The sequence below is a fragment of the Tachysurus vachellii genome, chromosome 13 (assembly GCF_030014155.1).
Source record: "Tachysurus vachellii isolate PV-2020 chromosome 13, HZAU_Pvac_v1, whole genome shotgun sequence".
NCBI classification, from domain to species: Eukaryota; Metazoa; Chordata; class Actinopteri; order Siluriformes; family Bagridae; genus Tachysurus; species Tachysurus vachellii.
Window position 1 is genome coordinate 14,541,893 of NC_083472.1, and position 144,179 is coordinate 14,686,071.

Consider the following 144,179-nt stretch of genomic DNA (forward strand, 5'->3'; position numbering starts at 1 on the left):
TACAGGAAGTTTAGTATACAATTAAACCAAAACCGGTCTATATATTTGTACTCACAAAATCTGGTACATATTTTTCTGTATTTCACAATATTTATTAAGCTTTTGCATGCTCCTGGGGTGAAAGCTGTCGTATTCACTAGTTAGTTTAAGGACTGATTTTTATACGTATTCATAAGCTGTTCAAAGTTAAAGGCAGCATCTTACACAACCTTCTCTTTGAAAGTAATGCAATAAGTATGCTGTAAGTGATTTATGTAGATACTGAAACGAGTTTTAAAGTGTGGTGTACTTACTACTGCTTAATGAAACAGACAAAAGTTGCTATAGGTTACAATTACCTATAATATTTGCAAACTATAGTTAATGTCAAATACAATGCAATGATACTGGACAAAATTATTAATTGCATCATAAATTCCTTCGGCAAATCCACAATGACTATGCAAGTGATGTTCCAATATCTGATAAATATTTACAGTATCTTGTCTTTAAAACTTGTGACTTCTCCTGAATAGTTATTTTCTGATGTGACATGTGTTAGCAAACAAGATTTACAAATTAAAACAAGCCTGACAGGATGAAAGACATTCTTATTAACAAGACTATTGACGGATATTAAAGTTGTCTTTGTGCCTATTGGATATGAATGTGATATGTCCATTTTACATGCGCACATTCCAGGTCTGGATTTGTTTGTAGACTTTTTTATTTATTTGTTTTAAATATCGGAGCTGTCCAGGGTTCTGAAGCTATGCATTTTTTTTTTATCAACATGTGCATATTTAATAAATAAAATATTTGTTTGAATAGTTGCAGTACTATAAAAACTGTATATGTTTTCAGATCACTAAATTGTAAAAGTCCATAAAGTGCATCTGTACAGAGAAATTAGGATGGTAGGATTGCTGGATAATCTGTCACAGTTTTCTTAAATAAAACATGTTAGGATAATATAGTAATTTCTGGGATATAAATCCCAGTTGGGTTTTTTCTGTAATCACAGAATGAATTATACACCATTCTTTATGTTTCTTCTGAAGTCAAAACATAATGAAGTCCTGGACTGGTGCATTGATCTGACATCAACTGTAGCAAGAGCTTGCTATACATCCTGTGATGATATTTTTAGGGTTTTTGGAGACTTTAAGCATCTTACAATCTGCTCTGGGGTGAATTTGCTTGAATGGCCAGACCTGACCATTGGCAGTTGTTTTTAAATGTTCAGTGATTACAAATTCTTTTAAGATCTTTTTATATCCCTTACCACTTATCTTTCTTCCTGAAGACTTCAGAGCTCTTTGGATCTCACCGTAATGATACATCTCACTTCATAAATTAAGAGAAATATAAACTAAATATCTGAGGTTTAAATAAGACAAGCCTTCTTCAAAATGTTCTGTAACAATGTTCTAATAATTTGCACCTGATGCGATCCACCTGTAGGTCATTTTTAACCATTAGTACAAATAAATGTGGGGGTGTGCTTTCTTTTTCCTCACAAGAAATAAGTTCTTTTTTATTTTATTTTACAGCTTAGACCCTGGTTTGGCTTTATTTGTTTATTTATATTACTTGAATCTTCCAATGGTATTAAAATGAAGATGAAATGGCCATATGTTTAACAGGCTTTCATGGGGTGTCCTAATTATTTCACATGACTGTATTTCATAACAGTGAATCTCTGACAGACATCTCACAAAGATGCAGCTGGGTGTGTGTGTGTGTGTGTGTGTGTGTGTGTGTGTGTGTGTGTGTGTGTGAGAAACTTGCATGAGCCCAACTAAAAGGGAAGTGTGATAATCACACTGCAACACTGTTAGCTTTAATGTCCACTACAGGAAACGCAGCATTGTACAGATATGGCTTATCGCTGAATCATGACACGGTGACAGGAATGTGGAAAAGTATCATTGAGTCATTGAGACAAAGAGTCGGAATCGACACATTACACTGTTAGGCGATAGGTGGCAAGCACGTTCACATTTTGCAGCGAGACTTTTAAATTGAAGGGAAGAGCAGCTTGGCAGACATTTTAAAATTCGTCTAATGTTTTACCCCGTGCTTCACCAACGCTGTTTTTAAATAAATTAACCTCTTAAGGGGCAACAATGGCGAACGTAGCTACAGCCGTGGCAGCAGTTGCAGGAAGAGACCCTGCTGTAGACCGCTCCCTAAGATCTGTCTTTGGTAAAGAAAGGTTTTAACTACCGATAAGCTAAATGTAGCATCGTCTGTCTGATTTGTATATTTCTTTTGAAGCAAGACACCTACAGTATAGTTAATTCTGTCTGGCTAATAATGTTGTAGCAGCAACTAGCTGCAAAACTTTCAATTAAACGTCAAACTAGCGTTTGGTCAAAAACAAATAAAAGACGTTTGTTACAGAATCTAAAGGTTTATAACTTCACACCAGGTTACATCTGATACTTCAGATACATGTGTATAATAAACTATATGGTAAAGCCATGTGTTTAACCACAAACCTTGTCCACCTGGTTTGTGCTAGTGGGAAACATCCCATATGAAGCAACAGAAGAGCAGCTGAAAGACATCTTCTCAGAAGTTGGTCTTGTCGTCAGTTTCAGGTATGACCCAAGAATTGTGTGCTTATGTGAAGTATTCACTGGACTAAAAAATATACCCATTGTAGGTTGGTATACGACAGAGAAACTGGAAAACCGAAAGGTTATGGCTTCTGTGAGTACCAGGACCAGGAGACGGCACTCAGCGCCATGCGCAACCTCAACGGCCGAGAGTTCAGTGGCAGAGCGCTGCGTGTGGACAACGCCGCCAGTGAGAAGAACAAAGAAGAGCTTAAGAGTGAGTATGTTTACTGGAAGAATGTGGCTTCCAAAACCTGGGTTGCCTTGCCAACAAGGGTTTTGTGAAGGGGTCAAATCAGAGTCAGAATCAGAATCAGGTTTATTGGCCAAGTGTGTTGACGCACACAAGGGATTTGCTTCCAGCTGTTTGTGACTCTCAGAAGTACAGAAATAAATAAGACAATGCAGATGTGATACAATAGACATTATGAGTATTAAATATGAATACAGAATATCTGACTGATCAGTTAGGTACATAAAGTGTGGCAAGTGCAAATAACAATATTGTGCAATATTATGCCTTTTGTACAATATGCACCAGTAGTGTGTGTAACATACATGGATGATGTGATGACGGCCAGTTCTGATATTGCAGTACTTATAGATACGAAACAGGGAATATTATTATGGCGAGTTGTTAATCAGGGTGATTGCCTGGGGAAAGAAACTGTTCCTGTGTCTGGCAGTTTGGATAAACAAAGTTCTGTAGTGCCTGCCAGAAGGGAGGAGCTGAAAGAGGTTGTGTCCAGGGTGTGAAGGATCAGTAGTGATTTTTCCTGCCCGGTTTCTGGTTCTTGTGTCGTGCAAGTCCTGGGGAGTGGGTAGGGGGCACCAATTATTTTTTCTGCTGTTTTAACCGTGCGTTGCAGTCTGTTCCTGTCCCGTTTTGTTGCTGTACCAAACCAGATAGTGAGGGATTTGCACAGGACCGATTCAATGACAGCAGTGTAGAACTGCATCAACAGCTCCTGTGGCAGACCATACTTCCTTAATTGGCATAGAAAGTCCATCCTCTGCTGGGCCTTTTTGATGATGAGTTTATGTTGCACTACGATTCACATCCTCTTCACAAATCGTGAGTGCAACTTGAGTGCTGGGAGGAGTTGTTAATGGGGTTCCCAGAGGTGTGATGGGGCAGTCAGTGGGCTGGGTTGGATGGGAGGTGTGAAGATGTTGCTCTCGAACCTGCAGTAGAAGGTGTTAAGGTCGTCAGCCAGGTCTTTGTTTGCTTCAGTGACTCTTGTAGTTTGTGATGTCTTGCAGGCCTTTCCACACTGATACAGGGTTGGATCTGAAAACCTGCTTTTCAGAGTAGCTTCTTTTGGCTTGTAGTTTGTAGCTTCCTTCGTCAATAGTTTCCTGGCCTGCTTATACAGAGTTTTGTCCTCCCCTCTGTAGGCATCTTCCTTGGCATGTCGAGATTTTTTCAGTTTGGCTGTGAACCATGACTTGTTGTTACTGTATTTGCAGAAGGTTTTGGTTGGCACACAAACGTCTTCACAAAAACTGATGTACGATGTCACAGTGTCAGTCAGTTCATCCAGGCTGTCAGTTCCAGCCTCAAAGACACTCCAATCAGTGCAGTCAAGTTGTAGTTCTTGCTTTGCCTCACTGGTCCATCTCTTCACTGTTTTTACTACAGGCTTAGTAGATTTTAGTTTCTGCCTGTATGTTGGAATAAAATGAACCAAGCACTGATCAGAGTTCCCCAACGCTGCCCTGGGTACAGAGTGATATGCGTCCTTAAAAATTGTGTAGCAATGATCCAGTGTATTTTTCTCCCTTTTGGGACAATTTATATGCTGTATGTATGTCTGTATTTTGGAAGTTCAAGTGTAAGTTTTGCTCTGTTAAAGTCTCCAAGGATAATAAAAAGAGAATCCGGATTATTTTGCTCCAAGCCAGATATCTGGTTTGCCAGGTTTTGCAGTGCATCACTCACGTTGGCCTGCGGTGGGATGTAAACTCCGGTCAGAATGGATGAGGAGAATTCCCACGGTGAAATGCTTCTCTCATTAAAATGCAAACCAAATTATAACTTTTTTGAAATGTGTTTTTCTGGATTTTTGTTGTTGTTCTGTCTCTCACTGTTAATCTACCATTAAAATTCTAGACTGATCATTTCTTTCAGTTTGCAAATGTACAAAATCAGCAGGGGATCAAATAATTTTTTTCCCCCCTCACTGTGTGTGTGTGTGTGCGTGTGTGTAAAACTGTTTGTCTGTTCCCCGAGGTTTGGGTACTGGAGCTCCCATCATTGAGTCCCCATATGGAGACAACTGCCCAGCTGAGGAGGCACCGGAGTCCATTAGCAGAGCTGTGGCTAGCCTGCCACCAGAACAGATGTTTGAGCTTATGAAACAAATGAAAGTGAGTAAAAGACTGGCCATTAAATATATATCTTGTTGTGTCTGTGCTCTCTTTATGTCTGTGCAAGTACTCTCGGTCTCGCTCTCTGTCTGCGTGAGGGCATGTCTCGCTCTCTCTGCACGGGGGCGTGTCTCGCTCTCTGTCTGTGTGTGTCTGCTTGTGTGTGTGTTTTGGCATTTTCTTGTTAACACTACATTGTTGCCACCACACTACAGTAATATTGGCATTAACATTCTAATTGTATGCATATTACATAAAATGTTGGTACTTATGCATGAGAAAAGGTGCTGTTTTTTCTCCCTCACTTTTGGTTTATGCAATTCTTTTGCACTATCCAATAAATCTATGTACACCGCCTCAGCATCACCTATGTGTGGGAAACATAATTAGCACTGTCTCTTTGTATTTCTTTGTTGTACAGCTGTGTGTTCAGAACAGCCCACAGGAGGCCAGGAACATGCTCCTGCAGAATCCACAGCTAGCCTATGCACTGCTTCAGGCACAGGTTGTCATGAGGATTGTAGACCCTGAGATTGCCTTGGTGAGCATTATTCTAAAATAAATAACTTGTTACTTAACAAAAAATGTTTTATTTAAGATGTAAAATTCTGCTGTGTTGAAATGTAAAAGTCAAACCTATTAGTAATTTCTAAAACTTTTAGGAAAACTATTATGAATATTGTGTAGTATGAAAATATTATGTATTTGCCATAATATGCATGAATATTGATAAATGCATTTCCATATTAGTCAAGGCTAACAGGTTGTTCTTGTTTTTTTCCTTCCAGAAAATGCTCCACCGGCAAGCTTCTGTGCAACCCATAAACCCAAACAGCCAGTCAGGGCCTTTGCCAGTGTCTAACCAGCCTCATGCCCAGCCAAGTGCTCCAGTTTCTCAGCCCCAGGCCATGGTGAACGCTTCTCTCTTTCTCGCATGTTTACATTATCCTGTCAATTATACATCTGAAACAATGATGACCATTTTTAAGAGCCTCTAAATGTTTTGTTTAGGTATTTAGATTTACAGTCAGGTCCATAAATATTGGGACATCGACACAATTCTAACATTTTTGGCTCTATACACCACCACAATGGATTTGAAATGAAACGAACAAGTTGTGCTTTAACTGCAGACTGTCAGCTATAATTTGAGGGCATTTACATCCAAATCAGGTGAACAGTGTAGGAATTACAACAGTTTGCATATGTTAAGGGACCAAAAGTAATGGGACAGAATAATAATCATAAATCAAACTTTCACTTTATTAATACTTGGTTGCAAATCCTTTACAGTCAATTACAGCCTGAAGTCTGGAACGCATAGACATCACCAGACACTGGGTTTCATCCCTTGTGATGCTCTGCCAGGCCTCTACTGCAACTGTCTTCAGTTCCTGCTTGTTCTTGGGGCATTTTCCCTTCAGTTTTGTCTTCAGCAAGTGACATGCATGCTCAATCAGATTCAGGTCAGGTGATTGACTTGGCCATTGTATAACATTCCACTTTTTTCCCTTAAAAAACTCTTTGGTTGCTTTTGCAGTATGCTTTGGGTCATTGTCCATCTGCACTGTGAAGCGCCGTCCAATGAGTTCTGAAGCATTTGGCTGAATATGAGCAGATAATATTGCCCGAATCACTTCAGAATTCATTCTGCTGCTTTTGTCAGCAGTCACATCATCAATAAATACAAGAGAACCAGTTCCATTGGCAGCCATACATGCCCACGCCATGACACTACCACCACCATGCTTCACTGATGAGGTGGTATGCTTAGGACCATAAGCAGTTCCTTTCCTTCTCCATACTCTTCTCTTCCCATCACTCTGGTACAAGTTGATCTTGTCTCATCTGTCCATAGGATGTTGGAGGCTTTTTTAGATGTTGTTTGGCAAACTCTAATCTGGCTTTCCTGTTTTTGAGGCTCACCAATGGTTTACATCTTGTGGTGAACCCTCTGTATTCATGCTGGTGAAGTCTTCTCTTGATTGTTGACTTTGACACACATACACCTACCTCCTGGAGAGTGTTCTTGATCTGGCCAACTGTTGTGAAGGGTGTTTTCTTCACCAGGGAAAGAATTCTTCGGTCATCCACCACAGTTGTTTTCCGTGGTCTTCCGGGTCTTTTGCTGTTGCTGAGCTCAACGGTGCGTTCCCTCTTTTTAAGAATGTTCCAAACAGTTGTTTTGGCCACACATAATGTTTTTGCTATCTCTCTGATGGGTTTGTTTTGTTTTTTCAGCCTAATGATGGCTTGCTTCACTGTTAGTGACAGCTCTTTGGATCTCATCTTGGCGAGTTGACAGCAACAGATTCCAAATGCAAATAGCACACTTGAAATGAACTCTGGACCTTTTCTCTGCTCATTAGGGGTCAAGCCCCGAAGGGGCGTAGACACCTATTGTTATCGTTAGTTTTCTTATTATTAGGGTTCAAGCGCGAAGCGTTGGAAACCTATTGTTTTTGTTAGGATTTTTATTATTAGGGGTCAAGCCCCGAAGGGGCGTAGACACCTATAGTTATCCTTCTTCTTCTTCTGCTTCTTCTTCTTCTTCTTCTGCTTCTGCTTCTGCTTCTTCTTCTGCTTCTTCTTCTGCTTCTTCTTCTTCTTCTGATTCTTCTTCTTCTTCTGCTTCTTCTTCTTCTTCTTCCTTCAATGGCAGCCCATAGAACCGTACATAGGAAAGTTATGAAATTTGGCACACATGTAGAGGCCAGTCTTAGAAGTTACTGTAGCAACTTTGGTGTGTCTAGCTCAAACCCTCTAGCGCCACCAACAGTCCAAAAACACAATTTTGTGCTGAATCGTAAGGCCTAGAGGCAAAATTCTTGCAACATTAGAATCAGAATCACAAAGGTCTTTATTGCCAAGTATGTTTAGGCAAAATTCTTGCAGAATCAGAACCAGAATCAGAAAGGTCTTTATGAGGGACACACACTCGCACACGCACATACTCACACACACAGACACTCACACAGACACTCACACAGATGAGGAACACACACTTACACACACATTTACACACATACTCACACACACTCACATACACATGCATTTACACACACGCACACACTCTCACACACACAGACACTCACACACACACACGGGGTCAAGCCGATCAGATGCGCTCAGAACATGTCGCTGATGAAACATACCAAGTTTCCACACTCGCACACTCACATACTCACACACGTACTCACACACACACACTCTCACACACAGTCACACACACACTTTATTGCCAAGTATGTTTTCACATACGAGGAACACACACACACTCATTCACACTCGCACACTTACTCACACTCGCACACTCACATACTCACTCGCACACACACACACAGACACTCACACACACACTCACACTCACACACACACTCACACTCACACAGACGAGGAACACACACACTTGCACACACATTTACACACACACTCGCACACACACACACACACACACACTCACACACACACTCACACAGACACACTCACACACACACTTTATTGTCAAGTATGTTTTCACATACGAGGAACACACTCACACACACGGGGTCAAGCCGATCAGATGCGCTCAGAACATGTCGCTGATGAAACATACCAAGTTTCCACACTCGCACACTCACATACTCACACACATACTCACATACACACACATTTACACACACACTCTCACACACAGACACACACACATGCACACTCACACACACACTTTATTGCCAAGTATGTTTTCACATACGAGGAACACACACACACACACTCATTCACACTCGCACACTTACACTCGCACATTCACATACTCACTCGCACACTCACACTCATACACACACTCACAGTTACACACTCACTCACACTCGCACACACACTTACACTGACTCACACTCGCACACTTACTCACACTCACACTTACACACACACTCACACCTACACACACTTACACACACATTTTGAATTTTCACGTTAAGTTCAGTATTTTACCAATACAATGCCATATCGCTACGAAACTTGGTATGGTTCATCAGCGACATGTTCTGAGCGCATCTGATCGGCTTGACCCCGGTATCGCTGCTTGCAGCTATATTTATTATTATTATTATTATTATTATTCCACCCTAGAAACGGTCGTGCAGCCCAAACCGTAAGGCCTAGAGAGCTCAAACTTGGTAGTACTGGTCACAGTTACTCAGGGCCACAAACGCGTTTGTGCCCATAGGTCCAAAAACCCAATTTTGTGCTGACTCGTAAGGCAAAGTCTCAGAATCAGAATCAGAATGGTCTTTATTGCCAAGTATGTTTTCATACTTCGTTTTGCTTCGCACAAGGATTGTAGACTCACCGATATGACTTTGTTTATTTGTCACTTTGTGTATGTGAAAATCCTTTAAGGCCTTAAACTCCCTAAAGGCCTTAAACGCTTGAACCCGGGAAATGCTGCTTGCAGCTTTAATTATTATTATTATTATTATTATTATTATTATTATTATTCCGCCCTAGAAACGGTCGTGCAGCCCAAACCGTAAGGCCTAGAGAGCTCAAACTTGGTCAGATGGTAGTACTGGTCACCCCTAAAACCCCTATGTCCAAATCTCAAGTGCTTTATATCATTGGAATCCTTGGCCCATGACTTAAAAAACGTATATCTCCAGTTTCATCTCCGCCGTTAAATTTTTTCGCTATAGTGCATTTTGTCCGAAACCTACTTTTGCTAACTAGTCCTAGGTTTTTCGCCTGATCGAGACCAATCCAGTGCAGTAATATTCTCTGGAGTCTCATTGTCAATAATGTTTGAAAAAAAGTCGAAATTTTGATTCAGGGTCCTTAAGGGGCCCCAAAATGTTTGGACTGTGAGGAGCCAGTTATACTAAAATGTCAATAACTCAAGAAGTAAATGAGCTATCAACACCAAACCTGGGACACATGTGAAACAGATCAAACTGAGGTCACAGTTCAAAAACCGCGGCGATTGGCCACTTGGTGGTGCTATAACGGAAAAATCACTAAAAACAGCCATTTTTTAAAAAAACAGTCCAAAAACCCAATTTTGTACTGACTCGTAAGGCAAAGATTCTGATTCTGATTCTCGGAGTGGGTGGGGCCTAACCAGGAAGTAGGCGGGGCTTGTCTTGAAATGGGCGGGGTTTTAACCGGTAATAATTAATTTGTAATATTAATAACACTAGCTTACTACCTTTGTTTTTATGAAATACAGCAAAAACGTGTCAGACACAGAGTGTCTGGTTACTGGTTAGAGACAGCTGAAGGTTTAAAAAAGAAAATAAATCTCCGACAGGCAGAGACGCAATGCGAGTCGCATTCTACCAAGCAAGCACCACGTCTGAACGAACCCACGTTTACCAGAACTCTACTGGTTAGTAAGTACGTATTATTAATGTTACAACCAGAAGTAAAAAGCTGAAGAAACGCTAAACGTTAACGGAAAAGACCCGCGAACCCGAGTGACTGAGGGAGAGACAGAGAGCTGTTCTGTGTGTGACTGTGAGTGTGCAGAGCGTGACACAGCAACACAATACATCTGTATGTGTTTAGGGGAGGGGCACTGTGACTAGCCTATCACTGTAGGGGAGGGGCGCTGTGACTAGCCTATCACTGTAGGGGAGGGGCGCTGTGACTAGCCTATCACAGAACGCTGACACAATCAGCTACCCAATGATGATTTTCATACAATCCGAGCACAGATATTGACTCGTATTACTCGTATAATACTCGTACTCGGCAGAAGTGCTTTATCCGTACCGGATACTCGTTTCAGCCAAGTTTTCAGGGAAAACTGGACGGGTGAGTACTTCACATGACATATGTTGTGGCACCCTCTGTAGCATGACATATGTAGCATGACATGACATATATTGTCATGTCAATCCAAAGGCCTTAAACGCTTGAACCCGGGAAATGCTGCTTGCAGCTTTAATTATTATTATTATTATGGGTCAAGCCCCGAAGGGGCGTAGACACCTATTGTTATCGTTAGTTTTCTTCTTCTTATTATTATTATTCTTCCGTCCGTCATTGAAGTCAATGGCAGCCCATAGAACCGTACGTGGGAAAGTTATGAAATTTGGCACACATGTAGAGGCCAGTCTTAGAAGTTACTGTAGCAACTTTGGTGTGTCTAGCCCAAACCGTCTAGTGCCACCAACAGTCCAAAAACCCAATTTTGTGCTGAATCGTAAGGCCTAGAGGCAAAATTCTTGCAACATCAGAATCAGAATCACAAAGGTCTTTATTGCCAAGTATGTTTAGGCAAAATTCTTGCAAAATCAGAATCAGAATCAGAACCAGAATCAGAAAGGTCTTTATGAGGGACACACACATTTACACACACACTTACTCACACTCGCACACTCACATACTCACAGACACTCAGACAGACACACACACTCTCACAGACGAGGAACACACACACTTACACACACATTTACACACACACTCGCACACTCACACACTCACATACACACACATTCACACACACACACACACACTCACACACACTCACACACACACATTTACACACACACACACACTTACTCACAATCGAAAACATACTCACACTCACATACTCGCACACACACACTCTCACACACACACAGACACTCACACACGTACTCACAGACACACACACACGCACTCACACAGACACACACACACGCACCCTCTCACACACACACACACACACACGCACCCTCTCTCACACACACACACACACACTCACACACACACACACTCACACACACACACAGACACTCACACAGACGAGGAACACACACACTTACACACACATTTACACACACACTCGCACACTCACATACTCACACACACACTCACATACACACACTCTCTCTCACACACACACTCTCACACACACTCTCTCACACACACACACACACTGACACACACATTGACACACATACACACAGAGACACACATACACACACTCACACACACACACACACACGGGGTCAAGCCGATCAGATGCGCTCAGAACATGTCGCTGATGAAACATACCAAGATTCCACACTCGCACACTCACATACTTGCACACTCACATACTCACACACATACTCACACACATTTACACACACACACACACACATGCACACTCACACAGACACACTCACACACACACTTTATTGCCAAGTATGTTTTCACATACGAGGAACACACACACACACACACACTCATTCACACTCGCACACTCGCACACTCACATACTCACTCGCACACTCACACACACACACTCAGTTACACACTCACTCACACTTGCACACACTCACACTTACACACTCACACTCGCACACTTACTCACACTCACACTTACACACACACTCACACTCGCACACTCACACTTACACACACACACACGCACTCACCTACACAACCTTACACACACACATTTTGAATTTTCACGTTAAGTTCAGTATTTTACCAATAAAATGCCATATCGCTACGAAACTTGGTATGGTTCATCAGCGACATGTTCTGAGCGCATCTGATCGGCTTGACCCCGGTATCGCTGCTTGCAGCTATATTTATTATTATTATTCTTCCGTCTGCTGCCATTGAAGTCAATGGCAGCCCATAGAACCGTACGTAGGAAAGTTATGAAATTTGGCACACATGTAGAGGCCAGTCTTAGAAGTTACTGTAGCAACTTTGGTGTGTCTAGCTCAAACCGTCTAGCGCCACCAACAGTCCAAAAACCCAATTTTGTGCTGAATCGTAAGGCCTAGAGGCAAAATTCTTGCAACATCAGAATCTCAGAGGTCTTTATGAGGAACACACACACACTTGCACACACATTTACACACACACACTTACTCACACTCGCACACTTACTCACACTCGCACACTCACATACTCACTCACTCACTCACTCACACACACACACTCTCACACAGACACACACACACACACTCACTCACACAGACACTCACACAGATGAGGAACACACACAGACACTCACACTCACACAGACGAGGAACACACACACTCACACACACACATTTTTACACACACTCACACACACACTCACACACACACACTTTATTGTCAAGTATGTTTTCACATACGAGGAACACACACATTTACACACACACACTTGCTCACACTCGCACACTCACATACTCACACTCACACACTCTCAGACACACACACAGACTCACACACTCACACAGACACACACACGCACACACACAGACACGCACACTCACACAGACGAGGAACACACACTTACACAGACGAGGAACACACACAGACACACACACACCCTCTCTCACAGACACACACACACACACTCGCACTCTCTCACACTCTCACACACACACATTCACACTCACACACACACTCACATACACACACATTTACACACACATTTACACACACACACTCTCACTCTCTCACACACTCTCACTCACACACACACACACACTATTGTCAAGTATGTCTTCACATACGAGGAACACACACAGACACACACAGACACACACAGACACACACATTTACACACATTTACACACATTTACACACATTTACACACATTTACACACATTTACACACAGACACACAGACATGCACACACACACACACAGACGCACAGAGACACACACGCACACACACACACACGGGGTCAAGCCGATCAGATGCGCTCAGAACATGTCGCTGATGAACCATACCAAGTTTCCACACTCGCGTACTCACACACACACACACACACACACACACACACACACACAGACTCACACAGACATGCACACGCACTCACACACACACACACACAGGCGCACAGAGACACTCACACACACACACATTTTACGAATGCAATGCCATATCGCTACAAAACTTGGTATGGTTCATCAGCGACATGTTCTGAGCGCATCTGATCGGCTTGACCCCGGTATCGCTGCTTGCAGCTATATTTGTAATTGGTATAATGAGGGAATAACACACACCTGGCCATGGAACAGCTGAGAAGCCAATTGGCCCTTTACTTTTGGTCCCTTAACAAGTGGGAGGCACATATGCAAACTGTTGCAATTCCTACACCGTTCAACTGATTTGGATGTAAATGCCCTCAAATTAAAGCTGACAGTCTGCAGTTAAAGCACAACTTGTTCGTTTCATTTCAAATCCATTGTGGTGGTGTATAGAGCCAAAAATGTTAGACTTGTGTCGATGTCCCAATATTTATGGACCTGATGGTATATCATTTGTTAAAGTGCATGGTTAATATAACGCTTTATACAGTTTAATTAGTTAGACCACGAACGTTATAGACTATATACATAATATACATATATACATAACACAAATAACTTTTTGTAGCCAGGAATGCACGTGAATGGTGCTCCTCAGATGATGCCACCTTCTCAGATGGGAGGTGGAGTGCCAGGGCCAATGGCAGGACAGGGGCCAATGCCGGGACAAGGCCCAATGCCAGGACCAGGGCCTCTCGTTCCAGGAGGTATACTTGGTCACCCCTTTGCTATGAATTCGTGCAGAATTGTGCATGTTATGTGTCAAAACTGTTACTTGTCCTCTTTACTGTAGGTGGAATTCAGCCTCAGATGGGGATGCCCCAAGGGGGCCCTGTTCCTATGGACAGAGGTGCAGGTGGGTGATCTTAAGCTTTTGTATTTATTTGTCCAATTAAATTACACCTACCAGCATAATTTTCATTAGCATTATATCTTATTATGATTTGAAAGGGTAACGTTTTTGAATGTTTCATACTGACATTGAAGTTACACGAAGCTACCAGAACAGTGGAATGTGCTGAACAGCTTTCAAATGACAAATTCAGTCTTTGAATGTCGAGCATGTGATTTATATTAGAAGAAATGTCACTAGCAAGCATTTTATTAGGTATACGTTACTATTGTTTTAAAGTACATCTTTCTTTTAAGTGCAGTGCTAATTTTAGTAGTTTTAACAGTGAATACTAGCTTTATGCATTAAGCAATCCTGTCATGTGTTCTTCTATAATATTGAACACTTATTTGTTCATATATCCTTCCTCTTATGTTCGCTTTCTGTTACTATCTCTTATGACCCGTGTATTAAATCAGTCATAAAATACCCTCAAAACAATTGTTTATCATCTGATTTGTTTCTTACGTCCTAGATACCATGTTATGCTTCCTTATCAATGAAAAGATTAGTTTTAATATTTTTGGTGTGGCCCCTGGGCCTTTCTTTTGACAGAATACTTTTCATTTTCAGTCCCAAAAATGGTCAAATTAACCTCGAGAATTACATAAATAAATGAAAGGTTATGTTACCTGACTATTACCGAAGGGTATTAGAACATCTCTTAAATAAATTGTGTGTGTGTATATAATATAATATATATATATATATATATATATACAGTTTTGACCCATGTATTTTTAGTTCATGAAAAGTCTTTTTTTTTTTTTTTTTTTTTTTGTTTTAAAAATAGAAGATTAATACAAATACAACATGAAAAGCATAACAAGTAATATTACAAAATGTAGATTTGCAAGGTCCAACACACAACAACCAATCAAGCAAATCAAACCAATAGAAATCTATTACTTCTAATTCCAAAAAAAAGTCTTTGTGTGCAAAAATGTGTGTGTGTGTGTTCAGATGCATGTGTGGCAAAAAGTGACACTTTTAGTCTGTTCTTTGCTGAGATATATTTTGCAGTAGAAGCACAATATATTTGTCTTTCTGTCCTTATTGCTAGGGCAGACCTGAACTGCTTTCTTTTAGAATCAGGTGGCCTCAGTGGGGTTGTGGCTGTGCTGGTTGATGTTAAGACAGGGCTGGCTGAGGAGGATGCACAGGCTCTGATGCTCTTTGTGTTGCTGATGGCACGGATGAGGTGACCAAGGCTGTGGTGGCTGGGTCTCGGGGCACCCGTTCCCTTCGCTCAATTCGCACCTTGACAAAGGAACTTCCTAGCTCCTCAAGGATCATTTCCCCGCTTGTTTTTTTTTTTTTGGTTAAGTTACACCCTAGGTGGATGTGGGTCCACAACACATGCATTGTATGTAGACACATCATGTTATAAAACACAACCATTGGCCATCTCCTGGTCATTCGCTGGCAAGTGTAGGTGGCAGTCAGCTTGTCCAAGTTGTCCACTCATACCTTTGTCTTTATTGTAGTCACTTCCTGGTGACAACAGCTGCGTCTTTGTAAAAAGTGAACATAAGTACCACTCTCCCTTTTTTTTATTTTTTTTTTGACAATATGAAAGTGGTGCTGTCTGTAAAAGTGAATTTTGAAGAAAGTATTATCACCTGCAAAATTTCAGCGGGAAGCTCAGGTTTATTTATTTTTTAAGTTTCCTTCTGAGAAGTACAAGTTCCTTTTTGTCCAAGGTCATAGCTGGTAAAAAATATTGTCACACGTGATAATGTGACCCCACAGTCCAGTAGTCATATCGAGGACTACAAGTTTTCCTTGTTTTTTTCTCAAGGTTTCACTTGCAGGTTTGCCTGTATAAATCTGTAGATTCCATGCATAGCTGTTTTTTTGCATCACTGGATGTTGTCAAATCTGAGGACTCTTGATATCATTCGGAAGTTCTGAAGTGACATTGTTGCCCAGAAAATATTTCTACCTGTTGACACGTCCAAGAGACTATCAGTGGCCTCATTGCTGGATCTGTACACTCCAGCAACAAGAACACCAACATAAGCATTCAGGCGTTCCTCATCAATGTCATTCCACATGTCGCCGTGGATTTTCTTCCTTTAAAGTTTGTCATAGAAATGATGACTTTTTTTTAGTGACATAAACAGATCAAAACATGTCTTGATGTCACTTACTCTCATCTCAGCAAACCTTATGATCCCAGGGATCATTTTGATGACATTTTCAGCAGCTCCCCTCCTATGTAAGTCAGGTACTGAGCTCCAATAGATGTCCCACTTTTGGATTTGAATGTTCCAGCAGGAGCAGCTTCAGCACTGGCAACCACCTCATCAGACTCCTCAGATGTGTCTGTGTCTTCCGTTGACACTCTACATCATCTTAATCCTCATCCAGTATCCTGCTCATCCATATCACTATGCTGTTCTGTCATCTGCCTCATTTTCAGCAAAGATATGATCCAGAGCTTGGCTTGTTGTAAATCATCTTTTCACTTTCCCATGTTGCAAGATGGAGATGTGCAAGTTACTAACTCTAAACTGAATTGGTCTTATGCATGCCTTACGTGTCTGGACATGTCTGTCTTTGCTTGTTTATTTAGGGATGGTGACAAACAGGCAGAGAGAGAAGCCCTAACTAAAACTCAGGTTTGGGAGAGGAGCTGGCTGTCAGTGGGCTGTTGGCTGACTGTTAGTGAGCTGACACTGTGTTTATGATTTCAGATTTGGCACTAATTATTGTATTATAATCTTGTATTATAACTGGATTGAAACTGACCCTAACAACACAAAGGTCAAATTTCCACCAGAGCATTTTATAATTTAGTAAAATTTATTTTTTTGTTTTATTTTGTTTAGATAGAGGATCCTGACAAAGTCAAAAAGCTTTGATGCAATTAACAAATTTATGTGGTACTTTTATGCATTTAAAACCTAAAAACAGGTCCATGCCGACCCTAACACAAGAGGAAGGAGAGGGGTGTGTGTGTGTGTGTGTGTGTGTATATGTATATACATGTCAGGTTATGGTCACAGAAGAGCAGTAATTTAAGAGCAACATCAGTTCAGTGTAACTGATGTGTACTGTTTCCTTTACCTAATGCTGACCCAGGAAGCCTTCAGGATTCTCCTGTAGGATCATCTGGGCCGGCTTCTATCGAGAGGCCGCAAGGTATCACCAGCTTTACCTCAGTGTTTTCAGAGATGAGAGAACTGGGTTATATGCTGCTCATAGCTTCATTTATAAACTGTGAAAAGTTCACTTTCAACATTTTATTATTCAGTGCTGTTACATTGCTATGTTTTTTTTTTCTTCATGTAAATTTGAGTTTCTTTTCTTTTTTTTGGTTGTCCATATGAGTTAGCTTGATACAATATTAGCCTTTTTATTTAAACTGTTTTTCATGTTTTGGTAAAGCATTAAGTCATCTACAGTAAAAATTGTCTGTGATGCTTTCGTCTAAGTGCCATCACAAAATAATTTGCTTGACAAATGCATCCTTTTTTTTGTAGTCTTTCTTTACATATTCAAACTAAAAGGCAACACTCATTTATACCTCCTCATTCTAATTTATTACATGCTAGTGATCTAGTTTGAACTGTGTGGATTTTTTTCCATAGTGCCCATGGTAGACCCACGAGCTCCTATGCGAGGAGCACCTCCAGGACCTCAAGGGATTCCACCAAGAGGCCTGCTGGGTGATGGTCCTAATGATCCACGAGGAGGATCATTAGTAAACGTGGGAGGAGAAGTAGTGGAGCCGTGAGTATAGCACCTCTTCTGGATTGCAGTAGTCAATGCACACAGTTGGACATTAAACTTAATTTAGCTGTAGGAAATTAAGGTGACTAGTCTGGTAACTGAGCTTTCATGAAACCTATCATTCCCTCCAATACTATTGAAATGGCAAGCCCAATTTATTTGTGCTAAACACCAAATATACATATGAGATGCAAGTTTAGGTTTTCAGCTTCCATTTCCATGTTTTTATATCTAGATGCATTTATACAATATAAAACATGGAACCTATAGTAAATAACACTTAATATTTGGTTGCATAATCCTAGCATGCAATGACAAAAATAAGCCAGAGACACATTGTCATCATCAAACTTGTTTGTTTTGGATCATGACCAGATCCTTTCTTTCCCATTATTTTGGCAGAGGTAAATTTTTTTTCCAGAACCTTTGTGTCTCATTTATGTACTGCATTATGATTCTTATTGCCAGGGAGTGGTTTACCTCTTATGACTTCTCATGTTTTCTTTTTTGACTTCTGATACCTTCATCCTGGCCATGTGGAGGTTGTTGATGTCACTGGGGTTTTTTTTCTCTTCCCTTCAGTGGAAATGTTTATCAACTGCTGTTAAAGGCTGACTTGTTCAATTACCTTATTCCAAATTGTTATTAGCTATGCCCAGATTTTGAACAATGCCTCTGATTTGATTTCCCCTTTTTTCCCCAATTTCTGCCTTAAACTGATTTCCATGTTTACGTATTCATTTTAACAAATGCAGGCTTTTTGCTCACCTTAAAAATGGATGATACAAAATCATGTAACCCATTTACATACAAATACCATGAAATAACAGCTGAAATTCTAAACAATTTTTTAAAATAATTAAATAATAATAATAAACTAGAACGTACATTTCCTGAAGAAAATGTGAATGGTGCTTGCACGTGGCAAGTTACCCTTGTCGTGCTGAGTGTTTTGATATGTCACATGTCCACGTTGTGCTAAATTTTGATTTTCACGTGACTTCATCAAATTACACATGAGGAAGTTCCCCTCATTGTTCTGAGTGTTTTGACATGTCACATGTCCATGTTGTAAATGTTTTTTTTGATTTTGCATATATTGGGGGCGGGGCTGCGGCATAACCGGAAGGCCAGTCGGTACACCAATTTAAAAGTTTGTTCAGAGTATCACCTTAAAGGAGCTGGTCGAGTTTGGTGTAGCTAGTTCAAAAGCTTGCCGAGTTATAAACCTCCAAAGTTTATAATGGGAGTCTATGGGGTGAAAAAAGGCCACTTTGAGACCCGGTACCAGAAATACCGGTACTCGGATCCCTTATAAAAGTCATAGCATACCTCTCCTCAATGAGCTGGTCAAATTGACACCTCATTCATGGGTCTAGGAAAAAAGCTACGGGACAAGATTTGTCTGGAAGGGTATGCACAATAGTAAGAGTGTTGCTTTGCAAGCACCATTAATAATAATTCTATATAATTTTTTTTTTTAATCTCAGTTTGGTTATTTTCAATTCCCCAAACGTGCTGTCTCTTATCAAGAATGAAGTAAAACAAGGTAATGTAAGGGCAAACATGTTTCATTTCAGGCACATGAAGCCAGTCACTGCAACTTTTCAAACTGCTGCTCATGTTACATCACAGGGCAGTTGAAAACACTTGTATTGCAGTGTTGAACAGCTCTCACGCACAATTGGAGAGTTTTACTGAGACTGCCCAGGGGAGAGAGTAATTCCTAGCAATTCTTAAGACTGCAAAACAAGTGAACAATGTGAAATCCTAAATTTGCACTAAAGTATCTGTTGTACAGACAGACTTGTTTTTACTCACATTAACTTTAATAGCTTTTCCAGTGACTAACAATAAATTTGGATGCTGTTTTTCACTCATCACTTTTAGTACATTATATGTTGGTTTTGAGACTAGGTTTGTGTCCTTTGTATCAGCTGGATTTGTATCAAGAAAATTATGTTGCATCATTTTGTGCATGTATGTGTAGTCGTGGTTACATGGGAGGCCCTCCACCGCACCAGGGCCCACCCATGCATATGGCCCCTCCAGACATGCGTGGACCCCATGACATGAGAGGAGCACCCATGTTAGGAGAGCCCAGAGGCCCAATGATGGATCAGCGTGGTCCACCCATGGACTCTAGAGGTACATAATAATATGATATTGTGTTTTCAAGTTTTGTGTGACCAAACAAGCAATTTTTTACATAAATGTAACACTTTTTTGTAATTTTATTTTAAAGCTGCAATTCCTTCAGGTCGTGATCCTCGAGCTGTAGAAACTAGGGGTCCTGTGGCAGGCCAGCGGGTGCCTGTAGCGGGTGGAATGCAGAGTGCTCCTTCTCATGGAATGCCATCAAATGCTTCCCAGTCTGCCCGACCTGTATGCCTTACATTTTATACTTCATTTATTGGTGGATTAAGTATTTTCTTTTTGTAAAAACACTCTTGTTGACAACAACCTTTACTTTAACAGGGTCCTGCACCTGAGGTTTCCTCTCAAGATCATGAAAAAGTAAGTGTGGCACAAGCATGCACTCATTAAACAAATGTTTGAGTACAGATTATTAACATTGGTTACCTAGCATTTGACAAAGTGTGTTAATGTAAAGGTCAGAGGCCCAAATATGTTCCAGCATCACAATTTTCCTGTGCACAAATCGACTTTCATAAGGACATAATTTGCCATGGGTGGAGCCAACATCTGGGCTCAACCTCACTAATTCTTTTGTTGCTGAATGAGCAATTCCCCATTGCCACACTTCAATATCTAGAAAGGACTCTCACATGCATAAAAGATGTTTTGATTGTGAAGGCGGGAACAGCTGCTAGCCCATAGTTTTGCAATAGGCATATTGCGTATCTGAAATCTTTAATGTAATCGGGATTAATTCAGTACAACACGAACTTGTCTCAAATGATGCAATATGAACTATGCACTTGCATTGTGTTATGTTCTGTCCTCTAGTGTATAAAATTTAAAAGGGTAGTATCTTTTCAAATGGAACTTATTTAACTAAACGGTGGTTTAAGCCACCAAGTCAATGGCAAATGATGCCAAATCTGTGGAACGTGACGTCACTAGCTTCAGCAGAATACTGTGAATTTTTAAAATGTTAAAAAATGAATTGCAAAATTTTGGCTCATTTTTAAGACTTTCGTTAGATGTCAGTGTCCATTGTGAACATTTTTTGCTCATCTACCGTTGGTGCCTGGCAGCCCCTCCCCTTTTCCTCTATATAAAAGCAAAGCAGTGAGTGCATGAAGTGTCCAACATTTCACACTTCATTTTCTTGTTTAAATAAGTGCATCGTGTGAACTGTGCCACACAACCACAAAATTGTTAGAATAGTGCATATTTATTATTTGGGACACACCTGTAGAAATGCACATACACTTGACAACCTACCTATTTTGTTGCATAGCCCTCAAAGCAGCCAATATTGCTGCATTAATTGCAGTGTGAATGTATTGTTAATTTTTTCTCTATGTTAATAGAACTGATGGTTTTGATATTTTTCTCTAGGCTGCTCTAATTATGCAGGTCCTCCAGCTGACTCCAGAACAGATCGCCATGCTTCCCCCTGAGCAGAGGCAGAGTATCCTCATCTTGAAAGAGCAGATTCAGAAAACTGCGGGGGCCCCGTGAGAATTTTCAAAAAAATTCCTTTTTTTCTTTTGTTTCTGTCTGTCTTCCTTCTCTAGACAAGACAGAATAATTTTGGTTTTTGAGTGTGATAATGACTTAACATTTTTTGTTGTAAGCTGCACCTTAACATGCCATTGTAGCGTGGTTTTTTTCCAGGAAGTTTCCATTTCTAGGAATTACTAGGAACCTCAAAACAAATTTCTTCCTGGTGTTTTTAGGCCTGATGTAAGCATACAATATATATATAGGCTTATCTTTTCTGTTAGTCATTACAGGTTAAAGATGTATTATTTGTTCATTACCTGGTGTCTGGGGTTTTTTTTTTTTTTGAAAGAGCACCTCCTGCTTTGAAATGCAGGGGGGGAATAACCCTGACACTAATCATACTAAAGAACCCATTAAAGTACATAGCTGGAATTTGTTCATTTCAATATTGCCAAAGCAACTGTTTGTCTGTATGTTTTGTTGATAATTTTTTCTTCAATAAAAAATGACAACTTGTGGCTAGTGCAAATAGAATCAACATTTCCTGACAATCCAGTTGAAACCAATGTGATTAGATAAGTCATATGGATAAATCACTTCCTTAATATTCCAGTAATGAAATGACTCATCCAAAGAAACTTATGTTGTGCAAAAGCTCAAAATGCTAAATACACACTCAAACTGCAAAGTAGAGTAATGTATATGTTTAATGAATGAATTCCTTATTTTTGATACTGTGTTGAGCCCAAAACACCACAATTGTAATATTCATACCAGATGACTTGTCTAACAAGGCAAGAAACCACACACAAATTTAAAAAAAACTCATATCAATGGTTTGAACGAATTTTTAGTTGCTTACCTGCCTTCACTAAAATATTTAATGCAGATGTCTGTCAAAGTAGGACAATGCAGAATAAACACAGGCTATATGTGATAGTCGAGAAAATACAGACGATGAAATCTTCACTATATTGATCAGCAGTTTAAAGTCATCACTACACCATCTAGCTCAGGCACTGCAGAGACTATGGTTTTGATGTAAAGAACTTTGAAGAGATTTTGTGTCTTCAGTTTCTAAATTATTTCAGCGCTTCACATGAAGGTAGGCTCCACATGTCAGCTCAGGCTGGAAAGGGAAAGGAACACTGGAGAGCTTGTCCTTCTGGTTCAACTGGTTGCTTGCAACAACAGCTCAAAAGTTCTCTTTGTTAAAGTAAAATCTGGTCTTGCGCAGATCGACGTCAGAATATTTCACACATTTCTTTTCCAGAACTTTAGCTAAGGTGGTTGGGCCACAAAGGAAAGTACCAACCACTGACCTGTAAGCACAGATAAGGAAAGAGATTAAGTATATATTTTCAGCCACAGATAATGTGGTCATGTTTTCGGGTTTTTAGACTTACGAGGGGTTCTCTTGTCGAACTTGCTCAAATTCCTTATCCCAGTTTGGTCGTCCATAGTGAGTCTTCTGCTTCAGACCAGTGATAACATCAGTGTCTTTATCAAAATGCACCATCACATGGGCTGCCTAGAATCACAAAATGAGTGGCAACCGCAACACAACCTTCACATTTTGTACTGTACCTCTATGGTTTATTTCATGGCACATACAACAGACATACATGTGTATGGTCCCATCCAGTGAGGTAGAGTTTGTAGGTAAGAAAGTCCTTCATGCCTCTCTCCTCCATCTCCTTCTCAAGCACCTGAAGCAGATCTGCAAACCACTCAAAGGCATGTGTCTCCCTGCACAACCAATAGAAGTAAATCTGTAGGGAACAGAAACACAAGTGAGAGCTGTGCAGAGCTGACAGCAGTCTGCTCAAACATGCCTAGGACAGTGAAATAGTTTTCTGGTAAGTAATGAGAAATAAAAGAATTTTGGTCTAGTTCTATTGATATGTTATATACTACTAATCAACCATTTCTTAAAGCCATCATGGGCTAGTGTAGTGTTAGAAAGGTAATGTACATTCATACCTTTCTGGTACGTAGCTTGGGGTTGGAATCTTTAAATTTATACCAAATGGACTTCAAGATGGAAGCAAATGGAGTCACGCCAATGCCAGCACCCACTAGCATGCTGACCTCGTAGTCAAACACATCTTCACTGGCTGTTCCAAATGGACCATCCACAGCTAATCTAAAACCAGATAATTAGCCTTGAACTACTCTATAGGATTATAGTGACTGTTATATGTAATTGACTACTATGTTGTAGCCAGTCATTTGGCTTATGGGAGCATTGTCAAAATGTGCTTTAAAAGCATCAGCACAACAGGAGAACGGTACAGTGTGTTGGCTTACCTAGGTCCTTGACTCCCATCTGGTAATTTCTCAACCATCTTGATGAGATTTTCTGTCCAGTCCCCAACTGAGCGGATATGTAAGCTGAAGAAGTCCTCCTCAGGGGCCGACGTCATTGTAAATGGGTGCCATTCGAGTTGGGAGATGGCTGGACAGTTAAGAAAGACATACTGTCCAACATCCATTTTAAATCCAGCTTTCACTAACTGCAGCTCCAGGACTTTGGATGGATGCATTACAATCTAAGAGTGCATATAATACAGTTCCACTGTTATAAACTGCTTATGCCTTCTTCTACCTGTGTTTCAACATTACTGGGAGCTTACCTTTTTGTACTTTACAGTCTGAATATAGCGGATAAACCGCAAAAGCCTCTCGCATAAGTAAATGATCATAGGACCAATCACCCACATCCAAGTCTAGGAAAGGACATTAAATAGAAATGGAAGTTACACATAAGAAATGATGTGTTTCTACAAGGAAGTACATTTCATAAATGTAAACAAATCAAACAATTTCCTCTACCTGGGGAAACCCTCCTGCAAACTGAGGAATAGGACATTCAGCAATGTGACCCCATTTCTCTGGATAATCTTTGCAGAAGGTAGTGTTGTGATATGGCTCTGACAACTGACTTCGCACAATACGCCTGCATCAGAAGCAAATATAACTTTAGCAATTCATTTTCTAGCAGGCAAATACAATTACTTCAAGCAATGGCATAAGTTCTTGAATGCCTCACCCTGCCCCATGAAAAACCAGGCCTGCAAAGAAAATGATGAAGAGGTGGTGAGTGTACCAAAACACCTCAAAGTAACTTCGCCGTATCACCTCCATTGATGATGTAATCATAATGATAAGAGCGAGTGTGATCACAACTCCTGTAAGGCCAGCGATGGTAGTGAATGCGAATAGGAGTGGGGTCTAGGATGTAAAGATAGAACTGCTGTTAATGACATGTACTTACAGACATACATAGATATTAGAAGCATAAAAATAAATTTAGAGACTTTTAACGTTTGAAAGAAGACAGGTAGTATTCTAATTAAAATATTTCATTTCAAATGATCAGATTCACCGTTGAGTCAGATTGGATAGGATTGAGGTAAGTTGATTCCTCATCATCATCATCATCATCATCATCATCATCATTATTATTCCCAAGCAATGAGAGGTTACCAGCCAGGGGACCAAAAAGTCCCTGACGGCTACTGATGAAACGTTCCACATTGAACAAATGGGCGATGGTGTGAACCGCTGGACAGTGAAAAACACAAGTTTTGTCATTAATGATTCTGTTCACTCCAAATTCAAATGCAGATGCCTTCAACAACATGCTAAAATCTATGCACAAAGCATTTATTCAAACTGTTAGTATACACTGTACCGATGTGCATTGCTAAGAAAAATCAGGGTATAGCTGGTACTTTGCGAGGTATTTTGCCCTGACTGTACAATGTCTTTTCCCATGACATTTTCCATGTCATGTGAAATGACATGACTACATACAACAAGTATAAGCCTGGGACAAATAAAAAGAAAGAACAATACCAGTCACCTGTGCTTGTTTACATCATATAAAATTTGTTATTTTTGTAAACTAAGAATCTGTAATAACTCACTATTTGTCTATTTGTCGAGTATATATATATACCAAAGTATATTTACCCTTAGTAAATATTTAATAAACAACACTTTTTCCGCATTGCACCTTAGGTGTAGATGTGTTTTACAGTCCTTTGCACGTACACTGAAAACTGAGCTGTATAAATCGTATCAGATATAACTTCTTAAAGGAAATGTCTGAATTACACAATAATTGTTCTGGTAACTGGATCTCTTCTAGGATTAGATAAATCAGTAACATTTCCTGTTAATTATCTGTTTAGGACACAGCAGAGTTTACCAGTCATCAATGCAATCATGTAGGCGACCAGTTTGTGGAATGTGAGATTTTTGTCCAGCTGTTTCCGCAAGGTTCGTCCACAGCACTACAATGAAGAGAACAGCAACACTATGTGTAAAAGATCACAGTTTACTTGATATCTATAAATACCACACTCAACAAAATAAAAATGTCTCTCCAGACATTGCAGGTTCAACGTAATTTTGAAAACATGTATGATTATATGTCAAATATTTAGTTCTTTGGACTGAATCTACCAGGCTACAGCTGTAAAATGCAGTGGTCAAAAAACCCTACATTTTTCATGCTTTATATTAACTGTTCCTTGAATTTACCAATATGAATAGATAGACTGATGTTATATATTTGCATGATTATTATGAGTTAATGTTGAAATTGTTATCCATATCATCAAAGCTCAATTTTACCCAATCGGTTTTGAGAATACTAAAATACTTTGGCTAATACTATTTGATATGGCAGACTGAAACTTTTTAACTTCATAATTTAATAATAGTATCAGTGTTGTTTTTATATCAGTCAGGTCCAAATGTTTGCCCAAATAACTCACCATGAAGGAGCCACGAATCAGAGACAGCAGGTTGCGACACACAGGCAGGAGGATGAGCATGCAGTTGAAGTTGAGAACAGCAGCAGGAGCTCTTGCCCAGGACAGTGCAGACTGGAAGCCAATATACATACTTTCATTCATTCATTTTCTACCGCTTATCCGAACTACCTCGGGTCACGGGGAGCCTGTGCCTATCTCAGATGTCATCGGGCATCAAGGCAGGATAAACCCTGGATGAAGTGCCAGCCCATCGCAGGGCACACACGCACTCTCATTCACTCACGCACTCACACACTACAGACAATTTTCCAAAGATGCCAATCAACCTAAAATGCATGTCTTTGGACCGGGGTGGAAACCGGAGTACCTGGAGGAAACCCCCGAGGCACGGGGAGAACATGCAAACTCCACACACACAAGGCGGAGGCGGGACTCAAACCCCCAACCCTGGAGGTGTGAGGCGAACGTGCTAACCACTAAGCCACCGTGCCCCCCCCAATATACATACTTCTTACAATTTAATCTATCTTATAAATGCCACACATAAAGAATGATCCCCTTAGGTTTAATTTTGATAACCTCTGTAGTGTATGGTGTACATCACTTCTGAACAGGATCTCAGATACGAGGTAAATATGTACATTAATCAAGAAATACCGTTTCCCTAAAACATAATTTTACTACTTTTTTTTTGTTTGTTTTACAATTTGTACCTAAGGTAAACATGCATACCTTAAAACATTTGTTGTTCTACAAGAAATTGAAGTAACAATATGGATGAACCTTGAAAAAACAATATTATCCAGGTATGTTTTACTGTCATTCCCCTATATAGCTTCTATACATACACATGTTTCTCCAGGACCATAAAACAACACATTACAGTACATAAGACTAAACTGCAGATACAAAACAGTAAAATGCATTCAGGACAATAAATATACATGACATAAAATGAACACTGAACGTGGAGTACAAACTGTATGGTAGTGTAGTAATGTGGTATCAAAACATTAAACAATAAATAAATTTGATATCCTATATTAAGGTGTAAATTGTTAAAGTATTGTGTTCACAAGAAGTGTAAAGTGTGGCTGTTCTCTCACCCCAATCAGCACACGGGTGTAGTAGTACTGAGACCCCAAATCATACAACAGATAAAATCGAACAAACAAGAAGATGTTGATGCCCATCCAGACCACCTACAAACATAATCACAACGTTTTATAACACAATCTGCTGTTGTCTCTGATTGATCACGTTGCAGTAAGAATTCTGTTAAATGATCTTGCTGAAGAATTCTTCAGTATCCTGCTTAAATCTTGCTTTGACCAAACAGACTGAACTGGTCAAACTGGTAAATATATATGTCCTTTCTTACAGCTGCATTCTCAGTTATTAACCTAACTTAAACGAAAAACACAGTTATAATGGAATTTAAAAGTAACTTAACCAGCATTATCGCGACACTTCAGAAAATATTTTTCCACCACCTGGGAAAGACTGTCTACCAGTTTGGCCGTTTGTTTTCAGCTGGTTTGTTAAACATTGTACACATTATCGGTTACAGTAATGTCAGGTGCTCTGATGTTTCCCTTCTTTCACATCGCGTCTCTAACTAAAGATATCATATGTAAGTTAATATGTATGTATATGTATGTTAAAAACAATAATCAATATTAGGGGTCTTACCAAAATAAAGGTCTCCAATCCGTGGTTTACAAGCCAGTTAGCCATGTTTACTTAATGTGGTTAGAGAGAGGTATCTTCAGCTCGACTCACAGCAGGTGTGTGTGTTATAAAGCGACGCTGTGTGTAGACTCCGCCTCGGGCTCAACACGGAAACTCTGGGCGAAAATATAAAATCAGAAACTGACAGGTTGTAATTTGTCAAAGGTTGACAAAGTGTAATTTTGGTTTACACCTCAATACGGAAGGTGAAAGCAGCATGCTGGTATAAAGAAAACAAAAACAACTGGCATGAAGTTTCGTCTAAAATAAGATTATAAAGACACACACGTTTGTTAAATTTAACTTTCAAGGTTATTTTCTGGTTAAGAAAATGCTGCGCTAGCATCATGTGCATGATCTGCATTTGGCCAGAAAGATTAATTTATTATTTTGTAATTCAAAACAAAGCATTTCTCTGTAAAACTGCGACATTAAATCATATGATAATATAATTACTTTTATCCTATGCTATGAACTACTACTCGTGTAATCATATAATGAGTCCACCATGGGTTTTTCCCTTTACTACACTTGCCTCTGGCTTGCTCCTTAGGGATAAATATAAATTTTAAACTTTGTCATTTTCTATTGTGAATTTTTATGCTTCAGTAAAGATTCTTTGAGATAATGTCCATTATTAAAAGCACTGTACAAATAAATTTGTTTTTAATTGAATGTAGGGATTCATGCTCCCTCAAGTATAACCTTTAAAAACCTCTAATCACCAGAAATACACAGTTTACAGCTATTTCTATTAAAGAACAAAAGAAAAAACAACATTCCTTAAATAAAATACACTCAAGTTAGACATTCAAAAATACTTTATTAATATTATATTCAAGTTACAATCAATAGTCACAAAACAAGCAAAAACCTTTTTTTATAAAGTTAATATGATATTATTTCAGCACTTAAAATCAATGTCATTCATATAAACAGAAATCTTTCTAGTTTTACTTATGCAGGAAATCAACAGCTTCGTAAATCTGAGGTAAATGCACACACCTAAAGTATTTGCCTTCCTCCATAACTTATGGGAAAATGATTTTCACAGGAAGCCTCCCAGCTTATCTCTGTGATATGCAAGGTTCAAAGTGCACTTAAGGGGAATGAATGGCTGGCTTTACGTAAAGGAGGGGATGCCCCCAGCTGATCACGTAAACTCCCTTCTTGAATTAGACACTTGGCCTGTTTTCAACATACCTGGGCTAAGTACTGACTTTTCAGCCCTTTGTGAAGGCTGTTTGTGAATCATCTCATTCTTTACAACATTCTTTGGTATGCAGCAGCCAAAAAAAAACCCAGCTCACTACAAACTTATTCCCTTCTAATGCATACCAAAATAGTGAAGACAAAAATTAGAGTAGTGAGGCTTTTTTGTTCAAGGCCATTTCAAGTCAATTCAAAATAGTCATGCTTAGGATACTCTTAGTATTACACATTATTTGTTCTTAAAATGAAATGGAGCAGTTTCTTAATAGCTCACACTGCTCTTATCAAGGCTCACATGATGTTCCTGATCAAGGATACGTGCAAATATGCTAGGCTTAAGAGAAGGCCAAATATGACCAAATAAATTACAGGGACAGGTCAGGCTGCCTCCAAGTCCTCCAAGATATCCGTTTCTTGCAGCCCCGGCAGAACTGTGAGGTCTGGTGTTGGTGGGACCTGTGGAACCAGTGTGTGCTCTTTTCTCCAGCAGCAAGCACAACGCAGGCAGTCTTCCACATTATGCTTAAAGAGTTTGCGTGCTGGGTGGCAGAACTGGTAAAAGAGCAGCATAAAGAGCACAGCAAGGCCATAGCACACAATCAGCTGCACAGCAAGCAGTGGCGCACACACATACTCATAGAAATCTGACTTAAAAAAGTACCAGGCAACAATGAGTGCCAGATTTTCAACGAATCGCAGTGTATAGTATACGGCCAGGCGGCTCCAGCGAGGCTGTTTCTCAATTAGTTCCTGCTCGGCCAAGTTCAACTGCACAGCTGACCAACAGAAGACGTTGATGCAAGCGTAGAGCAGTGTAACCAGGCACAGCACCACACATGTGCCAAGCTTGCTCAGGTTCTTCTCTACATTCTCGGGCAGTGAGGCTCTCCGTGCCCAGAACTCCACCCATGGCTGGAAGAAGAAGAATAGCAGGTTGGCAAGACCTACCGGAATCACCCAGAATGTTAGGGCTGTGCTGAAGAGTACCAAGGAGGTGACACGAGTGGCGATCTCCAAACCACGCCACAGCACCATGCATAAATATGCACCAGGCTTCATGCTCACTTTGTATTCGTCATAACGGATCTGGATTGCCAACACGCTGCACACCAACGCTCCGTATGTGATTGAGATCAGGGAAATGATCATCAAGGCAACTGGAAAAATAGGAGCAATTTAGTGCACAAAACATTAATACACATTTTACTTGCAGTAAACTCTTAGGAAGGAAACATATTAATAATTAAAATAATATGAATCATTATTTACAATTTTTTTAAATACAATTAATTGAAATATACTGTGTGTAGACGTAGTTCAATACAAATGAATTATTTCTAAATGTAAATATTTATTTCACTAGTTCATACTGATGCCTTGGTGCATGCCATAAAATAATTAAATCTCTCAGTCATCAAAAAAACATCAGTCATCAAAACCAAAAAGAACATCTTATTGGACAATGATCAGAAGTTACTGAGTAAGACAAGTCATATTAGCTCAAACAATTTTGGAAAAAAAAAATCATTGGACATTTTAATAGACTATCTTAATTTAATTATTTAATTCTGAAAACAACTTACTGATCTATTTAAAAATTTAATTCGATCCATCTTTCATTTAGCTCTGAATCGTTTAATTAACAACAACAATGACAACAAAAAAACCTCACGTCTTGCTGGAAGGATGTATTTCTCTTGAATGGCAGCATACAGCTGGAGAGTGAGTTGAGGTGTGGAACCAAGGAATGCCTGGATGACAGCTGTGCGTTTAAAGGCATCACGGTGGACAGCCAACTTGCGCTCTGAATGTCCAATCTCCCATTCCATGGGGGATCCATAGGCTTTGCCGTTTTTTAGCTTCATCTTCCTTGTGATGGTAACATATGGTTCCTCCTTTCTGCCTGCTTTGAAGTAAACTACCAAAGCTTCTACACACCTGTAAAGAGGAAAATGAGAAATCAGACTGGGTGTGCAATTTCAATTCAATTACAGACCACTTGTGATAGTTATACCATCACCTAGACAGTGGACGCAAGTCCTTTATGTGTTTTCAACTAAAGAAATAATAATATATATACACTTAAAGTTATACAGTTAAATAGGTCTTGCAGAATCAACAAAAAAAGATTAATAAAAAATTATGTTTTTGTTTTTTTATTTAGTACATGATTTGCTTTTCCTGCATTGTAAAACAATATTCACGTTTCCCAAAAGACAAAATAATAATTTATAATCTTAGCTGTATTTTGAAGTAGTTATTGTAATAATGTTTGTATGGTGGTGCAATAATCACCAGTTATACTAGTGTACATATAATGGGTTAAATTTACACATTCTTGGAACAGAAAAAAATGTCTGAATTCTGTTCCACATTCTAATAGTGTTCAATTTTAATAAAACATACTGTTAAGTAATAAGAAAAATTACATTCCTAGTTTGAACACTAGATGTCAGGACATTGTTAAACCAATTTGACACATTCACCGACACTCCCTTCACCAAACACTATTCGTGTTATAGCCTATGTTAGTTGCCTAGATTTTGAGATGGAGACGGCAAAAAAGATATTTGGCAAAATGAATATGTTATTCACTGCGTTCAGAGGGTGTGGTTCCATCTGTTGGGATCAGCTGTTTATGAACTGCCTTTTCTTCAGCCATGTGTGAGGAGAGCACTGATACACACACACAGACTCTGCTCTTTTTGTCCAGCTCTCTATTTCCCTCTCATGACAGTGAACAACAGCAGACATAACCTTTGCAATGTGCTTCGAATCTCCACAAGACGTATTTGACAGCAGTTCTTTTTTAACAGGACTCTTCCAGATACAGTTATTAAATAGTGAATGAAGTCTTCAAAATCTTCATTTACAGGACACCATCTTCATTTACAAACCATACAACTGAGGAACAAACATTCCAATTGGTTTCACTGTGCATCTATGCTCCAAGAGACACAACATGCACTAAGACATTTAGCAGACATTTAGCTTAACATTTGAATCGCACCACTTTACCCTCCATGTACCCTCAGTAACTAAATCTAGCAATATCTAACTATTGTTTGCAATTGAAAATAAAATTAATGATACAGAAATCTACTCACACTTTCATTTGCCCAAACACTAATTAAACCAACAATGATGTAAAAACAATCCAGGCCATACACTGACAAAATTAGTTTTTATTTAAAGCACACAAAAAACTGTTAAATGTATTTATGCATCAACCCCAGTGCCACAATCTGTAACAGCAAACTAACTTTATACATTTTTAAAATATACATGACAAAAATGACCTGATTAATTAAAGTTGCTTTTAAAAACAAACCCATGAATTTCATTGCAAAAAGAAGGGAAGGGAAAAAAAGGCTAGTGCACAAACAGGCTTTGGATTATTTATGGATACACCAACAAACATGGATCTGGAACGTTTGTTGGCATGTTTTTCACAGGTGACAAAATTCCATTAATACTGGCATTTTATTTTAGTATCCGACAGACTACGGTAGTATCTGTCAGACTACTACTATGGCCTACTTGTTGTGCTATACATGGCAAGAAAGCAACCCTGAATGAGAAAGAAATCACACAAGACCTCATAAGAGTTTAACAGCAAACATGAAAGCAAACATTTTTTTATTTATTCACAACATACTGAATCTTTACTAAATAAAAAAAGGTATCGTTTATGTGTAGGGGTGGATTCTGCCTGTAGACTACGGAATTAGTAAGTAATTCAAAAAAATAATGTTGAAAATAAAGTTTGCCTTTTAGAAAGCTTCAGTATAGTAATAATTACATATTTTCTTTGCTTAAATAACACATTTTATATCCACTATTGCGAGAGGTGCTCTTATAAAATCATTAATTTTATAAATTTATCAAAATCTTCTGAACAATCAGAATCAATATTTAAACAGCACTTTGGTATAATACTAATGTTATAAGATGTTCTAGAGAGCTGGATATGCTAGCTGCCTAAGGTGTTTTATACTGCAGGACTTAGGTTATAATTATTTAATTAGAAATAGTGCAGGTCTTATAATGCATGGTATAATTATAGTTCAGGTGATTATAAATTGGAGCATTTGATTATCCTATGTGAATGCAATTAAAACTTTGCAATAATAAATTATTTTTATGGAATCAATGTTAATGGATTTACCTACAGCCAATCTGTAGGTCACTGCTTTTCATGTAGGTTGCTTTGAATGTCACTTGATGGTGGAGTTGGTGTTTGCGTAATTTGTTTATTTGTTTGACTCGCATTTGCTTCCTAAAGTAAAATATATAACCTTATAGAATAAAAATACAGAGGATGAACTGAAACATGTGCAGCTGTGACTGATAGCTGAGAAGCCTGACATTACCAAACCTATTGACATAAGTGAATAACTACACATCTGCAAAAGGTGCAGTCATCTGCTTTTCATCCAGAATTTATAAGCTCTATAACATGCACTATAATTATGGATGAAATTTTAATTTGTACTTGCAGCCATCCAGTGGTCGAAGTGATTTGATTTTCACAGTTAAAAGGGGGAGGAGAGAATCTTTAACTACTCTGATGACCCAAGATGAAAAATTTAATGTGACAATGGCCGTAAATCAGGGTTTAGTAGCCAGAGACTAAACAAATAGGAAATTGAATGTTTTGACTGCTGTAAAAGACCTATGGTACACAACAAAATGCAATAGTTCTAATTAAATGATGCTTTACAGAATGCAGCTGGGATAGCTGCAGTGCAATTTGTATTGTTGCTCAGTTATATATATATAAATCTGAAACAAGTTTGATTGTGTGAAGACAACTAACTGTGTGCTGGTACAGTAAGCATACCTTAGCTAGTGAAACATTTTTTACAGAACAGAGGCATGTGTTTTTATATTCATTGCCACTCAATCTGATTGTCAACCTTATGGGTCATCCTCAAGCACAGGCATCAGGTTTAATCTCCTTTAAGGAAATTGTAGGGAAATTAAAGTAAATGTACAGGGTGTAGACAAAACTGATGGAACAGCACATCAAACAGCATGGTCCTGAATCATGGTATTAGCTTCCACCGTTATGCTGATGACACGCAGCTATGTGCTTTAGCTGTCAGATGTGGGTCTGCCTTCTGGGGAATCCTTCTGCTTAATTGACAAGACAGAAGTGCTTTCACTCAGCCAGAAGTAGGCTTTCTGATTACAGAGTAACACTGGATGGTCTTTCTATTTGATCATTTGCAGCAGTAAAAGATCTTGGTGATTATTGACACTGGTCTCTCATTTGAAGCTCACATAAATAATATCATAAGGGTAGCCTTCTTTCATCTTAGAAATATTGCTAAGATAAGAAACATGATGCCATTACATGATGCAGAAAAACTAGTTCATGCATGTTTTTACCTCTAGGTTGGATTATTGTAATGCTTTACTGGATGTTCCAGTAGGAGCATAAAATCAAGCTCTAGTTAGTACTGAAAGCAGCAGAGTCCTAACTAGAACCAGAAGATATGAACATATCACCCCTATGTTATCCTCATTGCATTGGCTCCCAGTCAAATTTCACATTAATTATAAAACACAATTGCTGACCTACAAAGCACTTAATGGTCACGCGCCATTACAAGGGGGCAAAGCTTTTTCTTACAAAGCCCCACAGTTATGGAACAGCCTTCCAATTAGTGTTTGGGACTCAGATACCGTCTCAGTCTCTGAAAACACATTTGTTTAGTCCAGTTTTTTCTAAATAGGACTGTTCATGGAGAGTTCAAAGAGAGTTCAGTGAACTGGGTTGTCTGGTTGCTGTCACCTTACCACCCTCGCAAGTCGCTCAGCTTTGCAGTCTGTGGAGTGGTGGGACGCTTTAGGTTCCAGGAACCCCTCATGTCTGTGTCACCCTCTGGCTCGCCGTTTTAGTTATGTAATCTCCCTGATTACATACCTAAACCTTTTCTCCTCTCCTTCTCTCTAACTACTTAATACTGCTAAAAACTAAAGTTTGTTTGCTAGCTACTGACATTTAATTTTAGATATAAATTTTATATTTATACATTGCTCAAAAAATTAAGGGAACGCTGAATCATCATAGTGTAACACCAAGTCAGTTAAACCTCAAGGATATCCTCCTTGGGAATCTGCCCAGTTACGAAGCATAATAAAAGTGACAGCAGGTGCAAAACAGAGGCAACAACAATACAACTGGTGCAGATGGTGGCCACAAACAACTGCTTTCTCCTTATCCTTCCTAACTCACCTGTCTCTAGTTTTGTGTTTTGTTAGGGTCCTTGTCACTTGTAGCAGTACATGCAACCAAATCAGGCTGCAGAGGTAGTCCATCTCCTCCAGGATGGCCCATGCATACATGCAGTCACATGGAGGTTGGATGCATCACCCAACACAGTTTCAAGAGCAAGGAGAAGATACTGGGAGATAGGCTGTTAAACACCGAGATCTGAACAAGGCTGTACAAGGTCAACTGCTCCTTTGTGTTAGGAACTTTCTGAAATCAGGAATTTATGCAATTTGAATCAGCCTGTAATCATTCACTGACCATTGTCACATCATTTTGTTCTCAACAAATTGCACAATGTATGTAAGTAAAGAATTTCAACTTGTGTTGTAAAGTGTTCCCTTCAAACAATCACTCAAACCAAATCACCCTGCCCCTTCAAATCCACCGTCTTCTGTTTGTGCATTAAATAAACTTTTAGTTTATATGTCTCTACTATAGAGACTATTGTGGATAGATATTTAGATAGAGTTATTATAATATAATAACATTGTTATTGCTACCTACAGCATTATTTTAGGAAAACTACTGTATTATGTATATACAGTTTCAATGTTTCTGAACAAAACAGAAACAACATATACTTAAATTATGTTTTTCAAGTTTTGTTCAGTGCAATTTTAAACAAAAATGTTGATACAAGCAAATTGAAATAAGGTAGCTTAATCTTGTACAAGCTTTACAATTCAAAAAAGAAAATAAACTCCTAAGAAGGATCCTATTGCCACAGTAAACTTCATGTTTCTACATGCCTTATTACACTAAGCAGAAGCGAAAAACTGAAAACTTTAAACAACTTCTCCAGGGTTGTGTAACATTTTCAATAGACAATCAACGATCCACTGATCGTGGTTTTGAGTCTTTATCATTTCTAATTAACCTGTCTGGACTTATCAAGTGTAGTAAATCTGGCAAGAATCTGGCAGTGTTAAAAGAACATGGCCTCGGTCCTCAACATAGGCTTAGTTCAGACCTGTGAAAAAACAAACACAAGGCCTTGCATGCAGCATTTTCCATGTACAGGTAATGCCACAAAACAAACTTGTGTTAAAGGCACAGACACTAGCGTTTTCCATCTACTAATCACATCAAGATTTGATTACACATTAAGAATAATATGTTAGAATTGTCAGAAATATTCCAAAGTTAATGGGTAGGTTATGGGAAGTTGTTGCTTTTATTTTTTACATTAACTATCTAGTGAATTATGTCCTGTGAATTTGTGAGGCTCATTCTTAATAAATGAAGAAGTCAGTCAATTTTTGCCATTAAAAATCTGCATCTGGATCAGGGAAATTGAAATGGGTCAATAATCATGTGCGTTTTGTTTTTAATGAAAAATACATTTGCATTTCTAGATCAACAGACAGGTTGTATAACATGATATGGGTGCTGTGCAACCATTTAACATGTTGATTTACACAAGGTTTTTACCTTATTAAATTAATTGTGCTCATAACATGTCCCAGTGAGGCTTACTAATAGGTAGAAATAAACTAATAAACTGTAAATATCAGAGGTGGGAGTAAGTCACACATGTGCAAGTCACAAGTAAGTCTCAAGTCTTAACCTTCAAGTCTCAAGCAAGTCCAAGTCATTTTTTGTGAGGGTCAAGTCAAGTCAAGTCACTGGTTTATGTCAAGCAAGTCAAGTCAAGTCGTAGCTTGAGTCAAGCAAGTCACTGGCAAGTCATACAGATGTTTGATGATTTAACTAAATGTATATATTAAACAAAGTTAAATCTACAGTATTTATGGACTATGAGTTTTATTTGCAACAAAAATGATTATATGCATTTATTTTTAAAAGGATAAGATGTAAATGTAACTGAAATAAGACCAACATAAAAGCATGAAAAGTTTCAATATGCCGCAAACATGGCAGAAGACCATGGAAAAGTATATATACTGTTTAAAAAAGTACAATGGTTTTTATGCAACCAAATGGCATTTTTTGAACAGGAATTCCCTTTTAATGGGACATGAACACATCCTTAAATTAGATCCTTCCTTTTTAACAACAGAATAACAACAACAATCAATCACGTCAATCAAAAAATGTAAATTATTGAATCCCACAAACCTTGAAGTGAATTAACTATTGGGGGAGAGAGAGAGAGAGAGAGAGAGAGAGAGAGAGAGAGAGAGAGAGATGATTGGAGTGAGTGTAATTTATCAATTAAAGGGATAGTTCACCTAAAAATGAAAATTCTGTTATATTTTTCTCACAGTCGTGATGTTACAAACCTGTATACATTTCTTTGTTTTGATGAACACACATGTAGATATTTTGAGGACTGTTTGTGACCAAACCATTTATGAGCCCCATTCACTTCCATAGTGGGGAAAAAAGAATACTATGGAAGTGAATGGGGCTCATGAATGGTTTGGATAAAAGATTTTTTTTATTTTTGGGTGAACTATCCCTTTAAATTGAATGTGTGTGCATGCGAGACAAAAATATGACTGTGCTTGCAACTCTGAAGTTTTTTATTTTTATATTTATGTTTATATATATATATATATATATGTATGTATCCCATAAACGATCCATACGCTTTTCACTCAAAGCCTAACACTGAAGACCAATTATAAGTGCTATTGCAAAAAAGCTGCCATTTCCACATAAACAGTGACCAACCATTTACACTACATTGCGCTTGCAAAAAATTTAATTTGATAGAACTTTGTCATTCAATTGTGAGCGATGTGGTCGCATTCTGCTGTTCTTCTCTTCTCATCTTGCACAAAATCTCGGTACCCGAACTTAGTTTGTGCGCGCTCCCTCTGATTGCCTGCTGCATCACGTGGTTAGATTACGCTCTTGCGTGCGTTTAAAAACAGATTTAAAAACAAAATAGACAAGAAAAATAAAACAAAAACGAAAAACAAGTTATTTCGAGTCATTTAACTCAAGTCCGAGTCAAGTCTCAAGTCATGAATGTCAAGTCAAAGTCGAGTCTTTTTTTAATATTTGTCAAGCAAGTCTCAAATTTGCGACTTAAGTCCGACTCGAGTCAAGTCATATGACTCGAGTCCCCCATCTCTGGTAAATATCTACCATTACAAATGTTTAAAGTAATCTTATAATTATTCAGCCATAAAGCATTTTTTGCAGATAGCAGTGATTGACTCAGATTAGGCTTTTTTTTTTTTTTTTTTTAAATTCCCTCCAGAATGTGTCACATATACACACAAGTATTCCAGACCAGATTATTTGTACAAGTAAGGAATAAAACCAATTAATAAATATTTTAGAATCGATCCTGTCAGGATGGTGCATTTGGTACACTGGCATATGTGGAGGTTTTGTTTGTGGAGATTCTGTTTTTGCTCTCCTATGATTTCCTTGTTAGTGGTGTTTATTTTTATTTTAGGTTAAATTAAGGAAAAGAATAATCTAATAACAAAATAAAAAGATTTCTAAACCCAGACTTCTGTGTGTTCTGTGTGCAAATTATCCTATACAATGTGTAAACAAAATAAAGTAAAACTATTAAACTAAAATAAAAGCTAGTACTCTAAACTCAATAGTTTAGCGTCATACAGAACAAAATAATACAAAATATGCTTTTTAGTTGTCGAAACGGACTGATAACTGACCTCGATTCCACTAAACGCGACACATTGGGAGGTGTACAAGGAAACTCCTTATATTACAGCGCGTTCCAAACGTGACAGCGCATGCGCGAAAACAAGCCAAACGCCAAGTTAACCAAAAGTGCAAAGCGCTTGGCTTTATTTAAAGTGAACTCCAGCAAATAAACACTAAACCACATTTTCACTGCGTATTTTTCGTTGTCCGAATCATTCCTCATCTCATGAACCTGAAATGAACCTCTTTTCCTTGTCCTCTCAAGGGCCTCTTGCAGCAAATCTCACGCTGCCGCTTGTGGTATAAACTTAGACTTGACACGTTTCTGAAAGCAACGACGCTTGAAGACTACTTTGCGTAGGGTGTGTTTCAGAAATGGGTCTGAGGAAACTAGTCGTTTAGCAGGTATGTGTTCAGTGCCCTGGGAGAAACCTGATAGACCGCGCACACGGACGGACTGCAGACTGGGCGTGAGCGCAAGCTGGGACTTTCACCGTGTCAACAATCAGAACGTCCACAGTGTGCTTAGATTTGAAGGAAATATTAGGGACGTTAATGAATTAATACAGTAATACAACAATCCAAAGGCTCGTATAAGCCCTAAATGCTAACGGTCAGAATCATTTACACACTAGTTGGTAGAGAAATGTAGGTTTTTTAGATAAAGCTTATCTACAGTTACCCTGGAGCGCAGTGAGTTTCCCCTCTATGTAGAGGTAATGCCATGTCACTCACACTATTATTTAGCGAATTTGCCTTGTAGGTTAAATGTTCAGTGCCTTGCACAAGTATTCATACCCACTGAACTTTTTCGCATTTTGCGTTACAACCACAAACAAAAATGTATTTTATTAGGATTTTTTGTGATAGACCAACACAAAGTGGCACATAATTGTGACGTGGAAGGAAAATGAGATCCAAATTTTTATACAAATAAATATCTTTAAAGTGTGGCGTGCATTTGTATTCAGCCCCACTGAGTCAGTACTTTGTAGAACCACCTTTCACTGCAATTACAGCTGCAAGTCTTTTGGGGTATGTCTCTACCAGCTTTGCACATCTAGAGACTGAAATTTTTGCCCATTCTTCTTTGCAAAATAGCTCAAGCTCAGTCAGATTGGATGGCAAGCGTCTGTGAACAGCTATTTTCAAGTCTTGCCACAGATTCTCAATTTTATTTAGGTCTGGATTTTGACTGGGCCGTTCTAATACATGAATATGCTTTGATCTAAACCACTCCATTGTAGCTCTGGGTGTATGTTTACGGTCATCGTCTTGCTGGAAGGTGAACCTCTGCCACAGTCTTAAGTTGTTTGCAGACTAACAGGTTTTCACCTAAGATTGGCTCAATCCATCTTCCCATCAACTCTGACCAGCTTCCCTGTCTCTACTGAAGAAAAGCATCCCCACAACATGATGCTGCCACCACCACATTTCATGGTGGGGATGGTGTGTTCAGGGTGACGTGCAGTGTTAGGTTTCCACCACACATAACATTTTGAATTATGGCCAAAAAGGTACATTTTGGTCTCATCTGACCAGAGCACCTTCTTCCACATGCTTGCTGTGTCCCCCGCATGGCTTGTCGCAAACTGCAAACAGGATTTCGTATGGCTTTCTTCTCGCCACTCTTCCATAAAGACCAGATTTGTGGAGTGCACGACTAATAGTTGTCCTGTGGACAGATTCTCCCACTTTTCATTCACAATTATGTGCCACTTTCTTTCGGTCTATTTCATAAAATCCCAATAAAATACATTTTTCTTTGTGGTTGTAACGTGTCAAAATGTGAAAAAGCTCAGTGGGTATGAATAATTTTGCAAGGCACTGAACATGTATGAATAAATACAGTGTTTGCTTTGTAACGTGATCACGTGACTACACACACACACACACACACACACACACACACACACACACACACACACACACACACACACCCCTACCTGATAATCGGTCCCATCTGGAGCAGGTGCATAAAGAGCACAAGAGGACGATCTCTCCCCAAATCCCGGTGCACAAAAGTTAAGGTCAGCTGAGTGAGCACAGAAGGAACCAGTATAAAGGTTATTGTCAAACCCATCCAGATTACGTCGTCGCTTGTGTGGTACATGCTGGACAGCACCGAGGCACATATAAACTCCGCACAGTAGAGGACAGTCGCCCATAGCACGCTGAAAGGGGCATGAATTTTGCTGTGGTTGATCACCATCACAACGCCGTTTTCATTTGGTACCACGACGTGCTGTGGGATCTCCGAGATGTCGTCCTCCACCGTCTCGTCCATATTGTTCATATATCCCAACGACTTCACAGACTCAGGATTGTGTCCGTGGTTACTTATCATTTCAATAAACAATAACAACACTGCTGCCTTTAAACATAAACGTGCACTGTTGCGTTGATGAAATACTAATTGTAGTGTTTGTCGAATGTGTTTATGGTGTTCACGTGCCTTTGATCGTAACTCCTCATTCCAGCGATTTGTTATTATACAGTGCAGTTCGAAACTGAACTGGCCTTTATTTTGCCAGCCATTATCATCCTGTTTAGCCGCTGCGAATAAAGAAAACCATCACCAACTTTTCAATCTAAGTAGTTGTTGTTCGAGCCAAACACGTACTCAGTAACCAGTGCATATTCCCGTTGGTGCCAAAGCGTCTCGTCTCCTCCGTCAAAAGGCGTTTAGGATCTTGTTGTTCGAGCACAAGGTCCCCATTAAGTCATTTCAAATCAAATCGCGGACAGAAGTAATATATGGCAGCGTAGCTTAAACATTCCTCTACAGACTTCACAGGAATCTGTTTTGTTAGTCTGCTGTTTATGATCAGCACAACCAGGTGTGTCTCAACATGCGCTTCCTGACAGTGCTCTATTACTACTACGGGTCCCTGCGTCCGCCGGTTAAAACCCCATATCCAAATTGTGAAGTTGGGAATCTCAAACGGCTGCCAAAATACAGAGCACTGGGGATGAAGTCATCATATGTACATATTACGTAGTGCAACATTTTGCTGAAGTTAAATCAATTAGTGACTGGTAGCTATGTGATAAAGAATAAATTCAATCATGAACAAAATTAAGTAAGATCATCGTCTTCAAGCTGGCCATTGGACAAAACCAGCCACATAATAAGTAAAAATAAATATGTGTTATTTACCATCACACACACACACACATTATATATATATATATATATATATATATATATATATATATATATATATATATATATATATATAGATTCCTGGTCTGATTTCCACAGTACCCACTGTGCTATGTTCCATGCTTTATTACACCTAAATTCATACACTACTCAGTGTGATGAAGTCAGGGTGTTAAAGAAGGGACAACAGTAAAATGCAGGACAGAGGGTACTCCAGGACCAAAGGCTGGGCAACTATGCTTTAGTAAATTATATTGCATCATAGCCAACAAAGAGCCTCTGTAGTACGCTAAGCACTCTGCTTTAACATTTTAACAAGTTGAGAATACAATGAATTTCACTGTACTGTAATGTATATGTGACAAATAATTTTAGAGGATAATTTTAGAGGATAATTTTGGGGGGAAGTCGTGGCCTAATGGTTAGAGGGTCTGACTCCTAACCCTGAGGTTGTGGGTTTGAGTCTCGGGCCGGCCACGACTGAGCAAGGCACCAAACCCCCCCAACTGCTCCCCGGGCGCCACAGCATAAATGGCTGCCCACTGCTCCGGGTGTGTGTTCACGGTGTGTGTGTGTGTGTTCACTGCTGTGTGTGTGCACTTTGGATGGGTTAAATGCAGAGAACAAATTCTGAGTATGGATCACTATACTTAGCCATATGTCACTTCACTTTGTCACTAGAGTGTGACAGAGCAAAGTTGCCTAAAAAATAAATACTTATATCACTGCCAGAGCCTACAATAGCAGCGCTTATCCTGTAGTAACTATTTTGGATAAGATGTATCAGTATGCGTGATCAGAGGTGGAGCAATTGCTACTGAGTTGATACTATTTTTGTCATGGCCAGCTGCTACAGTATGATCCTAACCCACAGTAGAAGTGGCTGGTTTAAAAGGTCTTCCAGAGCTAATGAATTGTATTTATTTTTTTGTTTGTTTGCTACATTACATTTAGAAGTGCATGCAAGAAAATGGATCTTCTGCCCTTCTGCAATTTCATAAGGTTTGAACCTAAACCACAAGCAGCCATGTATTATTATCTTAGAAGCCAGAGCTGAGCATTTAGATGAATTTGAATGTTTGCCTAATTGCTTTTGCGGTGTTATAGTAAATTATTTAAATCTTATGGCCCAGTATCCTAAGATAATGGATGGCACAAAACACAATAACACCAGAATTGATTTCAAGGACCATTGGAGTCCAGGAATAGATCAGACTGTATATGCAAGCAACTCCAGAACCAGTGAGCAGAAATGTATGTAACAGTGGTTCTGTGAGAAATGGCAAGACAGTTTCCTTTGAAACTATCGGTTTATTTCCTTGTCAAGCAGTAATAGCAAAGTTGTCAACTCTTGACTGTGACAACCTCTTGTGTGTGGCCTATAAAAGGTTCTCACTATGTCACAATTCTACTTTGGCCATTCTCGCCTACCCGAGTGACCTTTCATATGTATTCATATGTAATTTAGTAACTTAGTGAAATTCTGCTAATGTATTTTATTGAGAAAAGAAATCATTCAAGGTTGTCATACTGCTTTCTACTAAGGGTGAAAATCACTTAAGCTCACCCCAGAGCATATTTATTTCAACAAAGCAACCTTAGTTGAAATACAAAAGCAAAACCCATTTTACTTCCATATCCTCCAATGGTTCATATGACATGTTGCACATATTGTTTAGTAGTAAGACCAGATCTCACTGAAAGGCCAGAGAATTGTGTGGAGGATTTTTCTTATCTTTATTCAATTAAATTCATCTGCTCAATGCTTTATGACATATTTTAGAGCTAAAATTGACAATATTCATCATGAACTGACCTCTCTGAACACCTCTTGTTCTTTGTTTTCCATTTCCTTTTACACTCACTGCTTCTTCATTATCTAGTTTTAAACTGCCACCTATTACTAAAGTATCACAGAATATTCTTGAATCCAAACCTTAAAATAGTTAGTTGGATCCTCTCCCAACATACTTAGTAAAAGCATCACATGACTGGTTTAAATCATATCTTTCCTACCGTTCAGAGATTGTCCAGCTTAAAAAATTTTAAGCTTCTGTCATCTCCTGTTAATAGAGGTGCACCCCAAGGTTCCGGGTTAGGCCCACTATTATTTATTATCTATCTCCTTGCTCTTGGCACTGTCTTTTGTAAACACAATAATAATGGAAATTAATATATATATATATATATATATATATATATATATATATATATATATATATATATATTATATATTATATATAATATATATATATAATATATATATATAAAAATGTATGTATGTATATTGCCAATGAAACATTGAAACATTGCCAGTGCATTCTGGGCTCTTTGTCTCTGCCCTGTCTGTGAACCACATTGGACATTGGACAGACAGATGTAACCACTATCTGTATCTGTTTTGGGTTAATGAACATGGTCTTTGTTTTGTATTAGAGGCCGTTTAGGTTCAGGTCTGCTCTCAGTTATTCTCTGCAGAAAGAGTACTTTTGCATGGGGTGGAGCAGCCATACTTTCTGCCAGTTTCTGTTCCTGTAATGACACAGCAGCATAGGAACTGACTCTTGGTCTTCTGAGAGGGTTGAAAAATTGTGTCTGCTTTACTCATACTCATGTTAGTTCAAGGTTCTGCAAATGCTAGTTTCACTTCCAGTTGGTCACTGTGCAACCACCTCCCTGATATATAAATGTTCAAAACATTTCAACAATTAACAGCAGATTTTAGTTTTTACCACTAACAAATAAAGGAGACCATGATATTAGTACTTGTACTGATTGTACGAGTGTAATATTATCATATTTCTTTCTGAATATGATAATTCAAGAGCCAAGAACAGGCTGGCATAATAGCTAGATGTGTTTTGGTGGATGTAAGCTCTAGAGAAAATATTTTTTCCTCCTCTGTTCACCTCAGTGACATAAGCAAATATTTATCTGAATAATTCCCTTCTGTCCTTTCTGCAGTGCCTTCCAGCTCTTTAATTTATTTTTCTTTTTTATCCTTTCAGTCATTCAGAATTGTCACATTAATAACAAATGTATATAGAACATTTTAAAGTTTGTTATAGTTTAATTTAATATAAATTTATTTATTTTGGATTCTATGAATGTCCTCAATATTCTATGTATGTCATCCTTAATTTATTTCAATTATCAATTTCTTTTAAAAGGAAATTAGCATGCATAAATACTTCAGTTTATGTTTATGAATTACTTACCATTTTTAAATTCTACTGATATTGATTGTGATCTGGGAAAACCTGGTAGATGGAAATCTTTTTCTAACCTTTCCTTTCACCACGGCACTTGTATATATTCTCTCATTCCCAGCATTTAGTTAATGGATGTATGGAAAAGTGTATTAATTTTACCATGAAGGTAGGACAGCATGTAGCCAAGGAGCCTAAAAAGTTCACTCCAGTCTTTTCATACTCTCTACCCTGGTGTTTTATTGCTTTTATTTTATAATGTAAACATAACTAGGACTTTTCTAGTAATTAAGTATTTAGTTTATTTTTGTACTATATATGTTAGGTTTCGGTAATTTGTCTAAAGTTAAAGTTAAAGTTAAAGGGGTTTTACATATTTGTTGTGCAACATATTCAAAATAAATTAAAAAATACAATAAATAATGGCTAATGTGGATTCCTGCCTTACACCCACTTTTTCCAAGTTCCCAGACTGTGAATCCACGATGACCCTTACTTCAAGCTCTGCAGCCGAATGAAACAAGTTACTGGCAATAAAACTTCACATTAGTGATGAAAGAAGGCCAAGAGTCATTTTTTGGTTTAAAATCCGTTGCCATTATGGAAATGATCAACAAGGTCTTTTCTTAGTTTGCTTTAAGAACAAGCAAGAGATCATGAAGAAGAAACCAGACTCCAGCCCTCATATTGCTTTCATGCTGAGACAAGCTTACTTAGCATGTTTTGTAGAAAAAGTACAGGTTAAAGAAAAGGTACAGGAAACTAGTAGACCACACTACTGGCACACAGACACAAGACCACTTATTGGTTAGATGGTGTGGAATGTGAAATACCTGGAGGGAACAGATGACAAATCAGGACAAGAAAAACAAACACAGGTAACAGCCATAAAGGACATTTTCTGGCTTGGTTTATCAAGGGAAATTTCACTGTTAATGCCATTATGTACCCCACACTGGACTCTAGAACAATATAGACTTTGCTTTAATTTTGAATGGATCTGCTTTTACTGTGGGGGTCACAGAGGAGGAATCAAAAGCCATGTTGAAGCCTGCTCATGTCATGCCGGCCATGCCCAAGCCTGCTCATGTCATGTGTGCTGGGTCAGTGCCTGTTCACAACATGGCTGCCACTCCTGAGCCTCCCCACAAAATGGCTGCTGCACCAGAGCCCTTCAGGCATGATGGCCTTAGCAAAGAATTCAGCTGTCATAGACATTATCTCAGAGTCTCCAGCCTTTGAGGGTGTTATCCCAGTGTCTTCGGCCTTCATGGACGCCATATCAGTGTCTCCAGTTAGGAGTGTGGCGTATGAAGATGTCAAGGTTTGTCATAGGTGCAAGAGACTGGTGTCAAGTGTGGAGGCTCCACCACTTTTGTCATTACGTGCCACCAGTATCCCTGTAATTGTGCTTTATGGTTTTTACATGTTTTTGTGTTTCTCGTTTCTTTTTTTTTTTTATTCCCTGGATTAATTTGTTTTTGTTTAAGAATGAAACCTTGTCACTGAAAAGAATCACACCTAAAACACTGTACAGTTACAAGCACATATTTATTTGGACAGGATAAACAAACCATTACCTGCCAATAAGGAGAGCAGATGTCCCTGAAGATAATGTGATTAGTAAGAACTGTAAGCCTATTTGGCTCCTCCCAGATGAGGAGACAGGATTAGAAGCATAATTTGAGCCTGATTTGGATTTTACCGCACTCAACACAATGCCACAGATGAAGAAAACATAAGCATGCAAATAAATAAGGACATATTACTGTAAGTATATTGTCATTTTAAAAAAAAACTGTGCTCATAACTTAAACAATGTTTATTGCAGTTAATGTTATTGCAGCATTTGCATATTAAGATAGTCCTTCACACTAATACAGAAATGTATAGTCATAATTCTCTATTTAGAAATTCAGGTTTAAATCTATTTATCTATTTAAATCTATTTACATGGCTTCACTGTCAGTTTAACCTATTCTACAATCTGTATGCAGGTTTGAATCAAGAAGAAGATGGTGTTCTCCTCCACATCTCAGTATGTTCCATTTGATGAGCAACTGCTGCAACTGGGTTTTCAAACTGCAGCAACCCATGAGGTATATGCTACCCGATATAATCACAGTATTCTCTGTATTATTTGCACTGGTGTTGGGCTCATTAGCAAAAGACTAAGAACGGTGGCTTGACTGTAAAAACTCTGGGTTACTTATCAGGAATTTTAAATTTAATTAAAATCCCAGAAATCTTCATGTCTTTAGTTATAATGCAAAAATTTGTAAATGTATATTGTTTAATATCAAACTGAGAAAAACAGGAATCACATAGATAGACCTCTTCTGTTTCTTTAGGAATGTTACTGTGCTGGTGGTTGGTCTTGACAAGGTTGGAAAGACATTGTGTGTCAGAGGAATGTTAAGAGGTAAAAATGTCATATAAAATCAGTTACATTAGCTTAGAGTTATGAAAAAATGTTATGAAACTATCTTCAATTCTATGTTTTTATTCAGGAGGGTGTAAATAACAATTGTGGTGTCCTCACAAACATCTATAAAGAAAGAAAAAACATCGGTTAACAGCAAAAATCACAAAATATATACAATGTTCAGTGTATACAATAAATAAGAATCATGTATGGGTTTTTTTTCCCAAAACATGAAACAACATTCAGAAACCAAGTGGGGAAAAATAATGAAACCCTTCATACTTCCATAATAATTAAGAAAGTAACTAGCAGCTTTTATACAGTATGGTGTTCTGGAGGGCTGTGAAATTAAGGGTAATAAGATAATCTCCAAGCAATTTAAAAGTCACAATTCTACAGTGAAATGATTTTTTACCTTCAAGGCAGTAGCCAGTCTTCTCAGGAGTGGGCGTATCAGCAAATTCAGTCCAAGGTCAGACTGTTTAATGCTACATAAAATATAAAGGAATAACGCCAAGGGATACATCATGTGACCTAATGGCCTCTGTAAGAACATTATTTTTTTTAGGTTTATGTATGGCTTCGAGGGAAGGGTTGCTAGAGGTAAATCCACCTTCTCCAAAATTAATATAGAGCAAAACTTTTGCAAAAGGTGAACAAACCACAGAAGTACTGGAAAAAGTTTGTTGGTCAGTATGCATTAAACAAAACACATTGTATCACATGAAACATGTCATACCAACTGTCAAACATGGTGATAAATGGCCAATTATAACAATAAACTGAATACTCTAAAGAAGATTGGACCAAAATTGATCCAAAACAATTTGAAAGACCTAGAGAAAACGTTTACTTCATTATTGTTGCTGAATTTTTTTTAAAGGTTCTACATACTGAATTATAGGGTGTATGTTACACTTTTGGGTCACTGAAAATCAAAAGTAAAGATACATGGAAAAATAAACTATGATTGGTTCAACCTGCCTTCTCTCTCTCAGCAGTTTCTGAATGTTGGTTTACTTTTTTTTTAATGGACAATTGATTACATATTTAATATCTGTTGTGTTTTCGTCACCTGAGGTTATTTATAGTTTATAAAAGTCGGTGAAAACCATGCAATTGTTATTTAGACCTAGACCTAAAGGAGGATTTCTTTTTCTCATGATTGTATATAATTAATAATGGTTTACAATATTTTCTATGTCTACTTTTGTTTAGCTCCTCTTGGAGAAGTGAGTCCTACTCATGGATGTGTTCACTATGAGATAAGGCTGGAAAATTTCCTAGTGAATTTGCTGGACACGGGTGGAAGTCCTGAATTTCGCTTATGCTGGAAAGAATACTATGGCAAGGCCCATGGAGTTATTTTTGTTGTAGACTCCAGTGATAGACACAGAATAAAAGAGGTCAAAGAACTACTAACAGACATGCTGAGACATCCTAAATTGGCTGGAAAGCCCCTGTTAGTGTAAGCCATCATGTTTAAATTATTCTTAGAATTAATGGTATTACTGGTTACTTCTACATGCAAAGTAAATGATTTCATCAGGCTGTTCCTCTTTACAGATTAGCCAATAAACAAGACAAAATGAATGCCTTACTGGGAGTTGAACTGATTGAGGTCCTATCTCTGGAGAAACTGGTCAATCAGAGCCAGTCTCTGTGCCATGTTGTGAGTAACATTGTGGGTTGTGACAGCATAAGATAAGTAATGATACATACCTGTAATGATATTTTACACACTTTTGTGATGTGATGTACCTATTTCAAGGTTTGCTGTTATTTGCATTGCCTGAGCAAATTTATGAATAATAAAGATTTTCTTCCACAAAAGGAGCCATGCTCTGCCTTAATCGACCTGAGACGATGGTCAGACAGGAGGACATTGCGTGGCCTCAGATGGTTGCTACGGGCCATGGGCCTCGACTATTTGGATCTCTGTGCCCGTGTAGTCAGAGATTGTGGAAGGCAACCAGGACCAGAGGAGAGAGAAAGGGAAGCAAAGGCAGGACAAAGTCAGAAGAAAAACAAAGTTGAACGGTGCCTTTTGTTTTTAAATCTGTTTGAAATAGCCTTGTTCTATTTGCAGATATTGCCATTTATTTCTACAAAAATGGCACAAAGTTATCTAATTATATATATATAAAAAACAACAACAAAACATTAAATATATTAAAGATATGGTTTAAATTAGTCAAATAAATAGGTACAAAAATATATTTAATAATATTATATTATTTTTAATTTAATGCAATCTTAAAATAGGAAATCTATACTCTATATAATATTAAAGATAATTTCACTTGCAAAGGTGGCATTTGTTGCAGCTTGTAATTTGAGTGTTGGGATCTGCAGACTTAAAGCACGTAAACCAGCCAATAACCAAGCACAGTGCCCCCTGGAGGAACAAGAAAATAGCCATCTACAACCAACTATTCTTAAGGTATGCTACAGCACACACAGACACACAGTATTAATTTAAACTAAACTATACAATCTGGTTACAGGAGAATTCCTTTCAAAAGAAGATGATGAAAAAGAAGCTTAAAGTTAAGATTAAAGCAATGAGCATGAAAAAAGGGAGCAGAAAAGAAGTGGATATGGAACAGAAGGAAGAGGAAAAAGAAGGAAATGAATCAGAACAGGATGTTAACAGTGAAAAGGATAAGTCCAATAGTGGCCTTTTGCCACAAAAATATGGGAGGCTGAAACCCAAAGCAAAAGTGCAGACTTTGGATTATCCAGAGTATGTGGAAGCCACATCCCCTAAAGGTATTCTGTTAAATAATACTTTACAATAATTTTAAGTAGATATTTGGCTAATGGTAAAAGGCTTATTTTATTCTGCTATAGCAGTTAATGGACAAAACAAGAAAAAGAAAAAGCCTGTCAAAGGAAAGAGAAAGAACAGGATAAGCTCAGAAGAAATTCCTGTAAATTATAGACAGCCTGCTGATCTCTCTGCCACGTTTGGTAAGTCTCACTGTATTTTCGCTATTTTGGATAAAATCAGAATTCCACTCAATCACAACTGTGGTCACAATGTACTTCAATACACTAGGTGGTGTTATGCACCTTAACTGGGTACTCTAATCCCAAAAAAATACATTACCTGAGAATGATACTTGGAGAACTCCATTTACAGCTAAAAGCTTTGGCTGACCTGATGTGTGTGATCTTAGACTAATCATGTCACTATAGTGGAAATAGTTGATTGCAGCTCTATGTTATTTAACTAGGAAATGTAAATTAGCTGAGGCAAATATGGAAATTGTGAAACAATTTGCCAAGAGCCACATAAAAGTGATGGGTTCTGTGTCTAATTCCAATTCACTTTATATAACTGATTGTGTTTGTGTGTTATTTTTTAGTAATTGCTGTTTGTTTAATTTTTGCTGACAAGTTTTCTGTGAGAAGGCATTCATTTATCACTTTTGTAAAGACTACAAGGATATCCAAATAATAACCTACTTGATGGTTCTTTGGATAAAGCTGGTTGATTCCCCTTGTACAGAGTTTATAAGTGCTTTTCTTATTTAAATGTTCTTTTTGCCTTATATTAGTTTTGCTGTGACATAGATATCCAACAACTTGATAAAAAAAAAGTTTTTTCCTAGCCTGTCACAAAAGTAAAATATTTTCTGGGGTGAGTAGATCTAGAATCTCACCAAAATAAATCATTTAATTTGCCTGTCTCCTGATAGATCTTTACAGAAAAGCTATTTTAGCTCTAAAAGCCCAACAGGATCAGAGTTTGATGCCAGAACAGTGAGACTGAAATGCAAAGGCAGAAGACACAAAGATCTGTGAAGAACATTTCACTTCATTTTTATGATATGGATTTCCACAGTAGTATAATCATCTGGCTGATCTTTTTTTTAGTATCTATAAAACCCTGAATAATCTGTTTTTAACAGACTGGTGTCTCTTCAATAAATATTAAAAAAATATATATTTTATTGGATTTTTTTCAATATCCAGTAATATAATGTGTTGCTCTTATTTCTTATGTAGAGCCCACTGAGCCATTTTAAACATTTCTTTATATTTATATCTCTAATGTATTGTAATTTAATTTTATTACTTATAATTTAAATGTATGTTTTCTTCTGGTATCAACTTCTTAAATGTATGATATGTTTTCATAATTTGCTGAAATAAATTATGTTACTACTCCTTTACATTATGCTTTGCAATGTCCTTAGAAATAAATGATTTCTAACCTGCTAAAACTACAAGCTCATTTCATTTCAGCACTTTATGCATATTATTTGTCATATGTACATTAGTAGAGACCACAAAAACACTAAATTCTTCAACCTCGTTTTTAATTCAGCAATTTAATTTAACAATTTCATTTTTGACAAACTAACTACTAATATTATTATAAGCATTTTTGGCTAAGATGAAACTTGAAACTTTCTGGTATGCTTTCATTCACATAAAATAAAAGGATAGTGCGCCCCCTGTATGTATTGTATTAATGGTGCAACCTGAGAAAACGCATTGAGTATTGCGATAGTATACTAGTTTATGAGCTTTATATGTATATATATATATATATATATATATATATATATATATATATATATATATATATATATATATATATATATATATATATGTTTTCAAAACAATTCAGCACAGGTTCAGTGATCCTGCTCTGGGATTGCTTTATAATACTGTTTTAAACCCACCCTCAGTTACATTGCTTTATCCCACCACATTTAGCAAATCCCTCTTATTTTAAGGACCTATTGTTTTTAAAATGACATTTATTTTGATAAATTTATTAGGTGAAGCGTTGCATGGACAAGAATTATAATCAAATAAAATGCAAACATCAGTAGCAGAATTAGGCCATATGGTATTCATTTAATGTATGTATATACCAAATATATATATTGCTTATTTCCCAGAAGGATGCCAGTAATTCTGTAGATGATAGTATTATTACTATAATCTGTCAAGTTTTACAGACGTGTTATCAGAAACAAGCATCAAAGTTTTATTCACCTTAATTTGCCAAATTAACACTATTTAGATTTTTTTCATACATGCAGCCCAAAACTGTAATAACCTGTTCATTTCCATTCTTGACACATTTGTATTTAGCTGAATTATTTATTCATTGAGTTGTTAAAGGCAAAGCATTAAGCATTTATCTCATTGTAACTTCTTTACAAGTCAGACTCTACTGTCCGTATTCACCTTTGTCTGTTTTTGGATCACTCTGGGCAAATTCAGAGAAATAGTCATCATTGAATGGAAGAATCCAGTTTCACAAGTTGTTTGGTTGTTAGATTGGACATTATGATTTGATGAACGCATTTGTATATGCAAGGGCCAAACAAACATAATAACATTAATACCACACTCACTGGAATTACCATGGATATACAGGGAGAGGTTATTAGCACGTCACCGTGTTCCCTGATGCTCCTTCTTGTTCCTCGTAGCAGCTTTCGGTTACTGGATTTTCTCCTGGCTCTGGGACCTGCTTTCTCATAACTACTGCCCCTCTGCTAGCAGCGTGGTATGCTCAGTGTTGTCTGAGATCTATACCTAAGTACTCTCCCACCCGTTGAAGTACTTGGTTTACCAAGGGAGTCCCATTGTCACTTCTGATTTTGTCTGGGATTCCCCAACAAAGGAGTGCTTTAACTACTGCACTTACATCCTATTTTGAAGTGGGGAAAGCTTCCACCCACTTATAGAGAACATATCCACTATCACCAGACAGTATTTTTTCCCTTCACTGGGTGTCAATTCAATAAAATTCATCTTTAGATGTTCAAAGGGTTGCTGTGATGGAGGATGGGCACCCTGGGAGACTTTAAAGCCTTGGCCAGTATTGTTTGTTGCACGCACTATACATTTCTCACAAAATTTCTGGAAATAGTTAGCAAAGCCCTTACCAGTACCAGTATCACTGTTGTACATCCCCCTTTTGATGTATGGTCTTGCCCATTCGCCAACTTGGCATAGTATGGAAACTATTTTTTAGGCAAGCATGGTTTGTCATTGGGGCTGTACCAAACCCCATCTCTTACCACACCTCCTGCTTTTCTCCATTTGGCTCTTTCCTCCGCTGTAGATTGTGACTGAAGATTTTTAAGATCAGCTGTGGGAGTACATATTTTCAACATACACAAAGTTTAGTCATTCACAGAAAGTTTCTGTGCAGCTGTTTTTGCTGCTTGGGCATTACCCTGTGAAATGGGAGCAATTTTTATCAGTATGCGCCTTGGAGGCGTGGGCATAGGGGTAGTAGGATTGCATCCAGGAGTTCAGAAATCAGGCAAATGTGCGTGATCGCTTTACCTGAAGAGGTCAGGAAACGTCTGTGTTTGATAGTTTACATTGCAGCAAAAATGTCCTTAACCTTTTTGGCCAATTCAACGTACGGGCTTTTCTCTCAAAAAAGTCAAACGACTCCATCTTCCCGAAATACGAGCACTAATCCAACATGTTACATCAAACATCAAAGGCAAACAGACTTACTGACGAGGACTCGGCTGGAGCAGGGGGTGGCCTGGAGCATTCAGTAGCAATGTAGGAGGTAGGACAGGTAGGACTTGTTGAGCCACAATTGCCTCATATAATTACGCTATTTGCTAAATGTCCCGCAAACTGAAACGTTGGGAAAAAAAATCAGCTATGAGGAGAAGATCATCCTCCCTGCACCTATCAAAATCTTCCAACAAAAGACACAGCATAAACGTAATTAAATCAAATGCCATGATACCACAGACACAATATACCAACAAACTATACACTGAATATAAAGATATCCCAGACGAGCCATCAAATCTGTTACAACCCAGTCTAGGGTTCAGCTGCAGAGTTATAGCTCGGGATTAAGTGACTTGATATCTTTATAAATTGGGGCAAAGACCAAAAAAGTAACAAAAGAGAATTTCTAGTAAAGGGTATTGGTATATTTTATATAAATAATATATACAAACAACTGAACAATGGCATCTCTTCAGGTTGGCCCAAGCCAAAATAATAAACATAACAGAGTCTAATAGTTAAGTAACTATTCTTACCTGAAAGGAAAGAAAAGAAAAATACAGTAAGACTTCCCTGACTCCCTACAAAAAAAAACACACAGGGGAAAAAAGAACCCACTCTCAAGAAAAAAAAGGAAAATATAACCTTTTAGATTCCATTTACACCTGGTCATTTCACGCATCTTAGATCATTATTGTACCCTGTTAAATGAAAGTAGTCTCTAATAGAAATCCAGTTTCAGTCTTATTAGTAATATGTAAATCAGCTTGTAGCTTTTAATAATTTACTTCCTTTTTCCACCTCTTTAATGCTTCTCTACAATAAATTCTTAATTGTTGAGCATTATGGCCAAACCTTTTGATTGGCCTTTATTTTTGCTATACACTGAAGACATTTGGGTTTAAGATCAAAAGATCAATATGAGATGATACATCAGATATTCAGCTTTCATTTCTTCATATTTACAACATGATGTGTTACACTTGTACGTTATTCCTTTACTTTATTTTTTATTCTCAACCTTAGTGTAATTTGCTATTTTTATATTTTTATATCGAGAACAGGGGACATTTAATGTGTATGCTTGTGTATGGCACAAATAAAATTTGTATTTGAGTCCTGATATAAAAAATGTATTCCAAAATAAAATTTCAAAGGTATTGGAACTGATAGTCTTTTAAAGAATGAGGCAAATAACACTTTTTTCTTTTTTTTTTTGAATATCACTTGCTCGTAATAACTGCATAAAGCCAGGAACCAAGTGACATCACCAAGCTCCTGCATTCTTCTTTTGATTTGCTCTTTCAGGCTTGTCCAGGTGTTGTTTGTCTTGGTGGAGTCCCCTTCAGTCTCCTCTTCAGAAGGTGAAATGCTGCTCAAGTGAGTTAAGGTCTGGTGATTGACTTGAATTTTACCCCTAATGTAGTCCTTGGTTGTATTGGCAGTGTGTTTTAGATCTTTGTCTTGCTCCTTGATAAAGTTCATTTTTTGTAAACTGGAACACAGAGCATTTCCGTAAACTTCTGAATTCATTTTGCTGCTACAATTATGAGTTAAATGATCAATAAAGATTAGTGAGTTTACCTACACAAAGATTTACAGAGGAGTTTGAATGTTTTCTATTGTATTGTATTGTATTGTATTGAACCTTTCTTTCTGCACATTTTTTGTAGAGGTTAATATTCATTCCAAAATCTTTTGTTGCTCATATCTGTATTTCTTTGTGAATTCCAATCAGGCTTTAAACAGTGGATTGTGATACCTTCACCTCTGCCCTATGGAGGCTATGGACTATTGTTTTGGGTTGTCTTCACAGTCCTCAAAATCTTTCTTTTTGGTATCAGGAAATAAAAGCTGAAATTCGTATCTATCCTCTGCTATTCATCATTTTGTCTCAAAAACAAATGTCTTCAGTTTATAACAAAAGAATTGCCATTTGAATACATTCAGAGGGAAATGTATAATTCATGTTCTAACTCATTTCCATCAGATTGCTATCCAATTGATATCATATTTACCAAGTTATACAAATCTTTCTTTTCTTTTCTTTCAAGGAATTCAACTCATCTGACTGTACTCCAGTGAGCATTATAACATGCACTCTTTCATGTGAGTAGTTTCATTGGTCGACCTCCAGAATTTCCCATCTAGTCGGTGTCGCCCTCTAGTCGGGATTCAGGGAGGCAAAGCTGGCTGTTCGCCATGTTTTGGGTAGCCCCCGCCCCCGCCCCCGCCCCCCCGCATCTTCAGTACACAAGGAGAGCAGACACAACGAATGAAAGACAGCTGGACTTTTGGCAGTATTGACCGAATATGGCCTCGCCGAGAACAATAACCATCGTCGCCCTTTCTTTTGCACTTGGCCTGTTTTTCGTCTTTATGGGAACGATTAAACTTACACCGCGGTTAAGCAAAGATGCCTACAGTGAAATGGTGAGTGTGATAAAACGAGCTGATGCACCTAGACCACAAACCGTGCATCTCTAAATGTGTCTTTATGTGGTCCTGTTTTTTCTTAAGTTACCATTACATTACATCATGGTGGTGCTTTGGTGATAGATAAAGAACTGCATTACTGTACTGTGCTCTTCTCTCACATCTAACTGCGGTTTCGGTACGAAGCTATTGTTTGATATAGTGCTTTGTTAGGCCAGGAAATACATCCTACAGCACAGTCTCAGTACATGTATTATATGCCACAGCTATACATTAATCTGTCGTTGATGAAGTTGCATTGTGCACTTTATTTAGCTACAGTCAGACGCTATGTGCTGTAAATGTAACGTTTACAATGGCGGCGCCTTCGAGCAAATTCTATGATGCACCTGCATTTGTTTCTGAAAGGACCACCATAACAGACAGTTACATGTTATGGTGTAAAAATTGGTCCGGTTAAGTGAAAAGAAATTGTTCAATTGCTGGTATTGCAAGCTTTTATAATGCTGTTGTGTAGTAAACATTAGCTTTAACATTAACACAATATTCTTTATCCCCCCCCCTTCCGTCCCCCCCCCCCCCCCCCATTGGATTTCCAGCTTGAGCAATATATTAGTCAAGAAACTATTACTAATATTTTATTACCATTACAGCTCTGATCCCTTTGGTGGCGTTTCGGCAACTACCAGCTAAAGAATCAATGTCATCTTCATGGTGCTTTCCTTATTGTAATGTTTAATTCAGTTCCTGTTCACTTTTCAGAAAAGGGCATATAAGAGTTATGCAAAGGCTCTGCCGGGTTTGAAGAAGCTGGGCATCACCTCAGTGCTTCTCCGCAAGATCATCGGAACTGTGGAAGTGGCATGCGGTGTGGTCCTGACACTTGTTCCTGGAAAACCGAAGGATGTTGCAAACTTCCTTCTTCTACTGGTCATGCTAGCTGTGCTCTTCTTTCACCAGCTAGTTGGTGATCCTTTGAAACGATATGCTCATGCACTGGTTTTTGGGATCTTACTCACCTGTCGCCTTCTGATCGCACGCCAGAGTGATGACCGACCTGAGAGAGAGGAACAACGAGAAGAACAAGTCAATGCTCAGGAAAAGAACAAAATCAAAGTGTCTTAGCTTCTCCTCTTCCGACTGTTAGTAATGCAAAACAATGTGGACATTTCCTGAATATCATATATGCCATGGCAATTAAAAGATGGTCACCACAAAAGGTGATTTTCTATTCTTTACACCCATACAAGCCATCTACACATTTCTTTAGGCTTCAATTTAAAGTTATATAACTTGTATAAATATAGGTTTATGCAATACACTCCTATGTAAAGCTAATATTATTATTAAACCATCATTAGCTATAAGGCCCAATTATTATTATCATTATTGTTCCCATAGTGACTATTTCAGTTTGACACCTTATAGTGTAGACACATTATGGCTACTTAATTCCAAAATATCAACTATAAAAACTGCTGTTCGTTAGATAGCATGAAGAAATAAACAACATCCTACAAAACATTTAAACACTGATGCATTGCAAAAGATATAAGATGATGTTTTCTCACAATAAGTTCCGAGACCATTTCTGAGCATGATCCTTCAGCGGTTGCCCTCTTGCCTATGTGGCACAAAATGTTGAAAATGTTTGTGTGTAAAGGTTTGCTGTTTTGTATTAGTACTTGCATTATTTTTATTTATTTATTTTTTTTTTCATAAAAAGAGGTAACTGTTGCTTTCACCTTGCTTTTAAAACATTTTATTTGGTAACTGTCACTTGTAAAAGTTCAATAAAGATATCCTCATCCTTCATATCTGTATTAACCTTATTATAATAGACTAATCTTAATTTTGATCTCAGTTTAAATAATGTGATCCATTTAAGGTAAAGGGAATTTTATTTACATTTTAAACTGTGCAAGAATGGCTTAAAGTTTCAGATATCCCTTACCCACATGCTTTTTTTAAACAGATACAGTACCCCCAGTAGCTATCCAACCCATTCTAAAGATAAATTCTTCCCTTAGCACTGGCTATGTGCCAAAATCTTTTAAGCTAGCAGTTATCAAACCTTTGATTTAAAAACCTGACCTTGACCCAACCCAGCTGTCCAACTATAGGCCAATATCAAACATCCCCTTTATCTCCAAGATTCTAGAAAAGGTTGTAGCTCAGCAGTTATGCTCATACCTACATAGGAATAATATTCATGAAATGTATCAGTCAGGATTTAGGCCTCATCATAGCACAGAGACAGCACTGGTTAAAGTCGTACATGACCTGTTACTGGCCTCTGATCAGGGTTTTGTCTCTTTGCTAATATTACTTGATCTTAGTGCAGCTTTTGATACCATTGACCATTGGGGAAGTCGTGACCTAATGGTTAGAGAGTCTGACTCCTAACCCTAAGGTTGTGGGTTTGAATCTCGGGCCGGCCACGACTAAGGTGCCCTTGAGCAAGGCACAAACCCCCCCAACTGCTCCCCAGGCGCCGCAGCATAAAAAATGACTGCTCCGGGTGTGTGTTCACTGCTGTGTGTGTGCACTTTGGATGGGTTAAACGCAGAGAACAAATTCCCTGGATCGGGTCTTATTTGACAGATCGATATGTTTGTAGATCTAAATGGTGACCACACTAAACAAACAAAAGTAATGTTCGGTGTTCCGCAAGGCCCGTTGCTTTTCTCCCTATATATGCTGCTCCTTGGTGCAATCATTCGTAATCATGGTATTGGCTTCCACTGTTATGCTGATGACACGCAGCTATATGTTTCAGCTAAGTCAGATGTGAGTCACCAGCTTAATAAGATTGAAGATTGTGTGAAGGACATTAGACAGTGGATGCTTACTAACTTCCTCCTGCTTAACTCTTGACAAGACAAAAGTGCTTTTACTAGGACCACAGGCAGCCAGAAGTAAGCTTTCTAATTACAGACTAACACTGGATGGTCATTCTATTACATTCTATTGCAGCAGTAAAAGACCTTGTGTGATTATTAAGATAACAAATATGTTGTCATTACATGATGCAGAAACACTAGTTCATGCATTTGTTGCCTCTAGGTTGGGTTATTGTAATGCCTTACTGTCTGGTTGTTCCAGTAGGAGCATAAACAAGCTCCAGTTAGTCCAGAACGCAGCAGAGTCCTGACTAGAACCAGAAGATATGATCATATTACCCCTATCTTATCCTCATTGCATTGGCTTCCAGTCAAGTTTCGCATTGAAGATAAAATACTACACAGTACCTGAGAGATCTTTTGTTTTTTATGATTCATCATGCCTACTTCGATCAAAAGCTGCAGGCTATTTAGTAGTACCTCATGTACAAAAAGCTACAGCACGGGGAAGAGCTTTTTCTCACAGAGCCCCACAGTTATGGAACAGACACCTTCTTCTTTCTTCTTCTTCTTTCGGCTTTTCCCTTCAGGGGTCGCCACAGCGAATCATCTCTCTCCACCTAACCCTATCTTCTGCATCCTCAACACTTGCACCCACTAGCTTCAAATCCTCATTAATTACATCCATATACCTCCTCTTTGGCCTTCCTCTTTGCCTCCTGCCTGGCAGCTCCATGTCCAACATTCTCCTACCAATATACTCACTCTCCCTCCTCTGAACATGTCCAAACCATCTTAATCTCGCCTCCCTAACTTTGTCCCCCAAACGTCCAACATGGGCTGTCCCTCTGATGTACTCGTTCCTAATCCTGTCCAATCTTGTCACACCCAAAGAGAACCTCAACATCTTCAGTTCAGCTACCTCAAGCTCTGACTCCTGTCTCTTCTTCAGTGACACTGTCTCTAAACCATACAGCACGGCCGGTCTCACCACTGTCCTGTACACCTTCCCCTTGATTCTTGCTGATATTTTCCTATCACACAGAACTCCTGACACCTTTCTCCACCCACTCCAACCTGCCTGCACTCGCTTCTTTACTTCTTTCCCACTCTCTCCATTACTCTGGACTGTTGACCCCAAGTACTTAAACTCCTGTACCTTCTTCACCTCTTCACCCTGTAACCTTACTATTCCACTTCCCTCCCTTTCATTCACACACATGTACTCAGTCTTACTACGACTGACTTTCATTCCTCTTCTCTCCAGTGCAAACCTCCACCTCTCCAGGTTTTCCTCCACCTGCGCCCTGCTCTCACTACAGATCACAATGTCATCTGCAAACATCATCGTCCAAGGAGACTCCTGTCTGACCTCCTCTGACAACTGGTCCATCACTATAGCAAACAGGAAGGGGCTCAGAGCCGATCCCTGATGCAGTCCCACCTCCACTGTGAACTCCTCTGTCTGACCTACAGCACACCTCACCACTGTCCTGCGCCTCTCATACATGTCCTGCACCACTCTGACATACTTCTCTGCTACTCCTGACTTCCTCATACAGTACCACAGCTCTTCTCTTGGCACCCTGTCATACGCTTTCTCTAAGTCTACAAACACACAGTGCAACTCCCTCTGACCATCCCTATACTTCTCCATCAACATTCTCAGAGCAAAAATTGCATCTGTTGTGCTCTTTCTCGGCATGAAGCCATACTGCTGCTCACAAATTTCCACCACCTTCCTTAACCTAGCTTCCACTACTCTTTCCCACAACTTCATTGTATGGCTCATCAACTTTATCCCCCTATAGTTGCTGCAACTCTGCACGTCACCCTTATTCTTAAAGATCGGCACTAACACACTCCTTCTCCATTCCTCAGGCATCCTCTCACTTTCTAATACCCTGTTGAACAAACTAGTTAAAAATTCCACTGCTGCCTCTCCTAGACACTTCCAGACCTCTACCGGGATGTCGTCAGGACCAACTGCCTTTCCACTTTTCATCCTCTTCAAGGCCTTCCTGACTTCATCCTTTCTAATCTTATCTACTTCCTGTTCCACAGAGTTCACCCCTTCTACTCTTTTTTGCCTCTGATTTTCCTCATTCATCAGCTCCTCAAAGTATTCCTTCCATCTCCTCTGTACACTCTCCTCACTTGTGAGCACCCTTCCATCTCTATCCTTAATAATTCTAACTTGCTGCACATCCTTCCCATCTCGATCCCTCTGCCTAGCTAACCTGTACAAGTCCTTCTCTCCTTCTCTAGTGTCTAACCTAGTGTACAACTCATCATATGCCTTCTGCTTGGCCTTAGACACCTCCCTCTTCACTCTGCGCTGTAACTCCTTGTATTCCTGTCTATTCTCTTCAGTCCTGTCCATATCCCACTTCTTCTTGGCTAATCTCTTCCTCTGTATACTATCCTGAACTTCCTCATTCCACCACCAAGTCTCCTTATCTTCTTTCCTCCTTCCAGATGACACACCCAGCACCTTTCTCCCTGTCTCCCTGATCACTTCTGCTGTAGTTTCCCAGTCATCCGGCAGCACTACCTGACCACCCAGAGCCTGTCTCAACTTCTGTCTAAATTCCTCACAACATTCCTCCTTTTGTAGCTTCCACCACTTAGTTTTCTTCTCTATCTTTGACCTCTTCCTCTTACAGACCATCAGAGTCATCCTACACACCACCATCCTATGCTGTCTGGCTACACTCTCTCCCACTACCACTTTACAGTCACTAATCTCTTTCAGATTGCCTCTTCTACAAAGGATGTAGTCTACCTGTGTTCTCCTACCTCCACTCTTGTAAGTCACTCTATGTTCCTCCCTCTTCTGAAAATACGTGTTAACCACAGCCATGTCCATCCTCTTAGCAAAGTCTACTACCATCTGTCCTTCAAGGTTCCTTTCCTTAACTCCAAACTTGCCCATCACCTCCTCATCACCTGTGTTCCCCTCACCAACATGTCCATTAAAATCCGCTCCTATCACCACTCTCTCACCCGTGGGAATACTCTCAATCACCTCATCGAATTCACACCAGAATCTCTCTTTCTCCTCTAACTCACAACCTACCTGCGGGGCATAACCACTAACAACATTCAACATCACCCCTTCAATCTCTAACTTCAGACTCATCACCCTGTCTGACACTCTCTTCACCTCCAGAACATTCCTCACAAACTCCTCCTTCAGGACCACACCTACCCCATTTCTCTTACTATCCACACCATAATAAAACAGCTTGAATCCTGCTCCTATACTACGAGCCTTGCTACCCTTCCACTTGGTCTCCTGTACACACAGTATATCCACCTTCCTTCTCTCCATCATATCAGCCAGCTCTCTACCTTTCCCTGTCATAGTACCAACATTCAGAGTCCCTATTCTCAGTTCTACACTCTTACCTTTCCTCTTCTCTCTCTGTCTGTGCACTCTCCTCCCTCCTCTACTCCTTCGACCAACAGTAGCCCAATTTCCACCGGCGCCCTGTAGGTCAACGGCGCCGATGGCGGTCGTTGTTAACCCGGGCCTCGACCGATCCGGTATGAAATTCTTACTGACAACTCGCATGGTTAGATTTGGCAATGTTTTATGCCGGATGCCCTTCCTGACGCAACCCTCTCTATTTATCCGGGCTTGGGACCGGCACAGAAGTCACTGGACTGTGACCCCCATGGCTAGATTTGGAACAGACACCAATTAGTGTTATATATATTTATATTTATTATATATGCAATATTTTTTTACATTTATTTTAAACTCTAAATGTATATATTCACTTATTTATTTTTCTTCTTATTTCTTCTTCTTCTTCTTCTTCTTCTTCTTATTATTATTATATATTTATTTCTTTTTTTCTCTCTTTTCTGTTTCCATACTTCTGCTGCTTTGAGACGATGGGAAATTGTTAAAAGCTCTATTCAAATAAATTGAATTGAATATTTGTCTTCTTAATAAGATACTGATTTGGGAATTGTTTTTTCATATGTGCAGCATATGAAAGCAGAGATTCATTGGCGTCAAGAGCACGTGTCTATTCATTTGAACAGTACAAACAGGTTACAGTGATACGGCCATTTAACCTCTGGGTGGCATAACTGAGCTAAACCGGAAGTTTTATAATGCGCATGTCCAAACGGTCGCGCGGATATTTCGAGTTTTGTTTGAATCCGAGCTCAAACTAGTATCAAGGAAAGACAGTATTATGTAGCTCATACAATGGCGAATTTGTCCAATCCTGCTGGTTTTGCTTCGTATCCATCCAGAGAATTATTAGAGTCTTCAGGTTCTGGGTTGAGCAGTAGGGGTTTACGTGTAGCAGAAAGTGTTAGAAAGAAGGGTGACGCGAACCAGTTTCAGCTCGCGTTGAGTTATGTTTCAAACGGTAAGTAAGCTGCACAACAGGACATGACGTCTCTAAATGTGTTGAACAGCAAGCAAATTAGCACGGATGAATTTTCAAAATAACAATGTGTTTCTTTAATAAAGGTAGTTAGCACAACCCTGATAGCTTTATTGACGAGTTAACAAGCGTATGTAAATGTAAATTAATGCATTCATTTCCCTGGAGTAAATTTGACCTAAAGCTAGCAGTCATTTTAGCACTCATTTTAGACTTTATTTTTTCCCCCTTTGACCTTCTAAGAGTTAAACTGAACTATTTTACCATATAAACCTACCACAGTAGGTTTACAATAGGATCGCTCTTCCTCACTTATAGATCATTCAGCACAGCACTAACATGGAACTGTGTGGGGTCAAGAGTCAAGAAGCTTTTATTGTCATTTCAACTACATATAGCTGTTGCAGAACACAGTGAAATGAGACAACGTTTCTCCAGGATCAGTGTGTTACATAAAACAAAGACAGAGCTATAAGGACTTAGTAAGTTAGTCCTAGATACGTAAAGTGCATCTGTGCAAACTGAGCAGGACAAAAGACAGTGCAGACAAAAAATGACAAGACAATACACAAAAGACAATAAACGGCGCCGACCAGTGTAAATACTGTATGTTCAACAATATTGTGTGCAGTAATGCTAGAATTAGTGAGATGTGGGTGTCAGGTGCACCACCTACGCTGAGGTTTTCAGAAACATGAGCATGAGTTCTGGTTTAAGATGAACAAAAGTTACACAAAGAGATATTGATTAGAAGTAGAGGATGATTTGCAAACATTTTGCATAGAAAAGGATAAACTAGACTGCTGTCAATCCAGAAACGTGTGCAAATTGGCAAGTGAAAACAGTGTTTAAAAGTTAAGCTGCTGTTCCTGAAAGTCTGTACCACTCCTGTTACTATGCTGAGAATCCTCTGTGTAATATATGCTCAGGAGGGATCTGATGCTGTTCATTTTAATCGAGTGATGTATAATGGGTGTGATGATTTATGCTGCATTTGAATTGTATTTAACATTTAATTCTCTTCCTCCAACTAGGGAAAGCCAAAGAAAAAGAACCCTCCTACTCGTCAGTTAGGGGTATTTTGCTGAACTACTACCCAGTTTATGAAGGGACATTAACTCAACAGAGTACAGATTAAGTACCGTGTTTATATTTAGTGTAACTTTAAAACAGTGTATAATTAGAGAAGGGGCACTTTGTTACTGGACATGATGTCTTGCCTTAAATGGAGAAGAACTGGTAGATGAGGACACTAGGACTATTTGAAGGTCCATTAGTAATTGGAAAATAACACAATTTCTGTTATATGCCTCTGTCCACTGTACACAGCATGGTGGATTTGATATTAAGCAGCCAATGTGATTGAAGTGCAGACTTTCAGTATTAATTCAAGGAGTTTAACAAAAATATTTTATTAATGGTTTAGGAATTATAGCCATTCATAGGGTCACAAGTTCCTCCCTTGAGATGATTTGCCAGTAGGGTTGCAATGGGGTGAAAAACCAGTAAATTTCCAGAAACTTGCAAAGTTCATCTGGGTAATTTTGGAAATTGGTTAATGGGAAGTTGGAAAATTAGTGGGAATTTATTAGAAATCGGGAAATTTATATAAACTGTATCATATACAAACATAAATATAAACATTTTGTTTAGATATAATATATATTTATATATCTTTAGATAATTTCTTTTTTAAAATGACATTTTGACAACACTGGCTGAGGTGAAATGTGATCACGAGATTGTGTGCATGGGATCGTTCTATAGAATAAGATTAGAAAAAAGCTTGTAAAAACATTTATGCAATGCAATGAACAGATATATGAATAATAAGTCGAACAAATGGAATATTTTAGAATATAAACATTTTACAATTGATGCAAATGAATAGAAATAGGCTAGATGAATAAATGCAATCTGCATGCTTGCAAAAAACAAACTATATTCAAGTATATACAATAGTTCAGTCAAAATTACAATGGACAAATTATAATTTATGTTGTTGAAGGAAGTATATTATGCTCATTTAAGCCTGATTTATTTAATCAAAGATAAAGGAAAACAGTAATATTGTGAAATATTACTATTTAAAATGTAACTTATATTAAGCAAAGAATCCTGAAAAAAATAACAGTATTTATCTGATAAATTCTAAGTATTATATGTTAAAGTATATTAAATCAGAAAGCCATTGTAATAATATTTCACAGCAATATTTCACAAAGTGTTTTGTCCTGTATTTTTGATCAAATGCGGGCTTGATGAGACTATTTTTAAAATCATTAAGAATAATGTGTCCAAACATTTGGCATAACAGCTTGAGCTAGCTATCCTCATAAATTGTCAATTAAATATATTAATTCCTGTATTTTCCTGTTAATTCCAATTTCCAGCTGTGAAAATTCCCAGAATTTTGTAACCCTCATTACAAGGTCTTAATTTACTGCTTCTGATCATGACTCATTCGTTTAATTAAGCATTTTAGTAAATGACTAACATAAATGTATGGACCAGGCTGTCATTTATACAGTTGAGAGCTTTTTTCAAAAGCTAATGTCAGCTAAATCAAATGGTTACCCTGGCTGACAGCACCTATTTGGTCTTAATGTAGTCCAATAAATCCTTTGCAAAAAAGGACAAAACAGCATTAAACAGAAGTTAAACCTGCCGTTCTCCCTTATTTCTTTCCTCAGGATTAGCATAAAATTTCTAATTGGAAATTACTTAAGTGTAGTTCAAGCTCAGTCTAGCACTGTTTTTTTTAATCGATCAGTTTAAAATGTAGTTTTAGTTTAACAGGGCATTTTAATGTGTAACCACATCTAATACCTTTTTTGGGAAAACAACTTCACAGTACATCATAGAAATATCCATAGTACACGAGATATAAAGGTTTACACACCTCTATTAAAATTACATCTTTTTGTGGTGTAAAATGTTAAATTACATTTAAATAACTATAAAGTATGAAAATCAGGATAGTTTTATCAGGAACAAGGAAGGAACAGGAAAAATAAAAAACTTACAACAATCTAGATAAGACTGACGGGAATTTGTAGCTAATTCCTTCCTTCCACCTTGGTTAAAAACCTCTTTGCAGACCATGGCTTCATTAGTTGGATGAAACAATGATTTGAAGAAATTTAATTGACTGTTGTTAATATAAGTGCTTTTGGATGTGAATAATTCATTCTGAACACAGCCACATACCCAATTATAAAAGGGTGTGCAGACTCGTGTAACCAAGTTTTTGTAAATATTTTATTGTTCCCATTTTCCCTAAAATGTTTGTTTTTCACTTAATTTTTATGATTTAACTTAATTTTGTGTAACTGGGAAAAAAATTATAATTCCCAAAAAGGCAATTGTTTGAGGTATGGATGAGGTATATTGGGAACAGGAAAACTCTAAATCTGTGCAAGTCCAGCCAAATGTGATGTCTCTTAAAGAGACATTGTTCATTCTAATCATGAGTTTTTATTCATTTTCCACAGTGCAGGAAGGCACAGTTGTAAGAGGCAATGATGAACTAGAAAGGAACTTGGTTGTGGTGGAGACTGTTGCTGTCTGTCATGGTCTTCCACCAGATGCTATCTCATTGCTTCTGGACTTGGCACTAAGCCTCCGTGCAGGTACAAGCATTCGTCCATAAAGTTGGCCTTTGTATCCGAGTGCAAAATTTCTGTAAACAAAAACGACCATCAAACATTCTAATTTTTAGGTTTTTATAAAACACCGATTTTACTGTTATCTAAAGTGTTCTGATCACTCCACAGGTAGTGTGACATGTATGCGGATTTTGAAGTTTCTGATACCTTCTTCAGTAGTGCCTCAAGAAGCCATTGTACGAGGTGTGTCATGGCTGTGCATGGGGAAAATGACAGTTAATGCCCAGGTAACAATCTATTCATGTATTGTTTGGTTCAGTAGTGTGTACATATTAATCGGTGCATTTAAAACATTCTTTCTTTTAAAAGGTCCTTTTTCTTCGCTGGGTTCTTACTGTTTTTGACCTTATTGACTGCAAAGACCAGCTGAGGTCCATCTATGGCTTTATTTTTAGCTTTGTGACTGAAGAAAATCTGGTATGTTCAATTGTCTTATCTTTCCATATCATCAAAATTCATATTTTGCCTATGTAAAATTCTAATGCAAATAATTGATCAGCAGGCTAATGTGTGTGTTTTTGTTTTACAGTGTCCTTTCATTTGCCACTTGTTGTACCTTTTAACAATGAAGGAGCATGGTAATTCTTTTTAATTAATGAAATAAGTAAATTAGCTTTTTGCTTTAAACTCGTTCATACACGTTGCACTGTTTTGCTGTTTTCTGCAGTGCAGCCATACAGAGTGAGAAAACTGATGGATATTCAGGCCAAAATGGTAATGGCATTACTTACACCATTGCTGAGATCCACTAGTTGGCAGTATATTTATTTTTAAAATGTTACTGAACTAAACTTCCCAATGATTTGAAAAGTGTATTGGATTATTTGTACATAATTTGTGCTACTCTTTCTGTGCCCTGTCTTACAATAGGGCAGACAACCCTTCCTCATGCAGTTGCTTGCTGTGTATAAAGTCTTTCGGCCAGAGCTGGTAACGCTTTCTGTGCCATCACGAATGAGGGTGAGCGTATCCATTTTAGAAAGTTACAATATACCTCTTGTAACTGTGAAAGTATTCACATCTGACATACCAGCTTGCCTATCTGCATGGTTTTCAGACTGGCTTCAAGAACTACAATTCCACCTGGAAAGCAGCACTGAGTGCTGTCCAGAAGAAGGCCAGGGCTGAAGTAACTGCTGATTTTAATCTCAGTGTGGTGCTAAAAGGCAAATCCACTTCCAAAAAACGGGTAAGACGTGCTTTAAAGCAGGGAGCTGGCTCTCCTCCTTTCTCTGGTGATTAGATGAGATGAAAGAGCTGCTGACCACACCCTACTGAAGAGACTATCTGAAAGATGCTAATAGCCTGGATATGATCTGCCCCCTTCTAATGCATTCTGCTTTTAGTGGAAGTTTATTGAAACACGGGTTCTCAAACACTTACTGCCCACTTTTATAGGAAAACCCATTAACCTCCTCATTTATAGAGTTATAAGAGCAGCCAATCATGGGGCAGCAGCGCAATGCATTAAAAGTATGCATATACTGGTAGGGGTCTTTAGGTAATGTAAATGTTGCCTGTGACTTTGATTGTGGTGTAGGGGTTGGTGCAGGAGGAGTCTTTTACAAAGAATCATGTTGGGGGGGAAACATCCTGTGAGCAAAAGAACTTGTATATAATAAAAAATAATCAATAATAAACTAAAAAAGAAAATAAAGTGGCAGCATTACCATTTAGCATGGTGTAGATACAAAGATACAAAGATACAAATGCTTGCAGGAAGAAAAAAGCACGTAGGCGGCATAACAGAAAAACCTTAACATTTTAAGTACTGTGAATTTGAATTTATATCTATATCTGACCTTTCTCTATGACTTTTACAGAAACTTCATCACCTGGAGGTTCCTGGCTTGAGCTTAGCATTTGACACCAGCTCTGAGAGGAGTGTCTTCTGTTTACAGGAACTGCAATCTTTCAATCAGCTACTACAAAACATTCACAATATAGAGGTAACACTGCAAAAATGCCATGGCCAATCCTTGCATACCAGATGTTTTTCACAATATTTTAACTCTGTCTAAACTAGCAATAGATTTGTATTTGTACATGTATATTGTAACTAGGGTTGCAAAGGCAAACTTCCCCCTGGGGAATTTTGGAAATATTCCAAGTTGGAATCTTACTGGGAATTTATTGGAATTAATTAGAAATCACAGTATTTATATAAACTGTATCACATACAAACTTAAATATAAACCTTTTGTTTGGACATAAGCAGACAAGCATGTAATACAACCGTGTCCAATCTTATCCGGAAAGGGCCGGCATGGTGCATGTTTTCATTCCAACAAAGCAGAAGCCACACCAGAATCTACTAAAAGCCAAGAACAACTGATTAAACAGATGGAATCAGGTGTGGCTTCTGCTTGATTGGTATAAAAACCTGCACCCACACCGGCCCTTTGTGGATAAGATTGGACGCCCTTGATGTAATATAATAAAGATTTAAAACAAATTTTTTAAACATTTTGACAACACTGGCTGAGGTGAAATGTATCCACACATGAGATGGTGTGTGTGGCATAGTTCTATAGAATAAGATTGGAGAAAACCTTGTAAAACATCTATGCAATGCACCGTTATAAAAATAATAATGTTGAACAATTGGAATATTTTTGAATAATTATTTATATTTTACAATTGATGCAAATGAATAGAAATTGGCTACATGAATAAACACTCCTCAGTCAGCATGCTTGCTAAAACAAACTATATCTTAGTATAAATAATATACTATAATAGTTCAGTCAAAAGTTTGGACAAATTACCATTTATATTTTTGAATGCTCATTTTATTCTTATTTATATTTTTATTCTCATTATCATAGGCCTGATTTATTTGATAAAAAAACAGTAATATTGTGAAATATTATTACACTTTAAAATGTAACTTTTTCAGCAAAGTATCCTGAAAAAATTATAACAGGTTATAAATAAATTGTTAAAGTATATTAAATCAGAAAGCCATTGTAATATTTCACAACAATATTTCACAAACCGTTTTTTCTTGTATTTTTGATCAAATGCAGGTTTGATGAGCATAAGAGACTTCTTTCAAAAACATTAAAAATAATGTGTCCAAACTTTTGACCCGTACTGTACTTCTGTAAAATATCAGAAAACTGTCTAGCAGAGAGGATAGATGAAAGTCCATAACAGCATGAGCTATCCTCATAAATTGTCAATTAAATAGTGCTAGCTTACATTTAGCATATCTGATTTACTGGCTGGCTAGCTACTGTATAAATATATTTACCAAAGTAATATCAAAACTTACTTATAAATTACTTGAATTGATGTAATCCTTGGACTCAAATACAAACCTGTGGAATAAATATTTGTGGTAGTCAGAGCCTGTGAAGGGAGGGGGTGACTAAGAGGGATTGTGGGGGATAGTTTTTTTAGACAGTTTTTTATTATCTCGCCTAAATGTCTGCCTAGTCAGTGTATTTGTATTTACAATCATATAATTTTGTTGCACAATAGCTTACACAAAGCACAATGTAGTTTTAAATATATCTTTATGTAATATGTAAATACTTTATGTAAATACTTTATATAAATACTCACCAAGATGGACATGATTTTGTTTGCAGGATCTAAGAAATGATCTGTGTTATGTTATAGATGAATGCACAGTGCATTGGGGGTATGGCCTCAATAGCTTTGCAGTATTTGAAGTGCAGCGTGCATGGGATTGGTGAATATGCAGGGTAGAAATTCACATGCATTTGATCTGGTTGAATTTAACCAAGATTATTCTGAAAGTTTTTTTTTCAACTACATTTAAGTCATAGACTAACCTGCAGTTTAGTAAATTCCCATTTAATTTCCATATATTCCTGTTAATTCCAATGGAAAGTTTCCAGCTGTGAAAATTCCCAGAATTTTGCAACCCTAATTGTAACATGCAAGAGTACTGTTTCTCTGCACTATTTCTTAGTATTTTTTTTACAAGTACAAGAGTAGCAGCATGTGAAAAAGAAATGTGTAAAGACAACACAATTTATTTTTATAGAATTAACGTTTGTGATATTTTGCCTAACTACTCTATTTTGTTACAGTTAATAATACAGTATAAAAAGCATGTTTGGGTATAGTTTGCTCTGCTAATAGACATGCACTCTAAGGACAGCTAAATAAAAATAGTGTAATGCTTGCCATGTTTTATTGTTATTATTCCATTGGTCTGTCTGAAAATGTGATTTTGATTGGATTGTAGGTGTGCTCAACCATTGCATGAAAAAGATTCAAAAATATTGTGCCAATAAACAGTTTTAACCATAAAACATTTGCATACAGAGACAGCTATTGTTAACATTTCCATATTACCCTACTTAGCTTTTATATGTTTTAGAGCAAATCTTAGCTGTAAGAACCTCTATATAAATAAACCATTAGTTATACCTTTTTGAGTCAAGTTTTGCACTGCAAACTGCTTTAACTTGTCAACACCGGCAAGTGGCTTTGAAATAAGGAAGATAATCCATAGCTAGGCATGCATTACATAGCTGGTGTTGACACAGTTTTTAGTTACTAATAGGAAAGACTAATAGGAAAAGTGCCACTGGAGCTCTTTAAACCACTATAATTGGAACATATATTCATTTTAAGTTGTATATCTTGTTTGACTGACCTTTACCAAAATAAAATCCATTAACTAGTGTCACTCTTGGGTAAAATGGTATAAAAAAACTCAGAAACTGAGATAAAAAATTCAGTCACTTTAGTTTTGGTTTGGATTTGACCTAGGTGTTCATTTTGGTGCATCATTATTTTGTCATCTTCGTTAAAAGGGTGTACTAAGATTTAGACAACATTTTTTTTCTGCATATAGGTTTCATATAGGAGGCATGTTGTGGAAATTTTTTATTGAGTGTAGAAATATTAGAATTCTGACTGATTCAGCCCTGCAAATAGAAGCCTAGCTAAATGGACCCATGCCCTCAAATTTATCTAAACAGCAATTTTGTATTTTTGTTACATGATGGAGCTCAAACATCACTGGACGGTGGATACCCTTGCATTATTATGATTGGTGATAGTGTTTTAAATGAAAATAAAATGAAAATAAAACACTGTATAAGACCCAAAAATTGCTAGTCTTATAAATTAATAAATGGCAGGAATTCTTCTTTGTGAGCTTAGAGCATTTCTTCTGTTTCAGTTGCCGGCCCAAATGGGCTCTTTGCTCGGATCCTCTTTAGCTCTACATTACCTGGACTGTGTACAGGATGAGTCTGCATTCTTGCGACTTAACTTCTGGCTAGGACACTCCCTTCAAGAGGGTAAAAAAAATTTAGCCTTGAGCCTAATTATAATTTTACTAATTGTTCTGATTTTCCAAGCACTGCTTTTTCTGTCTGTTAATTAGTCTTTGTCTCTTGTTGTTTATGGAATAGAGTTTCTGCTATGTCCTGAAGATGGGGGCTCAGGGAGTCTTTCTGAGGCATCTACATTCCTGAGTACTATCCTCTCCTCACAAAAGTTTCTCCAGGTGAGTCTTTGCAGGAAGGACATTCATGGTTAATGCATGTACAATAAAATTTGTAATGTTTCTAGCAAGATGTTTGTCAAATTTAAAAATGATAGTGGGCTAGTCAGTGGCCCAGTGGCTTTAAGGTTTGTTGTAGTTTTGATTTTTTTCATTAAAGCAGTTGGATACCACTGCTGCTATGTATGGTTTGTATTTGTATCATAGGTGTTGTCTGGAATTCAAGCCGATTGTATTTATATAGCACTTTTTTTGGACACAGCAGTATTATAGAAATCTAGATATCAATTTTTAATGCATAAATCTATTCTTTTTGATGTCAAGTCATGCTGTTCTCAGGTCAGTTGTGTCAAGATTATTTCATAAAAGCACATACCTTTGACCTGCAGGCCATGTATTGCCACTAACTCCCCTCTCATTTTTATTTCATAGTTACCCATTTGTTGCTAATTAATAAAATGTTCCCAAGGCTTATATATAACCTTACATTACTTACTTTGTTTTTCAGGAGGGTTTCTTCAGCACAGAGAGTTTTCTCTACAAATTCCTGAGTGTGTGGGATGGCTCACTCATGCGCTCCCAGATTTTGGATCTTCTCAGCCACATCCCTATGATGACCAGCAATTGTGAGTGTAAATTTGCAATGCAGGTCATACTCTGTACCTAGATGACGACAATATAGTCATATCCCTACAAATGCAGACCTGACAACCTTTACGCATTTTGTGTAGCAGATACGCATTTAGACATCAAAGTACGCTGTTACGATTTGTCACTTCAAAATACGCATTGTAAAAAACCATTGATGCCTTTGAGTTCAACTGTCTGTGCATTTTCGCACCAGGCAATGTGCCTATGGGTGTAACTGCATTGGGCAGCAACCTGGGAAAATAATTCTACCAATCATAGCGCCAGTTTAAAACTCTTCAACGCTACAAGCGGAGAGCCGTCAAAACGAATGTGGTTTTCATCTGTCTCTGTCAGTCTTCAATTCTTCTTAGTGACTGTTTTTTACAAGTGAGGACTTAACGTTTCAAAAGTAAATGGCCAGAATTGTGAATTTCATCCATTTTAATAAGCCTGCCGAACCACAGGCGTCACATGTTTCCAAGTGTCCGGTGTTGTGCCTCAAGTTTACGTTTTACGCACAGATCAAGTTTTTCTTTATTTGCCAGTATTTATATAGGAAACGTAAGTCATGCCTGTAAACGCATTGCCGTCGTACTTTAACGGAAAAGACAAACTGGCGCGAGCACGCAGAAATCAATATCCGCGAGCGTCTGTGTATCCCTTTTATAGCACGCAGTCATGCTATAACATGACGAAACTAATGTAATTTTTTAAATATCAATCGTATTCTGACTCGATTGTTACTGGCTCCTGTAGATCACATCTGATGGTCATCAGATTTTTTTGTGAAAACCAGGGAAATAGAAGCAGAAAGTAGAAATGATGAGGGAGGTATTGTTATATGATCAGCCAGTCAAAACCATAGTGAAGTCTAGAGTCTTGCATTATTGCTGAGAAAATTAACACATGTATGTGTTGTCAGATATGAAGTTACTGTTTAGTTCATTAGATCTAATTTATGGCAATACATAAAGAGTTGTTAAAATAGTTTTTATGTTGCCTTTTCAATAAAAGAGTTCTTCATGGTCTACTTGTATGTTGAATAACTAGATATGGTGGTGAGTGAGAACTATGTGCTAAGTAAAAAGTTGTGATGAGTGAGCATGTGAAGTTAATCAACACTGACCAGCAAATGTGCCTGACCTCGCGCTGCGTCGCTGCAGTAAGTTGCTACTCAAAAAATTTTTCCAAGGTTGACAGGCCTGCAAATGTGAACTTAAGAAGGTTAAATTTTAAATACCAGCTTGGGTTCAAAGACAGATTTCCTTCTTATTTGACATTTACACTGCAGTGGGCTTGCTTGAAACAAATTTGGGAAACAGTTTATGCAAACTGTTTGCTGACTTCCTGATTTTGAAATGAATCTTCGTTCAGTTCTAGTTTGGTATAACCATTAAGTGAACAGTTGTTGCATAATGTTTCTCCAATATCAACAGATCTCAGAATGCTCGTCTTTGAGCCACTGTCTCAACTCTACTTTACTTCTAATGTGTTTTTTAAGGTGAGTGTCTAATCTTTATGCTTGCTTTGTATTTATTTAGAATTTCAGTTTTTCAGTTATCTACAGAAAAATATATTCTTAAAAACATCGACCTTGACAAATCATGTCTTTTATCGACCTTTCTTTGTGCACAGGACAGAGATGTTTGCAAATGATAAAATAACAGTCCGTCAAGTCAGGAGTCTTCACCCTATATTCCAAGTCAAGACATTTGTCTATAAGCTTGAGTTTTTAATTCAAATGCTAAATCAGCAGAGTCTATATTTGAGGAGTATATGTAAACAGTGACTGTTTAGCAAGACAAAGAATAGTATTGTTAACAGTAAATGGAAAAAAACATGATTAACGGTTTAATTCGCAACTATATTTAAAATTTTTTATAACACTATATTTATAGCTTGTTCATAGAAGAAAGGCTTTAAATTTAAATATATTGAAGTTGATACTTTTTAAAAATCCATAAGAGCAATAAGTTCCCTACCTATCTTTTAAAACCTTTCATTTCTAAACATACAAAATAATGAACATGAACAGTTGAAAACTGGGAAAAGATTTGGGGAATCTTTTATTTATTTAAAATTATTTTAAATAAATAATATTCATTTTAAATGTAGTAACAGTATTTTAAATGTATTTAAATGGTATGTATGGCACAATGGTTTTGTAGTGCTACAAAGAATTTCATTCTTTACCAGCTTAACAGTTTGTTGCTTCTCTCATGTACTCTCCACAGTGCAGCATCATTGAGTGTCTGAACAGTATGCTGCTTAAATGGCTAACCTGGCATTCTGTGAACCCTCTAGAGAAGTGCCTAGAACTCAACACAAGTACCACAGTGTGAGCATCCTTTACATTAATTTTTATGATTTCAATTATCTTAATTTCAAAGAATTATAGTTATCAGACCTGACCTTGGTTCATTTTGATCTGGTACTGACATTCTCATAGTTGTATCATCTTCCTTTAATGTCTGCATTGGTATGTTCAGAGCTCTTGTCTCTTGTTTAACTTTATTCATAAATGTACTCATCCTCACTGTAATTCTTCTGACACAGGTGGAATTAATTAGATGATTTAGCACCAGAACCATTTTTTTTGTCATTTTTTGTTGTAGAACATGGACTCATGGGGAGAAAATTAATAAGGGTTATATGTAGGTTGAATTGTTATGCAGAAATGCTACTGGTAAATCATCCCTGTTTGTCTGTTTGAACCTAAAAACATATTAAAATAATGCAGTATTTTTATAGATAAGCCTTGCTTGCTTAAATTTGCTATACCTTGAAAGTACTTTGTGAATTCAAGTGTAATAGTGTTGGGTGGTAGATATACCTGTATATAAGCTTGCACTGCCTGCCAGCCTGCTATGGCTGTTTGTTACTAAATTAATGAGATATACTGCTTAAAGATGTTAAGATCTTGACTAAAAGTGAAATGCTTTTATGTGATTTCCTCATGCAATACCTTTTGTGTGAGAATGTATGTATCTTATATTTCACATTGTACTGCAAACGACTAGTAGAATTAAGTCAAAATATCAAACTTTTCCTGCAGAACTATGACCCTGTCCAGGTTAATAGATACAGTCACAGAGCTTGTGGACTTTGTAGGACGCCTGGCTACTGAGGGACTACGTCTCGAGAACTGCCACATCCTACTCCTCAATCATACACTCAACTTCTATGAGACAGTAATGCAGTCTTGTATAGTTTTTATCTTCTTGTATATTGTTTTGGAGTCTGATATCTGATAAGAAAACCCACTGTAATGTGAGAGTCAGTTAAATTGTTTCAAATGCTTTTTGTTACATATAAATGTACAGTTCCTATTTGTATTTCATTTTCTTAAGATGTACAAAACATTTTGTATATCTCATTTCTAGGTGTGTGATATGTTGGTAAAGTATGACTTGCCTCTAGTTATCATGCCCCCAGCTGGTGTGTTTTATCCAGCTCTCCTTGCCACAGACTCACTCACTGTGGATCGATTGGGATACATCATGTACAGGTAAGTTGTGATCATCTCTGGAAGCAACAGTTAATTTTATTTAGTTGAAAACAACGTTGATGGCATTAAAAAAGCAAGCAAGCCCTGTAATATAAAACTATATAGCTTAGTGCTAAAATGGAGTACACCGGAATGTATTGCAGCAATGCTGTGCACACGAGATAATATTGTGTCACAGAAAATATTGGTTTGAAAATGGGTCTTAATGTTAATCTTCCAACATTATTCGTTTCCACAGGTACCGGAAAAATCTGACCTTGGCAAAAAAACAAGAGCAGCAAAATGAGGTAATTAAAAGTAGTGTAAATTTTATTTACATTTTTAAATTAAAGATGCTACACATGCTACATTTTCAGTCTAATTTGTGATTATGGTTAACTGAACAATATCATCTTTAATGTTCATTTTTAAAATGTTTTAGTTTCTTATAGTTAACAATAAATATATATTTTAAATCTATAGTTTAAATACCAATTTTATTTTACATTTGTGTGCCTCTGGTAGAATCAGTTCCATAAACTCCTAAACCTATGCACAAACATATTACCTATATGCCACAATCTCTTTGGATTGCAGCAATCATTTCACATAAGCAGAGGAACATACCAAAATTTCAATAAACAACTTGTGGCCATGGTGAACTGTCTGTGGAACTCCAAATCATTCTTGCCTGGCACAAACAATGAGATTGACGAGCACCTGCTTACCCAGAGCAAGGTACCCAAGTACAGGAGCCGCTTTGATCTTGTTCACCATCCAGCCTTCTTCAAGTATGCCACTGAATTTTACCGGAGGGTGAGTATGTGAAGGTGAGAGTTGGGGAGGAATAAATCTAAGAATATATTAATTAAATCCAAAGACAGGAAGCAGGAATCTACTTTAGATTATATTTGATTAATTGTACAGGATTTAACTGTTCTTTAAGTATTTGCCTTACATTAAGTAAATTAGTGATTTATATACTATTATAGAAACACAGTATGTGAAGCTCAGGAACATCAACAAATTTCAGATTTCGGGCGGATTTTAAAGTTCTTATGCTTACCTACAAAGCTTTGAATGGCTTGGCTTCTCACTACCTTACTGAGTTTTTAGCCCCCTACACACCTGTGCATGCTCTCTGCTCTTCGGAAACTGTCCTTTTAATTGTCCCACATACCCCTTTAAAATCTGAGTGATCAGGCATTTTCTTCTGTAGCTCCAAGACTCTGGAATTCTTTGCCTGTTCGGATTAGGCAAGCAGAATCCCTTAGTGTCTTTAAATCCTTCCTCAAAGCTTATAACATTAGGGTAGCTTTTACTTGAAATTGATTTTTTTTAACTTACTTGTTTTGATGTGTTCTTATTTGGTGTGTTTTTATATCTTACTTATTTTAACTTATTATTTGTATAATTGTTTGTTTCCTTTTTCTTCTGTGAAGTGCATTGAGATGCTACTTTTAAAGGTGCTATAGAAAATAAAGTTTGTTATTATTATTATTATTAAGATCATGTTAAATGTGAAATAACTTTAAAAAGCAGGTTAGCAAGGAAATATATATATATAGATAATATTAGTAAATTAGCAATATGTACCTCAGCATCTCTTTTTAAATGAGGTGGTTTATGCCTTCCAAGAGGCAAAGGAGTCATGTATTCAATAATATTCAAGTAAAGTATAGATATACCAAAATAATACTTGGGGTGTATACAGTATTAATATACCTTTCAAAAAATGTTCAAAGATGGAAAATCTGCTTATAAGAGTAAAGGGGGAAAAATCTGCAATGATATGTTTAAAGAGCACAGATGGTCATGTGTCTATAAACTTTTGGCCATAGCATGGACATAAAGTGTAGAAGTTCTTTCCAACCCTGGTCAAGAAAACTGTATTAATATGGACTTTTTAATATTCATAGAATCTAAAATGAAACTTGATTTTATTATAACATTTAATGAGTCCCTTCTTTGGTCTAAACAAAATAAACCAACTGTTGGTTCTAATGGAATTTTGAGGAGAGTATAATTATGTTAGGTTTTTTTTAAACTTTTTTTTTAAACTTTTTTTTTTTTTTTTGGAGCAGTGCTGGCCAGAGAGGATGTGTGTGGACCTGACCGAAATAAAGGTACTGCCATTAATATTTTATTAAAGTATTATGTTTGGGTTTAAATTATTTTAGTTTTCAGTCTGATCTACAGTGGTGTGAAAGTGTTGGCCCCTTCCTGTTCGCTTCAGCTTGAACAGATGCCCAAAAGTCTTGGGGATCATCAAGATGTTTTCTGGCAAATCTGAGACGAGCCTCTATGTTCTTTTTGCTCAGTAGCGGTTTTCACACCACTGTATTACTGTAGTACTGAAATGTAATGTGTGAATACACATTTATCAGTAACTTGTCTTTTATCTTGAGGTTGGAAGATACTGGAGCTGGTATATGGAGTTTCTTTTCTGCCAGGGCTTTGATGGCCTAAATTGCTTCATTCAGGTCAACACAGGACAGAGCAGCTCCTCCAGCTCTAATTAGCCAAGAGTCAGAACTATCATTGGCTTGAGAATGTTGCTTTACCTGTGAATCTTAAAAAATAATTCTTTGTTTGAAAGGTCATGTACATATTTGTTTTCTAGACTGACTTTTGTGCAGGAAATCACAGTATTTGCTATTTGTCCTTTTTGCAGTCTGTAGCTTATGATTAATTTTCTGCTTTCTAACTTCCATTGCACATGCTTTTATCTAGTGTTTGAAAGATTGTATCTGAAAGCCTTGTCTTTCATTTGACTATAAGCTCTAATTTTATGCATTTTTACCAGTGTATTGTTTTCAGTTGAACTCTTGTTTGAACAATGAATAATGGTTAAGTTTTAAGTTAACTTGCATGCATGTATTTTTTTTGTACTGCTACATTTTCTCATTGAAAAAGTAATGCTCAGGCACAAGAGTAAAACTAGTTTAATTATGATCAAACACGTGCAACCTCAGATTTTGTTGCCATTAAAATCCATGCACACAGAACAGTGTTGATCAAGCTGTTTTGAGTAAAATATTAGATACTTTTGCCAGGATATAAATGACAGGTTCCTGAAGTAAATGAAGAGTAAAATTGCAGGTTAGTAATTTAAATGTACTCTACAGGAAGGAATATCGCAGTATTGTTTCAATTTGTTGTCAACTTGTAATTGCAACTCCACTGCCACTCTGCCATCTGTTCAATTACACCATTCAATTCATTTAAAAACTTGTACAGTTATTAGAAATTGCAGTGGATCAAGAAACGAGTTATTCTCGACAAATATGGTGCTGTATGTCTATTTGGAACCATTTAAAATGGTATATGATGTATAATGCACGATAACAGCCATCCTGTTGTAATGTGATAGAGCTTCACTAAACATCTATGAATGTGTTTGTGTATATTTAGTTATCTTAACAGGCTTTACCCAATTTAAAGTTTTCCATCTGTAGTGACCGCTTGTACCCTACAATTAAACAACTTGGATGTATTTATTATTTTACATCATGCTATCTTTTCTATACAACTGCGGAAATCCAGCTATATTTTCCCCGTCACTGTTCAGAGGTTTGGTACCGGCGCCTCTAGGTACTAACAGTCAGATATAACGTTTAATACCCTATTTTTGCGTGTAAGCATGTAGCCACAGCTGCTCATGTTACTGTGCGCCAAACGGAGATTCGTGGCTAAATCCATTGTGGAAATGGTGTTGGTTTACAATCTTTTGCTTTTACCCCGTCTTGGAGGTCATCTCTAGCACACCGACAATTCGGCGGACATCGATTGGTTGCTACTCACCTTGGTGGAAGAGGTAAGACCTTTATTTTAGTCAATATATTTGACTGTCACTACGTATTAAATTACGGTAGCCTTATGTGGATGTTCTCTGAATATCCGGAGCGCTGAAGCAAATGGGAGCCTGACTCCAGACGGCGCTCGGTGTGTTTATTTATATGAATCATCCTCTCGCGGGAAACCGATATGATTCCTTTGCGAGGTCCATAACGATTTTTTTGACTAAAAATGACTATTTCGGATGTGTTAAGACCGCTAAATACACATCTACACATCTTGATCTTGTATTTGAGAAATGTCTGTTTTTGAATGATTACATCGCCAGACACAAGCCAGGCTCAGTGCTGCTATAAGCACACCTGCAAATACGGATTTATAAACCTCCATGACTCGGACATAACCAGGTTTATTTATTATGTAAATTCACTAATATGTGTGTTCTGATATCCTTCACAACGGGCTCTCATTTATGTTTATTGCGTCCCTTCTGCATCCTGATTCAGCCTCCTTTATAATCCTTTATAATTACTCCAGCACTCCGTTGGTGCTGGTGAGCTCCATCATGACCATATAAGCTGTCTGTGCCTGTAGCAGCTCAGGTCGACAGTAGAGAGGACAGATCATGCAGAGCGCAGTCCGGGATTCAAATAAAATTCATAGGGTTTCTAAAAGAGGTGTGCGATTTCGGTAAGATTACATGTGAGTAATATCGTCGACCTATAGAACCCTAGCTACAACCTTGGTAGTGACTGTTGGCTCGTGTGAATTCTAATCTGCAGTCGTGCTTCCCTCATTGCTATTCTGTAAGCCTCCTCTGACTACATGAACATTCAAGATCAGTGAGTGACAGACGTGTCTGTCGTTGTCACAGCATATCTTTCCACGCAGTCACAATTCTGATTAGCCTGGTCTGAATAATTTCCCTCTAATGGCATAAAACCCAGATGGGGTACCGTTAATAGGGCTGTCTAATCACATGACAATGTTTTTGTACCTTCGGAAGCTGTTGAGACAGGAGCGTTTTGAAGAAAACAGATGGACTTAAGTCTTTGCCATTTTGCCTCACGTACCAAGATAGTAAATGAGTAATGGCCCGGTTTCTTGTGTACACTTGAGAGCAAATCTTAGGCTTGAAATATACTGAGTACTGAAATGCTTGGGCCCATTTTGGGCCAAAGAGAAGCAGCTGTAGACCATATTTTGGATGGGCAGGACATTAGATATCAACAAAGACTGTCATGGGTATCACACTCAAGGTTGTCATGCTATAAGTAAAAATGCTTACACTCTCAGTGGTAATATTTTACAGTTGTTATCTTCAAAAGCTCCCAAAAATGATTGGCAATGATTTTCATTATACAGCAAATTAAATTAGTATTGAAAACACCCTAATTTTTCTCAGTAAATATACACTGATGAGCCGATACATTAGTACACCTGGCAAATGAATGGTGCAGCAGGTGCAGTTCATAGAGCAATATATATATCCACCCAAGGACCATCTTTTGGTCAGTAGAGTGTTTGCTGTCAGAATGGGAAAAGCTACTGATTTGTTTGATAATCAGTAGCTTTTGTCAGTAGAGTCTGATAAAGGACAAATTGTGCACGGTGCACCAGGACTTCAACCTCGGAAACTCCGCGCCTGGTGGGTTGTATATGTGCCTCTATAGTGAGAACATATCAAAATTGGTGCACAGATGGCTGAACTGTCATCCAGCTTGTCATCCGAGGCCCATTGATGCCAGAAGGGAGTGGACTATCCGCGATGTTTACAGCAACCGCAGGTCCATAAGCAGGTACATCAGTGGTGACCAAGGCAATGTGTCACATCTCACAGTTCATCACAGCCTTGCATATGGGCCTGTGTAGATTACCGACAAAGGCTCTTATATGAAGTATTAAATAAATTTCAGTAAGTGTGTTCAATACTTTTTCCATGTGTTACCCCATTTTATTATAGATAACTAAATTTCTGAATGTATTTGAAAATGGATGACATGTTCAATACTTATTTTAAGAATATTTGCGTATAGTGGAGATAGATTTCAAACTGTACAAAGATTAAAAGAGCATAAACAAAAGCAAATACTCAAGCAAATAGTGTATCTCATGTTAGCCCACACAGTTCTTTGCAAAGTTGCTTATTCTCTTGCCATTGGGGTATTTTCATTTAAAACTGGATACTGCCCATGGTGATGTTTTCTAGAAACATACATTAAATTTTTATGTGGAATATTTTTGAGAATTGAGTTAATGTGGAATGATTAATGGATTCTTGATATGATGTTTTAATTATTAATATTTTTTGTTTGTAATTTAGTATTAGTTAGTTCAACTGTAGTAGAAAGCGATGATGTTGCTTTTACTGTTAGTTGTAAATTTAGGCCTTGGAATCATAAGCTTTTGTCTAACATTTGTGTGATTTTTTTTAAAATATTGATTCATTGTTGATTTATAATGTTTTTAAAGAAGGTTTTTATACTTTTATACTAATTTCCTTTAATATTTAACTCACAAATGCATTCAATGGCCTGTAACAGCAGCAACAACAAAAAAAATCCCAGATAGTCTTATTTCTTTAGTTCCTAGATATATTGGATAGCAGCTTGTTTTCTCTTTAAATCAGTAGCATTGTTATGAATTTCCTTATGAAGTCAGTTGCACTGACGTGCAATATTTTCTCCTCAAAGGGCCCAAGTTTTAGAAATTAAACATAATTAAAGAAGATCTATTTGTGGTTGGCTTATCTTTTAAGGTGTTTATCTTTTATTCATTAAATATAATTTTTTTTCTGCCTTCAAGGCTGTTCTAAATAATAACACCTAATCAGCAGTCACACTAGCTGACTGTAAATATTTTTTTCATAGATGACTATTTGGTTATTTTTATGAATAATTTTCTACTTGACATTCATGCCGTGTTATCAGCAAGTTAGGTTTGAATCCATTAATTATGTTTAAATGGATTTTTAAAAGTTCAACTGTACTTGATATAGTAGGTGTGGTTTCCTTCTCAATTGTCACTATGCCAGCCTTGCCATGCCTTTAATTTCTGAATTGCTTTAATTTCTTTATTGACTTTAGACTCTCCTCCTGTGTTAATTCATTTTTCTTGTGTATAAATTCTAAATTCATAGTACAGCAATACAGCCAAAGGAAACACGGGGAAAAAAATGCTAAAACTTGCTCTCTTAGTACCTTCTTAGCAAGATAGATGAGTTTAATCATAGAAACAGAATCAGTTTATATCACTAGCTTAAAGCCTAAAACATGATGAATGGACAGCATTTTCTAGAGATGGGGGAAAATGTTGCCCATGTAAGGCCTGTTTTATACTTTTTAAACGATCTATAAAGGGCAATTGCCTTCTTTACTAAGCATAGCAGTTACAAAATGCATGTGGTACTTTGGGTTCGTCAGCGTCAATAAGAACCCAGAGCAAATCCTGCTCAAGCATTATATACAGTTTTCCCTTTTGGTAATTTAAATGAAGTTCCGCTTTGAATGTGTATTGAGTGTAAGAACTGAGTGTCTCCCAAATGGCTGGTCTACACCTTGTTGTCTAGCTGATTGTCTTTAAATGTTAATCATGGTCACGTACACCTTGTCTTGGTATTGTTACAATTGTTATCAACCAAGTGGTCACTTTAAATGGTAATCGCAGTCACATAGACCATTTGTTCGTGGTGATGCTTAATGTCCTGCTGCCGTTCCCATATTTATAATTGAATCAAGTTTATACGTTTAGAGTCCTCATGAGGTCCTCATACCTCATGATACTTAAACCTTTTTTAGGAATGAGCTCTTTTAGATGTGTACCTTGGAGTGGAATTTGGGTGCAATTTCTGTAATTTCATACAATAAACTATTTAACTAATGTTTAAATCCATAGCTCTACCAATCACAATATATACTTTAGAATTCTTTTTTAAACTGAACCTGTGTGATATGTATCATTTATATATTGTTTTGCTGTGTCTTTAACACACAAAAAAAGAAAGGCAAATCATGTGAAGCTGCAGGCTGATTAAATTGGCGGTTGTAATGACAGCAAAAGATAGAAAACAATTGGCTGTTTAATGACAGATGAAGCCAGAAAAAACCCTTTCACTTGATATTTGCAGGTGGCACAATATCATGATTATAGTTTTTGGTAAATAAATCCACAATAAAACACAGTGGTAATATTGTTGTGAAGGAAACATGAAATTGATTCAGGTTAATTTATAGCTGTAAGGATGTGAAACGTTTATTCATGTGGCCATATATAGATGCACATGATCAGTAATATAATATTTGTCATTTGTCAGACCTAACGTCCGTGCCAAGACTGACAAGTCTTTATATGTTTTGGTGGACCATTGCCCATTGAAGCATCATTATTATCACAGCTGCTAGACAGAATCTGCATGATCATACATTTCATTGCAGCCATGTTGATTAGACAAACTAGATTAGACCATTAGACAGACCAGCCTCTGCTGTTTTCTATGTATGCTAGTGTTTTTTAATTTATTTTAAACCCAAGCTATTTTTATTGACCTGCAATATTTATCACTGGGAATATAAATATCATGAAGTTTATAAGTGAGTACCTTGACTGTATAAATCTTTTATTTATAAGTATTATAAAAGCTTTTTTAGACTTTAGAATATCAAGTTTGAGTGTAATGTGTGTGCCGGTGTGTAAAGGATGGCTTGTGTGGCAAGTTTGATGGCTTTAGGTTTTTGTTTATTCTTGTTTACAATTGGTGGAATTGGTTTTCAGAGCACTTCTCATACATCTAATTAAAATCCAAAAAAGGGGTAGCACAAGCTGTTTGCTACTTGTCTGAGATTCAAGTATGTGTGTTTCACTCCTCCACTTTTAAGGGTCTTGGTTGCCAGCTCTTGGGTTCCATCAGCAAATCTGAATTTTCTGCCATTCAGTTTTTGGGTGTAAAGTTCTTAGCCTTTGTATCACTGTTACTTTTTACTTGTTACTATTAATGTCTACATGTTTTATGTGATGTGCTTCACTTTCATAACCTCCAGCTTAGACACAGATCAGGGATAGAGATAGATATAGTATTTTAAATTTGAAATTAATATTTTTAAATTAATTTTAAACTTTAATTGTATGTATTCATTTATTTTCTTCATCTTATTATTATTATATATATTTATTACGTTTTTCTCTCTTCTGTTTCCATACTTCTGTAAAGCTGCTTTGAGACAATGGGAATTGTTAAAAGCACTATACAAATAAATTTAATTTGAATTTGGATTAGTATAAGAGGAAGACATGCCAGCGTATATGGATTGTGTTCTTGTCTCCAGAATTCATTTGCTGCCCTCACCAAGAGAGTTACGGGCGCCGAAACTCGCTTAGAACGGAGGATTTCATCTGCCGAAGATTCGGCAGCAACTGCTGAAGGTCAACTGACCAGACTGAAGGAGACGGTGTATCAGCTACAGGCAAAGATAGACAATCTTGAAAACAGAGGTGTGGTATAGTGCAATACACCTCCTTTCCAGTTAGTGGCACTATGCACCTATGCGATTGAACAGCGTATGTATGTATGTGGAGAAGAAGAGAAAAAGCGCGTGTGAAGAAGTGGAGTAAAAGAAAAGATTGTTAACCTTGGCTGTGACTACTTTGTTCTTACTACATACACAACATATTGGCGACGAGGAATGGCTTTTCTTGGAATATCACAACCCCCAGCTTTCCTGGACACTCCTGGTGAGCCGACAATGTTCTATAAGTCTTGGATACAAATGTTTGAAAATTACCTCCTGGCACTCACTGCTAATGAGATGCCTGACAGGCGAAAACGTGCACTGCTGCTTCATTGTTTGGGCACAGAAGGCCAGCGGATTTTTCTAACACTTCCGGATGTCGGTACATCTTACAAGTCTGCGTGTGATGCTTTGCAAGCCTTTTTTGTTCCGAAAGTGAACGTGGTTGCGGAGAGGAATAAATTTCATCAGCGTGCGCAGAGGCACGGCGAATCTACTATTCAATACGTTGCTGCTTTACGGGATTTACTTTTGAACTGTGATTTTGGCGCTCTCGCCGATGATATGATTAGGGATCAGATTATAGAGAAAACGTCCTCCGGACGTATTAGAGAACGTCTACTTTTGGAATCAGATCTCACACTGCAGAAAGCTATTACAATTGCGTCTCAAATTGAAACTGCAATGGCTGAAGCGAAAGCGATGGCTCCCGCAGCTGAGGCTACAGTCAAACTCGTTCAATCGAGAGGTGGTGCTGCCTCACACAAACGTAGAACGACAACGAAATCAAACGCAGCACGCACACACAATGGTCCTACTCACACTGTCCAACGCAAGACTTGTTACCGTTGTGGATCCAATTCACATTTAGCCAACAACCCAACATGTGCTGCTAAACATGCAAAATGCAAACAATGTGGGAAAATAGGACACTTTGCCAAAGTATGTCGCAGTGCAGCTTCCACATGCAATGTGCAAGAAGTTACTGTGCCAGATCTTACAGTTTTAAATATTACTCCTACTTCAATTGTGTCACAGACAACACGTCTTACCTGTACTGTGTCTCTTCATGTAAAAGATGGACAGTTACTTACCACAGATTTGCTTGTAGACACAGGTTCAGCAGTCTCCATTCTTCCAGAGCATGTTTACCGCCAGACGTTCCTGCATATGCCCCTTAAGAAGCCTGCTGTACGTCTGGTGACCTATATGAAGAGGCCTATTCCTGTCCTTGGATGCCTTCACCTTACTGTTACATATTGCAACCACAGCACGCAAACAGACTTCTACATTGTCCGTGATGGGACACCTTTGCTCGGAATGGATCTGTTCACAGCTCTGCGCCTTCAAATTCAAGATGGACACATTGAACCACCTGCTTCACCAGCAGAGGATCAAACTGCTGTCAACAACACTGAGGCTTTAGGCTTTGCTACTGGATTTACCCACAAAGTCAAAATGCGTTCAGATGTGCCCCCAGTTCAGCAGAAACTTCGCAGACTGCCATTTGCTGTACGTTATGCTGTTTCAGAGGAGTTGAAAAGACTCGAAGCAGAAGGCGTCATAGAGAGAGTTGACTCGTCTGCCTGGGTGTCTCCTCTGGTGGTCGTGAAGAAAAACACTGGTGGCATTCGTCTTTGTGTGGATTTACGTGAGCCAAACAGAGCGGTGGTGATAGACAGTCACCCTTTGCCACACATCGAAGAAGTCTTTACTGAGCTCTGTGGTGCAACTATGTTCTCCACAATCGATTTGCAAAATGCCTACCATCAAGTTCAGTTACACCCAAGCAGCAGAGATCTTACAGCGTTTATAACGCATGATGGACTTTTTCGTTTTACAAGAGTTCCATACGGCTTGGCCTCAGCACCTAGTGCCTTTCAACGGATGATGTCCCAGATTCTGGCAGATAAAAAAGGTGTGCAATGCTATCTAGATGACATCATAGTATATGGTGAGACACCTGAACTTCATGACACGAGACTGAAAGCCATCCTTCACTGCCTACAAGAGAGTGGGTTGAAGTTGAACACAGCTAAATGCCACTTCAGGAAGTCTGAGCTGTCCTTTCTTGGGCATCTCATTTCTGCCTCTGGCCTACAACCAGACCCTGGCCATGTTCAAGCTGTGGCTCAAGCTCCCCCTCCTCATGACGCTCAGTCACTACGTTCTTTTCTTGGCTTGACTGCGTGGTATTCAAAGTTCATTCCCAATTACGCCACACTTGAAGAACCTCTTCGTGCTCTACTTCGGAAGTTTACTGTTTTCCATTGGACTGAGGAGGCTCTGGAAAACTTCTCCCGAGTTAAAGACATCATAGCTACAAGCCCTGCTCTTGCCTTGTTCAATCCTTCCTTGCCGACAGTCGTCACAACTGACGCGTCAGATTACGGCATTGGCGCCGTGCTGACACAGACCCAGGGCCATACAGAACAGACAGTTGCATTCGCCTCTAGAGCGCTGACCGAGTGCGAACGCAAGTACTCTACAGTTGAAAAAGAGGCCTTAGCGTGTGACTGAAAAGTGGCGCACTTACTTGTGGGGTCGTCACTTTACTTTAAGAACGGACCACAGCCCTCTGACTACCTTACTCTCAACCAAAGGCCTTGGACGTGCAGGCATGAGAATAGCCCGATGGTCTGCTCGCCTGTTGTGTTTTAACTATAACATTGAATACAAACCAGGGCGAGAGAATGTTGCAGCCGATTGCTTGTCACGTCTGCCTCTTCCCATTACAGAAGAACATCAAGATCCTGAACTGGAGATGGTGGCTGTTGTGTCAGCTGACTTTGCAGCTGTCACTGCTGAAGAGCTCTCAAGAGCCTGTGATGCATGCCCGGTGCTACAGAAGGTGAGACAGTACATTTCTAAAGGATGGCCTGGGAGCACAAAAAACCTAGACCCTGTCATCACACCTTACTTTCGTATCCAGAATGAACTGGCTGTGCAGGATAGTTACATAATTCGCGGCACTCATCGTGTGATTGTACCTCAAGCTCTGCAATCTAAGCTCATTCAGTTAGCTCATGCCACACACCAAGGGATCGTTCGCACAAAACAAAGACTGCGAGACTTGTACTGGTGGCCTGGCATAGATTCACAGGTTGAGTCTGCCATTAAGTCATGCTCTACCTGCCTGCAGCATGACAAAACTGCCATCACCCGTGCTGCTCCATTGCAACCTGTGCCTACTCCGACTGCAGCCTGGGAAATGGTAGCTGTGGATATCGTGGGACCTATTCAAACTGCACCTCCTGACTGCCGTTTTGCAATAACTCTCATTGACTACTATAGCCGATGGCCTGAGATTGCCTTCAGCTCAGGTATTACCTCAATGACTGTTATGAACTTTCTTGCCACTGTGTTTAGTAGAGAAGGAAATCCACTCGAACTGGTCACTGACAATGGCCCTCAGTTTATTTCAGCTCACTTTGAATCCTTCCTTGCTGACAGAGACATCAAGCATTGCCGCAGCTCTGGGTATTACCCACAAGTGAATGGGGAAATGGAACGCTTCAACAGAGTATTCAAGGACTGCTTACAGACAGCTAACATCGAAGGTAAACCTTTGAAAGCCTTTGTCACTGAGTTTTTACACACATACAGAGCCACTCCCCATGCCGTGACCTCAGTGTCTCCTGCCGAGCTACTTCATGGTAGGCCACTCAATACAAAGCTGCATATCAGAGGTCTCCACTCCCCATTGCCTCTTACGGAGCACACAACCCTAAAACAGCACATCCAGATGAAGCAACAGAAAACAAAACGGTATACAGACAGACGACGTAGTGCGAAACCATCCACTTTCCAAGTGTTCGCGAGCCTAGGTTTATTGCAAAAGGCTGTTCTAAGTTCACCCAACCTTTTAAAGTGGTAGCTCAGAAAGGTCCTGCTACTTACCTGTTATCCGATGGTAAAGTGTGGAATGCCATCCACCTTGCACCTACACCTCCTGCCAATTCAAGTGTTCCTACATCACAGCCTGATGATGCTTGTTTGCTGCCGAGCACCTCAGAATCACCTGAAACTGTGCAAGCCCTTCCCCTCTCTCCAAAGGTCTCAAGGATGCGACATGCCCCAGTATGGTCTGGAGACTATGTGTTTTAAAAAAAAAAGATACAGCGATGTGAACATGTTTATTCTGTTCCTGTTCCCTGAAGATTGTATCTGCAGTTAATTTACTAGTCTATTTTGTCATAAGACTGAATTGTGACTTACTGATTAGACTTTCTGTTTACATGATAGTCTAGATTTGACTTATCTATGGATTTTGTTATTTACTTCCATGTTTAGGTCATTAGTGATATTATGATTTACATTTCTACAGATTTTGCTACATACGTACTTGCCATGTGATCACATGGAAGATTATTATTTTCTACGTTTGCTACTTAAAGGAAAGACATGTTTCGTGTTGTTTCAGTTTACATATATTGTTCATGAAGTACTGATATTATGGTGCTACAGTGCAGAGTTTTATTTCTTACAAGAGAGGAATATGTGGTATAGTGCAATACACCTCCTTTCCAGTTAGTGGCACTATGCACCTATGCGATTGAACAGCGTATGTATGTATGTGGAGAAGAAGAGAAAAAGCGCGTGTGAAGAAGTGGAGTAAAAGAAAAGATTGTTAACCTTGGCTGTGACTACTTTGTTCTTACTACATACACAACAAGAGGCCTTCGCAAGAATCTGAAAATAGTGGGTCTGCCAGAGAAGTCGGAAGGTTCCGGCTCACTCTCGGCATTTCTGTGAGACATGATCCCTAAAAGGTTAGTTCAGCCTGTTGACTTCCCTGCATTGGACATCGAGAGGGTCCACCGATCTCCCACCTTTGCATCTAACAATACGAATTCAGCTCAGAGAAGTATTTTAGTTTGGTTCCTACGGTTTACTGATAAAGAAGAAATTATGCATTATTGGCCCTGAAGAAGACTGTTACTCACAATGGCTCGGAGCTTCGATTCTACTCGGATTTGTGGCCTGCTGCAGAAACGCAGCGAGTTTGCGACCGTGGGTAAAGCTCTGGCCGCCCGCGGTGTGTATCGGGGTTTCGCCTATCCGGCCAGACTCAGGTGTCTGCACAATGGGAAGATTACACTGTTCAAAGATCCAAAGTCAGCCAAGGCTTTCCTTTATTCTCTGGACGTTTAAATTTTGATTTCTGTTTGAGGTCTGCACTTGATTTTCGGAGGAAAAAACTGACGATTCCATTGGACGTATACGATATAACTCTTTAAGGTAACCCAAAATGTTATTGCCCGCCTCGTAGGTTTGTAAGGTTTCAAATATTATCTATACGTGCCGGTTATGAAAGGGTAGTTTTTTATTTTTTAGTTCAAATTTAAAAAATTTGTTTATTCTAATAATTATTATCCCAATGGTTTCACATATCACTGTTTTATGTTTGGTATATTACTCGTTAGTGGAGCGGGTCGTGACGCGGCCGTTTAACTTGGTGGTATTATGTTATTGGCTGTTTCAAGGCGCCTTGTGTTATTTTGTGACTTCTTGATATCATCTGTGCCTCATCATTTGGGGATGGGGTCTTGGGGGGAGGGCTTTTCGGGTTTGTTTTATGTTCTCTTTGTGGTACTCTTCAGTTTGCATTTGGTATCTCATACTGGCATCATACTGGCATAATCTGTTGTATAACTCTGCACGTTACTCTTATGACTCTACACTTTCTGTATGCTGAACACACTTAAATTAGTAACTTGGAACGTAAAGGGCATGGGCCATGTAATTAAAAGGAAGAAAAATTTAACATTCCTTAAAAAAGAACATATATCTATCACGCTGCTACAGGAAACTCATTTATCTGATAAAGAACATATGAAGTTAAAGAGATTTGGTTGGTCAGATTTATTTTTCCTCATACACGTCAAACAGTATGGGCACTGCAATCCTTATTCATAAAAACATCCCATTCATTTTCCAGCATGTAGAATATGATTCCGAAGGACGATTTGTGTTGATTTCAGGTTTAATTCTCGGAAGACACATTACTGTAGGAAATGTATACGCCCCAAATATAGAGTGTCCTAATTTTATGTCTCATGCGCTATTGAAATTTAACCAGTATTGCAAAAACAATGGTTTTTTGGGAGGTGACTTCAATTGCGTACTTGATGGAAATTTGGATAAATCAGCACCCCAGGTCTCAATTGGTTGTAAATCCTCACATATTTTGCGCAACTCTTGTAAAAACCTCGGCCTGGAGGACATTTGGAGAGAGCTGTTACTTTTTATTCTCACTCTCATAATTCCTATTCAAGACTGGATTATTTTTTCATACCTTTTGAATGTATACATCATGTGAGTTCTTGTTATGTTGGCCCTATTGTGTTATCTGATCATGGTCCTGTTTATTTAGAGATAGATATTAGTATATCAATTCAGAATTCAACCTACTGGAAATTTAATACTTCTTTCTTAAACAATACTAACTTTCACTCCTTTTTTAAACGTAAAATAATTCAATATTGGCAGGACAATCAATTCACCAGTTTCCCCTGCGGTAAAATGGGATGCTGCCAAAGCCATGCTGCGAGGCTACCTTATTGCTTATGCTTCTCTGATGAAGAAACAGAACCAAAAGAAGTAAAGAATTAGAAGCTGAAGTATACTTTCTGGAAAAACAACATAAGACTCCCAATTCAAGTTAATTGGATTTTGTTAAATAAAGCCAGAGCCAAACTTAATCTAGATCATACAGAACATGTTAAAAAACTATTATTTTTCAGTAAACAGCGTTATTACGAATTTGGAAACAAGCCAAGTCACCTTTTGGCGTATCATCTTAAAAAAAGGAGAACGAAAGAACCATAAAAGCAGTTAAGACATTTGAAGGCAGAGTGACCTTTGACCCCTTGGACATTAACACTGCTTTCTCTGATTTTTACAAAACTCTTTATATAGCTGGGTCCAGCGGCTCCAGTGAAAATTTGCAATTTTTTATGTGAGGTTTCCCTTCCTAGCTTTTCGGAAGATGCTAGAGCTTCTTTAAATGCCCCTTTTACTAAGGAAGAAATTTGGAAATCTATGCCAACTGGTAAAGCTCCCGGCCCAGAGGGGTTTCCATTAGAGTTTTATAAGCAATTCTGACCCAAGCTTTGTCCAATTTTAATGCAGGCAATAAATAGTAGTTTAGATTCAAATTCTATGCCTGAATCCTGGTCATTGGTGGTGATCAGCTTGCTTCTGAAAAAAGACAAAGGCCCAGTGAATTGTTCTTCTTATCGCCCAATTAGCTTACTCAATGTGGATTATAAAATTATAGCCAAATCTTTAGCTCGCCGGCTTGAAACTGTTTTGCCTTACATTGTCAACCCAGATCAGACAGGTTTTGTGAAGTCCAGATATGGCACTGATAATATTTGTAGGGTGTTGAATATTATTGATCATTTGAATGCTACCAAAGAACCTGCCTTCATTGCATCTCTTGATGCTGAAAAAGGCGTTTGATAGGGTGGAATGGCCTTTTCTTTTTGCAGTATTAGAAAAAATAGAACTAGGATCTAATTTTATCGGCTTGGTTAAACTTTTATATTCCAACCCTATGGCTCAAGTTGGCGCTAACAGAATGTTGTCTGACAGATTTGCAATAAGCAGAGGCTGTCGTCACTCTCGCCATTGTTGTTCTCTTTGGTTATCGAACCATTGGCTGTTGCTGTGAGAACTAATATCAATATACATGGAATTAAAATAGGTCTAGAGGAACATCGTATATCCCTTTATGCAGATGATGTTCTTCTCTATCTCAAATATCCCGAGACCTCTACTGAAGCAATTCTTGCCGTAATTGAAAAATATAGTAATTTCTCAGGGTATAAGATCAATTTAGACAAGTCTCAGGCACTGTATTTGCACACTCCCCCCGAAGCCATTACAAAATCCCCTTTTAATTTAGCACTTTCTGGATTTCAATATTTGGGAATCAATGTCACGCCTAATTTGGTCGATTTGTATAAAGCCAACTATCCCGAGTTAATTACGAAAATTAATCAGAACCTATCAGATTGGTCAATTCTTCCAAATTCTTTTTTTGGTAGGATTAATGTTATAAAAATGGATATTCTTCCGGGACTGAATTTTTTGTTTCAAAATTTGCCATGTTATTTAAGTGCAGACTTTTTTTAAAAGGATTAACTCCTCAATTTCGAAGTACATTTGGAATCATAAAAAACCTAGACTCAAACTTTCTGTTTTGATGAAACCAAGGGAATCTCTCCCTAATTAGGGCCTGAGCACGTAATGGTGCGAAGCCCTATTGTTTTTCCTCGGGAGTATTATTATTAGGGTCCGAGCACGTAATGGTGCGAAGCCCTATTGTTTTTGCTCGGGAGTATTATTAGGGCCCGAGCACCGAATGGTGCGAAGCCCTATTGTTTTTGCTCGGGAGTATTAGGGCCTGAGCACCGAATGGTGCGAAGCCCTATTGTTTTACCTCGGGAGTATTTATTTTTATTTTTTTTTCTTCCCCCCACACATTGGCCAATTGGGGTCCCTTACCATGCTCGAAAACTCTTGAAGTTTGGCACACACGTCAGAGTCGTGCGACACTAGGATTGGACAAAGGTTGGAATACGGGCGTGGCGGGGGGCTCTGTAGCGCCCCCTGTAATGCAAAAACAAACATTGGTGCACAGATCGGGCAATTATGTACGCACATGTACGAGAGTTGGTACGCATATAGATCTCATCGACCCGAACAACTTTCGCGCTCTAAACTGAGCTCCGCCCAACAGGAAGTCGGCCATTTTGGATTGTTTTATAAGTGCATGCGGTGAACTTTTAAATACTCCTCCTAGGGAATTCATGCGATTGACATCAAACGTTGTGAACATGATGCCGAGACATTGCACTTGCTAAATTGCGAAGGGATTTTTGATATCTCGAACGGTGCTGCCATGGCGAGGCGACAAAGTTATGGCGAATTCAGAGAAACAGGAAGTGTCTAATATCTAAAGCAAAAAATGTCTTATTGTGATGACACGCTGTGTGTATGTTCGGCCAAGGATTCCGATCGCATCGATGTGCTTATTGTGAATCTCGGACATAGCGCCACCAACAGGCACCAGGAAGTGTGTCAGTCACAACAGTTGCATGTGGTGAACTTTTAAATACTCCTCCTAGGGAATTCATGCGATTGACATCAAACGTGGTGAACATGATGCCGAGACATTGCACTTGCTAAATTGCGAAGGGATTTTTGATATCTCGAACGGTGCTGCCATGGCGAGGTGACAAAGTTATGGCGAATTCAGAGAAATAGAAAGTGTCTAATATCTAAAGCAAAAAATGTCTTATTGTGATGACACGCGGTGTGTATGTTCGGCCAAGGATTCCGATCGCCTCGATGTGCTTATTGTGAGTCCCGGGTATAGCGCCACCTACAGGCCCCAGGAAGTGTGTCAGTCACAAAGGTGGATTTTTTGTCAGCTGCATGCGGTAAACTTTTAAATACTCCTCCTAGGGGATTCATGCAATTGAGACCAGACTTGGCCACCATGATCCAGAGATATTGCAGATGCGAAATTGCGAACGGATTTTTGATATCTCAAACACTGTTGCCATGGCATCGTGTCAGATTTACTTTTATTTCAGGCATATTTAAGGCTTTTGGCGTGCTTAGATTAACTTGAAATTTGACACATACATCACATTTGTCGGCTGTTAAGTGTGGACAAAAAGGTCAGACAAAGGTGTGTCTCTTAAGTGGCTCACTAGCGCCTCCATTTGTCTAAAATGTGGGTTTCATTTACCTACAGTCCCCAAATGGGTCAGTAACAACATAAAATAGTCCACTGATATTTACCCACTTGATGCACTTGCCCACCGTGCATTGTTTTCTGGAAGGCACCGTATAGCGATAAAAAAACGTGCGAAGGCCCGTCATCGCTGCTTGCAGCTATATTTTTCAGTTATATTTTTGGTCTGCACAAATCAAACACATGATTTGGATTATCTGGTTTCTTAACAGATCTGATTCTCGATGGACAGGGATTGAATATTCAAGATGCTTTCCTAGATTATGTTCACTGCCATTTATTCATAATATACAAAAAGTGGAATCTCTGAATAATATTTTGTCAAATACTCTTTTGGTGTGGAAGGATATTAAGAAATATTTAGCTATTCCAAATGACATATCTTTTAAGTCTCCTATCGCACTCAACCCTGATCTCCCCCCAACCGTACAAAATATTGGTCTTTTGCCCTGGAGGTTAAGAGGAGTGTCTGAGTTTGGCCATCTATTTGATAATGGTCAATTGAGGTAATTTCAGTCATTTAAAGTGGGAATTTCACCTGCCAGTAATGATTTTTATAAATTTCTGCAATTACGGCACTTTTTAGAGTCATACTCTAAAGAAGGAAATATACAATTTGATCTCACGGAAGTGGAAAAACAGCTCCTCTCTTCATTTATGCTTAAGAAAAAGATCTGAGTTATATGTTTTGCTGTCTAATGTTGGTCCTTCAACTTTTGATTCGCTGAGGGCAATATGGGAAAAGGACTTGGGATCAAATTTTAGTAATGAGGAGTGGTTATCTGTTTGTACATGTGTTTTCCCCAAAGGTGTCTCAATATCGGCCCACAAACAAAATTATAAATTTATCCACAGGACTTATCTAACTCCAGTTCGACTTCATAAAATGTTCCCCAATTGTTCTCAGTTATGTTTCAAATGCAGGACGGACATCGGCACAGTGATGCATGTATTTTGGGATTGTGAAAAAATCAAAGGTTACTGGAAAGAGATCCATAAGATTATTCAGATTATTGGAAAGTCTTTTGTATTATCTCCAAATGTTTACCTTCTGAACTATAAAACTGGTCTGTGCCTTGACTGTGACAGAAAGTGTACTGAACTTTTGTATATACTTAACGAAAAGATGTATATTATTACTGTGGTCAACTCCTCAGATACCCTCATTCAATATGTGGATAAGTCAAGCAGCCACACTTCTACCTCTGGAAATACTAACTTGTGATCTGCATCAAAGATCAGATGCTTTTTGGTGAACTTGGTCTTCTTTTTGGAAATTTCTGGAAGATGTTCAGTAGCTGATACATCCTTTTAATTCTTGGTCTATAAAATTACCCTGTTATTTACTTTGATATGCCCTGCTGTATTAATAATAATAATAATAATAATAATAATAATTTAATTTTTTTTATTTTTTTTATTTTATTGTTATCCTTTCCTATTATTATATTGTTTTGGCACCTTGTCTGTCTATGTATGAACGTGTATATCCAAAGATTATAAGGTGATATGGCCTATGTGGTTGTATATGCTGTGAGACGCCGGTACCACTGGGTTGTGTTGTTGTTAAAATAAAAAAATAAAAAAAAAACACATAAAAAGGATAAAATTCTTGGGGGAAAAAACCCAAAAACAAATGAAATTAACCTTGGCTTACTCAGGGGAAAATGACCTTTTTCCATTTGAAAAACAGGGATATTGAAATAATTATCTAGGCATGGTTATTAGAAACAACGAAAGAACTTGGGATCCAATAATTGTTAATGATAGGCTTCAGATTAATAGTTATAGTGCATTAGTGCAACTGGGAGTCTTGGGCTTTTGGTTTCCCGTAATGGCTTTTACAATGGATTGTAAAAATCTTTTGTCATATGTTCAATGTATTAGACTACAAACTCAGAGAAACCTTTTAACAAACTGCTCTTTGACCTTCTCCAGTGAGAGTTTTTTTGTGTAGCCACCAGGCCCGGCTCCACGGGGTTCAGAAGACAACAATTAAAAGCTGATCAATTAATCAGTTCCGACAATAGCATGATGTGTATATACGTTTATTTGGTGAAAATGGTTGGAAATACGATCTTGTATCTGAGTTATTGTATTTACAATATATAACCTTGTAAAGTGTCTAGATGCCTTGTCATTCTAATCTATTATTACTTCCTTGAATTGTTTGAGATGTTATGTTTTAAGGCTGTAATGTGGATAATCAGTACCTTTCTTTAAAATGACAAAGTTACCCATAGTTTTACCAATTAATATTCCCAGAAAGAAGCATTTTAGCAACAGTTTACTTCAAAAGCGGAACATATAGGCAGAAAGTATGACGTTACCGTGTACGTGATCACAGGAGAAACTGTCGGTAATCTTCTGAGTAGAGAAACTGTTACTGAAATGGGACTGGTTAAAAGAATAGAGCAAATAAGCACAGTTTTTGAGGGCGCCAGCACTATGAAAACAGAGCCTGTGAAAATTCACGTGAAAGAAGGTGCAGAGCCATATGCAATACACACTGCAAGGAACGTGCCATTACCCCTAATGCCTAAAGTTCAAGCAGAACTGAAGAGAATGGAGGAACAAGGTGTAGTGGAGAGTCACGCAGCCTACAGATTGGTGTGCACCAATGGTTCCAGTTATGAAACCCAATGGAGCAGTAAGAATTTGCATGGGACTGAACAAACTAAATGACAACATAAAAAGAGAGGGATACATGCTTCCCACTACAGAAGAAATCCTAGCTAAATTAGCCAGAGCAAGCATCTAAAGAGCCTAAAAATGTAAATGAACTGAGGAGAGGGTTAGGCCTTATAAACTATATGGGCAAATACATTCCAAACCTGGCAACGGAAGGGGGTCCCTTGTACTGTATGAACTGCTCAAGAAAAGTAGTGCATGGATATGGGATCAATCACAGAAAAGTGCATTCAGCAACCTCAAGAATGCACTCATTAAAGCACTAGTTCTAGCACACTATGATCCTGGAAAAGAAACAGTGGTATCAGCGGACGCTAGCAGTTACGGGGTCGGCGGCATGTTACTGCAAAAGGACAATAACGACTAGAAACCGGTTGCATATTGTTCCAGACGACTCAAGTTCAGAAACAAGGTACGCTCAAATTGAGAAGGAATGCCTTGCAGGCATATGGGTGTGCGAAAAGTTCTACAAATACCTAGTAGGTATGGACACATTCAAACTGATCACTGATCATAAGCCGCTAATACCGCTAATCAATAGTAAAGACTTGGACACTGTGCCAGTGAGATGTCAGACGAGACTTAATGTAAAAGCGGAGTATGCTCCTGGCAAAACCTTGGTCATTGCGGATGCATTATCACACAGTCCATTAAATGTCACAGAGGACTTCTTGACAGCCGACGTGAGTTGTCATGTGAATGCAGTCATCAAAGGTTTTCCGGTATCACAGCGGAAGCTGACAGAAATAAAAACAGAGACACAAAAGAATGAACAGTTACTGATTGTGGAGAAATTTGTAAAAGACGGATGGCCAGAATATACAAAAAGCATCCCTAACAGCATACAGTGTTTTTACAAATGGAAGAGTTTCTTATCAGTGAGTGATGGACTGTTAGTGCTTGGGAATCGCATAGTCATTCCTAAAGTAATGAGACATGAGGTCCTTAACAGAATTCACGAGGGACACCAAGGATTATCGAAATGCAGGGCAAGGGATAAAGAGACTGTGTGGTGGCCTGGGATTTCTGAAGATCTCAGGAAGAGGATAGACACATGCAAATTTTGCATTGAGCATAAACGTACACAACACAAACAACCACTACAGCCTACCCCATTGCCAGAAAGGCCATGGCAGTGAATAGCCATAGACTTGTGTATGCATCAGGGAAAACAATACCTGGTGGTGTCTGACTATTATTATTGGAAATCCTTCTGTTACATACCACAACATCAGAGCACATTGTACTGAAACTTAAAGCTTTGTTTGCGAGGTTAGGCATACCCGAACAAATCGTTAGTGACAATGGACCACAGTTCACCAGTGAAGTTTGGAGAAACTTGTGTGTTATGTATGACATGCAGCACATTACTTCTAGCCCACACAATCCACAAGGAAACGGACATGCGGAACGGGCAGTACAGACAGCAAAACACATATTGAAGCAGGATGATCCGCTACTCTACCTACCCTACAGAAAAACCTCAGACCAAAGTGGCCAAACAGAGCTAAGGTGAAAGAGAATGACAAAACAGCAAAAGAAAATCAAGCATACTATTTTAACAGGCGACACGGTGTGAAAGACTTACCTGTTTTGAAACCTGGGGATTCCGTGATGAAGTTGGATGAGGAATCTAAATGGAAAGGACCAGCGACAGTGATGGCAGAGAGCACCACTCCGAGATCTTATGTAGTCGTTGATGAGAAAGAGGGGAGAGAGGAGAAACCGCAGGCATATTCAGTTATTGCCTGAAGAAGTTCCAGAAAAGACTGAAATAATGACAAGTTCAGACCAGACACACACAAGGTGAATCATAGTATAGACTCAGAATTACCTGCTGAAAATGTGAAAACAAATACATTTGTCACAAGGTCAGGCAGAATAAGCAAACCTGCTGTTCGTCTTGACTTGTAAGAAAGTCGAGGGGTTAAAACATTCTCAGGGGACAATGTTTACAATGTGTTGAATGTTTAGTAGTGCTAAGTGAAGTAAAATATAAATATGGTAAGACATATCTGAGCTTTGATGTGTAGCCATAGTATCAGGTACTGTTATGGTAATGTTATTTATTGTTTAAAAGAAAGTAAGTTATTAACAGTACAAATATTGTGTTGTAAAGTTATTGAATGCAAAAGAGGAAATAATGTGAATGATGTTAAATTCATACTGTTGACAGAAATATGTCCCTGAAGTATTTGTATAAAAGGGGGTGTCAGGGTATTACATATTATTGTGTGTGTTATAAAACATGCAACCATTAGGGGGCCACAGAGAGTGACAGAGGCCAGAGTCCAAGGAGACGAAGAAGAGAGAGTTTGCGAGAGACGAAGCACGTGTTCGGCGGTGTATTATATACTGCCCTCGCTAGTATATATATAGTATTTTTTTGCATCATCTTTACAGAATTCCTTGTGCATGATCTTTAAAAAGACTTCATCTTCAACTGAAGGAGCAAGCTTGTAATCTTTCTCCGTCTGAGTGAAAATCGATTTGCTCACATCTGTATGTGTTGGCCTTATGGGAGACTCGTTTTGCTCACCTGACAACTGTACTTTCATATAGATGTTGTTCTCACATGGCGTCAGGTAACTAGGACGTCCATTCCAAAGGAGGTTGGTTTTATAAGAACAAACAGCAGGTTTATGGGCACCATTAAGGCAGACGTTACCAATAATGACCCATCCTAAATCCAAGCGTTGAGCAAAGGGTTCGTTGTGCTGACCATTGCACTGATCTCGTACCTTGGGCACACGAATGATGTCTCTGCCAAGCAACATGAGAATTTTGGCATCATGTTCAAGAGGTGGAATCTTGTCAGCTACAGGTCTAAGGTGGATATGATTGTGTGCAGCTTCCGGAGTTGGGATTTCACTCCACCATCTGCCGACTCTACAATGAAACCACTTGCTCTCCTTCCAGCAGCATACTGTACGTCGTTCCAGAGCATGTCTTAAGTGTATACGGACAAGCATCACCTTGGATTTTGAAAATATCAAAGAAGGTTGATTTAGCTAGTGACACATTACTCTGGTCATCTAGTAGCACATACATTCACACTTTCTTTTCAGGTTGTCCCTTTGGATAGGCATTTACTAGACAAATTTTAGAACAGGATTTGCCTTCGAGTCCTCCTCCACAAACTTCGGTGCACATCGAGGTAGTTGCAGCTGATGCATGTGCACTTTGCTCCCCACCATGCTCATCCACTGGTGTAGAAGAGTTCGCTATGATCCAGGGAGCTGGTCCTGCATGTAAAGCTGAGATGAGTTGATCACTGTCACATTCCTCACAAAGCACCACAACTTTACTTGATGTGCTGTTGAAGCACAACATCTAAAGCATATAAAGTGCTGGGACAAAATACGCTTTCGCTCTACAATGCATTTTAGTCTGAAAGCTCTGTACTTTCTTAGTGAATGGGGTTTTTTGTGTAGAGGGCATTGCTTATCTGGATCCTCCTTTAAATGCTCAAAAGGGAGAGGGTTCTCCACCTGCGTTCTGTTGACTGAAAAGGAGGCCTTAGGTTTCCATGATTTAACTGGATGTTGGTTCTCAACTCTGAATGGAACAGTACTGGCACTTGAGAGGAAAAACTAGGGTCATTTCTCATTTCTGCTTGCTGACCCACAAATTCAACAAAAAAGGAAAAAGGAGGATATGGAACAGAATGATCTCTTTTGTAGTGAGAGCCTTTACTCATCCACTGTTCTTGAATACTATGAGGCAGTTTCTCTAAGATTGGGTTTATTCCTCTTCTGTAACAAGGAAGTTGAGCCCAGGTAGATAAACTTCTTTTTTGCTGCTAGAATTTCAAGAAGTAAGTCACTGAGCTCTTGCAGCTTCTTGCAGTCTTTAATTGAACATTTGGGGAAATCGTGAAGTCTGGAGAACAGAAAAGCCTCGATAGCTTCAGGAGAACCATAGCTTCGGTCAAGTCTCTGCCAGACCATATCAATGCCCTCAGCTGGATTATTGACAAACTGCTCTGATACGTTTGGCATGTTGCAGTGACTCCCCGCCAAGCCACTTGATAAGATCCAACTCTTCACTAGGTTTAAGGTTCAACCCCTCTATTGCATTGTTGAAGCTGGACTTCCATGACAGATAACTGGCAGGTTGATCATCAAACACTTTAAGCCCTGCAGTAATGAGATCTCGACGAGATAAATAAGCAGCCAATTCAGAAACATCTGTAGAATTAGCCTTTGCTGTAATGGGAGTCTGAGCTGTGACTGGAGTTTGACTGAAAGAATCCATATGATGCACTGAGCGAAAGTTGGAACGGTCCACATCTGCGGGTTGGGGACAATTATCTACAGAAGAAGAAAAATGTTTTTGAACATATTCTCTTGTTCGTTCATTAGACTGGTGGATTGATGAAGCATTAATTTCTTTCCTCTTAGATTCATTCATTTCTGATTTCACAAATGCCTCGAACACTTCAGCTTCCGCTGACGCAGCCTCAGCCTTACACTCTTCTTTTAAGGCATTTAGAGTAGCTTCGATGCGCGCTCTCTCAACTTGCATCTCAATCTCTCGTTTAGCGAAGGCAGCTCTTTTACGTGCTCCTTCTGAGCTTGTGCTGCAGCTATGCTGCTTGAAGACTTACTTGATCTTCCTGAAGAGGATGACGAAGATGATGCAGCACATTCTGACCTAACCTCTAGGCCTTCTGGATCGACACTTATAGGATTAGCATTTGACATTTTTGAGAGAAGATGATGCATCTCCACTTCACTTAGGATCTGGAAGTTTGATGTCTTTTTACTTTATTGCCCTCGCTATGTGTAGACAGACATAGCTATGCAGCAAGCTTAACACTCCTCCAAAAAAGACTTGAAACTGAACTAAATCCAAGTGTAATTTAATGGAAGCGGTGTAAAACTGCAAAAGACAACAGTGGAAGTATAGATGAACATAAACAATTTAGCAATAAATAGAACACCATACACAGCAGTAGTGTAAACAACATTGCACACAGTTTACATTTCCCTTATGCATATGCAAATGTTCACACAGGCTTTAAAATAAATGTGCTGAAAGACTCTTAACAATAAATGCCCAGATTACATGAATCCAACAAGCAGAGGAGTACTTAAGTCTCGTATATAGTACACACATGTACCTTCATATAACATCTCCAAATACAACATTATAGTCTAACAAAACATCAAAAAATTAATTTAGAAAACACTTACAATGCTTTTTCCAAGAATAAATTAAGTGTGAATGGAGATTTGTATCATAGGTGTGCGCACTCATACAAATACCAACAAAATGGCTGAACAACATGTGCTCGACGTAAATATATACAGGTCACCAATAGGGGTCGCTAAATTACGAAACCCGAAGGCTGAAAACAGCACATATGTTCACGTGTTTAATAAAAGAACCAAACTGGTTAATGCCTCCGAGTGGATATATACACAAGACAGATTCCACATCATTTTGTTTTCACCCATATAGTCCTCAAAGAGCTTTAAAAGAATGCATGGTCTCTTACTTAATGAAAGGCATCTGGGATATGGGGTAGGGTGGTTAGAATCTCTTTCTCACAAATAACATCCAAGCTCAACTAAATCACCTTAAATCATGTGGTAAAATTGTTATGGTATAAAAGTGTTATGACCAGATGATTACAAAAGGTATAATATTTTCATAATTGTAAAAATTTTTATAAAAAACACCAACAGAATAGCATACCCAGGGTACAGCATGGTGGTAATTTTTTTTTTTTAATCAAGGTGGAGAAAGTAATACTGTAACTACAGTGGTGTGAAAAAAGTGTTGGCCCCCTTCCTGATTTTTTTATTTTTTTGCATGTTTGTCACACTTTAATGTCACACTTTTATGGTGCAGTCATGAACACTGACCTTTACTGAGGAAAGTGAGGCCTGCAGTTCTGTGGATGTTGTTGTGGGGTCTTTTGTGACATCTTGGATGAGTCATCACTGGGCTCTTGGGGTAATTGTGGTCGGCCGTTCACTCCTGGGCAGGTTCACTACTGTTCCATGTTGTCGCCATTTGTGGATAATGGCTCTCACTGTGGTTCACTGGAATCCCACAGCTTTAGAAATGGCTTTATAACCTTTTCCAGACTGATAGATCTTAATTACTTTTGATATAATCTTTTGGTCTACTTCACTTTGTCAGTCGGGGGGGTTGGTGTGGATTTTGATTTTACTTAATAATATAAACCTTTAAAAACTGCATGTTGTGTTTATTTGTGTTATCTTTGACTAATATTTTAATTTGTTTAATGATCTGAAACATAAAAGTGTAACAAACGTGCAAAAATAATAATAAATCAGGAAGGGGCCAAAACATTTTCACACTACTGTACAAATAAGTCAATTTTTATTTTTTAAACACTGCTATTTTATACGAAGAACTATTTTCACCAATATCTTCAACAGATCTCTGGAGCTGTGTAAAGTCCCCTCCTGCTTTAAACTCTCCACAATCGTCCCATTCCCCAAGAAACCCTCCATCACTGGACTAAATGACTACAGGCCTGTCGCTCTGACATCTGTTGTCATGAAGACAGTTGCCTTTGAACAGCTGGTATTGGCCCACCTAAAGTCTGTCACAGAACAGATGCTGGATCCCCTACAATTTGCCTACCATGTAAACAGTTCAGTGGAGGACGCAGTCAACATTGGACTGCACTACATTCTGCAACACCTGGACTGCCCAGGGACATACGCCCGGATTCTGTTTGTTGACTTTAGTTCGGCTTTTAATACAATAATTCCGGAAATTCTTCACTCCAAACTCCTAAAGCTCACTATACCCCCTTCCAGTCAGTTACGTCAGTGGATCACCAGCTTCCTGACAGACAGGAAACAACAGGTGAGACTCCAACAGCCTGGTGTCATCTGTGGAGGCCTTCAAGTTTCTGGGTACTACCATTTCCCAAGACCTGAATTGGGAGTGCAACATAAACTCTATCATCAAAAAGGCCCAGCAGAGGATGTACTTTCTACGTCAATTAAGGAAGTATGGTCTGCCACAGGAGATGTTGATGCTGTTCTACACTGCAGTCATAGAATCTGTCCTGTGCACATCCATCACCATCTGGTTTGGTGCAGCAACAAAACAGGACAGAAACAGACTGCAACACACGGTTAGAACAGCAGAAAAAATAATTGGCGCCCCCCCTGCCCACTCTCCAGGACTTGTACGACACAAGAACCAGAAACCGGGCAGGGAAAATCACTACTGACCCTTCGCACCCTGGACACAACCTCTTTCAGCTCCTCCCTTCTGGCAGGCGCTACAGAGCTTTGTTTACTAAAACTGCCAGACACAGGAACAGTTTCTTTCCCCAGGCAATCACCCTGATCAACAACTCACCATAATTATATTCACTGCTTCTTATCATAAGTACTGCATTATCAGGACTGTCAATCATCACATCATCTGTATATATTACACACACTACTGCTGCTATATATTGCACAAAAAGCATATTGCACAATATTCTTATTTGCACTCCCACACTTTATGTACATTAATGATCATTCATAGTCCATATTCATATTTTATTTTATATATTTTATTCATTCTATATCCATATTTTATACTCATTCTGTCTATATTGTATCTCATCGTCTGCATTGTTTTCTTGTATACGTAGTATTGTGTTATTTATGTATGTACCTTTGAGAGTCAAGACCTTTGAGAACCAAATTCCTTGTGTGAGTCAACACACTTAAAATAAAACTGATTCTGATTCTGATTCTGAGAACGAAAAAATTGCTTCATCTTTTTTAATCACAAATACTGTGCACACCTCTACACTAATACTTTCCTTTGTTGATTTGGGTGCTTTTGCTCATTGTAATGCTGGAAGGTGAAATTGCTTTTCATCTTCAGCTTACTAGACAGTTTACCAGACACCTAAAGGTTTTGCACTAAAATTGACTATTTGTAGCTATTTCTGATGACTGCTGAGACATGAAGGTGGCCAATACAGAATATTGTTATTTACTATAATGTATGTTTAGATTATTATTGTAGCCAATTTGTTGTTGCAGATGCTCATTTTATTCCCCCATTTTTATCATACAATACATTTCAGATTCCTACTAAAATAATTATAAGTAATAATAAATGTTATATTAAGATTAATGAATGCTACTTGTCAAAAACGATAGGTAAAGGTATATATTTACACAATATTACAATAGTGTAACAAAAATGCTTGCATACATATAGTTCATCTGGTTATTGCCAAAGTTCCTAGTTATTAACTTTCATACCAATTAAATACTGTTCCTATGGAAATAGAGATCATGCAAGGATTTTAAGTTAATCAGAATTCAGACCAATTTTGACGTAGAATGAATCATTCAGCTTAGTGATATTATTATATGTGTACAGTCTAGTTCAGACTAACAACTGGCTTTTTTGTACATTAGCACTTTGGCAAAGCTAGTTTTACAGTGATATGTATGTAGCATGTTATGTAGTATGTAGATGTTATGTAGCACAGACATCAATTTAAACATGGCAGAAGCCACATCTAGGAAGACTGGCAAGGGTTACACTGTAGCGATAGCACTTTATTTTCTAGTTTTCCCTGAAGCTGCAACAAACAAGGGGAAGCGCAGTAACGAGAAGATAAGGGAACATCTTAAAGTGGTCTTCTAAATGGCATGAATTGCACCTACTGTTCTTGACTAATATGAGAGTTTCATTGCACTTAAGAACAAAGGCATTTAAGACACATCAAAGGAAGTCATAATTCTCTTGTTCTTACTGACAAATGTTTTGATATAATTTATGTTGAGCAATTACATTTATGGCTTTTCCTTGATTTATGTCAAGTCAAGTCAAGAAGCTTTTCATGTCATTTCAACCACATATAGCTGTTGCATTACACTGAAATTTGACAACGTTTCTCCAGGACGATTGTGCTACATAAAACAAAGACAGAGCTAAGGACTTGAGTAGTCCTACCTATATAAAGTGCATCTGTGCAACCTGGTGCAAACAGTGCAAGACAAAAGACAAGAAGACAAAAAGTGGAACGATGGGGAGAGTTTTATTTGTATGCATGGATGTTTGCACAGTCCGAGAGGACTGACAAAAAAAGGACGCCTGACAAATCCGCTAAACACTCACACCATTGTGGTGAAATTATTCTATTCCAGGGCATGAAAAGGGAATACAATATATGTACTTTCACAGGCTCTGTCTCATATAAGGGTAGTTCATCCCAGCCAGTACATTTACTGACATGTTTTTGGGATTCCAGAAGAAGCTGGAGAACCTGGATGAAGCTTGTGTGAACACAGGGAATGCTTACACTGGGGTGGTAGTAGCTTAGTGGTAGCTCAGTGGTAAAAGCATTAAGCTTCGAAGGTTGCAAGTTTAAATCTAAGGACCACCAAGCTGCCACTGCTGGGCCATTAAACCTTCAATTGCTCAGTTATATAAAAGAAATTAATTTAAAGCACTCTGGATAAGGTTGTCTGCCTAATATCATACAGACAGTAGCTGAATCATAGTTAAAGCTAAACATTCATAAATATAGACAGTGCAGTCAAACATGCAGACAAGCCTATTAATCTGTACATGTAATTCCTGAAATAATGAAAGAAGATTTATTGTATGAATTTGTTGGTGTCCCATTTGCCATGGAGTCACATTCAACCTTGTTTTCTGTGAGAAATCACTTCATATTTGCTGGGAGAAGAATCACAGCTAACACAAAAAATGTAAGTTACCTTTAATAATACTGTACAAGGCCTCACTATTATGCTAACCAATTGGGGAAAAACATTTTTTTTTAATTTTTCACAGTTGTTTAAGTTATTCGTGTTTATTTCAGCAGTCCTTTTTCTACATAAGCTACCCATGTATGTTTATTTTCAGGGCAAGTTTATTGTGCCCAGGATGGCATAGGAACAAGACTATTTTTGTTCAAAAGAAAAATAGGGGAAATAATATATACCATGGTTATTGCACTGGAAATGGTAGAAAGCGGAATTTGCCCACTGATTCCCCTTGCATTTTTCTAAGAAACACTTAAAAATATCACTGGTCACACGGTATTGGGGAGAATAGAGCAAGAGCATTTTACTGGCCATATACTGGTTATATGTGGAGAGAATATGTGAGGGATAGATTTTGACTGGTTCTCACAAGGAAATTTTGGTTGCTGTAAGCATGGCATTAATTAACTGCATTAATAATAATTACAGTGGAAGGTGTGTGCTTGCATCTTTGTTCTGAGGCTCAGCTAAGCCATCATGTCTTGCACATAGCACTTGATATTATAGTCACACTCTCCAAAATGATTCCGTTTGTACCTGTAATATGCAAGGCAATACATCAATGTTAACTGCATATAAAACTGGAGCAAACAGGTATGTTTATACAGGTTTAATTAACAAAGCAAACAAACAAAAAAAAACAGAGATTCAATAATAAATGAGTACAAAATTGTACATGGTAGCTTTGGTCAAACAATATATTTAAACATTCAAAGATAAAATGGCAATAGTCAAAACAAAGGACTCACACACAATTAAACAGCTAAGAAGGGACTAAACAAAGGTAAGATTTTTGTGTTTCATTGTAGGAATATTGAATAGAGCAGGAGTCGGCAACCCGCGGCTCCGGAGCAGCAAGTGGCTCTTTCATCCCTGCTGCGGCTCCCTGTAGATTTGGAAAATAAATATTTTATTTAAATTTATTTTATTTTAGTTAGTTTTTTAAAAAAATGTAATTTTAAATTCTAAGATTATGATGCTCATCTAACATTAAAATAAACCGTGTTTAATTTGTTTGTCGCTCAAAATATGCGTCATAACTGCCGACTTGCGAAATCTGACACACAGAAGCAGATGCATTTTTGGTTTGCTGCAGCCGGCAAGTTAAAATTTTTATGTCATAAATACGAAGAGGACTCAATTAGACATTGAACATTTTATTTGAAAGTAACCTTCAAGGGGGGCACGGTGGCTTAGTGGTTAGCACATTCACCTCACACCTCCAGGGTTGGGGGTTCGATTCCCGCCTCCGCCTTGTGTGTGTTGAGTTTGCATGTCCTCCCTGTGCCTCGGGGGTTTCCTCCGGGTACTCCGGTTTCCTCCCCCGGTCCAAAGACATGCATGGTAGGTTGATTGGCATCTCTGGAAAATTGTCCGTTGTGTGTGTGTGTGTGTGTGTGTGTGTGTGCCCTGCGATGGGTTGGCACTCCGTCCAGGGTGTATCCTGCTTTGATGCCCGATGACGCCTGAGATAGGCACAGACTCACCGTGACCCGAGGTAGTTCGGATAAGCAGTAGAAAATGAGTGAGAGAGAGTGAGTGAGAGTAACCTTCAACCCAGCATCTTTTTTGTTAAGGTTAGTTCATTCATTCATTCATTTTCTACCGCTTATCCGAACTACCTCGGGTCACGGGGAGCCTGTGCCTATCTCAGGCGTCGTCGGGCATCAAGGCAGGATACACCCTGGACGGAGTGCCAACCCATCGCAGGGCACACACACACACTCTCATTCACTCACGCAATCACACACTAGGGACAATTTTCCAGAGATGCCAATCAACCTACCATGCATGTCTTTGGACCGGGGGAGGAAACCGGAGTACCCGGAGGAAACCCCCAAGGCACGGGGAGAACATGCAAACTCCACACACACAAGGTGGAGGCAGGAATCGAACCCCGACCCTGGAGGTGTGAGGCGAACGTGCTAACCACTAAGCCACCGTGCCCCCAAGGTTAGTTCAAACTTTTTAAAATATTTTTGTTTGCTTGCAGAAATAAAATTTCGTTTACTCAGTAGCAGTTCATTGATTTCATAAATGCAACACACTACAGTTTTTTCTATACTTTCCATAAAGGTAAAAAAACGATATATATGCAGTGTTATCTTCATTTTAGATGTCAAAAGGGTTTTGTGGCTCCCTGTGTTATTTTTCTGTGGGAAACGGGTCCAAATGGCTCTTTGAGTGTTTAAGGTTGCTGACCACTGGAATAGACGATAATGCCATTATATCATTTTGAATAAATACTGGGGAAAAAGAAACCTTGTGTGATCAATTACTGTATAACCCAAGTGAATTCTCAGAGAAAACATTTCTGGGGGTTTTTCACTCATCTTAAAGATTAAATCTAAAGAGAGTTTAAATATATTCAATTTCTGTGTTTTACCTACATTGTGTGACCCTGTGAGACAAAACTGGCAATTATAATGAACTATAGATGTTATAAAACCTCACATATTAGATTAACACCATGTTTATAGTTTTCCATAAATAAATGCATTATAGAATAATTGCTTCTAAAAAGAAATTTGTAGATCATGAGTGTAATCTATATACATTAGAAAGTACTGGATGCGACGAGGGAAAATTTTACTGTTTACACTTTCTTATTCAGCAATTTATTGTAAGGCTGTCACACTTCTGACAACATTACTCTAAAGTAAAAAATTTTCTTTTAAATTTTATTAAACCTGCAGAAGAAATATCATAATGTCTTATTAAATCATTTCTATGTACGCAACCAGACACACCTCCCCACCCAACATTCAATGTTCTCCTGATGATTTACACTGCAGATATGCATAGCGGATCATTAGATCAAGGACTGCATGATAGCAGTTCCCTGCATGCCCTGATTCCCTCTCTGTATCAGGATGTGAAAACACAGGAATATCAACTTGGTTAATCTCACACCAGCATTAGGTGCCTACTTCTGATTAGATGAAAACACAGGTTTGACTAATGACACATGAAATGCTAGCTCAATTGTATATGAGGGTGTAGTTCTAAACAGTATAACAGTGTTTGCATGTCTAATTATCTTAAAGGGATCTATGAAACAAGGGCAGGTTCAACAGTAAATACTTTATATCCAGCCACACCATCTGCCTTGGTCTGTTTTCTTGGAACTTTTGTTGTTTCAATGCTCTTTATATTCTAATGTACATATTTACAAATTTACTCAAAACTCCCCATCTATTTATTAATGGTAGGCAATTTGGTGGGTTTCTATGACTGTGTGAATATTGGAGGGAGATCACCCAATGCATAATAGAACAGGGTGTGGCCTAGCTATTTAAATCCTGTTCATTTTTCCTTCAATTAGATCTAATGAACCATCCAATTTTCTAGTTCTACATAGTCTACTTGTCGATTTGATTGTGCATGTAGAGTATACTACAGCATCAGACATTGCCATTGCTAATTTACAGACCTCTGCAATATTACTCTCAGTGACCTCTGACTGAAAAATGTATATATCATTTTCTCCTACATGGAAAACTACCTTTGAGAAACTATGCTTGCATAGTACCATAAGATTTCCTGCTATGTCTGGCACTGGTGATGCGCGGGTCGTCTCATAACCCGCGGGTTGGGTTGGGGCGGGTAAAAAAATTGTCACCTTACTGCGGGGCGGGTTGGGGCGGGTCATTAAAAGCAAAATCTAAAAAAAATATTTTGGCATATATATTTTTCGATTTTATGTGATTCTTTGATAAGGTTACAATACGTAGGCCTACGTAGCAACGTAACTTGCGTGATGACCCCAAATCTTTGGCTTCGCGTCATGAAAGCGCCAATCAGCTCCCGCCACAGCCACAACAATAAAACAGATAATTAAAATGGAAGACGAAGTGCGAGTGAAATTAAGGTCGGGAATTTACAAAATCCGAAGAAAAGAAGGTAAATCTGCAAAATCTAATGTTTGGGAACGGTTCTCAGAAATTGTTGCAGCAGGAGACAACAGCAGTATCGGCTACGTTAAGTGCAACTCGTGTGAAAAAATATACAAACACGAGAGCCACAAAACGGGCACTTCCAGCATGTCAAGGCATATTTGTGAAGGGTCTAAGAAAAAGGCCGACACGTCTCAAAATATTACCGCTTTTATCAAAAGTAAAGTACCAGCACATGTCAAGTCCGAGGTTACAGACGCTTGTGTTGAATTGTGCTGTCAAGATCTGCGGCCCTTCGACATAGTATCTGGAGATGGATTTCATACCGTAGCCCAGTGTCTAATTAACATTGGTTCACGTTACGGACGTGTGGATGCCAGCAGTGTACTCCCTCACAGACAAACTGTTTGCGACAGAGCCAAAGCAAACACGACAGAAAAAAAAGAAATCCTTTCAAAGAGCAAAAATAAAGCTCTGGATTATGGCATAGCTATTAGAACTGACATGTGGACTGATGAGTTCAACAAACGGGCATACACGGCGTTTACTGGTCACTTCATTAATGACGACTGGAAATTGGAGAGCCGTGTCATAACCACAGCTGAATTTGATTCTACTCTCAAAAAGACAGCGCACAACATCCACGACCAAATCATTAAGGAGCTGCATGACTTTGGTATTGACCCTGCTCGCTTATCAAAAGTAATGTTTGTAACTGACCAGGGCGCAAACATAAAAGCTGCTCTTCGCAGCTACAAGTGGATGCCGTGCACAGCCCATGTCATTAACATCGTTCTCAAACACACGTTTGATATAAAAGAGAACACACCAACATACGTGCGTGAAGTGAGTGATACCATTGAGAAGTGCAAAAGCCTCGTGAGATACCTGAAAAAATCCGAGACTGTGGTACAGCTCCCACACACTGTGACGCAGGAATGCGAAACCCGATGGAATAGTAAAGTTGCGATGATGCAGTCAGTCAGTAAACAGTACCGTGAAATCCAACAGGCCTTGAAGGAGAAAGATCAGCTCCACAGAATTGATGGCATTCAGCTGGATGTGTTGAACAAAGTTACTGAGTTTTTGTTGCCTTTTAAAACTGCGAGTGAAGAGATGGAGGGTGAAAAGTATCCAACTATTCAACTGGTCGTGCTTTGGTTTTTTAAACTGAAGAAACACTGCAAGCCCCAATACGGTGATCCGGAGTACATGGTTTATATTCGGGCACTGGCAACGCAGCTGCTAAACAAGAAAATGTCCATCAGCGTCACCCACAAGCTTGGAACGTTTTTTTGTCCCCGTTTTAAGTCCCTGAAGATGTTTCAAGCGGAGGAAAGAAACGCCGTGTACGACCAGGCCAGAAGAATTGTCAGGGAATTTAACTGTATGCTAACACCTCCAGCAAGTGTCCCGGCGACGGAGCCACAGGCAACGCCTCGAGGTGAGTAGCACCAGCGAATAGGGCTATAGGCTTGGGTCTTACGTTATAGCTACAGTGGTCTAATGTAGGCATATGTGTAAAATATTAAATATTGTTATATTTTACTTTTTAGTTGACGAAGCCGAGAGAGTCAAAAGAAAAAGAGATGAGTTTAGTGAATGAGAGGATGGAAGTGAAGAATTTGCCGAGAGAGACGAGGTTCAGCGCTACATTGAGGGTCAGTTCTTCTGGGACGGAGAGGACATTCTAAACTTCTGGCAGTCGCAGTCAACCGCCTTTCCCGTGCTTGCCAAAGTGTCAAAAATGATTCTCTGAATCCCAGCCACAAGCGCATAAAGCGAGCGCACGTTCAGCTCCAGGCTATGCGAAATAGATTAAATCCGGGTACAGTGGATGCAATTCTTTTTTTGCACAGTGAACGTAAAAACGCTAAATGAACATTTCCGTGTGTTAAAAAAACAAAAGTTCAATGTTTATGTAGCATAGGCTGTAAACTGTATGTCTATAAAAATCTGAAAGAGATTTTGTTTGAGCCTTTTTCTGTTTTAAAATAGGCTACTGTAATTTGTCAGACCTATTTATAGGTCTTCTACAGAGATAATTACAAACGATGCTTTGTAAATGTTGAAAATGTTTATATTTTGTTAATATGACCATGCTGCTTTCTATGGTGAAATAAAACCTGCTTTCATTTACATTACAATGCGTCTATTTAATGGTCGCGGGTGCGGGGCGGGTTGTAAAAATAAAAACAGTGGCGTGGGGCGGGCTGGGGCGGGCCAATAATTTCATAAAAGCGGGACCCGCGGGTTGGAAAAAAACCCGACCCGCGCATCACTATCTGGCACCCTGGCTATCAGAATACATTTAACTAGTGCTGCTAGAGCCCCTAATTTCACATGCCTTAACATGGAGTTCCTTATAACCAGAGCTTTTTCAGGTTTCTCAGTGGGTGCTTCATTGAGGAGAGAAAACCTGTTAGACATGTGAAGCATTGCTAGGTTTGGCTTTGCGACTATGCTGCTGAGTCATTAACCATTAGCCCTGACATGAAGGCTTTAATGCCGAATTGTGGGGTTAATAACTCTACCTAAGGAATCAAGATTTTCCCTTACACACACTACATTACTCTTGATATCTGTAAACCTCTCTAGCATCTGGATGCAGACCTCATATCTAAAATCTTCAATGTCAGAGTGCGAACTAACATATACTTATCACAAGTATAATTAATGCTAACCATGGAGAAAGAATTACTTAACATCCTGCAACTCACACACTGTACAAGACAAATGTTTGGCATACATAATGATTACCTACCTACCTGACTGAATATGAGCTGGATATTAAAAAGTTATGAAGTGTTTTTTCTTTGCTTGCAGTTTGAAGATAGTGAACAAAATGCCTCCCCTGTAAAAAAAAACATAAGTGAATGAGCAAAATATTGAGGCTAAAGAGAAAACTAAACGTATAATTTGAACACAGATACAGGCAAGAAACTTGTGGCAAACACTTCCCATGTTGTTCCTTGAAACGATAAAAACTGATGAAATTGACCGTGGAATGGGTTATGTGGTAAAAAATACTAATAATAAATGATCTGAAAATTATTCTTTCTGACTCCAATCACCATGTTGTCCAGACTAGCTAAGACAAATGAACACACTAAACTAAAATGAAGAGAAAGCCAATTCTTTAAACAGGATGAACGCAGAGATGAGGTTTATTGTAGTCAGCGCAGAGTTATGAGATATTCACAAAGAACATTTTATCAACCACACAGAACACTGCTTCCACAAATAGTCTTTATATTTTTTCCTTGTCTTACATTATGACATCATCCTAAATTCAAAGAGTCGAAATACTCTACCTGCCGCTTCTTTCTTGTAAAGTTTAGGACCTTCCCAGACACAATTACACTCTTCCATTAAATCTTACAATTTATCATTCAACTTTAATATAAAACATATATAAAATTTTACACTGCGAAAGATTCTCATGTTATATTGAGAAGACATTGCATTTTGAAATAACAGAAATGGTGTTCAAAACTAATCATGATGTCACCTCATCTTTTACAAATACACAAATACATATAGGCATAAAAAATCCAACATTTAACTCACATTTTTCCAATTTGATGTGTAGGTGCTTTTCAGTGTTTTGATAATGATTTGACAGGCCTGGTTAATATGGTATGTACTTGTTCTAATGCAGACAATATCAGAATCTCATCAATTTGTCAAGGATGGCTTGGACTATTCCATACCTGAACACCAGAGGGACGTTCTGGCAGGCTTTGTGTTTTGTGCTCACGTGATTTTGACGGGACGATAGACATTGAGGCAGGACACTGTAGACTTTTTTGGGAGAGGGTCGATCGTGGTTGTCTTGAGGCATGTAGGAACAACAGTGCTGCTCAGGGAAATGTTGAAGATGTCTATCTGCTAGCTGTTCTGCACATTTCCTGTGCACCCTGCCAGAAATGGTGTCTGGTCTAGCAGCCTTCCGTGGATTAACTCTGCATAGAGTTCTCCTCAAGTAGGCCATGGATAGACACAGTACCTGGTCATTGGGGGGAGGGATGGTTTTCCTTGCCATCCCTCTGCTCCTGCTGGCTAATTTTTTACCTGCTTTAGAACCAGTTTAGAGCCACTGATGAGTGGCTCCGCACAATACACGTCGGGAATGTGTATCGTTTTTGAATGGAAACTTACCGATCATTGGTCAAGACACCTGTCACTCAAGATATACAGGTATGGAATCTTATGTGTAATGTGTAAAGTTCTCTGTTTAAATATAAGAAAATAACAGAATTAATTGGGGGGCACAGTGGCTTAGTGGTTAGCACGTTCGCCTCACACCTCCAGGGTTGGGGGTTCGATTCCCACCTCCACCTTGTGTGTGTGGAGTTTGCATGTTCTCCCCGTGCCTCGGGGTTTCCTCCGGGTACTCCGGTTTCCTCCCCTGGTCCAAAGACATGCATGGTAGGTTGATTGGCATCTCTGGAAAATTGTCCGTAGTGTGTGATTGCGTGAGTGAATGAGAGTGTGTGTGTGTCCTGAGATGGGTTGGCACTCCGCCCAGGGTGTATCCTGCCTTGATGCCCGATGATGCCTGAGATAGGCACAGGCTCCCCGTGACCCGAGGTAGTTCGGATAAGCGGTAGAAAATGAATGAATGAATGAAAGAACAGAATTAATCCACAGTAATCCATTCCATCCATCCATTCCAACTTTTCCCTGTAGCAGACTGTTGAACTTCATGTATACCTTGAGTGACAGGTGTCTTGTCCAATCACAAACTATACCAACCGCTTCCGGGTTGTCTGAAATGTCGTTGTGTTTTCTGATTTGTTAATGTGTTTTTTGATTTGTTAATGTGTTTTCTGATTTGTTAATGTGTTTCGTGCACCAATTCAGACAACCCGGAAGAGGTAGGTAGTGTTTGTGAATGGAAACTTACCGATCATTGGACAAGACACCTGTCATTAAAGATATACAGGTGAATGAAAGGTGTCTCGTCCGATGATGGTAAGTTTCTATTCACAAACTATACCAACCTCTTCTGGGTTGTCTGACTTGTTAATGTGTTTTCAGATTTGTTAATGTGTTTTCGGGTTTGTTCATTTGTTTTTGGATTTGTTAATGTGTTTTCGGATTTGTTAATGTGTTTTCGGATTTGTTAATTTGTTTTCGGATTTGGGAATTTGTTTTCGGATTTGTTAATTTGTTTTGCACTTCTCGGCCACCGTAGTATTTGCATTTTTTCCTCATTCATATTTGCCAGGAGGTGCCTTGAAAAAGCCTCACTTCTGTTGACAGTACTGTGCTTTTCCATGGCCAAACCATGCCTGATAATTGTTTTTTTCCACATGCAGTTGGTATCTTCTCTTTAGTATAGCAGAGTCTAAATGGAGCTGGTAAATCTCTAGATGCCTCAGGATTCTCACAGAGTCAGCCTCATCTCACTGGAGGTCCAAAATCTACATGACATGGAAGACAATCGGAGCTTGTACAATTTCTGGATGCCTCAGGATGGGTAGAGCAGCAGTGGAGAGGGATTAATGTAGCTGCTGTTCATAATATTAGCAAGTACTAGATGATAATGTGCATTTGGTCTGATGTAATAGAGCACAATGTTATGGGATGCATTATGTGTATGCCTGATTAAAGAGATGAGTTTTTAATCTACATTTATACTGGGAAAGTGTGTCTGAGCCCCGAACACTATCATGAAGACTATTCCCAAGTTTGGGAGCTAAATACGAAAATGCTCTACCGCCTTTAGTAGACTTAGATATTCTGGGAACTACCAGATTTTCAAAAGACAAGTTGCTGTCTAATATAACACCCAGGTCTTTCACTGTCGAGCTACTAGTAACAGTACATCCCTCTAAATGGAAGCTGAAGTGTGAGAGCTTCTGTGTACTGATTTTTGGACCGATAAGTAGTATTTCTGTCTTATCAGTGTTCAACAACAGAAAATTATAGGTCATCCAATCTTTTATCTCTATAACGCACTCAGTTAATTTGGACAATTTAGCAATTTCATCTGGTTTTGATGAGATATATAGCTGTGTATCATCAGCATAACAGTGGAAACTAATCCCATGCCTTCTAATGATGTTCCCTAAGGGAAGCAATCGAGAAAAGCAGAGGTTCTAGAACTGATCCTTGAGGGACCCCATAATTAACTGGCAATAAACTAGAGGATTTGCCATTTAATTCTACGGAATGATATCGATCAGACAGGTAGGATCTAAACCAACTTAAAGCCTGTCCATGAATACCTATGTAATTTTGTAAGCGATCTAGGAGAATGTTGTTATCTATAGTGTCGAATGCAGCATTAAGGTCTTGCTCCGAAGCTAAGAACAAGTCATTTGTAACTTTAACAAGTGCAGTTTCTGTGCTATGATTGAACCTGAAACCAACATTTTCTAGTATTTTAAACATAAATGGAAGGTGTGAAAGTTAGGTTTCTTAATGAGGGGCCTAATAACTGCCAACTTGAAAAATTTAGTGACGTAACCTAATGATAACCAGGTGTTAATAATATTAAGAAGAGGCCCACCAGCTGTATGTAACACTTCTTTCAGTAATTTAGTTGGAATGGGATTTAGTAAACAAGTTGTTGATTTAGCTGTAGTAATAACTTTATCTAGCTCTTCCTGTCCTGTACTTGTAAAACACTGTAGTTGTGAGTGTAGAATTTTAGGTGTACTAAAGTGTACTTTAGGTCTCTACTCAGTGTAGAGACTGAGTCACGAGATACTCTTATATGTTGAACATCAACTATTTTGTTCCTGATACTTTCAATTTTATCAGTGAAGAATCTCATGAAGTCCTCACTACTGAACTGTGATGGAATAGTGTGTTTGGATCTCTGTTTTTTTTGTTAATCTAAATAAATAATAGCCTTGATGCCCAATGACGCCTGAGATAGGCACAGGCTCCCCGTGACCCGAGGTAGTTCGGATAAGCGGTAGAAGATGAATGAATGAATGAATAAATAAATAATAAATAAAAACCTGGAATAGTTTTGGTTATTTTCTATAAATTTGCTCAGGTGCTCAGCCCTAGCAGCTTTTAGAGCCTGTCTATAGCCGGACATACTGTTCTGACGTAATTCTAAAAACCTCTAATTTAGTTTTTCTCCACTTTCGCTCGAGGTTACAGGTTTCTCTCTTGAGGGTGTGAATATGACTATTATACCATGGTGCAGGTGTTTTGTCTATAACCTTCTTTAATTGTATTGGGGCAACAGTGTCTAATGTGATAAGATAAAATTTAATGTTAAAAATTCTGTGGTAGACAGAGCCTGGAAGGGGGAGGGGGTGACTAAGGTCGGATTGATTATAGGGGATAGTCTTTTTAGACTGTTTTTTATTATCTTGTATAAATGTCTGCTCAGTCAATGTATTTGTATTTACTGTACAATGGTATAATTGTGCTGCAAAAGCAAACCACAAGGGAGTTTTAAATATAATTTTATGTAATATGTAAATACTTTATGTAAATACTCACCAAGATGGACATTTTTTGGCATTAATTTGTTTAGGATTCAGGAAGTGATCTGTGTTATGTTATGAAAGAATATGCATTGTGCCTCAATAGCCCTGCAGTAGGTGAAGTTCTGTGTGCACAGAATTGATGAATGTGCAGGGTACAAATTCAGCTGAAAATGCAGTAAATCTGGTTGTTTTAACCAATATTATCCTAAAGATATTTTTTTCAACTACATTTAAGTTCCCTGCTAACCTGCAATTTTGTAAATTCCCAGGTAATCCCATCAATTCCCATTAATTTCCATATATTCTCCTATTTTCCTATTAATTCTCATGGAGATATTACAGCCATGAAAATTCTTGGAATTTTGAAACCATAATAATGACTAATGTACTCTAATCTAAATGTTAGTTAGGCACATCAAAAGAGCAGCTGCATGGATTACGTGAGAATGTGAAAGAGAGCAGTTTTCTGTTGTGTATGTTCTGAGCTGCATATGTTTTTTTTTGTTGCTTTATTTTTGTTGGATTGTGTGCTGTAGTTTATTTTATTTAAGCAAGTATACACTTGCACTCTTGGGAAGTTCATTTCTTTACTCTGGAAACATCAGTGTCTTGATTTTATTTCTTCCATTTTATTTTACATTATATTATATTATACCATTTGCTATTTTATCATGTGATATTCTTTAAACTGTAATTCATTTCTGAAATTTCATTGGATGGGAAATAAGGTGGATAACAAACAAGCAGAACTGCCACTGTAAGGAAATACATGTAAAGGCAAGATACATATAAAAACATAGAAAAATGTTCTATGTTCCTCTTAATTCTAGAGTGGACTGAGAATTTCCATGTTATAGCTGGCAGAAGGAGTTGTGCTTCTAGTCAAACTATGAAGGAGCCTAGAAGAAAGCTGCGTGATTTGTCTGTGATTAGCCTGTCTCAAATGGTTGTTGGTGGCTTGAAGATTAGCAAGCTGCTCCTGATTGGGCGACGATTGCCTGTATCTGCTGTACATACACTGGATCCAACACAGGCAAAGTATCCTGTAAAGAATAAGTATCAGTATCCATGTGTGGCGTTCAACTATATCACAATACAAAAAAAAATGGCTTGGAAATGCAGGATGAACTGATGATACTTCACAAAGCTGAGTTCTAATGTATATAAGCAAACCTGGAAGTGTCAAAGTTCTGGAAAAGGCTCCCTCTGGTGAGCAGAAGGGGAGTTGTAGGTATGGTTGTAACATGACAAAAGACAGGACCTATCAAGGCAATCAGTGTAATAATCAGAACAATCACGATGATTCATACAGCACAGTGACATTCAAATGTCTGTGAAATCTTATGAAATCTCTGTGCATTATTGCATACCTCCTGTTTGAGTGTAAATTTGTGCAGCAATTATCATTCTGCTGAAATGGTGCTTTGGAGGATAAATACTTTTACTATTCTATTTACTATACTTATACTACTACTTTTTTGTGGGTATGTTTATATGCAGACCAATTATCTGACAAGTCATTCAAATAAAAATAAAACTGTCATGTATGCACCTTTAAACAGTAGATACTGAAAACTGATTAGATATATGCAATACAATTTGTGTCTGATCAAAAGATGTAGCTAATGCAAAACAGAACTGACTGCAGTTTCAAATTGTTACAAATCAGAATTTTTGTGAGAATTGTGGTGGAAAAATTCTTTGACATTTTGATGTTTTGCTGATCTGTCATGGACTTCATTTACTTAATTTTCTGTTGGTTTAGTTTCTGTTTATTTTATTTTTTTGCTTGGAGCAGAAAGAGCTCAGAAGGACACAGTCAATAATCCAGAGGTCATGCTCTGCAACCATGTAGGGCAAGATATGAATCTGTCTCACTGTCAAAAGCTTTTTACATTAAACTGAAGATACAACGGGGGGCACGGTGGCTTAGTGGTTAGCACGTTTGCCTCACACCTCCAGGGTCGGGGTTCAATTCCCGCCTCCACCTTGTGTGTGTGGAGTTTGCATGTTCTCCCCGTGCCTCGGGGGTTTCCTCCGGGTACTCCGGTTTCCTCCGGGTACTCCGGTTTCCTCCCCTGGTCCAAAGACATGCATGGTAGGTTGATTGGCATCTCTGGAAAATTGTCCCTAGTGTGTGATTGCGTGAGTGAATGAGAGAGTGTGTGTGTGTGTGTGTGTGTGCCCTGCGATGGGTTGGCACTCCGTCCAGGGTGTATCCTGCCTTGATGCCCGATGACGCCTGAGATTGGCACAGGCTCCCCGTGACCCGAGGTAGTTCGGATAAGCGGTAGAAGGTGAATGAATGAATGAAGATACAACAGACTAGAATGTTATATGCTGAAAGTTATGCTGCTCGATGAACTGTGTCTGCCCTTTGCTAACGCAAGGTCTATTGCCACTCATTGCTGTGGGTGGAATATCATGTTTATGGTACCATATGGTTTATGGTATGGTATGGTACTATTGAAATTGCCAAGTTTTATGGCAAAACTTGAAGCTGTGCTATACAGAAATGAGGTCTTGATATGTTCAGGTTTGGCTGTCCATTTAAACTTTTTTCTCTCTGCAAGAGCTTATGAATACAAGAGATCTTTGATTATATGATGGAAGTGAATTATATATAAGTGAAGAAATTGCAGTAAGTAATTGACCACCTTTTGCAGACATTCTCTCTCACAAGATGACAATCTCTTTATCTTAGAATCGGCATTTGTTTTTACTGAGCTTCCATGTATTTTTTTTTTTTTTTTGGATGCTTTCAAACTCTTTTGCTGTATTCTTTTGTTCTGCTTTTCCATTGTGACACCCAATACATGTTGTCTACATATGTTCATACTTCATTCAGTCCCTCTATGACGCTGTGTGATTTTTTTCTGATGCTGATGTAATTCCAAAGAGTAATCTTTTATGGTAGAAAACCACATGTACCAAATAGTGTGTTAAAGGTGCAGCACCCGGTTCTGTTTGCATTCAGCTTCACCTGCCAGAAGCCTTTGTCAAGCATCTAATTTCAGGTTTCAAGTATCAGATGCCAGACATCTCACAGGTCATTCACAGGTACCCACTGCAGTCTCACCTTTGTGGAACCTGATATTATCAACTGCAATTGTAGCCCATCTGGGTTGTCTAGAGTGGTTATCTGGGTTACTGTGGACTTTTTTCAGTTTGAACCAGGCTGGCTCTTCTTTGTTGACCTCTGTCATTAACAAGGCATTTTTGTCCACAGAACTACCACTCCCAGTAAACTCCCAGGATAATCCCAAGATATCACATTTATTAGATTTAAAAAAAAAAAAAAGACAATTGGCATACAGTATCTACAAGAAGTTGTGCACACACAACTGAATACATTTGATCAATTGATAGCTACATCCCACTCCCCTTAAAAAAATCAGTATATCTCAAAAACTACAAGGTGTATTTGAATAATTCTTGTACCCAAATATATTTAACACATGAGACTTAGCACATAAAATGAGTATATATACAGTGGTGTGAAAAAGTGTTGGCCCCTCCCTGATTTTTTTTTTTTGTTTGCATGTTTGTCACACATGTTTGCATGTTTCAGATCATCAAACAAATTCAAATATTAGTCAAAGATAACACAAGTAAACACAACATGCAGTTTTTAAATGAAGGTTTTTATTATTAAGGGAAAACAAAATCAAACCCCACATGGCCCTGTTTGAAAAAGTGTTTGAAATTGTCAATTTCTCTAGCCACACCCAGGCCTGATTACTGCCACACCTGTTCACAATCAAGAAATCACTTAAATAAGACCTGACTGACAAAGTGAAGTAGACCAAAAGATCCTCAAAAGCTACACATAATGCCAAGAGCCAATGAAATTCAGGAACAAATGACAAAGAATGTAATTAAGATCTATCATTCTGGAAAAGGTTATAAAGCAATTTCTAAAGCTTTGGGACTCCAGCGAACCACAGTGAGAGCCATTATCCACAAATAGCAAAAACATTGGAGAACATTCCCAGGAGTGGCCAGTCGACCAAAATTACCCCAAGAGTGCAGCAATGACTCATCCAAGATGTCACAAAAGACCCCACAACAACATCCATAGAACTGCAGGCCAAAACCTTTTCACTTCACACCACTGTGTATATATAGATATATTACCAGGTCAGTGGAAATCTGCAAAAAAAAAAAAAAAAAACCTGACATAATTTTACAATTTTAGAAATTATGTCTCTTTGAATTCATGTTCAGGGTAACAACTATCTCTATATATACATCTCACCATTAACTTTTTAAATTTGATTTATCTTTTGTGTATCGGATGTATTATAGAAAGGGTTTTGTAGAGGAATGTTAAGGCTCATTCTCCTGTACCATGTTAGCACACCTGTGAATCTGAGTTTTCAATTAAAACTTAAAGGCAGGGTCTCCGATTTTTGAGAAATGCTTCAGAAAACCGAGTCGGGCTGAATAATAAAAAAATCAAAAACAAAATTCAAAACAAACGTGTAGCCAATGAGCAAAAAGGGGGGGGTCTTATCAATATGGGCGGAGAGAGTGTTCAGTGCGCATGTGTGACATTAGCAGAAAGCGGTTTTAACATTGACATGGAGGATAAAAGCAAAGAAAGAAAGCGAAGAAAGGCTTATGATAAGGCAAGAAGCAGGACCCGTGTTAATATAGGATCAGCTTTCCAGCGCTGGAGAGAACTGAAGGAGCGGGTAGTTGGCCGCACATTCACAGATTGGAGTTTCCTGAGTCAATAACTCCTGAGCTAAACGCTGTTACTACACAAATAGCACCTCTTTTCTATCGTAGTAATGTAGAGAGGCCGCGTTTTGCTAGAAACAGCGTTTAGCTCAGGAGTTATTGACTCGGGAAATTCAACTTTACTTTTTTTTGCTTTGTTTTGCTTTGTTTCTGTGGCAGGACGAGTGACTCCGATTACGTCACGGTGCAGGTGCAGCGTTAGCTTATTGGCAGCTCCACAGAGCTATAAAAACAGGAGCATGCACGGTTACCTGGGATGTGTCACTTGGTTACTTGCTACGTCACTAACGCGCTTCCGTCACTTCCCGGAACTAGATGAAATTGCTTGAGACGAGACGGCGATTGGTTTGAAGAGCACTTCTGCCTTGACCCTACAAGTCGCGCTGCAATGTCTGTTTAGTATCGTCACATAAATCGGGCATAGATATCGGAGAAGCTGTGAGAACCTGACGCAGTGCTGGATCACTGTTTTGTAACGGCGTTTGCTGTGAAAGATTCCATTGGCTTTCTATAAAACGTTGATGTCTGCGATTGGTGTCGTAACGGCCCGTAATTATTCCAGTCGGCGTGCTCCGCGTTTGTATGACTGCAGTGCTGTCCTGTTTCCAACCGGGTTTCCATTCGGGTTTCCAATCGGGTTTCCAACCGGGTTTCCAGATCTGTTTTCAAACCTGCTTCCAAGTTTATCTGTTGTTTATTTTCTTTTTGTGGCTGTTCCATATTTTGTCTTTTTAGTTTTACAATATATTATTTTTTAAGTATTTCATTTGAAATGTTGATTTGATTCTTTGGCTTACTGTTGTTCTTCAGTTGCATTTGGTTTTGTATTGCTTCTGGGGTTTGAACAGTTAGTCTGGATTTCGTGATTTCTTGTCCAAGTTATTTTATTTTAACTGTATTGGATTTAGTTTTTATTTATATAATTTGGTTACAAAGTTTATTTCCTTTTTTTTCTTTTTTTTATATTTTGTAGAAGTTGATTTATTGGAGCAACTATTTACTGGTTGTGAGAATTTAATTATTTACTTTTGTTTTCTTGAGTTGACTCAGTCTTTAAGGTGACTGTGGTTGATGTATGTTATCTTTTTTTGGCAGGGCCTGAGCACTAGGGGTGGAGGACTGGCTTTCTGTGGTGGTACTTCCTCACAAGTGTGTTGTGACTATCTCACTGTGGGTGTGCGTAAACAGTGAAGTGCAGTGATTCACCTATGAGTGTGGCCTTTTGCTCTGTTTTCCTGTACTGGTAAGCTTTAGTCCCTGTCCCCTAATTTGTTCAAGAAAGATCTGTAGCTTGTTTGGCTGAAGGTTTCTTTATTTATTTTAATGTTTTAATGAGAGTGTCAATAAAGAGGACTTTGTATTGTGACTTATGTCTCTGACTCTAATTGGTGATACGAACTTGTGTATGCCAGTGGTAGGTGTCCCTTTCAAATTCTTTGGGTGAAATTCCCAAGGTGGCGTAGTCGAAATCAATATCTATCTTGTTTGTATTTTAGTAATTGCTCTAGAACCCTTAACACCCCTCCCAACGCCACATTTCACAGAACTAATATATGCCGTCCTTTGCATTATTATGCTTGTGTGTCATTTTTGATTGTTTGTTTATCTGCAATCGTATTGTTCTTCCCTTCAGCTATGATAGACATTTCTTTCCATTATTTGCCTGGGTTACGTATGTATGTGTGGGCGGAGCTATCATTACAGGGGTGGGACCCATTTGGGTTGGGGCGGGTTTGTTTTGGTGATTTCAAATGTCAACATTGGCTTTCAAAAATCGGAGACCCTGCCTTTAATGTATTTAATTCGTCACTATAAGGTGTTCATTCCATCCAAATATAATTATTTAGGGTTTGTTTTAGAAACTTTCTTCTAAATAATGTAGTTACAGAAATGTGCATCATGTCACATCTGCCACGCTTCCAGGTTGAAGTGAGCTACAAGTGTAACCCAGCACGTGTACAGAAACAATTCTGTAGATAACTGCATCATTGAATTTAAAGGTCTGGGACGTTTAACTGAAATTTTATTTATTTTTTTTTTGACATGGCTCTGGAAAGTTTCAGGCAATAGAATTAAATGGCAATCCCCAAATTCGCATCACTCCAAGCAAAATCCAGTTGCTTTCTTTGTTTTTTAAGCCTCTCACGGACACAAAGTATCATTCATTCATTTTCTACCGCTTAGCCGAACTACCTCGGGTCACGGGGAGCCTGTGCAGGCAGGATTCACCCTGGACGGAGTGCCACCCCATCGTAGGGCACACGCACACACACTCATTCACTCATGCAATCACACACTACGGACAATTTTTCCAGAGATGCCAGTCAACCTACCATGCATGTCTTTGGACCGGGGGAGGAAACCGGAGTACCCGGAGGAAACCCCAGAGGCACGGAGAGAACATGCAACCTTCACACACACAAGGCGGAGACGGGAATCGAACACCCAACCCTGGAAAAAAACCCCCAACCCAACGAAAAATAGTTTTTTTAGTGACATAGACATGGGATTACCAGAAACGAGCTATAGAAAAAGCTTTGTATTGGAATATGATTCATAATTGGGAAGCACCAAAGGTAAGAACAAATTTAGTGTTGTGACTGTATGTCAAGTAATTTTTTTGCTTCTAGTTCTGTGGATTTTGTCTATAACTATGTCTTCCGGTAGGCTATATACAGTGATGCCTCGAGATACGAGTGCTTTGTCATACGAATTTTTTGAGATACGAGCTGTGATTCGACCAAATTTTTGTCTTGATATACGAGCAAATTTTTGAGATACGAGCATCCAAGCCGCCCCCAACAACCACGTGTGCTCTGTTTCCCCCGCCTCAGCTACCCGCATCTCACTCGGTTAAAGCCGACTTTTCATTGCGTACCTCAAACGACGGCCGATAAAACGGAAGTCATTCATTTCCTATGGAGAGTCGCAAAGGCGCTGTGTGAGGTGCTGGCCATCTGTGGATCCGTAATTTTCGGATCCGTTAAAAAAATTTAACTTGTGCGACTACACCGCATCCGATATGTCCGATATTTTATTAAAACGACCGGCAAATGTTAGTGAGGAAAGAGTGACAAAAAAGGCAAAAACAAGTGAAGAGAAAAGCGATGAAGAAAATTAAGCAAAATTCATGTAAAGAAAACAGAAATTGTAGCAATTAAGTTCAGTTAAGAGAATTTCAGTTCTGTCAGGACCACTTTGTCAAATGAGAATTTATTAGATGATATGCATACAGTTAGTGTTCGCGGTATGATTCTGTTCTGGACAAAAATCCACGCGCCAGTCCGTGCGCATGCATGGTCAGAGCGAGAAGTGCAGCGACTAGAAAGCAGAATAAACCTCCCGTATAACAGAACCACTAATCATGCATAGTATTAAATATGCTCGCTTACGCGTTTTTGAAAAGTAATAAATGTATGAATGGATAAATAAATAATTAAATACTTAGAGAGAGAGAGAGAAAAATATGTGGAGATTTATGACGTAAGCTGGTACAAGGAACACGGGTTCCGGCATGGTGGAGTCGGGGTTGGTTGGAGGAGGGAGTTTAGATCGCAGCAGCAGCGAAGCGCTAGAGCGGCTCTATGAGTGGGAATTTAAATGGTCGGGTAATATGGATGTCGTAACCGGATTGGTGCGCGTCGTGGACAGCTGATTAACAGCTGATGCATGCTTGACGACGTGGCCTGCCTGAACTAACGCGATGCTTGATTTAAGTTCGTTAATTTTAGTGAAGTTTAGTTAAGTGTAAAGTAGCATTAAGAGTGTACAGTAGTGAGTAAGTGAACAAAAGCGAAAGTGTACGTACGAGACAAAATTCCTCCTGTTTACTCCTCCCTCAACCTCCGTGCGCATCTTCCGTAAAGTAAAACCAGTTTATTTTTTTAACATTCTCTTTTATTACTGTATGTTTTTATACAGTATTTGTCATTTATAAATACAGGTACTGTACATTTTTCATATTCAAAACACATAAACAAAACAACTGTAGTGGAATTTTGCGAGCTGGAACGGATTAATGGGATTTCAATTCATTTTAACGGGGAAAATTATTTTGAGATACGAGCAAATTGAGAAACGAGCAAGGTCACGGGACGAATTAAACTCGTATCTCGAGGCATCACTGTACCCTGAACAATGCTGTGGCAGTTTCCATGGCTAAGGGTAGGCCCTTAATGGGTACCAGTTTGTATGAACTGGAAAAGCAGTCCACTATATCTAGTATAGCCGTAGCTGGTAGCTGTGGAGGTTGGTTATGAAGTCAATAGATATGTGGGACCATGGGTGCTAAGGCATAGGAAGGGGTTCAACTAACCCAGTGGGGAGTCTTCGCCTATGTATTTCCCCCATTAGGTCCCAACGAAATGGAGAGATGGAGATCAGAGATAAAGGCAATATGGGTTGCCTCTACCCATGAAAGAAACATAGACACAGTGATACAGATTCAGGAGATCAGTGAAAAAGTGCTTTTTTGTTTACCAGGACCAATTCTTTTTGGGGGAGAGGAGCGAATTTGTGTGGTGTAGTTGGCTCTGCCATCACAGGGTTCAGAACTGGAAAGGTTGACAGGATTGTGTCACCTGAATAGGGTGTCAGCCTTGCTGTTCATGGAACCAGGCCAAAATGTGTCTGTACAATTAAACCTGGTAAAAAATAGCGCCCACTTAGCCTGATGGGGATTAGATCTCTTGCTGCCTTTGATGTATTCTAGGTTTTTGTGATCAGTAGTGATCAGTAATCACCAGGAAGGCACAGCATGCTCCCTCAAGCCAGTGCCTGCACTCTTCCAGGGCTGCTTTGATGGATAGAAGTTACCCACATTATAATTGGCCTCAGCTGGTGTTAGCTTCCTGGAAAAGTAGGCACATGGGTGTAACTTGGCTGGCATACCTTGGCATTGAGATAAGACTGCCCCAATGCGTGAATTGAAGGCATCTACATCTACTATTAAGGGGAGGTCAGGGTCTGGATGCCTAAGGACTGGAGCCTTGGCGAATCTTTTTTTAAGCCCCTCAAGGCTGCCTGTGTGTTGTCATGCCTCTGAATCTTCCTGGCCATGTCTAGCAGCCCTCTAAGTTACCATTCAAATTGGCAGCTCGGAAGGAGTGAAACAGGTTGATGCCTAGGGAGTCTCCCGGTTGGCAAACAGGACATTGGGAACGAGGTTACCCCTGTTCTGTCCTTCCTCATCTACCGCCTTCCTTAGTGGAAAGTGGGAAGGCTGTTGCAAACCATGGCCAGTCATGCCCCAGTAGGAGTGGCACCGAGAGGTCTGGAATTAACCCTACCAGCAGTGGTCACTCCCCTGTGACTGGCTTGCTGTTGACTGCCACCTTTAGTTGGGGTGCCTGAGGTGGAGCTGACTCACAGCTGAGTCCACAACCAGCTAGCCAGTGGGTATGGGCTCTACTAGTATAGTTGCGCTCTTGCAGCAAGTGGACCACAGACAAACAGCACAGGATCAAGGATCAAATGGAGTCAATGGAATAAGGTCTTTGCAGCCCCAAATGCAGCAGATCTTGATACACTGTGTATTGTGATACATTCCATTCCATAACAAACATTAAATTTTTTTGTGAAACTGTCAGTAGGTACTCACAACTCTTAAAAAGGGAGCACCCCACAAGCCTTGAGATGCTCCAACCCAGCTGTCTGGCCATTATGATCTAATATTAAATCTAAGATATCAACCATGAGAACTTCACTTATCTTCTAATTAATCCCAGACGTAGCTGATTAAACTGAGCACTAAAACTGAAACAGAATTTATTTGGCAATCACACATACAAGGATTAAGTTATGACTGACAACATAGACAGAAACTAGAACTTAATAAGGGGTGCTCAGTGATGCCCCTTTTCCACCGAGGCAGTTTGAGTGCTGGTTCGGAGCCAGAGCCTAATTTGGAGCCAGTTCTTTCTGTTTCGACAGCCAAAGCACCGGCTCTGAACCAGGAAAAGTGGTTCTTAAGTAGCACCAAAACGTTGCTGGTCTAGACTTAAGAACCGCTTGTGTTAGGGGCTGTGGGCGGGGCTACTGTTAGCGTACTGTTAATGTACCTTAAGTATACTAATGTTTAATACACTTTTACTTTACCGTGATATGATACATTATCAGCAAACATGATAGTAAATAGCTACAGGCTAACTTTTTTCTGTGCTAATGATAAAATAACGTTATGCACTTTCTCCATTACAACCTCCATTTATACAGATTACATGGAGCTGCACGTACACTTCGGATTCGCCGCGTTTGCATGTTAATGTAGGTTCACAAAGCCATTAGCATTAACAGTAAAGCAACGTCCGCCATTGTTGATGTGTTTGTGTTTGCCGCTGCTGCGCTAAAGTTGCTGTGTAACGTGACACGTATACAGTGACGTCAGACTCGACTCTGTGACGGCTCTCTAGCCGGTGGAAAGGCAAACCGGTTCTTAGAAGGTTCGCCAGTAGAAACAACTTTGAACCAGCACCAGTGCTAGCTTTGAACCAGCACCCGGTTCTTTCTGGTGGAAAAGAGGCATTAGACATGTGAAAAGATCATTTGATTTTCAATGGAAAACAAGTAATGTAGCCAAGTTCCGATATCAGTATATCCATGATGGCGTTTCAGCAGACTGAACCTTGAGATGTGTTGGAAAAGTTTATGACTTGTAGAATGTAAGGCAGATTTAAATCATATAGAGATACTCTGTAAATAATTATCTAAGGGCAGCTTGATACTTCAAAAGTCTATTCTTGCCTAACTAAGAGTTCAGTGTCACTGTAAGGTATTATTTTCATCCTGCTTTATAGCTAAAAAGTTCAGTACATACAAATTGCCGCATTCAGGCAAGAATAAGATATTCACACTTAGTCGTTAAGGTAATGCAGAAGGGCCCAGAAATGGCAGCTTGGTGGTCCTAATCAGTACCTTTGTAGAGAAAGGAGGGTCCAGAAGAGAGAGACTGAAAGACAAATACTGCTTTCTCTTCATCAATGTATTTATAATTCGGCAGCATTCTACATTTTGTCTATGCAATAGTGTACTTATGGCAGACTGATTTATTGGTGAGGACCAATTATGTTCCATTGTCATGATTGCCACTCAGGCAGTACTATCTGGGAGCTTAAGCTAGTTCGAAATAAGATTTGCTCCTATTGCACAGACGGCAAGCAGTCAAGCATGCTAAACAGGAATTCAAGTGGTATTAAGTGCTAATCTAATTCCTCTCCACTGCTTCTCTCATGCTACCCATCCCGAGGCATCCAGCAATTGTACCAGCTCTGATTGTCTTTTGTGTCATGAAGATTTTGGACCTTCACTGAGATGAGGCCAACCATATAAGGAGCCTGAGACATATAGGGATTTACCAGCTCCAGTTGGTCTCTGCTTCATGAAATATTCAAACAAACTAAGAGGAAATGCCAAATACATGTGTTTTTTTTTCAGGACAACAACCACTTTTGTTGTAGGTTGTTGACCAATACACAATTGTTGGACTGTATATTATATTCACATCCTCCAGTGTCACCTACATGAGGATGGGTTCCCCTTTGAGTCTGGTTTCTTCCTTTACCATCTAAGGGAGTTTTACCTTGCCACAGTTTCCTCAGTCACCTCAGGCTTGCTCACTGGGAATAAATACAAACATTTAAATAAATCTAATATTAATCTTGAATCTTTATATTAACTTTTTGTTTTATGTTTATGTTCTGTAAACCTTCTTTGAGACAATGTCCATTGTTAAAAGTGCTATACAAATAAATTTGTTATACACTGCTATACAAATAAATTTGTTATACAGATAACCTTAGGAGCAGGGTCAAGACCAGGTGCAGGGGCAGAAATGCAAATCCAGGGATGAATGAAGTCTGGGCATGACCTTTCTATCCCTAACTCTAACACTCTTTCAAAGTTTACGTGTGTGTTTATATTTTTGGGAGTGAGTGAACAATGAAATATGTTAAAGAATTTAAAGAATTTCTTTCAGGATTAAAAAAGTTCTCATGCTATCCCCTGAGAGAAGAGGACAGAGGCTGAACCTATAGCTGTATAGGTGTAATTTTGTTTGTGATGCAAGGAGCCAGTAAGGATTTATGAATGATATGGTCTTTGCTGCCTGTGACATTCTTACTCTTTGATCTTCAATTATCCACAGGTACACTGTCAAGTATAAGAAGTTTTGCTGAGAATTTTTCACCTACTGCTCTTCACGGATTCCAACCTGCCTATCCTCATTCCAATTCAGACACAAGGAATCTGTCATCACATCAATCACATCGTTACAGCTGGGTAATTAATGACAAAGTCCTCAGGAATTCTGTGATGAAAAATTATTCTTCCATGCATTAACTTTAAATTTCTTGACCATCCTGCATTGTTACACAATATGTTGAGAGAGAACCTGCTTCTTAAGAGATAGTGCTTCCTCTGAATCAAATGTAAAAGTAGCACTTGGTTTTTGCATGTGCTGTTTTGGTTGTATGTCAGACTCTCTTGTGAGATTCCAAAACTTGCATTATAGGAGAAAAGAGCAGACCTTTGTAAATAAACCAACAACTGAGGAAAAATTCTGCTTTTTAGTTAACACTGTAGGGATACCCAGAGCTCTGAAACAGAAATTGGCTAGAAGAGACGCTCTGCTACAGCTTGCTAAATCACACAGCTTTAGTAATCATTTTAGTTATAGTAGTAGTTTTATTTATCTCCTATTAGAATCAACCATCTTGTTAGAGAGACTTCATTGCAATCTTGACTTTGACAAGAATAATAAAGCATAAAACTAAATTTGATAATTTATTAAAATATCTCTCAACTGGTAACCCTGCTAGTATTCATTCTCAGTGCATCCATCCTAAGCTTGTAGTAATCATATCCACAAGATAATAAATCTTTAGGAGTATGACTTACAGTCATTCAAGTTTCTTGTATTACATTAAATACTGAGTGAAATCACAAAGATAAATGCATTCGTTCTGCTTTATGCTTGCCATAGTTAACCATAGTCTGAATACGTATTTGTGCCAAAATTACAGGTGTCAGGCTAAGAATGATCTGCAGTTTATGATGTTTAGTTTTTAGCACATGGCTTATATTTACTTAAAATTTAAGTAAACATCAGGGCTCTCAATCTTTGAAGACAGGCAAGAGTGACATCTCCAACACAAACACCCCATTAAAAAAAAAGGATCACTGAACACAATTTAACCAAATACAAAGTATTTATTCAATTTCCATTTATTAATTTGTGTGCGTGTGAGAGAGAGAGAGAGAGAGATTATGACTGGTGGTGTTTATTGTAAGTGTTTGTTGCCTTTTTGGACTCCTTTATCATTTGTAATGTTGGCTCCTATTTAAAACAATTCGGCTCAAGCCCAGCCATTTATAGGGTTATGATTGAGGACAGTGTCCCGTCCAGAGACAAGCTGTTTCATGTTGAGCAGGTGTTCTGAGCAGTGAACATGTTCTGAGCAGGTGTTGTCATAAAGCCGGGGCCCCCTGGCACCATCACCATCTCCAGTTTGAGAACCACTGGCCTAGACTACTTGTTCTGAGCAGGTGTTTTCAGTGAACAGGCTGTAAAACTGTTGGCTAAGTTACAGACACTCGTGAAAAACTGATGCTGATTTATCTGGGAAACATTCTCTAACAGCAGTCAAAATTTCATTGTTTGTGTCAAACAAGTTGTGAATTTGTTGTAACATTAAAACAGGAGATCATGACTTACTCTATGCTAAAAGTGATGCTCGCAACTCCAGTGGTTTTCTCTGGGAACGAGGATGATGGTGAACAATTCCAGGATATCGTCGCTGTCGGGCGGAATCCTCGTATCTCCAAAACCATTATTTTTCAGGAAATTAAAAAAACGGCGTATTTTTTAAACGGAGTTATTAAACATTGTATCGTTAAAGTTATTATACCTTATATTGCTATCATATACTGTTGTGTACCAACATTAACACATCATTTTCCCAAAGTCATGTTTTATCGGAGATACAAGCTTTATGACTTGGGAGCAGGGAGATACGAGATTATGCTGTCATTGATAAAATTGTACAGACACCGACGTCGCTGCTGCCAGCAGTGTTCAATAAAGTCTGCGTTCACGTTGAGCCTTTTGACAAGAGACAAGGCTTCAATAGTTAACCAAAGCTAATGACTGTAGTTACATACATCTTCCTAAACTCTATTTTAAAGGTTTAAGAGCTATAAGTGAAGCAATACAAAACACGATAAGCTGATTAGGCTGTCTAATAGGTGGAAATTAGTCTAATCTGTTCGCAAACTTACCTTCGTGGTTCACGGGTTTCTTTCTGCACAGAAGCATTACAGCTATCGATTTTTAACAAAACAGGCCTACTCAAATGTATCTAACCTAACTATTTTCACTTGTTAGTGTCCAAAAAACAGTGTTTTACATGCACAGTGCCAAGAGAGGCTTTGTCTATAAGTAAGCTGACTTAAAGTCAGTAAAATAATAATAAAAACAATAATTTAATAGTGGTATTCAAAACATTCAATTTAATTCAAGTATTATATTATAAAAAACATTTTAAAACGTCAATGAACATGTATAATAAGCAGTAATAAATAGTAATAAATAGATATTTAAAATACATAAATAACACAGATAAACATAGATAAAATCATAGTTAAAGGAATAAAATAAAATAAAATTAATAAAGGTCAAATTATCGTTTCACTACGTTATACGGCATGTTTACCTATAATAACGAGGCAAAAAGCCAGCCAGCTTGCTTAAAGTGATGAGCATGATGGAAAAGGCAGCTACTTGTTGAACATAACGGTTTGCCTTGACATTGTAAGATACAATCCTATCTTATCTGCAATGCACAGGGTTTAGTCCGCGCTGCAGTGGATTGTCTTGTGCTAAATTCCTGTCCTCAGTCGAGCACCAGAACTAGCGGGGGTCAAGATTTTTTCTTTGAGCCCCACGAAAATCACTTTAGATATCACTTTAAGACGTGTTGATTCGTTGCGACTCTTAATCTTAATCTGTCTTGCACTGTTAAGTCGCAGTGTTTACTTCAGGAATGCACAGACTTGATTGGCTGAGCGGTATCACGTGGGATGGCTTAACTCGCATACAATTGGTCTGTGCATTTCCACTACCACTACCGTAAAGATTGCAAAAGATGCACCGGTTCAAATGGAAGCACCCCGTCAAGTTTTATATCGTAACCTTTTGTTTTGGCTGTAGGTCCGGGTCCGGATTGGGCAGCTTCTGGGTCCGGACCCGGACCGCCTGTTAGTGACCTATGAACTAGAAGAAAGAAAATTTGGTTTATACCAAACATGCCTGCCAAATCTGTTATTGTCTCCAAATAATTAAATTTTAGACTCATCTGTTCAAAGCACATTATTGGAATTGGCCATGGTGGTAATGGTACCTGTCTAGTTGTATATTTTAGATGAGATAGCAGCACTTACCCACTGACATTTTGATCAAAATTTAGCATTTAGTCTGTTCCCTACACTGCTATGTGTCAAGATAAAGGAATCATGTGTTGAACCAGGCCAGCATGCCACAATGTTTGTGAGGGTCATGTTGGAGTCACATATGATTTGCACATTAATAGAATGCACATGCTTTCTATTAACATAAGCAAATTCATTTTCAGATGGTGCCCTTATAGCAACGTAAGTGCAGTCAATTGCGCCGATTACATTTGGGAAGCCAGACATTGCAGCAAATTGCATTTTAATTTCGGCATGTTCTCGCACAGTGTATGGGAACCTGATGTATCGACTACCCATATTAAGAATACCATTCAAAACGACAGATATTATAGCACTCGGGGACGGCTGTGATATACCAGGCCTATAGGGTGAGATGATAGATTCCAATAGAATTATTTCATATACAAAAAGGTCTTAAAGACAAAGTTGAGGATTACTTATATTTACTTTTTTACTTTTTTTTAATACAAATAATTTACCTGTTTTCCAATTCACGCTGGAAACAGCCGGTTGCCAAGAACCCCAGAGTGGTGAGGACTTGTATTTGGACTGGGATGGCATGGTTCCGGCGTGTTGCCCTCTCTAATACTGGACCCAATTCAGCACATAGATCCAAGAGCACAGCTCTAGGGAATCTAAATCGGGTTATTAGCCAGTCATCATCATGGCCAGGAAATCATCATGGTCCCCGAAAACTCGTTCTCTCCTTATTCTGCCATTGGCGTAATCCTCCAACAGTGCCATCATGAAGCATTACATACCTGGGTCACCGGAGGATTTATATGTTTCTAGCAATTAGACTGATCGTTAACGCCTAAAAATCACAGAATTAATTTGTGGGCGAAAATAGTTTTTTGTAATGAACACCGTAATAGTTAGGACCGATGATGAGTAGCGATTGTGCTTCATGACTGTATTTGCAGACTTTGACATTTTATGATGTATGCACATTAAGGAAAATATTTAGTTTTTACACTGTGTTCTTCAGTTCTCTAATAAAATGGTATTTCATGCTTTTCTGTATCACATGTAGTCGCGCCGTCTTCTCCTGCGCTCCCGTTGTGGACAACGTGACTGTAAGGCAGCTCTGATTATTAGTATTATTATTATTTTTTTTAATACATTTTGAATTACGTTTGGATTTTACTAGATGTATATAGCCTAAAACAATCGGCACAAACAACACTGTTGGATCTAATCTTCATGATAATGTGGATATAATGTATGAAATGGAGTGAAATTTAAATGTCATTACTTCTTATAATCGTTCTTCTCACATTTATTTTCTACAATCTAACTTCAGTTCACGACCTCACCATCTGTGTAGCCAATTCCCTTTGTCTCCAGAATGTGCGTATGCACGTCTCAGTTTGCTTAAAGGTGCGCACATTCTCCCGTCAAGTTTGTTTTTTATAGATCACAACCTTTGCGTGGGAACTGGCGTACGTACGTTTCCAGCCCCGTTTTGTGCATACGCATGCTTTATAAATGAGACCCCAGGCCTGTAGAAATATCCTTAGTATCCAATCGTCCTCCTTTCACTAAAGACTCTTCTAGGAGCCACTACAGTGAGACAACAGGGCCTTGGGATCCATGAGTCAATGAGAGTCAATCCTTTGAGTGTCAATCCTTTCAAAACACATTTATAAAAATTAGACATGGTAAACATTTAACACATGGGTCCATTAATAATGCATGGTCACAACCAAAACCATTGATTTATTTTAAAAATAAAACTCCATTAATGCATTTTTTGCTTTCAGGTTCTCAAAATGTCCTCTGTTTACTGTTAAAATTTGGAGTTCCACTATTTCTATCTCCACCTCTCTTAGTGACTTGGTAATGCCCCTTGTGACATTGGCGGTGTACTCCTGACAGAGCTGCTGGATTTAACCTTTCCATGGTCCTAGAGGAGGAGAAATCTCTCTTCTCTTTTCTAAAAGCTGTCTTGGGGCTTAGCACAAGGAGGACTATGTGGCAGTTAATTGCAAACTTCAACTTGATTTAACCAATTTTCTGAACTTTGATTGCAATTCAACTTTGATTGTACCAGCACTAACCTAAATGTTTAAATGCAGTAAAGATGAATCTGTAACAGTGCACATGTCCTTAGTAGTTACATATAATTGCATATACAATATGCCTAATTTGTGGCCACTTGTATATTAAAAGCAGAATATGCATGGGGAGAGCTTTTTGGCATATTCATGCTGTGTGGCCCACTGGCTGGGATGTCTGTAAATGTTTGGGTGGGGTGAGTAAGGCATTAGGGGAAGGGAATATTGGGCAGCCTTGCTAATGCTATAGCAACAGAGGGACCTGGGTGGTTCTATATTTGTTTACACGCTGTTTCAGTCACCTTCATAGCAGAGTTGGTCAGGGTGTACCTACTAAACTGAGAATTGACTTGGTATAATTGACTTGGGTGTTCTCTTTTTTTAGTCATTTGACTCTTGTTGGGTTTTGTAAACACAGCAGGCTATGAAAGGTGTCTGTGTGTGTGGATATTGAAATCTGTAGCGAACATACAGTATTTTGCTTTTATAGATAGATAAATAGATAGATACCACTTTGTCATTGCATAGTACAGGTAAACAGCAATGAAATGCAGTTTGGCATCTACCAAAGTTCAAAGTGCAAAGAGTACCAATTAGGTTTCAGTTCAGTATTCCATGCTTCAAAATGTATATTGTATAATGTATAAAGGTTGTTTATGTATAAAGGTTATTTATGCTCTTCACTAAAGCACATGTTGAGATTAACCAAGGGTGTTGTTCCAGCAGCTCCTATAGCTGCTGATGGCTTGGATAAAACGTGCACGCTTTACGCACACCAAAAGACCTTTGTAGTAGATTTTAACTTGACTACTTTATTGAACATTATGCAAGCATATATTTACAATCCTTGAAGAAAGAAAGTTGATATCCAGTGTTTTGCTCTTTATAGTTTCTGAGTGGTATAAAACTGTACGTGTTCCCCTTTCACCAAGCTAACTTCCTCTACCTGTAAGAAACACCTGTTTTTAACCCCTCTGTGCACACACTGCCCCCACCTGGTGACAGCCCAAAATGCATTTACAACATTGGCTCCTACACACCGGCCCCATAATTGTTGGTGTATAACTACAATTATCTTTAAATTATTCAAAAGGAGCCAAAAAAGGGTGTATGTGCACTGTATGCATGCTCATTGAAGATCAGACCTTTGTATCTTCGAACAATAGGCAAATTTTTGAAACAGGTCTGTCCAATAATACTGTTTTTGTCTTCAATTGTACAGACCGAACAGGTCCCTTTTTGTCAGGATATGTCTGAATGATTTTGCCTAATGAACAGGAACCACGTGGAGCAGTTGGTTCCATGATGACCACAATATCACCAACAGCAATGTTTCTACATGGTTTCATCCATTTTTGTCATTCTTGAAGCAATGGAATTATCCACCTTTTCCAAAAGAGATCAGACAGATATTGAACTTGTCGCCGTCTACGTCTGATATACAAATCACTTTCTTGAAATAGTCCTGGTGGAAGAAGTGGCTTTGTTCTTAACTGCAAGATGTGATTGAGTGTGAGAGCTTCTAAGTTGTTTGGATCTTCAGAAAGCTTTGTAATAGGGGGGTCATTAAGAATGGCTTCAATTTCACAAAGAATAGTGTGAAAGCTCTCATCATCCAAGTGTTGTTGTCAGAGAGTGGAGTACAACACTTTCTTTATAAGACGAATTAGCCTTTCCCACATGCCTCCATGATGTGGTCTAGCAGGGGGATTAAAGGTCCATGTTATTCCTTCTGATAGAAAAGTTCACTGTATTTTATCATGATCCACTGTCTTCAAAGCATTCCTAAGCTCTCTCTGCTCCAATAAAATTTGTGCTGTTATCAGATCTTAAATGCAATACTTGCCCACGATGACACATGAAACGGCGAATGCAGTTTATACAAGAATTTTTATCCAGAGAGTAGGCTACTTCAAGATGTACTGTACTGCTCGACTGGTCATGCAGGTAAATATAACCCCATACCTTTTTGCAACACTGTGGCCTCTTTTCACATCAATAGATCCAAAGTAGTCCACGCCAGTATTAGTAAAAGGAGGCAAATCTGGCACAATCCCTTTCCTTTGGATAAGTCAGACATTTTTTGCTCTCCAATTTTGCCTTGGAAACGTCGACATACAATGCATTACCTTTCTGCAAGCATAGTTTGCCTTAATAATCCAGTACCTTTTTCACAGTGTTGACAGCATATGGTTTCTCCCCGCATGACCTAGTTGTTTATGAACATGCTGCATAATAAGTTTGGATATATGATGTTCCTTTGGCAGAATAACAGGGCATTTCATCTCCTCAGGCATCAAGCTTATAGATGTTACTACTCCTTTTAACTCTAGATGTTCCACTTTGCAAGGAAGAGATTTCTGGTTTGAATGCTTCATGTTGAGAAAATTCAAGAATTGCTGATTCTGCTTGAGAAAGATTGTCTGGTGTAAGACTTTGACCACGAAATCCAATGCGGAACCTTTTCATTTCCTCTTTAATTGTGTCCTGCTCCATTGTAGAATTGTTAGTTCCAGAAGTAAACGAGGACTGAATAAACATTGTGTTGCTTGAGTTTCTAGAGCACATCTTTGAACTTTAAAACCCATGCCACTGCAGTTTTCAATTTTGTCCAATCAGAAAAATAATTCAAAAGTTGATGAGTACCACTGTCCGAACATTTTGAAATGGCAGCTATTACCACTATGTCCTTTTTAACCTCTGGATCATCCTTTAAGCCTCGGTCAAACCAGGGCCATTGAGGCCATTCCTCTGAGGATTCCAATAGAAAGTCTGGACCCTGTATCCATCTGCTGGCTTTCAAGAAGTTTTCAATGGACATGCCTCTAGAGGCATCATCAACAGGATTTAATTTTGTTCCAATATGTCTCCATTGTACAACATCTGTTGCATCCCTGATGACTGACACTCTATTTGCCACAAATGTATGAAACGTCTTGGCATCATTGGCAATGTATTTCAATACGGTTTGGCTGTCCGTCCAAAACACTGACTTGGCCAGATTCAGTTGAAGTTCCTTTGTGAGCATTTTGTCAATTCTGACTGCTAAAACAGCAGCTGCTAGTTCAAATCTGGGTATTATCTGCTTCAACGGAGCGACTCTAGATTTTCCAAGCATAAAAGAAAATCTCACCTTTCTGTTTTCATCTTCAAGACGCAAGTAAGAGACTGTTCCATAACCACATTCACTTGCAGCTGAAAAGTGATGCAATTGAGATGTTGCAGCCACTCTGACCACTGACATGATAGGGACTGTGGCATTTCAGTATCCCATCCAATGTTTCGTTTACACAATTCCTGTAACAACAACTTAGAAGGCAGTATTAGTGGTGAAAGAAATCCCAAAGGATCGTAAACAGAACTTATAACTGACAAAATGCCTCGTCTTGTGTGGGGTCTTTCACTTATGGCAATCTTAAACATGAATGCATCAGATTCCACACACCAGTGTAACCCAAGTGCTCTTTCTACAGGTAGATCATTTTTATCCAGGTTGAGATCTTTAGTTGAATTTGACAGGCGTTCTTCTGGCATACTTGCTAATACCTTACGGCTATTACTCATCCATTTGGATAGCTGGAATCCTCCTTTAGAACAGACTGCAGTTAATTCTTTAACCATGTGAAGTGCTTCCTCTTCAGTGGAAACAGATGTTAAACAGTCATCTACATAAAAGTTATGCAGGATCGTATTCAAGACTTTGGAAAGCAATCTCTGTAATCTTCAGCAAGTTTTCGCAGAGCAAAATTGCAGCAGCTCGGTGATGAAATAGCTCCAAACAGATACACTTTCATTCTGTATTCCGTGAAGTTTTGCGTAATATCACCATTGGGCCACCATAGAAAACAAAGAAAATCCACATTCTTCTGTGACACATTCACTTGGTGAAACATGGCTTGAATGTTCGCCATCAAAGTCACATGCTCTTGCCTGAACCTGGTCAAAACACCCAATAATGTGTTGGTGAGATTTGGGCATTGTAGTAATTGTGAATTTAAGGACACTCCTTTATAAACTGCACTACAATCAAACACAACTCTAATAGTCTTCTTTTTAGGATGGTATACCCCATGATGTGGGATATACCACACTTTACCATCATTCCGAAGTAACTGATCTTGTGGTACTGCTTCAGCATACCCCTTATTGATAACATAAGTGAGAAAAGCTGTGTACTCGTTTGAAAACTCCTGGTTCCTATTGAACTTTCTTTTTAAGTTCATTAGATGTTGTTCAACAACGCACCTATTATTAGGCATGATGTCATCATCCTTCCTGAAGGGTATGTCAATACAGTAGTGACCATTTTTAGTGCTTTGATCTTCTCTAGATATTTTGAGATCATCATCTGAAGATTTCTCACTGAAATCGTGCTTGTACTGAGCAATTAGTAACTCTTCTAGCTTGGAAACAGAAATCCTATTAGCAGTGACTGAAAGCCAGTCTTCCATCCATCATCTGCTCCCTTTACAAAACCGTTTATGACCCACCCCAATAGGGTCTTGACGGCATAGGGTCCTTGACCTTCACTATTGACGATTTCCCATGGTTCCAAGAGCTTTGGAGCATTTGTGCCAATTAACAATTCAACTTCAGCATCCAGTTTGGGAATCTTGACATCATCCAAATATGTCCATTTCTTTAAATCTTCTTGATTAACCACATTATTTTTACTTAGTTATTGTCTTCTGAGTAAAGACTTCTGGCAAATCCATGAATTTATCCTCAGACAATCCTGATATCTCCAGTCCAGTGAGCACAGATGTGTTTACCACATTTTCGTGTCCCATTGTTCGAAGCAATATGCACCTTCTTGTTCCAGACATCTTCAGCTTCCGCATAATCCCTTCAGTACAAAAAGTGGCTGTACTCCCTGGATCCAAGAAAACATATGTTGTTACTGTAAAGTCTCCAAACTTAGACTTGACCTGAACTGGCACAATGGACAATGAACAATCTTGTTCTCCGGCCCCAGTATAAGCATAGGTCTGCAAAGTAACGAGCATTGCTCACTTGTTTCTCCTCAAAGGGTTACTTTTAGCTGAGATATGCAATATAGTAGGACCCTTCTGACTACACACACCACAAATATGCAGACTTGTACAATCTTTGCTAAGAT

The 144,179-nt window shown here is 38.6% G+C and overlaps 8 protein-coding genes across 17 annotated transcripts in view; 6 read left to right on the forward strand and 2 right to left on the reverse strand.

Annotated features, from left to right (window-relative positions):
* Positions 1-2,027: 2,027 nt before the first annotated feature.
* Positions 2,028-22,538, forward strand: cstf2 (cleavage stimulation factor, 3' pre-RNA, subunit 2). Its single transcript, XM_060885482.1, has 13 exons — positions 2,028-2,187; positions 2,507-2,585; positions 2,651-2,820; positions 4,837-4,973; positions 5,395-5,514; positions 5,762-5,884; positions 14,307-14,445; positions 14,532-14,594; positions 18,227-18,368; positions 20,359-20,516; positions 20,614-20,753; positions 20,847-20,885; positions 21,897-22,538. Exons 1-13 carry the CDS (start codon positions 2,109-2,111, stop codon positions 22,017-22,019), a joined length of 1,512 nt encoding a protein of 503 aa, XP_060741465.1. The 5' UTR covers positions 2,028-2,108; the 3' UTR covers positions 22,020-22,538.
* A 155-nt stretch (positions 22,539-22,693) lies between these two features.
* Positions 22,694-28,638, reverse strand: nox1 (NADPH oxidase 1). The gene is made up of 13 exons (XM_060885481.1): positions 28,484-28,638; positions 27,898-27,993; positions 26,792-26,902; positions 26,221-26,305; positions 25,393-25,571; positions 25,057-25,238; positions 24,840-24,963; positions 24,641-24,733; positions 24,315-24,556; positions 23,988-24,150; positions 23,630-23,776; positions 23,411-23,535; positions 22,694-23,326 (listed from the first exon to the last, which is right to left on the reverse strand). The coding sequence occupies exons 1-13, from the start codon at positions 28,526-28,528 to the stop codon at positions 23,200-23,202; spliced, it is 1,719 nt and encodes a 572-aa protein (XP_060741464.1). The 5' UTR covers positions 28,529-28,638; the 3' UTR covers positions 22,694-23,199.
* A 686-nt stretch (positions 28,639-29,324) lies between these two features.
* On the reverse strand, positions 29,325-42,481 carry xkrx (XK related X-linked). Its single transcript, XM_060885483.1, has 3 exons — positions 41,555-42,481; positions 31,407-31,672; positions 29,325-30,891 (listed from the first exon to the last, which is right to left on the reverse strand). The coding sequence occupies exons 1-3, from the start codon at positions 41,953-41,955 to the stop codon at positions 30,113-30,115; spliced, it is 1,446 nt and encodes a 481-aa protein (XP_060741466.1). The 5' UTR covers positions 41,956-42,481; the 3' UTR covers positions 29,325-30,112.
* Positions 42,482-47,627: 5,146 nt separating this feature from the next.
* On the forward strand, positions 47,628-57,143 carry arl13a (ADP-ribosylation factor-like 13A). Of its 5 annotated transcripts, XM_060885069.1 has the most exons (11): positions 47,628-47,753; positions 47,981-48,082; positions 48,335-48,405; positions 49,627-49,876; positions 49,975-50,080; positions 50,243-50,448; positions 50,764-50,851; positions 50,916-51,180; positions 51,262-51,381; positions 56,233-56,304; positions 56,979-57,143. In XM_060885069.1, the coding sequence occupies exons 1-11, from the start codon at positions 47,728-47,730 to the stop codon at positions 56,993-56,995; spliced, it is 1,323 nt and encodes a 440-aa protein (XP_060741052.1). In that variant the 5' UTR covers positions 47,628-47,727; the 3' UTR covers positions 56,996-57,143. The 5 variants fall into 5 exon arrangements, with proteins under 5 accessions (XP_060741052.1, XP_060741050.1, XP_060741051.1 ...); XM_060885067.1 differs by lacking the exon at positions 56,979-57,143 and having other exon boundaries at positions 56,233-56,342; XM_060885068.1 differs by lacking the exon at positions 56,979-57,143 and having other exon boundaries at positions 51,265-51,381; positions 56,233-56,342.
* Positions 57,135-59,175, forward strand: tmem35 (transmembrane protein 35). The gene is made up of 2 exons (XM_060885072.1): positions 57,135-57,357; positions 58,123-59,175. The coding sequence occupies exons 1-2, from the start codon at positions 57,238-57,240 to the stop codon at positions 58,483-58,485; spliced, it is 483 nt and encodes a 160-aa protein (XP_060741055.1). The 5' UTR covers positions 57,135-57,237; the 3' UTR covers positions 58,486-59,175.
* A 5,148-nt stretch (positions 59,176-64,323) lies between these two features.
* cenpi (centromere protein I) lies at positions 64,324-81,387 on the forward strand. Of its 2 annotated transcripts, XM_060885593.1 has the most exons (21): positions 64,324-64,594; positions 68,107-68,244; positions 68,389-68,507; positions 68,590-68,697; positions 68,810-68,858; positions 68,948-68,994; positions 69,151-69,240; positions 69,338-69,469; positions 70,104-70,229; positions 73,448-73,568; positions 73,683-73,777; positions 74,283-74,400; positions 75,841-75,905; positions 76,639-76,742; positions 77,460-77,595; positions 77,788-77,912; positions 78,151-78,199; positions 78,489-78,707; positions 79,976-80,017; positions 80,300-80,424; positions 80,464-81,387. In XM_060885593.1, the coding sequence occupies exons 1-20, from the start codon at positions 64,429-64,431 to the stop codon at positions 80,411-80,413; spliced, it is 2,163 nt and encodes a 720-aa protein (XP_060741576.1). In that variant the 5' UTR covers positions 64,324-64,428; the 3' UTR covers positions 80,414-80,424; positions 80,464-81,387. The 2 variants fall into 2 exon arrangements, with proteins under 2 accessions (XP_060741576.1, XP_060741575.1); XM_060885592.1 differs by having other exon boundaries at positions 80,300-81,387.
* A 10,186-nt stretch (positions 81,388-91,573) lies between these two features.
* drp2 (dystrophin related protein 2) overlaps positions 91,574-144,179 on the forward strand; it is a 148,012-nt gene continuing 95,406 nt past the window's right edge. For 2 of the 5 annotated variants that reach the window (XM_060884401.1, XM_060884407.1), the window contains exons 1-2: positions 125,526-126,783; positions 133,681-133,814. The gene's annotated coding sequence lies outside the window, so the exon portion shown is untranslated. Of the gene's footprint in view, positions 92,435-125,247; positions 125,492-125,525; positions 126,784-133,680; positions 133,815-144,179 lie in introns of those variants that run through there. The other 3 variants (XM_060884403.1, XM_060884402.1, XM_060884405.1) reach the window with 3 other exon arrangements.
* LOC132856391 (uncharacterized) lies at positions 100,036-107,151 on the forward strand. The gene is made up of 2 exons (XM_060885975.1): positions 100,036-101,462; positions 106,073-107,151. Exons 1-2 carry the CDS (start codon positions 101,356-101,358, stop codon positions 106,785-106,787), a joined length of 822 nt encoding a protein of 273 aa, XP_060741958.1. The 5' UTR covers positions 100,036-101,355; the 3' UTR covers positions 106,788-107,151.

Bases quoted from the DNA above. Each gene is read 5' to 3' on its own strand.
- cstf2 (XM_060885482.1), top strand. From the start codon at position 2,109: ATGGCGAACGTAGCTACAGCCGTGGCAGCAGTTGCAGGAAGAGACCCT. The intron at 2,188-2,506 runs GTAAAGAAAGGT...GGTTTGTGCTAG, and splicing joins CTCCCTAAGATCTGTCTTTG to TGGGAAACATCCCATATGAA. The intron at 5,885-14,306 runs GTGAACGCTTCT...AACTTTTTGTAG, and splicing joins TTTCTCAGCCCCAGGCCATG to CCAGGAATGCACGTGAATGG.
- nox1 (XM_060885481.1), bottom strand. From the start codon at position 28,528: ATGGCTAACTGGCTTGTAAACCACGGATTGGAGACCTTTATTTTG. The intron at 24,964-25,056 runs GTGAGGCATTCA...CTTCTGATGCAG, and splicing joins CTGGTTTTTCATGGGGCAGG to GCGTATTGTGCGAAGTCAGT. The intron at 24,557-24,640 runs GTAAGCTCCCAG...ATGCACTCTTAG, and splicing joins AGACTGTAAAGTACAAAAAG to ATTGTAATGCATCCATCCAA.
- xkrx (XM_060885483.1), bottom strand. From the start codon at position 41,955: ATGATAAGTAACCACGGACACAATCCTGAGTCTGTGAAGTCGTTGGGA. The intron at 31,673-41,554 runs GTAGGGGTGTGT...TCCTCTTTACAG, and splicing joins CAGATGGGACCGATTATCAG to GTGTGTAGAAGCTTTGGTAG. The intron at 30,892-31,406 runs GTGAGGTTTTTT...CTATTTTTCCAG, and splicing joins ATACATCCTTCCAGCAAGAC to TTGCCTTGATGATCATTTCC.
- arl13a (XM_060885067.1), top strand. From the start codon at position 47,728: ATGCAAATAAATAAGGACATATTACT. The intron at 47,754-47,980 runs GTAAGTATATTG...ATCTGTATGCAG, and splicing joins ATAAATAAGGACATATTACT to GTTTGAATCAAGAAGAAGAT. The intron at 50,852-50,915 runs GTATGCTACAGC...ATCTGGTTACAG, and splicing joins TACAACCAACTATTCTTAAG to GAGAATTCCTTTCAAAAGAA.
- tmem35 (XM_060885072.1), top strand. From the start codon at position 57,238: ATGGCCTCGCCGAGAACAATAACCATCGTCGCCCTTTCTTTTGCACTT. The intron at 57,358-58,122 runs GTGAGTGTGATA...TTCACTTTTCAG, and splicing joins AAGATGCCTACAGTGAAATG to AAAAGGGCATATAAGAGTTA.
- cenpi (XM_060885592.1), top strand. From the start codon at position 64,429: ATGGCGAATTTGTCCAATCCTGCTGGTTTTGCTTCGTATCCATCCAGA. The intron at 68,995-69,150 runs GTAATGGCATTA...GTCTTACAATAG, and splicing joins TGGATATTCAGGCCAAAATG to GGCAGACAACCCTTCCTCAT. The intron at 78,200-78,488 runs GTAATTAAAAGT...TTTGGATTGCAG, and splicing joins AACAAGAGCAGCAAAATGAG to CAATCATTTCACATAAGCAG.
- LOC132856391 (XM_060885975.1), top strand. From the start codon at position 101,356: ATGAGAAAGAGGGGAGAGAGGAGAAACCGCAGGCATATTCAGTTATTG. The intron at 101,463-106,072 runs GTGAATCATAGT...TATCTTCAACAG, and splicing joins TCAGACCAGACACACACAAG to ATCTCTGGAGCTGTGTAAAG.